Source organism: Lynx rufus, unplaced genomic scaffold, assembly GCF_022079265.1.
Source record: "Lynx rufus isolate CCGP_SWC_20201006 ecotype Redwood Valley unplaced genomic scaffold, mLynRuf1.p SCAF_13, whole genome shotgun sequence".
Taxonomy (NCBI): Eukaryota; Metazoa; Chordata; class Mammalia; order Carnivora; family Felidae; genus Lynx; species Lynx rufus.
Window position 1 is genome coordinate 46062251 of NW_025814827.1, and position 118631 is coordinate 46180881.

The 118631-nt window shown below is 51.0% G+C and overlaps 10 protein-coding genes across 23 annotated transcripts in view; 3 read left to right on the forward strand and 7 right to left on the reverse strand.

Annotated features, from left to right (window-relative positions):
* TINF2 (TERF1 interacting nuclear factor 2) overlaps positions 1 to 2785 on the reverse strand; it is a 5673-nt gene extending 2888 nt beyond the window's left edge. Inside the window, exons 1-9 of one of the 3 annotated variants that reach the window (XM_047075512.1) lie at positions 2301 to 2785; positions 2059 to 2163; positions 1843 to 1944; positions 1656 to 1763; positions 1474 to 1570; positions 847 to 1309; positions 690 to 757; positions 501 to 592; positions 129 to 371 (exon numbers count right to left, since the gene is read on the reverse strand). In XM_047075512.1, the coding sequence (XP_046931468.1) occupies positions 198 to 371; positions 501 to 592; positions 690 to 757; positions 847 to 1309; positions 1474 to 1570; positions 1656 to 1763; positions 1843 to 1944; positions 2059 to 2163; positions 2301 to 2492 (1401 nt within the window). In that variant the 5' untranslated portion in view covers positions 2493 to 2785 and the 3' untranslated portion in view covers positions 129 to 197. Of the gene's footprint in view, positions 1 to 128; positions 372 to 500; positions 593 to 689; positions 758 to 846; positions 1310 to 1473; positions 1571 to 1655; positions 1764 to 1842; positions 1945 to 2058; positions 2164 to 2300 lie in introns of those variants that run through there. The other 2 variants (XM_047075513.1, XM_047075514.1) reach the window with 2 other exon arrangements.
* An 8805-nt stretch (positions 2786 to 11590) lies between these two features.
* Positions 11591 to 28133, reverse strand: TGM1 (transglutaminase 1). 2 transcript variants are annotated; one of them, XM_047075527.1, is made up of 15 exons: positions 25720 to 28133; positions 24740 to 25069; positions 24424 to 24612; positions 23187 to 23435; positions 22689 to 22807; positions 22474 to 22581; positions 21847 to 22021; positions 21328 to 21466; positions 21093 to 21196; positions 18188 to 18276; positions 17484 to 17637; positions 17095 to 17376; positions 16811 to 16971; positions 16301 to 16437; positions 11591 to 11994 (listed from the first exon to the last, which is right to left on the reverse strand). In XM_047075527.1, the coding sequence occupies exons 2-15, from the start codon at positions 25062 to 25064 to the stop codon at positions 11766 to 11768; spliced, it is 2460 nt and encodes an 819-aa protein (XP_046931483.1). In that variant the 5' UTR covers positions 25065 to 25069; positions 25720 to 28133; the 3' UTR covers positions 11591 to 11765. The 2 variants fall into 2 exon arrangements, with proteins under 2 accessions (XP_046931483.1, XP_046931484.1); XM_047075528.1 differs by lacking the exon at positions 25720 to 28133 and having other exon boundaries at positions 24740 to 25194.
* Positions 28134 to 28233: 100 nt separating this feature from the next.
* Positions 28234 to 43183, reverse strand: RABGGTA (Rab geranylgeranyltransferase subunit alpha). Of its 6 annotated transcripts, none has more exons than XM_047075532.1 (19): positions 42902 to 43183; positions 40455 to 40526; positions 34223 to 34404; positions 33852 to 33908; positions 33583 to 33693; positions 33113 to 33237; positions 32740 to 32927; positions 32298 to 32501; positions 31917 to 32000; positions 31745 to 31827; positions 31554 to 31655; positions 31343 to 31448; positions 31193 to 31244; positions 30953 to 31041; positions 30726 to 30814; positions 30515 to 30631; positions 29549 to 29662; positions 29196 to 29283; positions 28234 to 28442 (listed from the first exon to the last, which is right to left on the reverse strand). In XM_047075532.1, the coding sequence occupies exons 4-19, from the start codon at positions 33852 to 33854 to the stop codon at positions 28294 to 28296; spliced, it is 1704 nt and encodes a 567-aa protein (XP_046931488.1). In that variant the 5' UTR covers positions 33855 to 33908; positions 34223 to 34404; positions 40455 to 40526; positions 42902 to 43183; the 3' UTR covers positions 28234 to 28293. The 6 variants fall into 6 exon arrangements, with proteins under 6 accessions (XP_046931488.1, XP_046931485.1, XP_046931489.1 ...); XM_047075529.1 differs by having other exon boundaries at positions 33843 to 33908; XM_047075533.1 differs by lacking the exon at positions 34223 to 34404.
* A 3555-nt stretch (positions 43184 to 46738) lies between these two features.
* On the reverse strand, positions 46739 to 52637 carry DHRS1 (dehydrogenase/reductase 1). 2 transcript variants are annotated; one of them, XM_047075536.1, is made up of 9 exons: positions 52175 to 52637; positions 51778 to 51952; positions 50474 to 50617; positions 50234 to 50313; positions 48786 to 48918; positions 48326 to 48472; positions 47715 to 47784; positions 47319 to 47399; positions 46739 to 47134 (listed from the first exon to the last, which is right to left on the reverse strand). In XM_047075536.1, exons 2-9 carry the CDS (start codon positions 51925 to 51927, stop codon positions 46998 to 47000), a joined length of 942 nt encoding a protein of 313 aa, XP_046931492.1. In that variant the 5' UTR covers positions 51928 to 51952; positions 52175 to 52637; the 3' UTR covers positions 46739 to 46997. The 2 variants fall into 2 exon arrangements, with proteins under 2 accessions (XP_046931492.1, XP_046931491.1); XM_047075535.1 differs by having other exon boundaries at positions 52378 to 52636.
* Positions 52638 to 52704: 67 nt separating this feature from the next.
* NOP9 (NOP9 nucleolar protein) lies at positions 52705 to 57876 on the forward strand. Of its 3 annotated transcripts, none has more exons than XM_047075540.1 (10): positions 52705 to 53011; positions 53225 to 53683; positions 54408 to 54434; positions 54762 to 54903; positions 55020 to 55212; positions 55901 to 56041; positions 56430 to 56555; positions 56711 to 56947; positions 57160 to 57265; positions 57598 to 57876. In XM_047075540.1, the coding sequence occupies exons 1-10, from the start codon at positions 52777 to 52779 to the stop codon at positions 57753 to 57755; spliced, it is 1824 nt and encodes a 607-aa protein (XP_046931496.1). In that variant the 5' UTR covers positions 52705 to 52776; the 3' UTR covers positions 57756 to 57876. The 3 variants fall into 3 exon arrangements, with proteins under 3 accessions (XP_046931496.1, XP_046931495.1, XP_046931497.1); XM_047075539.1 differs by having other exon boundaries at positions 52707 to 53011; positions 54408 to 54518; XM_047075541.1 differs by having other exon boundaries at positions 52950 to 53027; positions 54408 to 54518.
* CIDEB (cell death inducing DFFA like effector b) lies at positions 57864 to 64137 on the reverse strand. Its single transcript, XM_047075545.1, has 7 exons — positions 62679 to 64137; positions 62017 to 62307; positions 60481 to 60594; positions 60040 to 60184; positions 59046 to 59195; positions 58603 to 58793; positions 57864 to 58435 (listed from the first exon to the last, which is right to left on the reverse strand). The coding sequence occupies exons 3-7, from the start codon at positions 60519 to 60521 to the stop codon at positions 58297 to 58299; spliced, it is 666 nt and encodes a 221-aa protein (XP_046931501.1). The 5' UTR covers positions 60522 to 60594; positions 62017 to 62307; positions 62679 to 64137; the 3' UTR covers positions 57864 to 58296.
* Positions 63624 to 66621, forward strand: LTB4R2 (leukotriene B4 receptor 2). Its single transcript, XM_047075542.1, has one exon. It carries the CDS (start codon positions 63624 to 63626, stop codon positions 64698 to 64700), a length of 1077 nt encoding a protein of 358 aa, XP_046931498.1. The 3' UTR covers positions 64701 to 66621.
* Positions 66622 to 67614: 993 nt separating this feature from the next.
* LTB4R (leukotriene B4 receptor) lies at positions 67615 to 69780 on the forward strand. Of its 2 annotated transcripts, none has more exons than XM_047075544.1 (2): positions 67615 to 67899; positions 68494 to 69780. In XM_047075544.1, the coding sequence occupies exon 2, from the start codon at positions 68550 to 68552 to the stop codon at positions 69546 to 69548; it is 999 nt and encodes a 332-aa protein (XP_046931500.1). In that variant the 5' UTR covers positions 67615 to 67899; positions 68494 to 68549; the 3' UTR covers positions 69549 to 69780. The 2 variants fall into 2 exon arrangements, with proteins under 2 accessions (XP_046931500.1, XP_046931499.1); XM_047075543.1 differs by having other exon boundaries at positions 67615 to 67895.
* Positions 69781 to 72089: 2309 nt separating this feature from the next.
* On the reverse strand, positions 72090 to 87647 carry ADCY4 (adenylate cyclase 4). Of its 2 annotated transcripts, XM_047075537.1 has the most exons (26): positions 87571 to 87647; positions 87057 to 87266; positions 85569 to 85766; positions 85291 to 85452; positions 84497 to 84646; positions 83907 to 84055; positions 83717 to 83828; positions 82896 to 83023; positions 82584 to 82742; positions 82193 to 82325; positions 81817 to 81990; positions 79094 to 79137; positions 78888 to 78974; positions 78618 to 78687; positions 78155 to 78252; positions 77399 to 77483; positions 77165 to 77302; positions 76233 to 76343; positions 75790 to 75974; positions 75510 to 75594; positions 74878 to 75036; positions 73430 to 73576; positions 73028 to 73135; positions 72821 to 72935; positions 72384 to 72508; positions 72090 to 72297 (listed from the first exon to the last, which is right to left on the reverse strand). In XM_047075537.1, exons 2-26 carry the CDS (start codon positions 87213 to 87215, stop codon positions 72145 to 72147), a joined length of 3234 nt encoding a protein of 1077 aa, XP_046931493.1. In that variant the 5' UTR covers positions 87216 to 87266; positions 87571 to 87647; the 3' UTR covers positions 72090 to 72144. The 2 variants fall into 2 exon arrangements, with proteins under 2 accessions (XP_046931493.1, XP_046931494.1); XM_047075538.1 differs by lacking the exon at positions 82584 to 82742.
* Positions 87648 to 88881: 1234 nt separating this feature from the next.
* Positions 88882 to 92841, reverse strand: RIPK3 (receptor interacting serine/threonine kinase 3). Its single transcript, XM_047075546.1, has 10 exons — positions 92730 to 92841; positions 92341 to 92481; positions 91893 to 92202; positions 91298 to 91437; positions 91125 to 91171; positions 90747 to 90914; positions 90571 to 90638; positions 89966 to 90328; positions 89762 to 89822; positions 88882 to 89208 (listed from the first exon to the last, which is right to left on the reverse strand). Exons 1-10 carry the CDS (start codon positions 92753 to 92755, stop codon positions 89060 to 89062), a joined length of 1473 nt encoding a protein of 490 aa, XP_046931502.1. The 5' UTR covers positions 92756 to 92841; the 3' UTR covers positions 88882 to 89059.
* Positions 92842 to 118631: the final 25790 nt, after the last annotated feature.

Genomic DNA, 118631 nt, shown 5'->3' on the forward strand with positions numbered 1-118631 from the left:
CCAGCCTTGGAGAAGCCAGTTCTAAGGAATGACCTACACTGACTTTATAGAAGCCTTAATTCCCCTTTCTTACACCAAGACAGTATTTTAATAAATCCAAATCTTAATTAACAAGTATTACAAAGTAATTTTAGCAAGGCAGTCAGGGAACCCAAACCTGGGCTTCCACTTTATTTCCACTAAACTGTGTGTAGAGCTCAGGGAGACAGGTGGAGTGCAGAGAGAATTCCAGTCCTATCATAAGTGTCTAGACCTGTCTGCATGGTCATGGAAGGGACAGACACAGCACTGGGGCCAGAAGTAGGGAGGTATTCATAGAAGGTGGGGATCAAGGTGTCAAACTTTGTCTTCTGATAGTTTTCCAGAGACTCCTGCAGAGAAGGGAGCAGGGAGATCCTATCATCGTCTTATTCCCTGAGCTCTCCATATTCTGGAGCATGTGGGGTTTCTGTCTTGTTCTGCTCATCCTCTTCCCCAGCTTTCTGTTCCTTCCTACTCACCCTTCCTTCCCTCTGGTCATTTTCTTCTTCATCAGAGTCCAAAACCAAGTCCCCTATGGTAATGACAGAGCTGCACAGAGATGGGGGACACACTGCAAGAAGGAAACCAGAGTCAAAGTACCCTTCTAGGTGAACAGGCCCTGAAGAATCCCCAGGAGAGGAGGCTGGCTCCTGACCCAAGACACTTACCTGGCTTCCTAGCCTTAGGAGGTGATAATGACAGTCTCAGGGGGTCCATGGGGCAAACCAAGCAGTTCCTGAAGTGGGAGCAAGCAAAGAAGATAAGGTAATGGGAAAACAGACAAAGAATGGGCTGTTTGCAGGGAGAAGCAACTGTTCCACTCACTCTTCTTTCTCTGAAGCAAACAAGTCAACTGGGTTCTCCTTCAGAGCTCTTCCCCCCAGGGTCTGGGATGGACTCTTAGACTTTCCAGTGGAAGCTGCTCTCATGCCCGCAGCACCTGCCAGATCTGCCGTGTGTGTTTCACGTTCTTCCCTGCTCTCAGGCTCAGATATGATCTGGCTTGGTGAACCCAGATTCCTAAAGGGGAACAGCATGACTGTAGGGCGCTCCTTATGGTCTCCCTTAGTGGATGCCCATCGGGACTGGATTCTTCGCCGGCCTAGAGGGGCCAGATTGAAGTGGTGGCCAGCCAAAGGTTCTGGGTTCTTCCTTGAGGCTAGTCCCCGAGAAAGGTATGAGCTAGGCCTGGCTTTTGGCGATGGATCATGAAGTACTAGCTTTGGTTGCTGAGGAGGACTCTGCTCCATGGGCTCTGTCACGCTCACTGAATCAGTAACCAAGCGCTCTGAAAAAGAAAATGAAGCTCCTTATAAATAAGAGACAGTAACACAGCTCCATCTGGTTTCTTATGCCTCAGGCCCATGTAACCCTTCAAATAGCCCATCTCAAAAGGTCTCCGGCCAAACAGTCTACCCCCAAGTTCCTAGTTCTCCCAGATGGTCCTAGTACCTGGAAGTGGCCACCCCATGTCCACACCATATTGGCTCAAGGCAAAAGAAGAAGTGATAGAAACTCCAGGCTGCATCCAGCTCAGCACATCTTGAAGCTGTGGGCAGAGGGTGAGAGGCATGAAGACCACAGTCCTTGATACAACCATCCCACACTCTGCCCTTATTTGGCCCCAACAAAACCTGCTGTGCCTGCAATGCAGGCAGTGCTTTTTCCAGCTGACACAGGTATTCAAAAAACAGCTTTTCCATGGCAGCCAAAAAGGGTTCCCCATACTCTTGTTCAAGTTCCTGCAGTGAGGAGAGAAGCAAGTCAGAAGAGGGCTAGGGAAATTAGCCACATAACAGCTTCCAAACCAGCCAGTCTCACCTGCAGCTTGGAAGCCAAGTCCACTGGGGTCTCTGCTAGTTGCTTCACCTGTTGGCAAAAGGTTTTCTGTGCCTCTGAGATCTTCCTCAGGTCCTGCTTTGTCTGTTGAGGATAAGGAAAAGCAGAAAACTTAGGGTCACCAGGATCCAGTGGCCGGGAGAAGCCACTTTGTGGCACCGTGTTAACGGGAAAGGGCTCGTACCAGGGATTACTCACAGCTTTCGGGTCCCGCACTACAGGTCCAGACTCTGGGAAGTGGTGATGTAGGGCATTCAGAACTTGGGCCCACGGCCGGCCCTGCAAGATCAGCTCCACCACTACCTGTGAAGGGTACTAAACTCAGAATCTCAGGGCAAGCTGCCCTTTTCCAACCAGTCCCAACGCCAAGCAGTCGACCCTGTCTGGTCCCCTCGCATCCCGCCCCTTTCCCGTCTTCCAGATCCTAATGGCTCCAATACCTTGGCCTTTAGGCCCATACACAGGCGTTCATGGTGGCGGTAGCGAACCAAGCCAGGGGCAGCAGCGCGCAGTGATCGCAAAAACTCTAATACCCGGGGGAAATGCTCCACGCGGCGCCCCCGCACCACTTGCCAGGTGGCCGCGGCTGCGAAGCGCAGAGCCGCGGGACCGGCCCCCGGGGGCGTGGCCATGGTCGGCGGGCTCCGCCCCGGGGGCAGTCCCTATGGGTTCCTTCTTCCAAGGCGAGCCTTCTTCACTCCTCCTAGAGGCGAAGCTTCCGGTGCCTCTCAGCGGCTAGGCTATTTGGATCTGCGCCGGATAATTCACGATCCGATCCCTTCCATAGGTCACCAGAATCCTGGAGGTCTTCAACTCGGGATGGAGCCTGAATGGAGAAGCTGGCTAGCTACAATAGCACCAGATTCGCTGTTTTCCACACCACCGCCCCTGCAGCCGAGGGCTACCCCACTTCCGGCCCCTGCGGCCAGTCTATCGGCCCCGGAAAAGGGCGGTAATGGAGAACCAATAGGACATCAGACAGGGAGACGTGACATCGCGTCATAAGGCCACGCCCCAACAGATAGGGCGTCCCTTCCGCCCCCGCTATCTCCGTCCGGTGCCACAGCTGATCGTGGCTCTCCGGACCCCCCGCCTTTCTTCGCGGAGCGTACAAAGTCACGTCCTTCGCTAAGGCGTGGCTTGGTTGTGTGGAAAGCGAGGATCATGCCTTGCCATTCCCCGTCGTCTTCTCCATTGAAATACGATTCTTCAAATCCTGGCCTCAAAGCAGCTCCAGCAAAGCCTTCCCGGCGACGAGCCACCTCCAGTAAAAATTCGACTGTTTCTTTCACAAAACAGGAGAGGGCGCCCGTCTTTAAAAAATAAAGTACTGAACAAAGTTTGAAAAGATACATCAGGTTGTTAACTTGGTTTTCTCTGGATGGTCAGACTGTGCTTTTCTGTGTTTGATATCTTTTTTTTTTTTTTTGTACCCTGTAATTTTAAAATAAATGAAAAATTAGTTTTCCTTTTTCGGATTTCTGTTGTTGGCTTACTCCAGTCAGCCCCTCAATGTGATCGACTTACTTGTCTGTCTCCTTGTCACTCTTCCTGGTGCCTCTCCTTTATTTTCATCACCAAGTACAGAACCTGGCACACAGGTTGTATTCTTTAAATGTTGGTTGAATGAGATGCACCTGGGTGGCTCATTCCGTTAAGCGTCTGACTTCTGCTCAGGTCATAATCTCACAGTTTGTGAGTTCCAGCCCCATATTGGGCTCTCTGCTGCCAGCAGGGAGCCTGCTTGGGATCTGTCTCTCTCTCTCTGCCCCTTCCCTGTCACACTCTCTTTCTCTCAAAAATAAATAAACATTAACATTTTTTCTTAAAAAAAAAAAAAAGTTGGTTGAATGAATTACCTTCCCTGACTACATTGTAAGGATTTAGTGGAACTACCCTTGTCTTGGACCATCTCCTCTCTTAGAGGTAGTACCTGCAGGATCCCTCCTTGAGCCACCCAAGGTCATTCTGCTGAGGTGATCCACAGAGATTTCTGGACAGAACACTGGACATTATCTTCCCTTTTAAATTCTGCTCTTCCTCCTGGGCTTTATATTTCTGTGCAGGGCACCTCTCCTCACCTGTGGGTTAGAAACCCAGACCATAGCCCTTAACTCATTCCTCCCTCCTCTCCACATCCAATCCATCATCAAGTCTAATCAGTTCTACTTCCTATGGAAACTTCCAACCCACCCCCATTTTCATTCTCACTCCCTCTTTCCTATTTCAAGTTTTTTTGTATCTCACCAACCTCTCATCTTCAGTCCAACTCCTTTCTAATTTCTTTTTCACGTTGCTTTCATCATGAATCTTGTGAAATGCAAAACTGATCATATCATTCCTAACTGAAAGCCCTCTCTTACATTCAAAAGAAAGCCCAAGCTCTGAAATATGGCAAAAGGATTTTTAATGATCTGGCCAAACTTCTCTTCATCCATACTCCTTGCCACTTTGCCCTTATGCACCTATATGCCAGACTTCATCAAATTGTTTTCATTTTCCAAATATACCGTGTTGTCTTACATTTCTGTGCATGGTGCATACTGGATGATTCCTCTGTCCTCCATGCCTCTTGGACTTCACTTTTTCTCATCTTTTGTGGTTCATCCACCTACATGAAGCCCATCATAGTTCTCTTCTTGGGATCCTCAATACATCTTTTTATCACCACCATTGTCACACAGAACCTATCTTGGAAGGTTGTTGTAAGGATTAAATAAATTAGTAAATATAAAGCACTCGAAACAGTTCCTTGGGGCACCTGGGTGGATCAGTCAGTTAAGCGCCCAGCTTCAGCTCAGGTCATGATCTCTCTGTGGGTTTGAGCCCCACATCGGGCTCTGTGCTGATAACTCGGAGTCTGGAGCCTGCTTCGGGTTCTGTGTTTCCCTCTCTCTCTGACTTTCCCCCACTCACACTGTCTCTCTCTGTCTCTCAAAAATAAATAAATGTTAAACAAACAAAAAAAAACAATTAAAAAAGAAAAGAAAAGAAAAAAGAAAAGAAAAGAAAAGAAAGGAAACAGTGCCCGGCTCATAGTGAGTACTACATATGCATTGTATTCTGAATGTTTACATGTCCGTCACCCCCACTGGGTGGGAGCCTCTTGAGGGAAGACCTTGTTTCTTTCTTGTACATACAGCACCTTGTTTGTATGTTTACAGCTAATACAAACAGCTCCTTTTTTAGCCTTCTCTTTTACTGCCTTAGAAAACCCCTTGTCTTACAAGTCTTCTTAAATTCGAAGGTTCAAGAAGACAAGTGGTCAGAACTGAGAACTTTGGGCACATAGTCTCATGGCTACTGCTGGCCCCAGAAGGGTGTGGGCAGGGAGAACAGTACAGCAGAGAAGAAAAAGAGAAGGTGATTGTTCTCAGTCCTTACCGTGCATAGGAGTCAACCTCTTAGTGATCTTGTTAAAATACAGACTTCTTGGCCTCTGCTCCAGGGATTCGGGTTCATGAGGTTTACGCTGGCACCCAGAAATCTGAATTCTTGATTAATGTCTCAGTTGATTCTAATATAAGTGGTCTAGAGACTATGCTCAAAGAACCCCGGGGTAAGGGAACAGTTTCATTCAAACCAAAACCAAATCTTCCAAGTCACCTGAAGGAAAATTTCCAGGTAGAAGAGAGCTATACAAAGGGTATTGACTCTGTATCTCTGAACCTCAACTTCCCCTGCAGTTTCCTGTCTCTGATGAGGGACACCTGTCCCTGTATCAGTGGATGGCACTCAGTTGGTCCTCTTCCACAAACCTGAAACCCGGGGGTTTTCTTATTACTGCTCCTCTCCACCCTCCACGCAGCTACATCCCATCCTTCCCCAAGTCGTGTAAATTCGATCTCCTAGGGACTCCTGCAAGCTTTCCACTCTGTCTCCAGCACCACCACGCTGGCCCAAACTACCATCTCTAGCATAAATAACTAGAGTTGCCTTCCAGTCTGTGTCTCTGCTTCCACACTAACCCTGCTCCAATCTATTCTTGACACTACAAGCAGAGTAATCTGTTCAAAACACAATCTGGCCATGTCATCTCCAATTCCTTAAAGCTTTCAAAGGTTTCTTACTGCTCTAGGGAAGACAAAGATCCTGAATCTGACCTATGAGGCGCCTTGTGTGGCCCTGTGCCCCTCAACTCCTCAACTCCACCTCCTCCACTCTGCCCTTTGCTCCTCTGCCTTGGCCACATTATCCTTCTTTGAGTCTTGCTTACTCTTCCAGACTCCCTCCCACCACAGGATCTTTGCAGAGGCTATTCCTTTTGTCTGTAGTGATCTCCCTTCCCTTTCTGCCTAAATATGGTCCAGGGTCACCTATTTAGGGAAAGCTTTCCTAACCACCACAACCAGGCTAGGTCACATGCCTTTACTATAAACTTCAGAGCTACTTACTTGGTCTCATGCAGTTATTCAGTTAATCTGTTTCTTTCTCAGACTTCAAGCTCCACAGAGCAAGAACTAGGGTTGTCCTGTGCGCCACCACTTAGTTAATTGCTTGACACACATCATTAAATGTTTGTTTAATAAGTGAAGGAATGGGTCCATTAGCCACCACCATGGCTGGACCCTGCCAGTCAATGTCACCTGTAAAACTCGGGTCCAAATGTGGACAAACATTCCCTTTCTAGGGTAGACCTTAGAACAGTTGAAGGTAGCCATTATTTTAAAAAATTAACTTTATTTTAAATAAAGTTCAGGGGTGTCTGGGTGGCTCACAGTCAGTTAAGTGACTCTTGGTTTTGGCTCAGGTCATGATCTCACAGTTTGTGAGTTTGAGCCCCTAAGTCGGGCTCTGAACTGACAGCCACAGAGCCTGCTTGGGATTCTCTGTCTCCCTCCCCTGCTTGCTCTCTATCTCTCTTTCTCAAAATAAATAAATAAACATTTAAAAATAAAATAAAAGTGCAGGGGCAACTGGGTGGCTCAGTCAGTTAAAGCCTCTCTTGATTTCAGCTCAGGTCATGATCTCACGGTTTGTGAGATTCGAGCCCCGTGTCAGGCTTGTACTGACAGCAGGGAGCCTGCTTGGGATTCTCTCTCTCTCCCTCTCTCTCAAAATAAATAAATAAGCTTTAACAAAAAAGAAAGAAAAAGGTAGGAAGGGAGGGAGGGAGGGAAGAAGAGCAACCATTATGGTCTTATCCATAAATCTGGGAAACATTTATAAGTCACATCTTGTAAATTTTTGCTTTTGTATTTGTAATTAGCTCCACCTGGCTTACTATCCAGAAAATAAAATCTTCCTTTTGGTGTTTTTACTTCTTTTAGAATTTTCCAAGCACTCCGTCCAAAAGGCCCAGCCTTCTAGCCTCCATGTTTATCTGGGGAGAGCCCTGCTGTCCACAGGGTCTGCCATACTTCTATCTCCTCAATGGCCTCTTACAAAATCAAGTACAGAGGTTGGTACATGTACTCTCAGGCTTCAACACCGAGGTCCGGACTTTGCTCCCTGGGCCAGGGGGCTGTAGGAGCTTCTAGCATTAGCCATCAGCCTTGCCAAATCAAACCCACTCAGCTGGGATTCAGGGACCCTGATATCAAGACTGGTTCTCCAAGCCTGGGATGGTCCCCTCCCCTGCTTTTAGGCCTCAGTTGAAGCTACCACAGTCCACATTAATGTTTCCAGCTGTAAATGTTAGGGCAGAAGGAATTAAAGAGAATACTGGTTCTTTATACTGGGTTACTGATGCAAAGAATCCACCTCCTCCCTAGTGATCAACTTTGTATACCAGGTGTCCCAGGAGAACCAAAACAGGTCACAAAGACTCCGAGACAATGACCTGCCTCATCGGTGCTGGGGCACCAACTAAGAGGGCAACTCTAGTGGATTTTGTAAAACCAAGACTCATAACACCTTATTGTTATTTAAAAACAAAACAAGACACTCTGTAATACAGAGGATGATGTCAAGGAAATAATCATATAAACGAATATAAACTAGCAGGAAACATGGTTCCCTAGTACAATTTTCTGAGGTACAGTCTCAGTAGGAGTCTGTACTGATGGTTATTACTCAGCTCCCCAGGTGCCCACTGATCTTGCTTTTCTAGAGCTGGTCCAGTCATGCACCATGCATTCTTCCAACAAATGCTCCAAAACACAATCCTCCACTGCTCCCCCAAGCCCTCAGACTCCCCATCACCGTCAAATTTAGTTCATCCTCCATTCGACAGATATTTATGGAGCACCTGCCGCATGTCACGGACTGTGTGAATCTCCCGTAAGTAAGAGGGAGGTGGTCCCTGTCCTCAGGAACTTACATTCCAGTGGAGGAGAGCTAAAGGTCCAGGGCCAGAGCACAGTAAGCCAAGACACTAGGGATTCTTTTTTTTTTTAATTTTTTTTTTCAACGTTTATTTATTTTTGGGACAGAGAGAGACAGAGCATGAACGGGGGAGGGGCAGAGAGAGAGGGAGACACAGAATCAGAAACAGGCTCCAGGCTCTGAGCCATCAGCCCAGAGCCCGACGCGGGGCTGGAACTCACGGACCGCGAGATCATGACCTGGCTGAAGTCGGACGCTTAACCGACTGCGCCACCCAGGCGCCCCAAGACACTAGGGATTCTAATGCCTAACTCCACAGAATTAAAGGAGATGCCCCTCTCAAGCACCCAATTTGAACTTAACTCACAGTAGGACCTCGGTAGGTATGTATTCGCTTCCTTCCCCCAAGTGTTTGGAGAACAGCTGGCCCTCCCCCTTTTTTTGTGTTTGTGTTTTCCTTTTTGAGGATTTCAAGTATGTTTCAGCTCTATCAAACCACAGGGGACCAGGGTAAAATGAACAAATGTGAAGCAAGTTACAAAGTTGTTAGAAATCTTAAGCTGGCCAGGTGTTCAGTAAAAAGGGATACTATTGTGTTGCTGTTCTTTCTGGAAACCAATTAACAAAATGTTTCCACCACCTTACAGATGCTCAATCCCTTTCCCCCAATAACTCTCACTTTAAGAAGTTATTTTAGGGAAATAAAAAAATGAGCACAAAGATACATGCACTTGTACAAGGATATTTATCCCAGCTCTGCATGTAAGAGCAGAACATTGGGAAGACTGAAATTTCCAGCAAGGAGGGATTAATCAAATAAATCATGGCACTCTATGGTAGACAGTGTTTGTTCATTTGTTATTAAAAATGTAGGGATACCACTGGAGTTTGCTCCATAAATTCAAGGAACAATTAAAGATCACATCTTGCAAGTTGTTACTTTAAAAAAAAATTTTTTTTTTGGAGGGGGGTGGTGCCTGGGTGTCTCGGTGGGTTAAGCATCCAACTTCAGCTCACATCATGATGTTCTGGTTTGTGGGTTGGAGTCCTGCATTGGGGTCTGTGCTGACAGCTCAGAGCCTACAGCCTGCTTTGGATTCTGTGTCTCCCTCTCTCTCTGCTCCTCCCCCTGCTCACACACACACATACTCTCTCTTTCTCTCAAAAATAAATAAACATAAAAAACATTTTTTTTTAATGTTTATTTTTGAGAGACAGAGCACAAGCTGGAGGGGAACAGAGACAAGAGAGGGAGACACAGAATCCAAAGCAGGTTCCAGGCTCTGACCTTGTCAGCACAGAGCCCAATGTGGGGCTCAAAGTCATGAACTGTGAGATCACGACCTGAACTGAAGTCAGATGCTCAACAGACTGAGCCACCCAGGCGCCCCCTTTTATTATTATTATTATTATTATTATTATTAATGGCAAGTTGTTGCTTTTAAATGGCAAGGAGCAAATATCTCTTGTGCAGTCCTGTGATTGGCCCTGTTATAAGTCCTGGGACAGGGGTGTGAACCAGACAGATAAAGTCTCAGTTCTTACTAAACTCACATTTCAGAGAAAAGAGACAATTTAATAAATAAACAAACATGCTAATGCCAAGAAGTGCTTGGCAGGACATGAAATAAAATTGGGTGATATGCTAAAGAGACCAGGGGGCAGTAAAACAAATTAGATTGAAGGTCAGGGAAGAGCTCCCTGAGGAGATGGACCTGTGAGCTGAGGCCTGAATAACAGGAGGGGACTGGGCTTGCAACCTGGGGGCAGTGTTCTTCCAGAAGGAAAGTCAGGGGCCAGGCCCGTAGAAGGTTGTTGGGTTTTGTTTGTTTTTAATGTTTATTTATTTTGAGAGAGAGTGCCATTGCGGGAGAGGGGCAGAGAGAGGGAGATAGAATTCCAAGCAGGCTCTACGCTGTTAGCACAGAGCCCAACACGGGGATGGGTCTCACAAACCTTGAGATCATGACCTGAGCTAAAATCAAGAGTCAGACGCTTAACTGACTGAGCTACCCAGGTTCCACCCTCCGCCCCCGCAAAGGTTTTGAGCAGAGGACTGACACGATTGGATTCACCCACCCATTCTGCACAGCAGAGTATCAGAGGGCACGAACGGAAGTGGGGGAAATGATTAGGAGACTGGGGCAACAATCCAGGTGAGAGATGAAGGGAGTTCTGGGAGCTGAAGAGGTGATGGGTGGTCAGACTCTGGACATCTGTATATGGGAGACAGACCATCAAGACTTGCTGGGAGGGGCGCCTGGGTGGCTCAGTCAGTCAAGCATCCGGCTTCAGCTCAGGTCACGATCTCACGGTTGGTGAGTTCGAGCCCCACATGGGGCTCTGTGCTGACAGCTCAGAGCCTGGAGCCTGCTTTGGATTCTGTGTCTCCCTCTCTCTGCCCCTCCTCTGCTCGTGCTCTCTTTCTCTCAAATATAAGTAAACATTAAAAAAAAAGGAGAGAGACAGAGAGAATAACATTAAAAGACTGGCTGATAGACCAGAAGTGGGATATGAGAGAAGGAAAGAAGCCAAGAGTGACTTCATGCTTTGGGGCCCATGAAACTTGGAAAGATGGAGTTGCCATTTACTGATATGGGGAGGCCGTGGGATATGCTGGAGGTCAGGAGTTTGATCTCAGACAGTACATGGGGGGCATCTGTGAGTCTCCAGCAGATGCGCTAAGAAGGCAATAGATAAGGGAGTTTAAAGTTCAAGGAAAACAGATGCAATTTGGGGAGCCAGTGGTCCTTAAGACCACGTGACTGGCAGGACTCACCTAGGCAGAGTGTAGCTGGTTGGGGGAGCGCCTGGCTGGAGGCCTGAGTCACTCTGACACCCCAAGGCTGAGCAGGGGCTTCAGGAGGACCAGGAGGATGGCCTGGAAGTCAAGACTACTGCCCAGTCTGTAAACATGATGGTTTCAAAGATTATTTAATGCTGTGAGAAAATGCTCACCACAGGTTACGCCGTGTGGGGGGTGAGGGGGGATCGGCATATGAAACACAATGTTAACGGCTGTCTGTTTTCTGTACCTGGTGGTAGTTGAAGCTTATTGTTCTTTTCTCCTTTACAGTTTTCCGTGTCTTCTGAATTCTCAACATTGAACATGTGTTGCTTTTATAAATATTCTTAGCCAAACACATTTGAAAACAAATATTGGAAAGTGGTTTTTGCTGCTCAGAGAGGACTCCAGCCTAGTTCTACCTCAAACGTGTGCCTACAAGAGGAAACTTCGATCCTTCTCACCCACCGTGGGTGCCATGGAAGGGAGGCAGTCCCGCCTCACTCCAGGGGCCTTCAGAAGGGTTTTTGGTCAGTTAGAAGCATCCTGGAGTGGGGAAAGACCAGTCAAATGTTCAAGGTCGTCCTGACGCCAAGCAGGCACTGTCTCAAGAGCTGCTGCGCTGGCAGCAGGGACAGACGAACTGGTAGATGGACAGAACGGTTTCATTAAAAACGGTTCATTAAAAAACAGTTTATTAGCATCTGTGCTGCCCAGTGCAACTGAAGAGCGGCCCCCTTCCCAGGTGCCCCGGCCTCCCCAGCTGAACCTACGGAGAGCAGCTCTGCGCTGGGTCCCTGCGAGGCAATGTCCTTGCTCCTCTGACTCCAGTCCCATTGCTCCTGGCCAGGGGTTAAGCTCCACCTCGAGATGCCATAGGGATGGTCTCCCCTGAGTGACTGTTGCCTCCAGCATCTGAGAAGAAGCCTCCGCTCCCAGGGGCCGGAGCCACGTCCACCTGGATGACACCATGCACCTGGGAGAGCTGGGGGCTGTCCAAGCTGGCGATGAGCTGGCGGGGGCCTGGTCGCACAGGCACAAACTTCTGGTGCAGCGTCACTGTCTCGTTGCCCCCAATGTCCCTATGGGCAAAGATAGAGTCATGGACCTGGGTGACTGGGGGTGGAGTGGGGAGGAAGGACTGATGGGGCTGCCAGGAAGGAAGGAGCAGAAGGTGGAGCCCTTTGGGCATTTCTGGACTCAGCTGGAATCTCCACACCAGCGGCCAGGACAAAGCCGGAGCCCCAAGGCCTCCTTGCCCTCGCCTCTGCATAGCCAGGTCAGTGGCCACCCACCGAGCTGCCTGAGCTGGAAATCTTCCTGTCATCTGTCATCCAGGGATCCATCCCTCCCTCCCCACCCCCACAAACAGCTGGACAAAGACTGCATGTTGTGTCCCCCACCTCTCCATCGCCAATGCTCCTGCCCTAACCAGACAAGCCACCCCATCTCATCTGGGGGTTCCAGGACCAAGGAAACTTTAAAATGAGACTTCGGGGCTCAACGCGGTGTTGCCAAATAATTTCAGTTTTGCCAAGAAAGAAAGTGGAAGATAATTAATCAGCCTCTGCAATATAATCATCTTACCAAAGAGGAAGGAGCATCTTTAATACTTCCAAACACTGGAAAGATGTTATCTCAGAGAAAAAGGAAAGTCCTTCCCAAGAATAGACAATTGGCATCTTTAAAGGGACAACTGTGTGTGTGTGTGTGTGTGTGTGTGTGTGTGTGTGTGTGTGTGAGAGAGAGAGAGAGAGAGAGAGAGAGAGAGAGATACATGTGTACATTTCCCCCCTTCTCCATGGACCTCTGGAAATTTAGTCCCAGACCCTCCCTCTGGGAATCACAATTTCACTAGCCTTCCAACTGGCCTCCTTGCCTCCTAATGTCCTATCTTATTTTCCCACTCTAGTTTCTAGTCACTTGGAGGTGAACTGAATCCGTCAAGGGTTTGGCTTCCTCGGTGCTTCTGGGATGAGACGGCAGCTCCCTAACCCGACACGCAGGCTCACTCTGACTCAGCCCCGCCTGCAAGGCCTCATCATCCCCCACCATTCCTCCTGCCCACCAGCCCCAACAATGAGCTCCTTCCCCTCCCCGAACTCACCTCTGTTTTCATGCTTTGCTCCTGGGCTGGCTCCAGGCCCAGCTCACACCACCCCTTGAGCACCTCCTGCCCTCAGGGAAGTGAACCTTGTCCTGCTCTGAGCTCCTGCAGTAATCAGCCTGTGCACTGTATACACTGAACACGATTGCATTTCTATCACACCTGCTTGTGCCTGTTAGCATCTGTCCTTTCCTGCCTCTGCCTGAACCCTTGCCTCTGGCCCCCTCTTCAATCCAAGCCTGCCTTGGGGGATCCACTCTGGAGCCGGACTTTGTGCAGACATCTCAGTCTTCTAAGGGAAAGAGCCAACACCCCAACTTCAAAGATGGGCTCTCCTTGGGGCAAAACATTTAGCTTGGAGCCTGCTTCCAAAGGGCTGCCCTGGACCACATTGGACTCTTTCTTCTACTGCTGTTAGCTGTGTGGTTTAGGACAAATTATTAAACTTCTGACTCTCACTTTTTGGTCTGTAAAATGGGAATGAATATAAAATGAGGGAGTGGAATCAGATGGTCTTGAAGGTGACTCTAAGCTCCACAAAGGAGGGAATAAGTGGAAGGCAGGGAGATATAGATGGTCTCCCCATTAAGTTACAGACCTAATTTCTAGACTTATTATAATATATAACTAGACATTAAGTCTATAACTTAACAGGTAGGCTATACTGTGGCCGGTTACAAATTCGCATTTTTAACTCATGTCCATTTTTCCAGAGATACAAACTTCAAGCTGTTTAGGCTCAGGTCAGCCTTCAACACTGTACTTAATTCATACTAGAATTGAACTGTACTAGATCGGAATACAGCCTTTACTTGTAAACGTTATTTCTAAGAGAAATTGCTTTTCAGCTTCCAGCTAGGAATGTCAAGATCTCTCCCAGCCCCGGCCTCAGTGTCAGGCAAGACCTGACACACCCAGGTCTGCTGGTTGAAGTTGAGCGCATCAGCTGCTACAGCTGGAATGGGCCTGAAACAGTGCAGGTAATGAAACCGGCTCTCTGACAAGGACACCAGAAATTAGACATCCAAATGAGCATCGTGCTTCACTTATGGATTGGTTCAATCACGTTATCAAGCCTTGAAACGAATTTAAAAACTCCTCTCAGATTTGTCTTCAGAGCCACGGAAAACCACACGTACACCACGTCTGTCTCTCTCTCCCTCTCCCTGACACGTGCCGGGTGCATCCTGTTCCTCCCTCACAGCCGAACCTCATTTCTGATGGAAAAGGGCACACTACCCACCTTTTCCACCTACCTTCTTAATTAGTCTTAGCTTTGAATGGCTTCAGGCTGTTTCTCCCAAGTCAAGTCTACCCCAGAAGGCCACCCTTAAGGACATTCTAGAGAATATGATTCAGGCTGTGGAGCAAATTCCCCAGAAGGGTTTGGAATAGACTTCAGCCTCCCCTGGTGACTGGCTTGGCAGTGAGTGACAACAGCCATCTGGAGGAGTAAGTTTGGAATGTTTATTAAGTGGCCAGTCACCCCACTGGGTGGCACACCTATGCTTAATGGGGTTTCCATACCACAGCCTTTGATGTGCAAATGAGAGCAAAGTAATATCTGTCTTGGAATCTAATATATCTGAACCAACAGCCCAGGGACTTCCCCCTTCTCAATTGCTCTGTAGACCCCCGCCTGGGCTTGCAGCAGAGAAGAGCCACAGAATGTCTAAGGAGGACCTCCCTTGAGAAACCATCATCCAACCTTCTCATTTACTGGAGAGAAGACTAGGGCCTTTAAGGTGGGGGGTGGGGGGTGGGGTGTCACACAAGCCCCACAGCTACAGAGCGGGGCTGGATCTCCCCATGCTCAGCACAGGGGTCCTGTTTTTACTCCCAGGCAGGGGCAAGAATCAAAGATGTGGTGGAGTTGCTGAGGACAGTCCAGCTCCGGGGAGCCCTCTGAACAGGGGAAACCCTCGTCATCTGCAGGTGAGAGATGGCCACAGAGTGAGCTCACTGGGAGCCCCAAGGTGCACAGTCTAAGCTGCTGGACACTCTTGCAAGGTGAAATGGGGAAGGCACTCCTTTGTGGCATATCACGTCACGAAGGGTCAAGGTGGGGCAAGGCTCAGGATAGCAACTTTTCAGCTTTGACCTATTGGCAAAAGCGGGGGCCACCACCGGGCAGAGCCTGCTATATGTCCGGGGAAGGAAGAGGCAGGGCGGGCAGGGACCCTCTGCTTCCCCCACCCAACCCCTCCACAGGGGCCATCCCTTTCCCTCAGGCACTCTTTGTCAAAAGAGGAAAACACCTGCCCCTGTCACCAGAAGTCTGATCTTAAAGGTCAGCCAGCCTCTGGCCTTCTCTGCTTTCCCTCTGTGCTATTCCAGGGAGGGTCACAGCAGCATGTGTGGCTCTGTGTCAGAGATGACAGCCAAGGCCTAGGCACACAAGCGCTGGGTGTGCCCTCCCTGGGTGCAGAGCCTCTCTGAGCCCGGGGTGAGGCCCAGGTGGGCTGGCAGAGGACCTACGGGACAGGGCCCTCTCCTTGGGAACCGCTGCTCAAGCCCTCCTGGCACAAACGAAGCCACAGGCCTGAGAGCCTGCGTGTTGGGTGGGCCATGGTGGGAAGAGCAGAGTCTGCCCCTTACGGGCTGGGAGACCTCATGAGACACGGCCACCAGCTTCCCTGTCATAAAGCGGAGGTGACGGTAGCAATAATCAAAGTAAGAACTACCAACAGAGGCTCACGTTGTGCCAAGCCCAACACCAGATGCTTTATGTGCATAGCTCACCGAATTCTCACAACCGCCCTTGGAGCCAGGGACGGTTGCTATCCCCACTTTCCAGCTGAGAAAACAGGCTTAAAGGAGATAAGTCACTTGCCCAAGGGCACATAGCTAGTGAATGTTGGAGCTGAGACTTGAGCCTAAGTTTTCAGGATCCCAAAGCTTTGCTTTTAATCATACAATGCTCTCTAATGTACTTTAAAGGGTTTTTTGTGGTCTGCAAATGGGATAATAATCCTGAAGTGCCTGGTCAATTCCTGAGTGGCGGGCGCATGTTAGTGATGAGCTGCTACGGATTCCTAGGTGAAGTGTTGGTTCCGCAGCGGGACAGTGAGGAAGGACAGGCCCCACACTAGGCACATGGCGGGTCTTAAATGCTGCTCCCACTGAACTAAGTTAGAAGGCCTTGCTGGCTGGCTCCAGGCTGCTGTGTTGGGTCCTGACTGACTACTGTCCTGACCCAAGACAGGAAGCAATGTGGGACCCCTGGCAGTCTGGGAGAGCAGAAAAGGGCAGGGGTGGGGGCGGGGAGAGGCCAGACTCACCCCACATTGAGGATCTTGGGTCTCTGTAGCCCGGAGCCCTCAAGCCGGAAGACGACATTGGTGAGGGTTATAGGCAGCGGGTTCTTGAAGACAATCTGTACTTCGCACTCCTGACCAACCACGGCTGCCCCCAACAACTAAGAGAAAAAGAGACACCCCCCTCCGCATCAGAGACCCTGGCCAAATACAAGGGAATCATACACTCCACCAGAGAGGGGAAAATTCCAGAATCAAAACCTCCCCCCAAGTCCCACATGGGCACCCCGGAGAAGAATGGGGCTCCGCGGATGCCAGAGAAGAAACTCCCACCCACTCCCCCACTGAAGCATCTGCAGGATCGGGAATAGGAGATCTGATTTTACAGGGGAGGACATTGGGGCCCAAGAGCCCACAGCCAGTCCCTGACCTTCTCCGGAACTGGTGGCCAGGCTTAGCGTCCTCTCCCCTCCCCCTCCGACTTCCCTTAGCCCCAGGGCATCCCTCGTGCCCAGCCCAGCAGGCTGCACTCACGGTGAGGGAAAGGTCAGGGGTGCGCAGACGGAAGGTGTGCTGCTTGGCCAGCACCTGCCCGTTCTCCTTGACGTGGCCCGAGACGTTGAGCAGCATGGACCCCTGATCTACGAGGTGGGGCCGGTATTCCTTGTAGGCCACGGGCATGGACACGCGGTCCGCTGGGGAGAAGAGGCAAGGTGTCACCTAGGCCCGCTCGCCCAGACACGGCCTCCTGGGGCCTCCATGTCCACAGCCCGGGGTGCCTGGCCATCAGCGGGGCAGGGTGGGAAAGGAGCACTCACAGGCCCCTGGCGCCAGCACCACTTCTTTCTTGCTCTCCTTGAAGACAGACCCGGTGACACCGGTGTAGAAGGTGACTGAGAGGTAGAGGTGCAGCTTCACGGTGCGGCGGCTGCTGCTGCGATTGGTCAGCACCACGCAGACGGTCAGGTCCTGCCCCATCACCGCGTCCTGTGCCTCCACCTGCATCGCCACATCCTCTGCTGAGTCACGCGTGGAGTACACGTTGGGTTTGCTGCCATGGGCGGCTGCTGTCTCCACTGCCTTCCGCTCTGCTTCTGAGCCTGGGGGTTGAAGGTAAGGGTGAGGTTACAGCCACTGCCGGAGCAGGCAAGTGCTCAGTGGGAACCCTTGGTGTGGGCCAGAGCTGGCCAGGTTCGGGGAACGGTACCTTCTGGGTGTTTATAAATGTGGGTGACATCATCTCGCATGTTGGATCCAATGGCCTTTGTTATGATGAGCGTACCAATGGCCTTCTCTTCCACATACACGATCTTAAAGCTGCCATCATCCTGTCGCTGCCAGTAAACTTTGTCACTGTTGACCTGTTGGGGGATTGTGGGGGGTGTGAGCCAAGAATGAGATAACCAGAGGGTCTGAGGCTGGGCCTGACCCCCTGCTCCCCCCTCCCCCACCACTGACCCCCCCCCCCGCCCCTGCACCCACTGCCTTCCCCTGAACCTAGGAGCTGCAGGGAGGGCTGGATCCAAGGGTTAGGAACTTCCTGGCACAGCCAACCTGGGAGACTTTCCAAGCTGAGCCAGATGAGGCCAGAGAGAAGGGAAGAAGTTGGGAGGCTCCTTGCAGTGCATTTTGGCATTAATAACAGTAATCCCTTATGCTCATTCACGGACTTTATGACTTATAAAGCAGATTCATACCCATTATTTCTTTTGATCCTGAGTACAGGAAGCACAGCGGCCATTATTATCACCCTTTTACAGTTGAGGAAATCTAGACTCTAAATGAGTGACTTTCCCAAGGTCACACAGCTACTCGGTCAGCGGTGAAGTCAGGACCAGAGAACCGAGGCCTGACACTTGTGCTCTGGTCTCTCCAGACCACCCAAGAAGGCACCTGGAACACAGTCCTCACCTCGGCAAAAATGAAGGGCGTGTCGTATTTCATGTATACCAGGCCATTCTTGATGGACTCCACAGAGCAGGGGCCGCAGCAGAAGATGCCTAGGGGACCAGGACAGAGGTGAGAGATCCCAGGAGGCTGAGGGGATCCTCTGATCCTAGGGAGAGGCCCACCCACCCAGACCCTGGTGCCTTAGGTCAGCTGCCACTTGGTCCAACCCAGGGAAGGAACACAAAGAAAAGCACAGTTCCATTTGGCTTCAGTCAACAAGGGTGAGGCCAAACGCGGGACAAGCCGGCCTTGATAACCAAGTTATCAACACATCTTTCCTCTACTGGGCGAAGCTGGATATCAACTGTGACCCCTAGAAGTCAGGAAACCCATCCTGCATCAAGACAAACCCAGACCTCAGGGTGACTCTGTTTACTGGCTGGGAAAGCAGCCACCATTCCAGAAAGATCCAGAACAAACCCTCAGCTCTACAGCCTGCAGTGTGTCCTCTCTGTGGGGAGGTGAGAGGGGAGCTGGTGGGAAATAGATTCTTCTCTTGGCATGCTTGGAGGGTTTTCTGGAGGAGATGGGCTGACAAGGAAAAGGCTTGACAAGAGAGGGCACAAAACAGGAAGTGAAGGCCACCCAACAGGAAAGATTCTTAGAAAACACCTAACTATGGTTTCCTTTTACAGATAGGGACATAGGCTCAGGGAAGCCAAATAGATGTCAAGATCTGCAAGACAGTCAGACAAAGAAAGAATGGAAGAAGCTACTATTTACTGAAGAGCTACTCTGTTCCAGGCATGCTGCTATCCTCTCTGATATATGATGATCTCACTTAATTCCCCCAACAACCCCATCTGGTATATATTATCCCCATATTATAGAGAAGTGATCAAGCTAGAATCAGACCTGGGTCTGGCTGGCCTCAGAACCTCTGCCTGCTGTCCACCCCGTTACTTCCCAGAGTGGGGACAGGAGCTCAGATCCCCCAGTATCCCGGGCCAGGCTGTTCCAGCATCATGGGCAGTGCCTGGCTGCACAAGGCAGGGGGCACCGTTCACAGAGATGATTGAGAGGGAGGAATGCAGGCGAGGCAAGGGCTATCTGGCGTGGGGTGAGGAAGGGAGAGGTGGGGAGGAAGGCAGCAGGAGGGGCAGGCCCAGCTGCCTGGTGCTGGAATGTAAAGGTGGAAGTGGACGGCTGTTTGAGAACAGCGCGTACAGCAGGTCTGGTGTTCGAGGGAATGTGTGTGCTGTGGAAAAGACACCAGCAGGTCATGCCATCAGTGATGATCTCTTGGGGCTCGGTTATGGGGCCTAGTTTCTTCCTCTGACCTATCCGAACTCTGGCATTTTCCATCCTGTACACACAACTCATAACGAGCAACAGAACAGACAAGAGAAGAACTTGGTGAAAGTCAGAATGCATAAAGGGAGTCAAGGCCTGGTGAGACTCTGCTGCTAACCTGATGCCCCTTGCCCTGGAGAAAGTCACTCTACCTCTCTGGGCCACCCCTTCTCATGTGTCCCACAAGGGCCTGCAGTGGTCCTAAACCCAGCTCATCTTCAGTGTCACCAAGGGAGCTTTCAAAAATGTAGATCTAGGGGCACCTGGGTGTGGCTCACTTGGTTAAGTGTCCAACTCTTGAGTTTGGCACAGGTCGTAATCTTCCGGTTCATGAGTTCAAGCCCTGCATTGAGCTCTGTGCTGACAGTGTGGAGCCTGCTTGGGATTCTCTCTCTCTCTCTCTCTCTCTCTCTCTCTCTGCCCTTCCCCTGCTCATACTCTCTAAATAAATAAATAAATAAATAAATAAATAAATAAATAAGTACATCTATCCTTGGAATGTCTGAAATGTCAGGTCTGGGGTGGGACCTAGACATTTACTCAAACAAAACAAAAACGGGGACGTCTAGGTGGCTCAGTCAATTAAGTGTCTGACTCTTGATTTCAGCTCAGGTCATGATCTCACTGTTTGTGAGTTTTGAGCCCTGTGTCAGGCTCTGGGCTGACAGAGCAGAGCCTGCTTGGGACTCTCTCTCCCTCTCTCCCTGCCCCTCCCTGCTTATCTCTCTCTCAAAAATAAATAAGCATTTAGGGGCATCTGGGTGGCTTAGTCAGTTATGCATCCAATTTCAGCTCAGGTCATTCATGATCCCCCAATTTGTGGGTTCGAGCCCCAGGTTGGGCTCTGTGCTGACAGCTCAGAGCCTGGAACCTGCTTTGGATTCTGTGTCCCCTCTCTCTTGTCCCTCCCCCACTCACACTCTGTCTCTTTCTCCCCCCAAAATAAACATATAAATAAATAAATAAATATTTAAAAAAAGAAAGAAAGAAATAAAACCAGAAACATCCTGAGAGAGAATAGGGAAATTTTATATTTTATCTTATTCAATTCTGTACTTCCCCCCAACTTCCAAACATGTACTACTTATGATAATGACCTTTTTTAACTTAAAAAAGATAGATAAATAAAATGGTCCTTCGATTAATTACCCCCAGGATGTGTAAGTAAAAGAGCAAAGGAGAAGAGCAGGTGTGCTAGGGAGGAAAAGCTCTCACCAAATTTTCCTACATCTTTTGCCTTTTGAGCCATGTGAATATATTAGTCATTGTAAATAAAGAAGATTTAGGCAAATAGAGAGTTATGCGGAAAGGCAAAAATAGTGAAAGGCTGGACAGTGATCCCATTGGTGAGCCTGTTTAAAGAAACACTGGGGTCTATAATAAACTTCAAGAAAATAAACTGAATGTGTAACATCTCTAAAAAAAAAAAAAAGAAGAAGAAGAAAAGAAACATGGGGGTTAAAGGGCCAGGTTCTACCACCCAGATGGTGCTGACACTTGGGGCTTGTTACCCAGGTTGGGAGATGGGGATGGGGCCAAGGGGGGCACAGGAGCCAGGTGGGGCCCATCTCACCGCTGCTGGTTTCCTGGGGTGTGGCATCCACCACCTGCCACCCACCAAAGCCAGAGGGCAGATCTGGCCTCTTCATCCAGCAGTCGTTCCACACGTGGAAGTTCCTGGATGGACACAGAGGGAGGGCTGGGTCTGAGCAGCCTGCCCAGGGCCTCCCTATGCCCTAATGTCCAAGTCTTGGTCACCATCCCTTGGTCACCAAGGATGGGCAGCCCAGCCCTGGTCCCAGCCTCACCAAACAGAATCATGGTTCAGGTGCTCGAGAGGCTTCATATTCTCGTCAAAGTAGATGTCCATGGTGAGGGATGTGTCTGTGTCATGTGCCGAGTTGAAATTGGTGACAGTGCGGGTAGCCAGGCCCAAGCAACGCAGCACTATGGAGGAGCCAGGGTTAGAGGTCAGGGCCCCGGTAGGAGTGGGGTGGTGGGCAGGTGAGGTATCACGTGAGGAATAGCAGGGGGACAAGGGCTACTGGGTTGCCAAGCTGGGTCAGGGCTCAGGAGGCCTTTGGGCCAGGGAGCGTTGGGGGTTAGGGGAAGCCAGGCCACCTGCCTGGCCTTGTCCCTGCCCAGTGCTTCTCCCTCCTCTCCCCTAGGCCTCCCTAGGTAGTTAACACTAATTAATGATAATTAAGGTCAGCCTACTGTCCACCCCCCACCTGTCCCTGCACTGTAGCCACTGCTGGGTGGGGTTCTGGTTTCCTTCCCTCTTCCTTGTAGGGCCCAGGCAGCTCCTGTCCCAGTCCCTCCATTACCTGTTGTGGTCACACCGGCGAAGACCCAGCACTGGCCATAGGGGACGGAATAGCCGGTGTGTAGGTAGCTGAGTAGGATCTCCACACTGCCCACCCAAGCTGATGGGTTGGTGCCTCGGGAGTAATCACCAGACCAGTTTCCAATCAGGACCCCATTGTCATCCAAGGAGTTCACCTGTCCAGGACAGGATGGAGTTGGGTGGAGTTGAGGGAGAGGCTCAGGGCCTTCCATGTAGTCCCCAGCCCTGCCCCTGCCACCACCCCTTACCCCTAAATGCCTCAGAATCTAGCCAACCTGAGCCCCGCCCAGGCCTCCCAAAGACATCTGCCCCCCCCCTCCACTCCCTACCCCCCCACTGCCGGATCTGACACAGTAATGTGAATCCTGGGTGTGCCAAGTTTTGGGTTTGGCCCTACATTCCACAAGAGCTGGGACAGAAGCCAGAAAGGGTAGGGTGGGGCCAGGCAAGGAGAAGAGAGGGAGTGAGACCCCTCCTACAATACCCTTTGCAAGGGCAGGACAGGGCTGAGTTCCTGGAGAATCAGAAAGGGCAGGAGCAGGGGGCAGGGAAGGTGGGAGGCAGGAGGCAGACACGTCATAGCACTCAGAGATGTGCGGGTGCTCACCATGGCAGAGATGACCCGGGAGACACTGACCGGGTCCCCGCGGCCTCCATATGGCATGCCCCGCCTGTCTAGGATGTACAGGCAGGCATCCAGCACTCCATGGTCAAACTGGAGGGAGGGAGGGCAGAGGTGACCCTTAGGTCAGCACGCGCTTCCTCACCCCACCCCACCTGCCTCTTACTTCCCCAAGTGCACGTGGCCCTGGCCAGCCATACCTGCCCATAGTTCCAGGTCCGCTCGCCAATCTGCGCTTCAGTCCCATAGTAAATTCTCCCGGATTCATTAAGCACGTACTCCTGTCGCCAATCCTCATGCTCCACGTACACGATGTCCTCTGTGTCCCCAAAACACATATGCCTGGTCCCCTCTAGACCTCTCCCTGGGCCCCACCTGCCCCTGGGCCAACTCTAGAGGACTCCTGTACACAGAGCAGGAGTGGGGACACCCCTAGCCCGACAGCACTTCTCCCTGGAAGGTCAGGGGGAGCATGACAGAAATGGTGGGAGGAAGGTGGCTGTAACCAGGGCCCTGGAGAGGTGAGGCGATGTGACCTTGGGCGGCCACCATTCTACACCGGAGCTAGGTCCCCTCACCTGAACAATAGAAGGCCGGCTTCTACTAGGCACATAGGCACCTAGCCAGATTCGAGGAAGGGGAGCTCTGAGCCCCCCTCCTTCCTGTCCACGCCCTGCTCCTGACTCCAGCAGGCTCACCTGGACACCATGGATTGAAGAGGATGTAGATCTCGTTGTGGGGGTCAAAAGGCAACAGGAACTCGCCAGCCTCTGAATGTGTGCGGACCGTGAATTGAAACTTGCCGATGATGGCGTTGGGGGAGGTGTGGACACGTAGGTCCAGATTCTGCCCACTGGCCTTGGTCACCTGGGCTTTCCAGCCTCCGCTGCCCCCCTTCCCCACTGGGATGATCACGTGCGTGCCCTTCCCCACCTCGGGGCTGTTTCCTGGAGCAGGAGAAGCAGCAATTAGCTGGTGAGGCTTCTCTGAGGGGAGATAGAGCCTTGGACTTCTCCCAGCCCAACCCAGAATGTGTATGACACACATCGGTGTGTGTGTGTGTGTGTGTGTCCCTGAGTTGGGCCATCACCTTAGTCTGTGACAGACTCTGAAAGCAGCTCTGTCCCCACCCGATGCTTGCCCACATGCCAGGGCAGAGCAGTCCAACATCCCAAACCTGTTCCCCTGACCCTGAACTCAGAGGTGGGTAGAAGAGACAAGGCCACCGTCACCGTCTGCCTGCCTGCCTGTCCCAGTGCCTGGGCTGGAGGGGCAGAGCTGCCCTGGCTGGGTTCGGATGCCCCTACCCCCTGGTGAAAGGGCAGCCCAGATCCTGAAGGCCAACCCTGCCTACCCCCTGGGGCTGAAGCTTCCAGAGCCTTGAACATCCCTGGTGGCAGTGGTGGGGGTACCTGGGAAATTAGAGGCTGGGGTGGGCACGGCTAGGCCTTAATCAAAGGGTATGAGGAGTCGCCCGCCCCCGGCAGCAGCATAATCACCAGCCTGGGCAGTCAACGGCCACTAAGCAACGCGGTGAGAAAGGCACCTGCCCTGGGTCATGGGGACAGAGAGACAGAGTTGGACAGAGAGGAGAGAGCCAGCCACACCCTGGGGAAGGAGAACAGACCCAGAAAGAAAGACACACAGAGGCAGCAGCAATGAAGGAGTAGCTGAAGCAAGCACCTGAAGAGAAAGTATTTTGAGACAGACACCCAGGAGCCCTGAAGAGGGTGAGCTTAGGAACATGGGACACCAAGACCCTCCCTGAGACACACTCCTGTGCTTGCACCTGTCTTGTCTGGCAGAGGTGAGAAGTGGGGTGAGGGTAGGAGCTTAAAGATGTCCCTCTGATCCTAATACCAGGGCTGGAGGCCCTGCTAGCCAGCACTCTCCAATTCTTGGGCTTTCACCCTCCCCACTGCAGGCCCCACTGACCGATAAGCAGCTCCAGGGCAACATGATCAGAGGACTCATAGGGCCGAGAGAGGTGGAGGACCATGTCGAAAGGCTGCCCACGGCGTAAAATCAGCTCGTCGTACTCAAACTCATCTGTGTGGTGCTCTCGGCGATTCTGGTCCGAGCGTGAACTCAGCAGATCCACACCGGTCACCACCAGCATGCCCTCTGCAAGGCCACAGCTCTGGGTCAGCGAGGCCCCATGGGAAGCCCAGGCCCCCAGAGATGTCAGGATGAGTCTCAGGCCCCATTAAGGCCTTTCAGCTCTCAGATAAGGTGGCTAGGAGAGCCTCACCTCTGATGGTGCCGTCTCCAGCTGCGTTCACACCACTGGCCCGGGAGCCAGGCCGGCGGGAATCTGAGCCCCGGGAGTCTGGTCTTCGACCCCCAGAGCTGGACCCTCGACCCCTGCCAGACCCTCGGTCTCCGTGGGGCTCAGGTCCCCAGTCAGCATCTGTTTCATTTCGGCATGAGCAGCAGCCGCAGCAGCGAGCCCAGAAGGAACGGCCTCCTCGACGAGATCGTCTGTCCGGCTCCGGCTCCGGCTCTGGAGAAGGTGTGGTGGGGGGCTGCCAAGGGTTCCCGCCCCAGCGGCCCACATCTGAACGAGGACCGTCCATCGTGCCTGTGTGGAAGAGGTAGGGAGGCTCTTATCACCCACTCAGACTTCCTGTACTCAGAACGCTCCATCTGGAGAGCTGGTTGGAGAGCCCAACCAGATGACTGAGATGATCTGATCTTGCCCCAGAGATTCCCCCAGACCCATCCAGGGACCCTCCCCAAAGACTCCCTTCAGACTCACCAAGAGAAACTTCCCACACTGCAGAGAAATCTTTCCCCTCTTACCCCCACAGCCACATCCACCAAACTAGATGACCCACTGAGAAACCTGCTCTTAAGGGCCCATCCCAGAAATGAATAGACACTTGTCACAGCCTCGGGACCCAGGGCACAGACCATCCCCGAAACCCGCTCCCTCCCACCTGCCAGCTACTCTGCCTAGAGGTCCACGAAGCTGCCTGCCTCTAGAACCCATTCTTGGCAGAGATCCCCCACCCAAGGCTCCTTGTAGGAGATGGGCAGGTGATATGCAGGATTTGGGGTCCTTGGCATTCCCATGTTAGGTCAAACACCCACGCGGAGTGGCGGGTGCTGCGGGTTCGGGAGCCCGATGTCCCTGGGGCGCGGAGCCTGGGCGTCGGGGGCAGCCTGACCTGGGCTGGCAGGCTCCGGCTGGCCCACACCTCACCTTGCCGGGGCCTGCCAGAGCCTCACCTGGCGGCGGTGGTGGCGACAGCAGGGCTGAGTCCGGCAGCCGGGCTGGGACAGGTTGGGACCGCTGGGACCCAGGACGGTGGAGGAGGCACGAGTGGAAGGTGTGGGACGGGCAGGTAAGTGGTTTATGAGGGGGGAGGGCGGAGCCAAACTGCAAGGAAGGGGAAGCCTGATTGCTTCATCCCCTCACCCTGGGGAAGAGGCCCGGCCTCTGGGGGCTGTCTCCAGAAGTAGGGGCGGGAAAGGAGACCTGGCCGCATCCCCTTTCCCCTTTCGAGGAACTGTGGAAATGAGCCAAAGCGGGGCGGGGCCGGGGTCTGTCAGGATTCAAAGCTGTGGTGAAAGTGGAAGGCCTTGTGAGACTGCCCCCACGGACAGACCCCACTCCAGGCTGGTTCCTGCCAGACTGGTGCACAAGGGGCCCCCTCTCCTGGGTGAGAAGACCCCACAGCCGTGGGGCAGAGTGTCCCTTCACCCAAGCCCCTAGGCAGTGGGCCCCCTGTTCCCAAGCTCACATTGCCTGCCTCTGCTCTCATAAGACCCCGGGTACCTCTGCCTCTGCCAGGGTCTGGTACAGCCTGGGCCAGGCTCAGCCCTGTGAAACTGGCCCATGGGCCTGGTCCTGCCCAGGGAGGTCCTGGGATCCGAAGCTGCAGACTGGTGACATCAGCAGCCAGGCCCTCAGACTGGCTCCACCAGCCAGCCCCTGACCTGCCGGCTCTACCAGATCCTCTGATCCCCCCCACCCATCTGTCCTTCCTTCTTCCTCCAGCTGCTTCACAACCCTTGGCATGAATGAACTGCCCCCAGCTTCCTGTGTCCCTACAAGCTTGGGATTGGCAGGGGCGGGGGGCTGGGGTGGGGTGGGGAGTGAGGGTCAGAGTAGCAGCAATTTCTTGTTTTCTGCCCCCAGCCTGGGAGCTTGGGGAAGGTTTGGGCCCTCGCTCTGAGGCTCAGGTGGGAAGTGAGGCCCTCTCCCTAGGCTGCAGACTACCCCTTTTCCCTCAGAGAGGGGTGGCTGGTCAGCTGGAGTCCAGGATTCTCCAACCTGGAATTCTTCCCAGAAATCCTGACCGACCGGCTCCAGGCACCTGCCCTGTGTGTATCCCAACTCCACCCTGGCACTGGAGGAACACCAGGGATGCCACTGAGGGAACCCTAAGGCAAAGAGGAGGTCAGACATCTCTGGGAGGCTCTCCTAAAAGTTCTTTAGGAAGGTTGGGGCCATTTCTTGGGGTCTCTTCCCTCCATCCTGCTGTTGTCCTTGCTCTGCCCATAGGCTACTGAAGAGAAGACAGTGAAAACAGGGTTGGCAAGAAGACACATGGAAGCTGACTAGAGGAGAGGCTGAACTTGGTGATGCATCAGGCAGGGAGGGGCCTTGGGGAATGGGGACTGAGACTCCAGGACCTGGCAGGGAACTCTCCACACCCACAGTGACCTTTCCCTGTCTAGCTCCAAACCCCTGACCTGGCAGAGGGTCTGTCCCCACCTCTAACACCCGCAAAGGATGTTTTACACAAGTAAAAATCAAAATCCCAGGCAGGCAGGTCAGTCAAAGGGCTTTGTTGAGGGGCTGTATGTATCACCATGAACATGGGAAGGGGCAGGGCCCTAAGGGACCGGATGTGTATGAACATTTCCCAGGGAACCAGAAAAGTATCTTGTCACTCTCTCTTTTGTTTTGGTCTTCTTCCCCACCTAGCCAGATTTGACTCAGTGCCCTAACCCCTGAGCCGCTCCCCTCTCCTCCCTCCAGGAGGCTCAAGTGCCTTGGGGCTCTAAAGTCAGGACAAAGGGTGTGTATAGCAGGGCACCATGGGAACAGATACCCAGCTCGGTACCTCGGGAGCTGAGGCCAGTCTTTACCTATCATCCCATATCAATACAGAAGAACGGACACAAGTAGAATCCCAGACCAAGGTGCAGAGACGGATTTGGTGCAGTTTCCTCATCAGTACAATGGGCCTCACCATCTCATCCCTAAGCACTTGTGAGGGTCAGCTGAGATACAGTACTTTCGAGGGCTGTTCAACCGCAGAATGCTACTCATGAGGATCGATACTATAGTCACCAGAGGGCGGAGCAAAGGCACCCTGACCAGCTCCTCGTGGGAACAGCCCTCTCAGCTGTAGTGAATGAGCTGGGGCACAGAGGGCATCTGGAAGGGGCAGGAGTCATGGGAGAAACTTTTATGAGTCCTTCTAGTTGGCGACTTACGGCTGCTTTGTAGCCCAGCCCCAACCAGAACCTGGACCCAAACTCGATTGCAGCCCCAGCCCCAACCAGAAGGTAAACTCTAATACAGCCCTTGCATTTAAGGCATCTGGGGCAAATTCTGCCCCAGAACAGAGACTCTGATTCCCCATGGGAGGAAACAGCAGGACCGAGCATGAAATGAAAGGGTGAGGATGAGGTGACACACCCTAACTCTCTCCTTTCCTCTTCCAAAATAGGTGGCAGTAGTAATGGTGGTGGCGGTGGTGGCGGTGGCGGCAGCATAGCAGCCTGGGGGGCCTCTCCATTGTTTATTCAGTCCCAATAAGTTAAAGAACAGGGGTGGGGAAGGATCTCCTAGGTGAGGATGCTGTTAACTGAAGGCAACAGCTCGGCCAGGTGCTCAGAGATGCCCGCTGCTTGGCACAGGGGGTTGCCCTGCAGGTCAAGGAGGACCAGCCTGGGGCAGGAGGCAAGAGGCTGGAGCGCTGTGGGCTGCTGGAGGCCTTGGGCAGAAGAGTCAAGGAAAATGAGGCACGTTCCCCCAGATCCACGAGCTCCCGTGTATCTATTCCTGTTCTCCCTCAAGACCAGGGGCTGCTGCCTGGCGGTCTGGCTGGCAGGCATCTTGCACACTTCCCTGGAGGGAATAAAACTATAGACTGCAAACACCTGCCCATGGGGCCAGGCCGGAAGCCCAAGAGGCAGGCCAGATGTGGTACGAGAAGGAGCGGTGGGCTATGGCCAACAAGAAAGCTAGCTCTGGCTCCAGGGACATCCATGACTCAACAACGGCCAAGGGTTGCTGAGTGGAAATGCAGGCCAAGGGTTGCTTTAACTTCCAATTTTTTTTAAAGTAGGCTCCACACCCAACATGGGGCTTGAACTCATGACCCCAAGATCAAGTGTCTCGTGCTCTACCAACTGAGCCAGCCAGGTGCCCCTAACTTCCAGTTTTTAAGTAGAATCAGAATTCTCAAGTTTTTAAATATGAAGCTTCCTGATTTTTAAAGTACCATGGGGTACCCAAGAACATCTGGAGGCTGCTGATTTATGAACTCTGGCTTGAGGAAGTCACTTCTACCCTGCAAAACGACCAGTGCAAGTCAATGATGGCCCACACAGCCCCAAGCTATCCTCTCTCCTTAGCTTAGACCACCAGTGGCCCCTCTCCCACCCACCCTGCTTGCTGTCTGTCCCTTCCCAGCCTGGCAGCTCACCCTACCCGCTGTCTGAAAGGCACCCAGAAAGAAGGATACGGTTGTTGCACAGTGAGAGCTCCTGTAGTCGGGGCAGGTTGGTGACACCGTCCAGGGACTCTATGGCATTATCATTGGCCTGAAGGACCTGGGGAGCAGGGAGGGCAGGGAAGACAAGGCCGGGCAGGCAGCTGTCAGCCTGGGACTGGTACAAGCAAGTAGGGAGCCTGGGGTGATCGGCTTACAGTGCAAGGAAAGGCTCCTGGGGAAGTCTAGGTGACCGAGGCAGAGAAGGCACAGGGTCATTTGCAGGGGCTGGGAGGATCTGGACACCTCTTTGTAGGGTGGGCAGACTTCTGAGGTGGAGAAAAGGGAAGAGGGCCACCCAGGACAGTGGTGACGGAGTGCTTTACCTCAAGGCAGCGCAGGGCAGCCAGGGCAGGGGGCAGGGCTCGGAGACGATTGTGTGACAGGTCAAGATGAGTGACCAAGAGCAGCTGTTCCAGATGGCAGAGTACTGTCAGATCCTGAGGAGGGGAATGAGATACCCGATGAGGCTTGGGGGAGGGGCCTCAGCCATTGGTCACGAGGCACTGACCCTCTGTGCTCCACACAGGCCCCTGGCGAGGAGAGGACGGGTAAGCTTACCTTACAACCACCCCCCCCACCCCGACAGTATACACTCCCCATCAAGCACATGGGACAGACAGGGGTGCAGGGGTGGGGTGGCCAGTGAGTGGATGGGGAGGAGGCAGCCTCCGGCAGGGACAGGAAATGCAGGAGGGCGCTGGGGTGGGCACAGACACTGGCAGCAGCGGGACTGCTGCGGCTGGGGGATCAGTCTGGTGGCAGGGGAGGTGGGCTGCGAGGACATGCTGAAGCCGCTGTGTTGGGAATACTGGCTGGGAAAGACCCCAAGGAGAGGAAACACAGAGTCTGGGAAGTTTGTCAAACATCTCCAGAAACTACTCAGGCTTTAGGTGCCGCGGCCTGCTCCAGGGAGGGAAGCATCGGAGTAAGTGGGGGTGAGTGAGGGCGCGCTCTGAGGGAAGAAGGAAGATGTGACCAGTCCTGAAGAAGGGACGGCACGAAGAGGCCCTGATGACTCAGGATTTGAAACTGCGTAACAAGAATGATGGGGCAAGTGATGGAAAACAAGGCCAGGAAGATCAGGCTTGAAGGAAGAGGAGTTCAATCTCGGCTAAGAAAAAAGTCCAGAGAGGCACCTGAGACTGGGGCCAAAGCCATGGGTTTGGTGAGACCAGACTGAGGGCCTCAGCTGAGCCCATGGAGAAGACACAAGAGCTGGCCAGGGGATGAGGAGGAAGGGAGGGCCAGCAGGGCGAGGGCCCGGGGAAGGTGTGCACAGCAGTCCCTACCTTGTGACCCAGGTGCAGCACGCGCACCTCAGCATACTCCATCTTGAGCACACTGTTCTCCAGCAAGAACTTGCTGCGTAGGTCATCCAAGTACGCTGCCCGCATCGGGTCCACGGCCTGGCGGGGATGGGGAAGGCGAGCAAGGCCCGTCAGTTGTCTTCCTGCAGCCCACCAGGCCTCCCCCTTACCTGTTCCTCCAGGTCCAACTTGCCTTGAGGGTCTGGAAGTACTGGAGTGTCTCTTTCTCATACAGCAGAGGATCCAGTGCCCGCATCAGCAGGATGATAGTGAGCAGGCACCCTGAGGAGGGGAGGGAGGAGGACTGTCTCTTCTAGATCCCCTGCTCCCATCTCTTGAGACCCTTCCTGCTCTCCCCAAGAGGCCTTCCTGGAAAGGGGCCTCCTTAGAGGAGCAGGACCTTGGGGAATGGGGCCTCACACTTATTCTCCGGCTCCAGCTCCTGCAGCTCCTTACAGGATTCGAGTTCGGACTGTAGCACCGTGGACTTCTCCACCGACAGCTCACACCTGAGGATGAGCAAGACAGGGGATGGGATGGCGTCCACTCAGGGTGCCAGTCACCCCCAGTATCCAGTCTGAGACCATATGCCCGAGCCTCCAGCCTCCCGCCCCAGAGTCCAGACCCCCTCTCCTTGTCTGTGTGCTTCCCTGTCATCACCTGAAGAGCTGCTCATCCGTGGCCGAGTCCCGGCACCAGCCCTCCTGGCGGCCTGAGAGAAGGAATGGGTGGTAGAAGGGGGCAACCATGAGAGTAGGAGAGGGACAGGGATACTGCTGCGAGGGGATAAAAACGTAGAGCTTGTGTCACCTTTTAAAAGCACACACTCCTTGTGGGCATCGCCTTCTGTCCAAATGACACGAAATGTATGCTGGGGCAATTGGTCATTGAGGGAGGCAGCAGGCAAGTCACAGAGCTGGGAGCACCAGGTTAAGGAAATGCTCGAGCCTCACCACTTTTCTGACTGTCCCACTCCAGCCCCACCCCAGTCCCCCACTCTGCCCCATCAATCCTGGGATACCCAGACGTGGCTAGGCCGGTTCCTGCCATCTGGGGTCCTCCACTCCACAGCCAGGGGTGACTCATCAACCAAGAGCAGCAAGGTCTCTGTCCTGGACCCCACCTGGCCCAGGAGACAAAGAGAGACCCGTCAGCCCCAACAGCACCGGGCCCACATCCATGATGCTCTCCGGCAAAAGCCGCAGGACTCACTAGGAGGGGCCGAGAGAAGGAGACAGTCAGACAGGCCTCATCCCGGCTCACGTGCAGGCAGCGCAGGGCATCCTGGGGGTCAGCTGGGGGGGAGACACAACCTCAGGTCTCCTTAAATCCTCTTCCATTCCTTCCAAGCCCTAAACACCCAGCCTCTTTCCCCACTGCTCACCTCGTCCCAGGAGCCAGCGGTGATAGAACCAGGCACTCTGATCATTGGGGTCGGTGAAAAAGGCATTCTGTACCAGCTCCAGCTCTGCAGGGGCCAAGGAGGCACAGGATCCTGGTGGGCGCCTGGCCGCCCCAACATCCCACCCTCACCCAGGAGTATCTCCAGCCCTCAGTTTCATCTATCTGTGGGCCTTGCACAGCAGCTACATATATCAGCTGTATCTTTCCCACTGCAGAGGGATTGACTCTTATGTACCCCCAAAGCCAGGCACATAGTAGGTACTCAGTAAGCCCAAGTAGCAGGTTCAGGAACAGGGTTAGGCATCAAGGCTGGAAAGGAATCACTGCAGAGTCCTCCCCAGCACCCTCTGACCCTCCTTACCTTTGAGTAGCACATCCTCAGGGAGGCGTCCCTGTGGTCCAGAGTCCGGCGGGGGGTGCAGCTGGGGCAAGAGACAGGAGCGGTAATGCCAAGAGGAGTAGTTGGAAAAGTTTCGGGTGATGAGACTGTCAGTGAAGGCTAGCTCCTCTGCAGGGGGTACGGCTGCCTGTGCAGCCACAAACCGCCGGTAGTCCCAGCAGTGAACTAGGAAGAAGGGTGACAGCACATCTCAGAAGTCGGGCAAGAGGAGCTTCATAGCTAGAATCCCCAGAGTTCCCTTGGAGGCCCTTAAAAACACCTCTGTGTGTTCTACAGAGCATGCATTTGTCTCCAGCATCCCTTCTGCCATCAGCTCAGTGGGCCTGTCCTGGTCATCCCTCCCAACTCTGGGCTTTACTGAGGCCCCAGGACCATGAGTGGGACACAATCAGTAGGCACGTACAGTTCCGCTCATCGACCTCGAGGAAGCGGGCACATAACTCCAGCTCCCGGGCCCAGTTGGGCTCTGGCAGGCGGCCCAGCAGCCAGCAGCGGTGGTGCCAGGTACCATAGGACTTGGGGTTCACCCGCAGGCAACTCTCCAGGAAGCCCAGTTCTGTTTTCACCAGAGAAGCCAACTCCTCAGGGGACCTGCACTCAAAGGGAAATGGGGCTCAGGGCCCTACAACACCCAATCTCAGCTCACTCCTGACTTTCTGCGCTCAGCCCTCCACTCCCCTCTGCCTATGTTCCTCACTGTCCCATTCTTCCTCCATCACTGGACCTGGGCAGGAGAGGGCTAATGCCATCTTCCTGGACCCTTAACTCCTACGCACTTTTGGGCCTCCAGCTGCTGAAGCACCTCTCGTCGACAGTTCCAGAGGGTGGCAAAGTCAGGATTGGCTCCCAGAATCTGGCTTGTCAGTTCCAGGACAGACTCATCCAGCTCACCAGCCTGGCGCTTAGAAGGCAGGTAGCAGGGTCAGAGGTCATAGGCAAATAACAAATAGAACTACTGAATATTCTCGGAATGCCTTTCTATACAATAGGTAGCATGCAGAACGCTTTATGGGTTTACGTGTATTCTCTCATTTAATTTTCACAACAACCTTATGCAGTAAGCCCCATTTTACAGATGAACAAACTGAAACTTAAAGAAATTCAGTAACTTGCCCAAGATCACATAGCTTGTAAGTGACAGAACCCACATATGCAGCCAGGCAGTCCAACTCTAAGGCCCAGCTCTTGGCCTCTGTGCTATCCTAAGAGGGCCACCTGGCAAAGGGGCTACCTCTGAGGGCCCCACCTTCTGGAAGACAGTCTGGGTGGCTGACTGGTATAGCTTCAGCTTCTGCTCCCGCTCTAGCCTTTTGGCCTCCGCCTGCTCTTCCGATGTCTTCACCTTCAGGCGCCCGTGCTACAGGGATGAACGGGTTGGAAAGGCGCAGGCTGCCTTGCAGGGGCTGACCCACCGAAACCCTCAATGCGGAACCCCAGGTTTATACAGGGCAACGGAGGCAACGCCACGCGGGGCATGGGCATGGGGAGGTGAGGGGCTTTGCTCACAGTTCTCACCATGGTGCCGGCTCAGGGTTCAGGACCGGGGAGGGGTCCCTTGGAAGCCTGAGAAACCTGGGAAAAAAGTGTCAATCATGGGAGCCCCGCCCCCGCTAGCCCCGCCCCCAGCTGTTCCCCGGAAGCCGCACGCGAGCCTCGGAGGAGACCCCTGCGGTGTGAAAGGGTCGAGGAAGAGCAGCGCCCGTCCTGGAGGAGCGCTCACCCACACTGGGATTCGTACCCGTGCCGCCCTGCCCACAGCCCGATCTTCCGGGACCGGACCCGATCCAGGGCACTGAAGCAATAGGGACGACTCCGCGCCTAGAGACTGCCGCTACCCGCCCACCCCACAGATCCCAGACACTCCCGCCCCGCGCGGGCCGACCCACCTGCGCCGAGGGGAGGCGTGGGGGACGCTAAGCTGCCGCGCCTGCCACGGAGTCCGGGCGCAGGCTAGAGCGGCGCCACGCCCTGTCTCTTCAAGGCGCAGCGCCCTCTGCAGGTGTGGAGAGGGGCCGGCGGCGGAGTAGGCGGGCTCGGTAGACGCGTGCGCCGGTACTCTCTAGAAAGGCTAAATCCCTGTTTTACTTCTTGTGTTTACGAGTGCGCGTGCGCAGTGGCGCGCGCAAGCAGTAGGGGCTGCAATTTCAGTCAGCTGGTAGAACTGCAGTCTAGTTGCATAAGTTTTTTCTACAGCCGGGAACTCACGCACTAGCCATCCTGCTGACCTCATTCTGGCCACTGGCCATCTAGTTGCCACATTTAACTGGTGGAGTTTCCTGTCCTTATCTCCACTGATCCCTGAAGCTTTCATGTAGCCGACTTCCTTACACTTGACACCCTTTCCTGGCTTCTCCTGCGCCTCTGCCCCAATCTTCTCATCTGTTCACCTTCTTCTCCCCTAAATGTTGGTGATGTCCAGGGCCCTTTCACCACCCTCTTTCACATCACACATTGTTCCTGGGAGAACATTTACAAATCCAAGCCTTCTCCTGCTTGGAGTTGGAGCTCCCCAGAGCTCTGTCCTGGGCCCACAGATTTTCCCGCCCCACACTTTCTCTGGGTGAAGTCATACACACTCATAGTTTTAATTACCACCTGGGAGTTGATAACACTCAAATTTGTGTCTCCAGCCCAGATGTCTCGCGAGCTGTAATAATAAACATATATATGTGCACACCTATTCAAAAGCCTATTGGATATCACCTGGGTGTTCCAGAGACACCTCAAACTCCGAAAGTAAAGAGGTAACGTTGTCTCCCATTCATTCTTTTCTAAAAAATTAATTAATTATTTTTCAAAATTTATATCCAAGTTAGTTAGCATATAGTGCAACAATCATTTCAGGGGTAGATTCCTTGATGCCCCTTACCCATCGACTCATCCCCCCTCCCACAACCCCTCCGGTAACGCTCTGTTCTCCATATTTAAAAGTGTCTTACGTTTTGTCCCTCTCCCTGTTTTTATATTATTTTTGCTTCCCTTCCCTATGTTCATCTGTTCTGTGTCTTAAAGCCCTCATATGAATGAAGTCATATGGTATTTGTCTTTCTTTGACTAATTTCGCTTCGCATAATACCCTCTAGTTTCATCCATGTAGTTGTAAATGGCAAGATTTCATTCTTTGGATTACCAAGTAATACTCCATTGTATATATATATCACCTTTTCTTCATCCATTCATCCATCAATGGACATTTGGGCTCTTTCCATACTTTGGCTATTATTGAAAGTGCTGCTAAAACATGGGGGTGCATGTGGCCCTTCGAAACAGCACACCTGTATCCCGTGGATAAATGCCTAGTAGTGCAATTGCTGGGTCGTAGGGTATGTCTCCCATTCATTCTTAAACTTTGGCCTTTATGTTTTCCTATTGTAGTGAATGGCACTACTCCCTCCCCATTTTCCCTTAGTATCTCTTAAATACTCTTTCCATTTCCACTGCACTAGAATTTAAGCTCATTTCTTCCCAGATTGTTGAAAGTCTTTTCAATGTCCCCCGTCTCCACTCTGTCCTCTCCATTATGAGTTCATTCTCTGTGCTGTTGGATCAACTTTCCTAGAATGCAGGTTTGATTATATCAAATCTCTGCCTAAAAGCCTTCTGTGGCTCCTGGGCCAGCTCAGAAAGGTTTCCTGGAGAGCCTTCATGGGGATCAAGGTGGCCAGTGAGTGCATAGGCATGAGTGAGCATATGTGATGTATTTGTGAGAAGTGTGTGTCCATGTGGCATGTGTTCATAGCTCATATTTAAGAATGCATGGCTTTAAATTCTTTATATTTCTTCCACATTTTTCTCAGGTCCTGGAAATGTATACAAACTGCCCACTATATAGTCTGTCCTTTCCTGGGCTCTGTAACAAATGACAGAGGAGAAGAGACACTTTTACTGGCCTCGTGTACTTGTGGTCCCAGTGAGGAAAGAGTCCCACCACTTCTTGGTTGTCTTTGTGCACGAGTTTTGCATGCACAAAGGATCACATGTGGAGGCAGTAAGCAGAGTGCTTATAAACATGGACTGTTGGGTACCTGGGTGCAGATCCTGGTTTGGTCACTTACTAGCTGTGTGATCTGGGAAAGGTATTTAACCCTCTGTGTTGAGTTTCCCTTGTGTCTCCGTTTCTTCAGTAGTAACATAGAAAAAATATCACTACCGGTGACAGTTCAAGTGAAGATTAGATAAAAGGACCTAATGTGAATGCTTAGCTTAGAACAATGTCTATACCGAGTAAGGGCTCAGTAAATAGTAATAGTAGTAATATTATTATTATTATTATTTCTAATTTTTATGATAAATATTCAGGACATTGAGGCTCAGAAAGACTAAGTAACTTGCTAAGGGCCATCCATGTCATAAGTGGCCAAATGGGACCTGTGTCTGGTCTGGTCCAGCTCTCCCACCTCACTAGCCCTTTGTTTGCTTCTGTACACACTCACATGTGCAACCAGATAGCTGGGAACACAGATGCCCACAGACGCAGATTTGCCAGTCTTATATCCTAGTCACCAAGGGAGGAGGAAAGGGGATGGTTGAAAGCCAAAGTAGGCATGAAATACTTCTTAGTGATTAGCAATCTTGAAACTGGGAAGGTTGAATCAAGTAGGCTTAAGAAAGGAAGTGAGTCTCATGACAGAATCTGCTTCTGAGAAGGTAGGGCCTGGTTTAGGAAAGAGAGGGCAGGAAGGGCATTTCAGGCATGCACTGTGACGTGAAGGAGGGGGAGAACAGACTTGGCCGGCTGGCAGATAGCAGTAGAGCCAGGTGCCTTTGGAGATAAGAGCAATGGAATGAATGACAGGCCTCTTGCTTTAAGGCAAAGGGAGCTGTCAGGAGTTATATTTGGTCTCCTGTGTGTGATAAGTGGGAACCACACAGGTGCCTGAGGGTTATGATCTGAATGATGTTTAAGGAAGAGATTTTGCTGCCCTCTATGTAGAAAAAGGAATAAGCAATAATTGAATACCAACTGAACCCTTAGACATCTTATTTAATGTAATCACTACCTATATGAAGTTGGTATTAGTATCCATATTTTATAACGAGAAAAGAATGCATACAGTGGTTTCACAGAGGTTAAGAGGCTTGCCCAAGGTCATACAGCTGGGAGGAAACACAGCCAGAATTCAACCCAAAGCCTGGGTGGCTGCTCCCACCTATGTAGTGGGCATTACCAGAAGCTCAAATTTAAGCTTCTTGAGGCCTGGAAGCCTGGTTCTCTTCATGCTGACCACCTCTTCCCCTGCCGATTATTTCTCTGCAACCACTCCCCAATGCGCGCGCGCACACACACACACACACACACACACACACACACACAAACACTTGCAATGTCCCTAGAACCCTGAGCCAGTCATGGACCAGAGATGGTTTGGAGGGAGGAAGCAGACCATGAGCCCTGGGTCGGGGCCCCATTTAAATCTTGGCTAGGAGCTAGACTTAATGCAGTGCTGGGCTAGACTAGCCAACTTTCTGCCGTGTTGAAACGTTCAACGTCTGTGCCATCCAGTATGATCACCACTAGCCCTATGTAGCTAGTGAGCCCTTGAAATGTGGCTAGTGCAACTGTGGAAACACATTTTTAATCTAATTCAATTTTAATTTATTTCCATTTAAACAGCCACATGGGGCTAGTGGCTAGTACTGGACAGAACAGTTCTCATGGGTGAGACAGACATGCCAGTATGTAAGCTAAAGTAGGATAGGGGCCCAGGGGCCCACAGAAGGGACATTGACTCAGATTGAGGTCAAGGGGAGTGTGTTCTAGATCTGGTGATATATAACGTTTTACAATTTCTTTTCTTAAACTCCTAATGTTTCTTTTTTCTTCTTGTAAAACTTGTCAATGAAGCACAACATATATACTAAAAGCGTACAGCTTTGATCTTCCTACTTTAAACTCTCCAGCCACAGGTACGGGGAAGGAGGTTATCATCTCCTAGAAATACAGGGAGTAGAGAGGACTGTGAGGAGGGGTCAATGAGTGGATATAGACTTGTTATAAGGAAGGACTTTCTAATAATTAAAACTTTCCAAAAATGGAGTGAGTGAGTTGTGAGCTTACCATCATGGGAGATAATCAAGCATATGTTGTTCAACCACTTTTTGACAATGTGGTAGAGGGCATTCAAGGATCCGCCCCAAAGTTCTGAAAGGTTCTGACCCTTGGGATGGAGCAGGGATCAGATGATTCAAAACCCAAGAAGATCCTCTATACTGCCCATTTCCCCAGAGTCCTGGGTTTCCTTGGGCACTTGGTCTGAGCGATTGGATTTTTTTTCTCTTTTCCCTCTTCCCCAGTTGCTTCTGCCAGGCTGGGAGAATTCCTCAATGGCCAGCAGTGCCACCATATGCCCATAGCACACTTCTGGGCTGGGGGAAAGGGGGGAACCAGCTAGCTGATGAGAAGGGAGAGCAGGCCCAAAAGACAGAATGGCCTCAAAGGGAAAGTCCCTATGATAGAGCCAGAGCACAGTGGATGCTGACTCATGTTGGTGTTTTATGGGGGAAGAGATGCAGGGAAAGCAACCAGGAAGTGGGGCTGAAAAGCTGGAAAAACTCCCTGAGCCAGAACTGGAGCCTTTCTTTCTTACAGGAGCCAGGCACTGCACAGGTTTGGTGAAGAGGACAGCATTGCCTTAAAATTGCTCAGAGTGAGATAGGGAAGCTGAAAGGACTCCACTTTAGAAAGGCTCCATTTCTGCTGTTTCTGTGCTAGACCCCACTTACTCATGCTCTATATTTCCCCTTGCATCTGAGTAAACCGAAGAAGCTGTGCTCCCTTTCCAAGAGGGAGGCTAGAAAGTTAATCATTCTTTGACTTTCATCCTAGACCACTGCACACCTGATAACATCTGAGAAGAACCAGATCCTAAACATGTTCCAGGACATTAGCTTCAAACAAACTTCCACGGACACTGGCGTCAATACTTGCTACCTTCTGTGGTTTATGGAATAACGCCTGACACTTGCCTTTGATGGGCCCCTACCCTGGATGCCTGAAAGAACATGTCCCTTGGACCCCTTTCCAGTATAAACCCCTAAGCCCAGGTGATGGAGAGACTCACTTCTTCTTTTCTGAGTCTCACAGATACCCCATCTGCTATACTCTATCACTTACACTGTTCAGTAAACTCTGCTCTTACCTCCTCCAGGCTCAACTTTGAATTCAATCCTATGTGAGGCCAAGGACCCTCTTAGCTGGTCCTGTGGAACCCCCTCTGGGTTCTGGGACCCGGCATGCCTATGTCAAGAGCATGGGTGGAGTTGGGAATATGGCCAAGAAGCTTGCAAGTGGCAACCATCACTGCACAACTCCAGGGGGTGCTTTGGGTGTAGGGCATAGGAAATGTGAGTAGTGCCAGGAGGCAGCAGCCCTGAGGTTCTATGCCCACGTGAGAAACAGAAGCCTTGACTGTGAGTGTCTGGACCAAGAAGGGGTCATTGGTAAATGAATACAGAGGGTGAACAAGTAGTCCCAGAAAGAAGGTGGTGGGCGGACCTTGGGGTAGATCCAACCCTTACTCCTTCCCTGTCCCATTCATTCATTCAACAGATAGCAACTGAGTGCCCTCTGTGCTGGACACAATGATAGGCATGGGGGCCGTGGCGGTGAGGCAAACATAGGCCCAGCCCCTACCTTCATGGAGTTAATGGCCCAGAGTAAGGCTGTCCAGTAAAACTTTCTGGATGATGGAAATGGTGTAGAGAGGCAGTCACGTAACTGTATAAACAAGTGTAAGGCTACAGTTATGCCCTTAAAGAGAGGGATGTAGTGCTGGGTATGTCCCATGGGTGGGGGAACCTGCCCTATCCAGGGAAGGGGGTAAGATTTTCCAGGGGAGTGAGCTTAGAGCTGGGGCTGTTGGTGTGGGGCAGGAGCCCTGGCTTGGGGCTGGCAGCACACTTCCTCTATGCTTCTCCAGCAGTGGGGCCTGTGGTGCCTGCATTCTAGCTCATTCTGTGGGGTGAAACAACCCCATTTCTACTCTCACTGTGAACTACCCAAGGAGGATAGTTGGACTGCATGTCCCCTCACCTAGCCTGGTGCCACAGTGGTTGCTCAACATTTACATAATCCAGCCAATCATGAAGCAATAATCACGGAGCCTCAGAACAACTTACCCCATAGCAGTGACCAAGACTGCCAAGGCCCCTGCTCTCATTGAGCTTATACTTGAATCTGGGAGACAAACCCTGTAGAGGCAAATACATACAAGAGATGATTTTAACCAGTCATAAGTGCCCCAAGGAGAATTAAACAAGGTATTGACCTAGAGTTGGTGGTGGTGATGGGAATCCTGGGAGAGAATGAATGACTGAAAGAATGAATGGTGAGCAGTGAAGGTCAGATCAAGCACACTGAACCCCACTGGGCTGGGGCAGGGATTAGGAGAGGAGCCAAGACTCTTAGATCCCAGGGTGGGGGAGCTTAGGGCAAGGTGGTAGGGAGGGGTGGTCAGGGATGGCTGCACTTCAGGCCTCATGGGCAGGTCTGAGTGACAGGGCAGGAAATGGACAGGGAGTGCTGTGGAACCTCAGAATTTCAAGCAAGGAAAGAGAATACGTGGAATTGCTGACAGGAGCAGTATTGTGTGCCAGTCCCCTTGTGCACTCAATCATGACTCAGGTTTGAGTTCAGTGGGGGGGGGGGGGGGATGCGGAGGGCAGGGAGGTCCTGGAGTAGAGGTTTCGGGAACTTGTCTTGGGTTGGCCAGCCTCCAGGGGGCCTGCCCCCGCAGAGGTCCCCAGGACCCCCACAGCTGGCAGCCCTGAGCACAGGGCATGGAGGCTGAGGTGTGTGTTGTGAGTGGGACGAGGCCAAGTGCTGAGGAATACTAGAGAGCAGCAGTCTGGGGAGGGTCAGTCCTGGGCACATAGGCTGGCCCAGTCCACCTGACTCCAGGTAGGGAAGTGGGGCCCTCACCTGTGGCTCCCATCAGGCTTGTGAGCTCAGCCACACACTGGGTGGTGTGGACACTCCAGGCGCTGTTCTGTTCTGTCTGCAGGGTTCAAACATTCTGTGAATGTGTGTGTGTGTGTGTGTGTGTGTGTGTGTGTGTGTGTGTGTGTGTGTAGGAGGTGTGAAGTGTCTAAGACCCAACCCCTGACCTGGGGGGCTGTCAGCCGTATCTAGGGGATTGTATGAGGACATCTATGGCTCTGACACTAGTCAAGAGGCAAGTGATTGTCATAGGTCCCCCAGAAAAGGGCAGGAGCAATGGAAGAGGGTAGAAGTTTCTAGGAGGTTGAGACGAGCCTCGTGAGAAAAAATTCTGGCAGGTAGAAATGGGGCTGGGGTTGGGGGGAGGAGACACCTCAGGGACCAGAACAGCTGGAGCAGAGGCATGGAAGGAAATATAGTCAAAATGAGAGAAGGGCAACTCTAAATTTGGCCAGGACACCTTTGGGTTGAGTGAACTTGGGAACGCTTTCACCATTCTGCCCAATCTCCAACCCTCTTTGCCAAAAAGAAAAGGTCCTCCAAAACCAAAATGAAACCAACTCCCAAAAAAATGAAGCAGCAGAGACAGGGGAATGTGGGGGAAAGACCTCGCCCTCTAGAGTCATACGTTGAAGCCAGACTCTTTTCCTATAAAGACTTGCAACCCAAGGTGCCTGGGTGGCTCAGTCGGCTATCTCTCTCTCTCTCCTCTCTCTCTTTAAAAAAAAATTTTTAATGTTTATGTTTGAGACAGAGAGAGACAAAGCATGAATGGGGGAGGGTCATGGAGAGATGGAGACACAGAATCCAAAGCAGGCTCCAGGCTCTGAGCTGTTAGCACAGAGCCCAATGCGGGGCTTGAACTCACGGACCGTAATATCATGACCTGAGCTGGTCAGACGCTTAACCGACTGAGCCACCCAGGCGCCCCTCTCTCTCTTATAAAGAAAGTTTATTTATTTGCAAGAGATAGCATGAGGGGCGCCTGGGTGGCGCAGTCGGTTAAGCGTCCGACTTCAGCCAGGTCACGATCTCGCGGTCCGTGAGTTCGAGCCCCGCGTCAGGCTCTGGGCTGATGGCTCGGAGCCTGGAGCCTGTTTCCGATTCTGTGTCGCCCTCTCTCTCTGCCCCTCCCCCGTTCATGCTCTGTCTCTCTCTGTCCCAAAAATAAATAAACGTTGAAAAAAAAAATTAAAAAAAAAAAAAAAAGAGATAGCATGAGCGGAGGAGGGGCAGAGAGAGAGAGGGAGAGAGAGAATTCCAAGCAGGCTCCACACTGTCAGCATGGAGCCTGATGTGGGGCTTGAACTCATGAACTGTGAGATCATGACCTGAGTTGAAATCAAGAGTTGGACGCCTAACCAGCTGAGCCACCCAGGGGCCCCAAAGTGTCTGACTCTTGACTTCGGCTCAGGTCATGGGTTTGAGCCCCATGTTAAACTCCACCCTGACAGTGAGGACCCTGCTTGGGATTCTCTCTCTCCCTCTCTCTCTGCCCCTCTCTTGCCTTCTCTCTCTCTTGAAATAAATAATCTTAAAAAAAAAAAAAACAAACAAACCTTGTAATCTGGACAAGTACCTCAACTTTTCTGAGCCTCAGTTTCTAAAGCTGTAAGAGAATACTTACCTCATATGGCAGATGTGGAAAGATTAAGTAAGACTTAGGCAGAGCAGTTAGCTGGTGCTCAACAAACACGAATTCTCTCAGCCCCAACAATAACACAAGTCTCTGGCTGTCTCAGCTGTGTTAAAGGGACAGTGAAGGTCCAGAGCTGAGTCACCTTTGCTCCCTCCTACACGAGCCCCTCTGAGGATGCCGGGCGCTGTTTATGGAGTTCTGGCTTTGCTTGTTTCTTCTGGAACCACCTCTTCAAGAAGGGGGGAGCCAAGATCTGCTCACTGGAGTACAGGTGCATACGTGTCTGTAGTTGCTAACAGAAACTGCACCAAGCTGACCCTACTTCCTCCTTCTGCCTCTTACACAACATTTCTCACAGGCTCCTCCATGTCCAAGGGCCTAAAAAGGGGCCCTTTTCTTGCCTAGATTCTCCCATTATCAAGGTAAGCACAAGCAGCTTCCAGTTCCTCTGCTCTTCTGGCACACAAGTCGAGGCAGACTCTGGACCCCTTGACCTTACTCCACGCAAGCTGGCCTACTTCTAAGCACCCTGGGGCACCTTGGTACAAGGCCAGTGGGACTCACCCAGAGAAGGGCCAGCCTGTTCCTGTCCTTAGGCCCCGCTCAGGGCAGATTCTGTCTCTGCAGCTCAACATGAGCTTAACATGGGCCAGGTCAGCCTGGTCAAACAGTAAGCCCCAAGGCTCTGAGAAGGTCCCTGGGCAGGGGCACCCGGGATTGCGTGTGGCGTGGGCGGCTGGCTGAGGCATACGTCAGGAAGGGATCAGGGCTGAGATGAGCAACGGTGCCCCTGGATACCTGGTGGCAGGAACTGAGACAGAGATGAGGTTTTGCAGGGAAAGGCAGGGATGACAATGTTGTAATACTCCCCAGAAGGTGAAACCTGAAAGGAATTGGAGTTGGGTGTGGCCTCGCGGGGGCAGCCGGCTATGCTGACCCCTCCTGCTTCTTTGAGTCCCCACTCTGGGGCTCCCCGTGGTTGTCTGATTGTCTCCTGATGATAACCAAAAGCACTTTGAGAGCCAGACCTGTGTGTTACAGGCCTGCCTGTACCAATCTGCCCTTCCCTGCCCAGGGCAGGGCACGGAGGAGGCTGCAACCAACACCAGCTGCCTGGGAGATGGAAGGGTAGGGAGAAGACTCAGCACAGGGCCCAGGGAGAGGGCCGGGGAGGATGGGCCGGAGGGGCAGCAGGAGCAGTGGAAGGATGGGGTGGGGGGCTGAGAGGGCATAGGCAGAGGGACCCAGGAGAGGGGCTTTGTGGAGGGGTAGACCAGCCAAGGGGACAAGGACCAGGAACCAGATGGGATGGGGGGCAGGCTGCAATGAAGCAATTTCTGAGCTCACTGTGGGGGCTCTGCCCAGGGATGGGGGGGCCAGGGAGCTGAAGGGCCTCAGGAAATGTCTCAGAGAGAGTGTCAAGGCCTCTGGTTAGGACAGGGTGGGTAGGAACCAGGATGAGGAAGGAAAAAGGGCAGGCCTGGGCCCAACCACCTCGTCTTGATTTGTCCACTGAGCTTGGGCTCCTGTGGGGCCCTCATGTGGGCTTTTCTTTCACCTTGCCTGGATCCCCACCCCACTCTCACATCACCCAAAGGAGCCTTTAGGGGTTGATGGGAACTCTTCCTCAGTGACTTGTCCTGAAAGCTGGAATCCACCCCTTGGTCCAGCCCTTGCTGGAGGAAGTCTCTGGCCAATTTCACTTCCTTCCAGTTCTCTAGTTGCTTCTTCCTGTATTTTCGGTGTACTCTGTGTAAACTTGGCTATAGCACTGTTCTCACAGACTTAAATAGTCTTCCCTGGTGCCTGGCATGGTGCTGGGAAGAGGATGGGCATTAAATAAACTTTTTTTTTGAATGAACATTGATCCCCCCTCAATGTCCTGAGCCTCTCTACTATTGAGTTTCTTAGATCTTGTTTCTCTTCTACCTCCAATCAAAACTCACTGTCCACGTTTCATTCCCTCAGAGCTCTGTACTCTTGCTTATGTTTCCAAGCTTGTTGGAGAGAAGCAGGGTGGTGTTCTGGAGAGAACACTGTACCCTCTGTTTTCTGGGGATACCAGGACTGAGGTCTAACTCCACACAGTGTGGACCCTTGGGGCCTCAGTTCACTCACTTCCTCCCACCAGTGGAAGGTCTAGATGACTTCTAAGGTCTTCCAGGGCTGAAGTGGAAGTCCTTTGTGGGCCAGGACCTGGTTTGTCTTATGCTCTGTGCCCCCAGAGCCAAGAATGGTGACTGGTGCAGAGCACGCTCTTAAATATTTGTTGTGAGAAGGAACTGACAACTTCGATGGCTACCTAGTGCCTGGCGTTTTATACATGTTATTTCATTTCATTCCCAGAGTGATGGAGTTAAAATTTGTATATACATTTGCATGACTCTGAAGCCCACTCTTCCCATAATACTTTGCGGCATTTAGGAGACGATGCCATTGCACAAGGATTTGTTCTAATGATGGCTGTGAAAGGCTGCAGGAGATCTGGAGGCCCTTATTCTTATCATAGCATATAGGCAATGCCTCTGCCCCTAGCAGACCTTAGGAGATAATAGGAACTTAGGGTGGTAAGTGGAAGAGGGTGAGAGGGTGGTGAGGCTATCTGATCACTGTCATCTAAATGGGGTGCTTGCGGGTGTCTGGATGGCTGTCAGTTGAGCAACCGACTTCGGCACGGGTTGTGATCTCGCAGTTGGGGGGGTTCAAGCCCCACATCAGGCTCACTGCTGTCAGCGTGGAGCCTGCTTTGGAGCCTCTGCCCACCCCCACCCCCTGCATCTCCCCCACTCACACTTTCTCTCAAAAATAAATAAGCATTGAAAAAAATAATAGATGGGTGTTTGGTTAGTTCCAGTCACCTGCTAAGCCAGCTCTCTCTAAAAAACAAAACAAAACAAAACAAAAAGCCCTAATTAGTAGCTTTTGTTGGTTTCTACGGCATATACACTCTCACTGTGGCTAAATTCAAGCAACAAATATGAAGTCACCACTGACTGCAGAGCTGGAAGAGAAGCACATAGTCAGCTCTTTTGCAAGCCAGTGAGCTGCCCTTCGCACACAACTGGAACAGTAAGCAGCGCTGTCCCCAGAAAGCTACAGGAAGGTCATGGCTTCTGCACACGCTATGGGCAGCTTTGGGAAATGTCAGCTCTCACTTTGCCTTTTTCAAAGATTAGAAAGACTAGACTGACAGCAGCTGTCCCATTACGTGGATGGCCCTCTAGGCTGCTGCCAGGAAGGCTCCCTCAGAACGGTCCTGGGCTCCCCTTTGGAACACACCCCCTGTTGCCTTGCCTCAGGCTGGGACAGCCCCTGGAGCAGGCAAGGCTATTCCTTGCAGTCAATTCCTCAGGGAGCACTTCAGGTGGAACCATCCTGCAAGGAAGGATGGGTGTGTCGGTGCCATCGGCCTCTGCCTCTCACTTGGATTCGGCCAGTACTTTCCTCCCAAATTCCAGGAAATCATAAATACCAAGGAATCTGCCCTTGCTGTGCCAAGAGCAGGGCCAGCTGGAAGGCAGCAGGCATCCCTAAAGAGATGGTGGAATGAGGGGGTGGAAAAGTACTGAGAGATAGGGGTGTGCCAGCTTCTGGTTGGGGAGGGACCCTGCTCCCCAGCTGAGGTGTGGAAACGGGCCTCGCAGCTGAAGAGCAGGTGCCCTTGAGCTGGGCAGCTCTAGAGGGAAGAGTAGGAACAGATGTGGAGGAAAGGGGCCTTGTCCTAGCAAGCTCCTTGAGGACCTAAACAGCTTGCATGTATGTCTTGGAGTCTTTCTCTCAAGTACTTAACACTGGCTAAGCACAGACAGAACCAGCAGTCAAAAATTTGTTGAAAGAGAAATGAGACTTTTATTAACCTGCAGGATGTTTTTCAATACTAAGGCAAAAAGTAAAATGTAGGGGCAAGTAAAATTAAGGCATAAAGAAGTATCTAAGGGCCCCGAGGGCTCACCCAGGACATACAGTGGAGGTCTTCTCTTCATATCAAGGGTATGAGGTAGGCAGGAGAGGCTGACTTGTTTCACGGAGTCAGGCCCTACCACATAGCCCAAGGGAGAACAGTTGTGAGGTCAGGCCAGGAGGGTTAGAATTTGCTAGTGTAGAGGGTCATAATCCACTTGGGCATACGGAGGAAGCCAGGCAAGTAGGAGGCCAGCCAGCCCATGGTGGAGACATGAGAGAGAACTGAGCTCAAAGACAAATAGTCTTGGACGGGGCGGCCTGTGGACCACAGGAAGAAGAGAAGGGTTACACTGTCATTTCCCACTCCTCAGACACCTCCGCCTAGGCTAAAGAGCCTGAGTGGGATGTGAGGGAGGAATGGGGAGAAAGTGTGGGAGAAGGTGAAGTGAGCAGGGAACGGAGGAAGGGAGGTCCAGGCTGGCTGCTGGGCCAGAGCTCTTACCATCCACATCCCGAAGGCCATAGCGTCGAGCAAGGTCACAAGATGGCAGCACCTTCCCACTCAGGCTCAGGATATTGGGGTCTGTGGGCACAAGTACAGCTGAGAAGGCATGGCAGTGATGCAGTGTGACAAGGTTTGGGCTCAGTGGGACAGGGCACCACTGAAACAGGCTTCGGTGCCCAGAATTCTTTCTTTCTATTCCTAGGCCTCTGACTCCTGGCTATACTTCCTGCGGCTCCCAAAGCTCAAACTGGGCCCACATAGGGTCTCCAGAAGCTGGAGAAAAGAAGGGCATATTCCTCAACCACCTCCTGAGCCAGGACCCAGAACTGGCTACCACCACCCTGCAGATTCTCCATGCCCTTTCTTGTTACCACCTGCCCCCAACTGCTTTACCTGTTGCCAAAGCCACCACACATTTGCCACTCATTTCTGTGGTCTCTGCAGAGCTGAAATCAGATCTGAACTGAAACACAGGGGCAGAGAAGTGAAGGGTTAATTTCCAAGAGAACTGCCCGAATTTCTTTCCCACTTTTAGCTTCTATTCCAAGAGAGACAGGCCCTCATCACTGCACCTGCAGGACCCAGAATCTTAGAAGATGCTTGAGCCACTCTTCCCTACATCCAGGTACATCCTGTACCCTGGCATCAGGACCCACTGCCTTTCCTAAGTGGAAGGATCTTGGGATGTCAACTATGTCTGGACCTTCTAGGTTAGTTCAGGGCAGGGGTCAACAGCATGGGCTTCGGGGAAGGAAGCTTTTCCATTTATGGCATACATGACCTTGAACAAGTTTCTAACCTTTCCAGGTTTCAGAATTGCCATCTGCAAAATGGAGATAATATCTCCTTTGCTGGATGAAAGGACATAATGTATGTATGCTGCTCGGCCCTGCTCCTGCCACAGTAGGCACCTGGGTATTTCCTCTTTGTTACTGTCTTGTCATTGAGGATGGAGAGGCTGATTCCTTTGTGTTCCCTGCCTCCCTCGCCCTCCCCCTGCCAACCTGCTTCAACAGGGGATCATCAGCATTGTTGTTTTCCATCACAACCTCCTTCAGTAGTTCTGTCTGCACCAACCCTGGCCACAGAGACACATAGCTGACCCCGTGGCGCCGCAGCTCCTGGGCACAGTCAGCAGCCAGCCTGTCGCACTGTAGAAGGACAGAAGGCAGGGGAGAGCCAGGGCGCTCAGGCACATCACCTTCCTCCCCTGCCTTCCTTGCTTCTGCTGAGGATGCCCCAGCCCTTCTCAGGAGCCCTGTCTCAGCTGTCCACCTTCCCCAGTGTGCTGCCTACCCTGGCCACCCAAGGGGAGCCCAGGCAAAGGAACTGTTTATGAAGGGCAGAGGGAGAGGTGGGGGCCAGTGGGCCTTACTACTCTGATCATTGCGGATCAGATCTCCTGAGCTATGGGTACCATCACTGTCTGATGCCTCCCTAACCCCTGTGCTCCTGGGTCCTCACCGCAGCTTTGCCAACACCATAGGGGACATTGAAGAGATACTGCAGCCCCCCAATGGAGGAGATGACCACGATGAGTCCCCGGCCAGCTGGTACCATGAGCCGTGCTCCATACACTGAGCACAAGTAGTGACCTCTAGAAGGTGGGGCAAGGAAGGAGAAGGAATACATTACGTTCACTGCTGGCCTGGCTGCTGTAGCCCTGGCAGCTTCCTCTGCCCTCTAGGGCTAGAGACCACTTCCTGAGAGCAACAGTGGTAAAAGGAACCACCAATGGATGCGTGTAAAGGAAAAACTCAGTTTTCCATTCTCCTATGTAGGGAAAACCCAGCACACATATACTCGGTAACCAGAAAAACATTTCATTTGCATGGGAAACAGGATCCTCCAAGTGAAAACAGGTAGAGAGAATTATAGTTTCAAAAGGAAAGCCCAATCTAAGGTAATGCAAAGGAAAGGCACAGTAAATGTGTATGTGAGTTGGGGGGAGAGGTGAGGACATGTTGGTGGGCTTCCCAGAGGCTCACAAAATGGCCTTTATCTTGGAAAATTCATCATGGCTCAGGGACCAAGGCCTGGGCCTCTGCCCAGGCTCAAAACTCTGACCTGCAAGAGATGAGGGAGTGGAAGGCCTCTCTTTGGAAGGCTAAGCATGTGGGCCATAATTGCCAATTATCAGCATTTTAGGTTTTCTTTTCTTGCCTCTTGGCTGACCATCCCTCTCTGTTCTCATAATCTTTCTTCTGCCTTGGAAATCACAACTGGATTCTAATCCTGCTTCCTTGGTATTTCCACAAGAAGCTGTGGGTGTTCTTAAAATGCTTTAGGCACAGATTTTCAGATAATCTCTTAGTTACTCCCACAGGTGGCTGATCACACCCCCATGGAATGCAGTTTCTGAGAGGGCACTACCGTTCCAACAATAAAAAAGAGACACAAGTGGTGTGTCATGCTAGGTGAACTCTTCGTGCTGTGTTTCATCTCACTCCCATGCAGATGTATGTGTAACTCTGATGTTGGAGTGCCCTTGCCTGTGGATCTGGAGTGAGGATGTGGAGGCTAACATGGCTGGCACTCACCCTCATTGACCTTCTCTTGATCTAAGACAAAAGAATTTCTTTTTTTTGTCAATATCAACTACAGGTGGTGTGCATTATTCAAAGAGGGAGGCTTCCTTCCGATCACGCACTTGGATGTGCAGAATGAGGCTGGAGAGAGGCCAAGAGCAAGTTCAGTTGTGTCAGTTCTGACAGAAACAAGGTAAAAGTCAATGTTCCCAGGTACAGATCCACCTGGATGTAAATTTTCCAGAGGTGTGAGACAAACGGGACAAAAAGGAGAAGAAAGAGATGGGGAGGTCAGAGAACAAGGGCGGGCATATGAGGAACGGTCCAGGCCCTCAGCTGAGTGAACGAGGGGAACCCAGACCCTGGGACAAAGGGAACACTTACCTGAGTCCAACATTGTTGATATCATCCCAGATGGAGGCAGGGCTTTCCCAGAATGCCTTCTTAGTGTTCTTTATAATTGCCTGGAAGGCAAAGGGAGTGTTGTAAATTGGATGATCTAAAGGCAGGCAGGTATGAGGGGCTGGATAATGAAAGGGACATGAGTGGGGATAAGGACTCAGGACTCAGGGGTCAGAGGGGGAGGTTAGGGATGTGGAGCTGGAATCAAAGTGTATAGGGTACCAGGACCCCAGCGTAGGCATTGTTGACCAGCACATCCAGACGCCCCTGCTGTTCCCGATCCACTTGCTCAAACAGGCTTTGCACTTCACTCTCCTGGCTTGAATCGCATACCACAGGCACACACTGGCCCCCTCGAGACTGTGCCTGGAGAGACAGAGGGGATATGAGCTTATAGTTGCACATGAGTGTGAGACATAAGGCAACCCTCCTCAACTCCCAGCTTGGGAGGAGCTGAGAAGGGGAGGGGGCACTGAGAAGGCAAAAGCAGGAATCAAAGCCAGCAGCTGAGGGAATATGGTGAGCAATACCGCCCTCTGGTGTCTGTTTGAGGAGTTTCAGGAATGCTAGGTCTTTTCTCTATAGAGGGAAACAGATTGGGATCTCAAGCTTAAAATCTACATTTACGGAGGCCTACCAGGTGCAAGTAGTTGTACACTCTTAGTGGAAGGCAAGGGACAAATAGGGAAGGGGGGATGCTCCTGGGAAAGGAATATCTCTCTTCTTCCTCATCCTTGGTCATTTCCAACGTTCACACCCTAAGCTCCCACTCTTCACCGCTCACGTGTAACCTCTCCTCTGTCCCGGCCCTCTTACCCTCACATCACCAATGCTCCTGCCTAGTTACTGAAAAATCAAAAACTCTCAGGCATGAACTATTTCTACTTTCCGTTCTACCTCACCCTTCACAAATGAGTCCCCATCCTCTAACTTCAAAGGAAGAAGAAATACCTTATTCAGGACCAGTCCTCCTATTCTCCAGATCCATGCTCTAGTTCCCACCCTCTTACCTTCTTGCCTCCTAACTGCTCCCCTGTGCTCCCAGAGCATTCTGTGTCTGCCTCTGATTTCCTGCTGGGTCCTATCTTTCCAAAGCAGAAGTGACATCTTATTTATCTTGGTAACCCCAGTGCTTCACCCAGTGCCTAGCAAACCAAATATATTTTTTTAAACTGAAATCCAGTAAAAAAAAAAAAAAAAAAAAAAAAAAAAAGTCAAGCGAAAGTGTACAGCTCAATAAAGTCTTTCCTAAAATAAAGGAAAGCACAGGTCCACAACCCTTCAGCTGCAATTCCAAAATCCCTGAAGGTTTCAAACAGAAGGCTTTTTTCATAAAACTCACTTATTGGCAAAATTTGACCTGATCTGAAGTCATTTATGGGCTTCATTTATTCCAGTCTGAATAAATATTCACATTTCGTGGAGGAATATAATGGTTTCAGGTAAGGGATTAGTGGAAAGAGTGGTTAATGGGAAGGGCTACCTCAGGTGGTGTGTGTCCCACTTGTTCCAGAGGAAGCACCCACCTCCTCAGCAGTGGCCCGCAGCGTGTCCATATGGCGGCCAGTGATGTAAACTGTGGCACCTGCCTGGCAGAGTTGCAAGGCGATGCCGCGGCCAATACCTCTGGAAGCACCGGTCACCACGCACACTTGGCCCTTCATGGGAGCTGCCATGACTCACATGCAAAGGGGGGAAAATCTGTGGAAGCAAAGACTTGCTCTGAGGGAAGCCTGCATCTTGTGTATGTGGAAGGGGGACCCGGATAGCGGGAGGGAGGGGGAGCCAAGGTTGGGATCCTCTGAGAAGAGAGAAGTTTCAGAGCAGGACAACGGTGCAAACCCCAGGGCAAGGCTGTTCGTCCTTTTTGGCAGGCCAAGAAGTAAATAAGGGGGCTCGGTGAGACTGTCCAGGGCTACCCACCTATAAGGACTCTCTGAAAGGGGTTGACCGGGTGGGGGGCGCTCAGCGCGGCAGCCCCTCAACGGCGGGTCCACGCAGCGTCCTGGGCTATCCAGAGCTCTGGCCTCTGGCGTGGCCCTGTCGGGCTGAGCCCGGAGGGGCGGCTTCCGAGTCGGGGGTAAGAGCGGGGCCCGGGCACGCAGGAGAGAGCTCGCGCCCTTTACCTGCGCTCCTGCAGTCCCGGCGCCGTCTAGCCGGCAAAGTCCTTGGACTCTAGGACTTCGATTCTGGCTGCGGGCGCGGGACCAGGTGACTGCAACTGGATCAGAGTGTGAGGCTGGGGTGCCAGCCCGCGTTCCCATCCGGGATCAGCGGAGGGCTTGGAGGAGAGGGTCAGAGAGCACGGGAGGCAGTGCTGGGGCCAGGACTGGCGACTGGAGGCGGGGCGACCTGGGGACACACAGTCACCCGGCTAGGGGCTGTCGCCAATACCGTGACGTATATGCTGCGCGCCGAGCACGCCGGCCTTCCTAAACTCCGTCCGGACCCGGCACGCTCCTACGTGCGTGACGTTACTCTGCGACTGGAGACGCTTTCGCGGACGGACACGGTTTTGAGCACTCATGGGACTGGGTCCGCGCTCCCTCCACAAGGCTGGGCGCCGGTTTCCAGCTGGTGACAAACGGGGGCGCCGGGCCAAGGGGTCGGGGCGCCCCCCACCAGGCCGCCAGCGGCCTTGGGACAGAAGCTCGGAGCCAGCCTCAGACGCGCACCCTCACCTGAGCCCCGAAGCTCTGGGGTATTTCCGCCAGGCGCTGTCAGCCCTGAAAGAGGCTCCTGAAACCGGAGAAGAACGAGGTGGGGAGACTTCAGGGTGAGACTAAAAGTGGGATTCGCTGGGCATAAGTTCTGGGATAAGCAGGAGAATTTTCATGGGTCCCCAGAGCATAGGGACTTAGTCTATGTCTCCCATATCCTCTTCATTGCTCCCCTCTCCCTCCTTTAGTTAACTAATGGAACATAACCATCCTCCTCTTAGTCTCTAAAATATTTCTTTTCTTGTCTGTTCAGAACTGATGGTGCACAATGTTTTGAAGGAAGTGGAAGCTGAGGCCCTAGCCTTGGCCACAAACAAGACTGGCAGTGAGATTATGCAGGAACTGCTGGGATTTAGTCCCCTGAAACCGCTGTGTCGAGTATGGGCTACTTTGCGCTCCAACTTCCGCTTTGTGGCCTGTCATCGATGCGGGGTGCATGTATTGCAAAGTGCTTTGCTGCAGCTGCCTCGATTGCTGGGGAGCCCTGCAGAGAAAGAGGAGGAGGACGTGGAAGAGGAGGAAGATGGCAAGGATGGTCCCTTGGAGACTCTGGAGGAGCTGGTTTTGGGACTAGCCTCCGAGGTGTGTGATGATTTTCTTTTCTACTGTGGAGACACACATGGCAGCTTCGTGGTCAGAACTCTGCTACAGGTGTTGGGAGGGACTCTTCTGGAGTCTGAGAGAGCCAGGCACCGTGGCTCTCAGTCACCTGGTAAGTATTACAAGAGGGAAGTGGACGTAGAGGAGAGGAGAGTTTAGGAAGTCCAGTAGAAGAGAGTAAGCAGAAGAGTAATTCTTGCTGACCTTAAAGAATTAGCAGAGAAATTAGGACAAGACTTAACAGGCCAAAGATTAGTGCACACAGAGGCCCAGACGTGAGGATGCATAGGTGTGTTTGGGGGACAGCTAGTAGAATAGGCCAGGGGTAAGAGGTGATTCATGAGGAATGGGTGTCAAATTTTTTTTAAACCACAACTCACAGATTTTTTTTTTGTTTTGTTTTAAACATCACTGAACATGCGTCTGTGTATGTATACATATATTGGACTCAAGCAGAACTTTGAGAAGTTAATATATATACAACCCATTCTGATATTTGCTTTTCTGTTTTATTCTATTCTATTGAAAAATTGCTGGTTAAGATCCACTAAAGTGATTTTATGATGCATTTGTAGGCAGTGACCTACAGTTTAAAAAACTCTGGGAAATAAGGTTAGAGAGTTTAGATGAGGCCTTGAAGTCCTGAGAGTTTGGCCTATCTTCTCTGGACCACTGGGGAGCTGTTGAAATTTCTTAGAAAAATTAAAACAGAAACGTAGTCTCTGTTTAGTCATCCAGATGAGAAGAGGTATTCCTTGCTCATCTATGGGATTATTCTCCCTCCTGGATGGTAGTTTGTGATCCCAGCACTGCACGTGTTTTTGGTCTTCTTTCAGAAGCACAAAGGGCCCCAGCTCGGGAAGGTAAGCCATCTGATTTTGAGGTCCCTGAAACCTTCTTGAATCGCCTTCAGGACCTGAGCTCCTGCTTTCTGAAGGACATTGCTGGTAAGGAGGGAAAAAGGAGGAGGGTCTAGGACCTGCTTTTCTGGAGGTGAACTGTCATCATCTGAGGCCCTTACTTCGATCAGTCTTATTCCTTTTCAAATCTGATTGGGTTTGATATTGCAAAGACTCTGTATAGAGCTTTTACGTCCAAAGTCCCTGATATCTTTTGCTTGAGGTTTGAGGTTGTACAGGTTGTCTGGATTTTGGAAGAGCTGCTTTTATTATTTCTGCCCTCTCCCTCAGTATTTATCACTGACAAGATCTCCAGCTTCTGCCTTCAAGTGGCCTTACAAATCTTACACCGCAAACTGCCCCAGTTTTGTGCTCAGCTCTGCAGTGCTGTGATTGGCTATCTGAGTAGCCGCAATTCCTCAGCAGATGGCAGGTATGGTCTAGGCCTCAGAGTCCACCAAAGTTGATGAGGCTGTGTGAAGTGAATGAAGTGATATGGATATTTTAGATGCAGTAAAGGCTGCTTGATCACCTTCTCCTTGTCCCTAGCCCCCTACTGCTATTTCTGCGGGATCAGACGAGCTCCAGACTCCTGGAGCAAGTGCTGCTGGTGCTGGAGCCCCCGAGGCTCCAGAGCCTCTTTGAGGATCACTTCCAAGGGCAGCTGCAGACCCTGGCCGCACACCCCATTGCCAACTTCCCTTTGCAGCGTTTACTGGATGCTGTTACTACCCCTGAGCTGGTGAGTTGAGAGTGGGGCCGGATCTGTTTCTGTGCTCTGTTATTTCTGCTAGTTTTTGTCCCTTGTGCCTTATTTTATTGTGTGCCTGCCTCTGCATCTCTGAGTGTGTGCTGGCCATTCCCCTTGAAGTTATTCCTGGGGGTTACTCAGAGCTTATGACGAAAGTGCCTTCTCAGAAAGGATTTGTTTTGGCTTCTTGGGTACCAATACCAGCAGGTGACTGGCTTAATCCAAATATGCAGCTTGAGGTTCCATGACCCGTGTTTGTGGTCAACTATCTGTAGCAATACAGAGTTGGGAGTTGGGGTAGAAGGGTAGATTTTTTTTTTTTTAAGATTTTATTTTTAAGTAATCTCTACACCAAATGTGGGGCTTGAACTCACAACCCAAGATCAAGAGCTGTGTGCTCTGCTGACGGAGATAGCTAGGTGCCCCTAGAAGGGCAGATTTAATTCCAGTATCCCCTTATCTTGAGAGTGTGGCCATTTAAAGTATTGCTGCTTCCCTCATGTGAGGCAGCACCTCTAAGACTGCCCCTTGTCCTAGACTTTATCTGGCCAAACCCAAATCCTGATATTGGCCGTGCTTATCTAGCACTTCTAGTTGTTTTCAGCAGGAAGATTTCTCTGAATAACTCAGTCCACTGTTACAGAATGCCAAAGATTCCTCATTCTGTGTCTCCCCTCAGCTGTCCCCCGTGTTTGAGGAGCTGAGCCCTGCCCTGGAAGCTGTGCTGGCTCAAGGTCACCCGGGGGTGGTCATTGCCCTGGTGGGGGCCTGCCGCAGAGTTGGGGCCCACCAAGCCCGGGTCCTGCAGCTGTTGTTGGAGGTGAGTAGGTGTTGCCCCCAACTTGTTTATGCCCTCAGTTCAAATTCCACCTGTTAGGACCTCTCTAATCTTCAGTGGTTGTATCTCTGGACTCAAGAGGCCTAATGTCCAGGGAGTTCACAGATCCAGAGAGAAATGAGGCCAAACCCATCTCATAGCCCTGGAATGAAAATTGTCTCCCAGAACTAAGAGAGCAGTTTATTTAAGGAATAAATGTTTATTCAACCCCTGTTATGTGTATAGGGGCTGGGGATACAGCAAGGCAGATGACATCCTGCCCTTATGCAGCTTACATTCTCACATCTCCTGAATGCTTTCCTCTGTCTAGATAGTCGGGGTGAGGGATGAGGTAGCTCTCCGATTCATCATGTTTTGTCTTCTCCTCTAGGCATTCCACTGTGCGGAGCCCCCTTCCCGGCAAGTGGCTTGTGTGCCTCTCTTTGCCACTTTGACGGCTTATGAGGTATACTATAGACTGGCAGAGGAGGAAGGGGCAGTGCCCGCAGAGCACCAGGTGAGGTAGGAGAGGGGCCAAGTCAGTGACTAATTGGGGCCAGGGTTTAAAAAGTCCTTCACCCTTGTGGTGAGGGTGTGGGGATCTCTGGCTTCATCCAGGTGGGGGTGGCACTTTGGTGGCTGCCTCCTAAATCCCTGTTTCTGTCCTACCAGGTGGAAATGGCCACGGCCAGGGCTCTGGGGGAAGTGACAGTCCTTGGGTCTCTTCTGCTTCAGCATCTGCTGCACTTCTCTAGCCCTGGTATCGTACTTCGAAGTCTGGGTGCCTTGACGGGACCACAACTTCTGACTCTCGCCCAGAACCCTGCTGGCTCCCACGTGCTTGATGCCGTCCTGACCAGCCCCTCCGTGACACGCAAGCAGCGTCGCCGTGTGCTGAAGACCCTAAAGGTTCTGGTTTCTGCTTTGATTCCCCCACCAACATCCATTTAAGAGAACATGAGCTTGCCCTGAGACTGTCCTTCAGAATCAGAGAGGATATATCGTTCCCAGGCTCTTTCGACTCAGCCCATAAACTTCTGAAACTTCACTTCCCCGTTGCCCTCCCCAGTGCACTTTTGTGGAATGCCCTAGGGGGACCTACCTTGCTTGTTTCACTGCAGGGACAATACGTGGCTCTGGCCTGTAGTCGTCATGGCAGCCGAGTGCTAGATGCCATCTGGAGTGGAGCAGCCTTGGGGGCCCGGAAGGAAATTGCTGCCGAGCTGGGTGAGTACCTGCACCTCTCTCTAACCTTTCCAAACTTCCCTCACTCCAGATGGCTGAGTGGCTGGGGAGGGGACTTAAATACAGCAGAGACTTCAGTTCAAAAGGGTGGTGTTGGCCATGGGTTCTTAGCAGTCTGCCCTCCTTTCCTCTGCTGATTATGCAGCCCTGTGCTCCCGCCCTCTCCTGTCTTCCGTTCTTTGGAGACTGAGGTATTATCCCTGAGGCCAACCCAGGGCCCAGGGAAAATGGAGGGACCTTCACCCAGGGAGTGTCGCTTTGAGCATGGGGGGTGACTGTATGATGATACTGAACATGAGTGATTCCCTTTGCAGGGGAGCGGAACCAGGAGCTGATAAGAGACCCTTTTGGCCACCATGTGGCTCGAAATGTGGCCCTGACTACTTTCCTGAAGCGCCGAGAGGCTTGGGAACAGCAGCAGGGGGCAGTGGCCAAGCGGAGGAGGGCTTTGAACTCAATACTTGAAGACTGAGGCCTTTGGACCTGGGACTGGGTGATGGGGAAGGTAGTGGGAGTATCTGTCCTGTCCCCTTCTTAGTTTAAGTTGGAATCAAAAGTCTTATTAATAAACGTTTTTATATTTTTATTGGAAATGTTTTTGTTATTTTGGGGAAAAGGGTATAAAGAAATAGAAATCTCAAGGTAAAATCAGAAAGGGCTGAATTCAGTGCACTAGGAAGCTTAGGGACAGGAGGAGTTGCAAGGAATCTAGATGTAGCAATGATCAGGGTGGGGTCAAGATACTTGGGGACAGGCTTGTGGCCTTTCCGGGTAAGTGGGATGCTGGAAAGATGGCTAGGAAGGGACAGCATTCTTCAGGAAAGGGTATAGGCTAGGGGTGTAAGGTGTTATGCTGATGGGGCCTGTCACAGTGGGGTCAGAAGGCATTGGGGAAATCAGGTGAGTTACCTAATCTGCACTGTCTTCAGATCTCCAAAGCTGATGCTGTCACAATCCTCACAGTGTGTCTCTTGGAATGAATCTAGGGGCAGAAAGCAGCTTGGAGCCCCTTCTCAGTAGGGATGAAGGCGACCCTGCCGCTGCCAATGCCATTGTTCGGCCCCTTCTATTAAATGGCGAAGGCTGGAGGAAATTCCCAGCAACATATGGCCCAGCCCTTGCAGCAGTGCAGAGGTCCAACGGAGGAGCTCCCTGAAGGGCAGAGACAAGATGAAGTCGGATGGGTGGGGGAGCGTGGGAGGAGGCTATAGAGGGGGTTTTCCACAAGGGAGAGATTATGGATAGGGGAGTATAGAAGAAGGAATTAAGGGCGCTGCAACTGTAAGGGGATGAGGAAATACGATATGTTGGTCTCTGACCTGAGTACTTTCTTTGGGCCGAGTCCTTGAAAGTCACAACTCATGGAGTAGAGCCCATAGAATGTGGCTTTGATATTGAGGCTGCCAAAGAGGTCTCGAGGGTTTTGCTTGTATACATCAAAGGTGATACGGGCGATGTCCTTGCTGTGCTTGGGCTTCTCACGGCCCAGGCCGTATGACAGCACCCCACTCTGTAGGGTACACTCATCAGTGCCACGCACCCTCACACCCTGACACCCACGGTGTGCACTGGGCACACAGTTCCCCACCAGCACTGGGTCAGACCCACCCTTGCCTGGACTCTTTGTCCCCTGTATGGTGTCCTTGGCAACCCCTTACCTCTCCCAGTGTCTCTGCCCCCAAGATCACGGTTGGGCTAGAGAAGCTTGGGAGAGATATAAAGGATTGGTGGCCTACAGCAAGCCCCACTATGGGCCTCTCACCCTGCTGGGGGTCCAGCTCTGCCCATACTCCAGCACCATCAGGCACGTGTCATCCTCCAAAAGCTGGAAGAAGTCCTCACTCTCCACGGCGGTCCCATCCTCCTCCAGCACCAGTGTTAGCATTCCACTCAGCAGCAGGGCCTCCAGTGCCTGCCCAGCCACAGGAAGCAGGAGGGAAGGGGCAGGGCTTATCCATGCCCCTCCCTCTCCAGCTGCCCCACATCCACTGGTTGGCTCTGGATGCTGGTTGACACCCCAACTCTACTTCCTGGGAAACTGCCATTCTTCAAATGGCTCCAGCTCTTGGTGCTTAGTTGCTGGGGGGACCCTCACTAAGGGCTGACTTTTTTTAACCTAGTTGCTCCTCTGTCATTGTCCTCTTTCCCTGTTACCCTCTGAGCCAATCCTAGTGGTTTGGAATTGAAAAACTAGTCAGGTTCTCTTGAGGTCCATCCTTCTGTCTTCTCTCCAGTGTCTTACCTCACTGTCCCCCACTCTCAGAGAACTGTTTTCAGTAACAATGACCCTTAGCCTTTTTGAGTCTTCACTAGTGCCAGGTATCTATGTAGACTTTACATACATGTCCTCTTTGACTCCTTTCCACAACCCTAGGAGAAAGGTGTAACATTATTCCCTTTTTGTAGATCAAGAAACTAAAGTTTTGATAGGTTGAACAACTTCCTACAGTGTGACACTAGCAAGTGGTAGAATCTGGACTTGAACTTGACTTGTCATATGAATCACCATTCCATACTGACTTCTGAATGCCATTCCCCCAACCCTCCCTAGCTATTCCTCCTCCTACCCCCTGGAAAAGAAATAACCTAAATACAGCATTGGTCATTGGGCTGAACCGCGCCGCACCCCCCCCCCACTTTAGCCCTCAGAGGGAGGAGCAGCCATGTAACTAACCTCAGCCTTTCTGCTCAGTCACTGTAAGTTCTCACTCTTCTCTAGCCCCTGCAGTAGGAACTTAGGGATTTGGCTCACTTACCTTGTCTAGCAGTTCCTGGCGGGTGGCAGCTGTCAGACCTTTCCGGGTGGTTCGCTTGTGATCACAGACACGGAAAGGTCGCTGGGGTGGTGGAGCTGAAGTCCAGACTTTCCTGCCAAACTCAGAGCTCATACTGGATACTGACCTGGTAGTTGGGAAGAAAGGTCAAGAAGTGAGAAGTTTGGTGAATGCAGTAGGGATGATGGGGTGGGGTGCCTGGGGAGTTAGGGAGGGATCTAGGTTTGCAGATCAGAGTAGCCTAGGGAGAGACCATGGAGTGGGGGTGGTGAGTGGTGGTTCCATAGCTGGACAAGCCCGTTGTGGAAAGTGGGGGCAGGGAGGAGAAGGGGTGAGTATCAGAGTCTCCTGGGGGCCAAATGGAATTTTGTTGCCATGCCCTATCCTCAGAGTTGGAGGGTAGAAAGGAGGGTTAAAAATCACCTGAGCAGGCCGCTGGGGTTCAGGGCTGAGAGGTACTCCATGGTGAAGGGAAGGAGCAGGGGAGTTGCCTCTCCCACTGAGTTCTTGGCTGTGTGGTTCTCTGCTGTGCTGGGGCTGAAATGGTGGTGTTTTCAGCTACACAGCTGGGATCTCAGCTCCAGTGAGGTGGGAGATGAGTCAACCCGGACTCTGGTCCCCCCTGCCTGGCCAGTAAGAAGGGCAAAGTCCAAGGGGAGGGAGAGAAGGAGGGGCCTAGATGGGATAGTGGAGGAGAGATTGAGGCCCAGAGTTGCCCACAAAAGTCATGAGGCTTTTGTGCGTGCGTGCGTGTGTGTGTGTGTGTGTGTGTGTGTGTCTGTCTGTCTGATGGCAGTGTGTGCTGAGGATAAATGGGAACTATGTAAGGATGGAATGTGGTCTCTGGTGTTTTTCTTTCTATGGAGAGAATTTCTAGGAATAGTTCCTGGCTCCCAACCCTAGAGAAGCTGCGTTATACATGATTTGCACTGTACTTGCTGCCACCTACTGTGAAAGCCATAAACTGCAGCATTAGGAAAGGGGAAGCCAGGCTGCGGGTGGGATCATGGGCAGAGCTTGGAGGAAATGAAGGGTGAGACAGTGTGCCAGGGTGGCGTGTGAGGAGAGGATGGATCCTGTTCCCTGGATCCAGGATCACCAGGATCCTGTCTGGGACCCTGGCCTTCCTGCTTTCCTGCTTCTTCCTCCGTCTAGGGGAGGGGCCGGCTCAACATTTCTCTGGCTTCAATCTCCAGAACTGCTCACTTCAGCTACACTGCATTAGTCACTTTCTCTCTCACCTTTCTCTTTTGGCCACTGAATCGGCGTGAAGGAGATGTGAAGGGGAAGGGGGTTGTCTTTTGATGGCATCAAGACTGGCTTTGGGTGCCCTGAGTCCCATCTCTGATTTCAGCTATAGTTGTGGATAGTTGTATGGCAGCTCAGACTCTCACTAAGACTGAACCCCTCACATGAGTGTAAATCTCTGCTTTCCTGCCTAGGTGTTTGAGGCTGCGGCAGCCCACTCAGCCTCCTGACACGTATAGGCTGCAAGTGTGTATAATGCCTCTAGGACAACCCTCAAACAGTGAAGAAGGCAAGCTGGGCATCAGTGCCCCAGTCTTCTGTCTTTCTGGAAGGCATTCTGTGTAATTCTGAGAGCTTCCTAATCCTTACTGAAGAGACTCAATAACACACTTATTTGGCTCTCTTTTTCCCTCTCCTCCCCTGCTCCCTCACTTCTACTTCCTGAGCTGACTTCCCAGATGCAGAATTACCTGTACCCATGCTAATTCAGGCTGTGCTTTGGAAGTAACCCAAACTGAGACAATACTGGTGTCCTGGCTCCCAAGGAGTGCCCAGTTCTAGCTGGTAACTGGGCAGGGGTCTTTCCCCTTAGCTCAACTTTATCAGTGTACTAGGTCCCCCTCAAATTTCTGCATTTCCAGGCTTTGCCTGATCTCTTCACCCAGAGAAGGCTTCTTTTCAGTATGTCTCTACCAATGCATCCTTTCCTACCTTCTTATCTCGTAGCTCCGTAGGATGGTCTCTTTGTGGTTGTGTGTTATGATTCCTCAAAGAGCTGATAAGTCCCTTGTACCTCCAATGCATCCCCCAGAACTCAGCACTGTGACTGAAAGCTGTCATTGGTAGCCCTTTGAGAGCCCTGGGAGTAGAAAGAATGGAGCAGGGCATAAGGTAAGAGATGAGAGTGATGTGGGTGCATAAGGCAAGCTAAAGGCAGAGCACAAACTAACAACTCCCCTGCCCCCAGGTGGGATATGTGTGATATTCCTCAGGCACTCCTAGCTGTGCAAGAACAAAGATAAGAACAGAAAACAATGGTTAAACTGATAGAGATCACAGGACCTGAGTCTCTATCAGTTTACAAATATCTTAGTAAATTACAAGAAAAGGGCAATCTCATCAATAGTCCAATCTCCAGGAGCTCCCTACTGTCTTAATGATAATACTTTGCTAGAGGGCAAAACAGCCTTAGCTTGGCAATAGCTAGGCCCCCAACAATCTGTAACTCCTCTTTAGCATATGGAAATCCCTTCAAGAAACTTCCTCTTGACTTTATCTCCTTCAGCTCCACAGTATATAAAGGATCACCCCCTCACACTTATAAACTGCTCTTCCTGCCCACAGGTTCTGTCCCCATGCTTTAATAAAATCACCTTTTTGTACCAAGGACATCTTCAAGAATTCTTTCTTGGCCGTCGGCTCTGGACATCACCCCCATAACCTCAAAACCTCATCAAGAGGAGTAGGTAGCAGGCTGAAGAAAAAGAGGGCTCAGCAGGATCAGAAGTCAGGAAATAGGTCAAAATAGAGCAGTTGGGGGAACGAGTAGTTTGGGTCACCTTCTCTGCTGAGTGTAGGCCAGGGAAGCCTCAGCACGTGGTGACAACTGTCCCAACAACTGGGGCCAGAACTGCCCGAGGGAGGAGGGCAGATGCAGGACCCAGGATTTTGTAGTGTCCCTACTCACCTACACGATCAGGGAACCTTATCTGTATACCTGCAGATAGTCCTGTTTCCTAGGGAAGCAGCCTGTCACATGCCTGGACCTGTTAGTGATGGGAAAGGGTAGAGTGCGGGAGGAGCCCTAGGAAAGGCCTGAGAAGAACTCCACCTCGTCCCTCCCTGTTCCTAGTCTCACACTGCAAATCTAACTGGCAGAGGACAGGAGTAGGCACCTCACTCACTGCTGCTGTGCCTTTCAGCTTCTCCAGCCCCCTCGTGGGCCTGATCCTACTAGCTCCCAGGTGGGTAAGTAGATCTGCGCATGCACCTTTACTTCCCACCACTCATTTTGCCCTAAGGTATAAGGAATGGGGCTGGACAGAGAAGAAGCCCAGCTAAAGGGGTAGAAGTGGAGGTAGTGGCAGCCTGGGAGTCAGGACTGGGGAGGTCGGCTGACTGACAGCAGGGGATTTGGGTTCCAAGAAGTAGTGATTGAGTAGGGGCCAGGGTAGGTCAGGAAGTCAGTCAAGGCTCTTAGAAGAGAGGAAAGTGGGAGGAAACGCAGTCCCTTCTCACCTGGCATGAGGGGTACCCTGGGCTTTTGCCCACCCCCTAAATGCCCTCCATGGCCTTTTCCATCTCCCGGTAGGCACAGAATGCTGGCCTGTTACCGACCCCCGGGGAACGAGACGCTGCTGAGCTGGAAGGCCTCGCGGGTCACAGGCACGGCCTTCCTGCTGCTGGCGGCGCTGCTGGGACTGCCGGGCAATGGTTTCGTAGTGTGGAGCCTGGCGGGCTGGCGGCCCGCAAGGGGGCGACCGCTGGCGGCCACGCTGGTGCTGCACCTGGCGCTGGCCGACGGCGCGGTGCTGCTGCTCACGCCTCTCTTCGCGACCTTCCTGGCGGGGCAGGCGTGGCCGCTGGGCCAGGCGGGCTGCAAGGCGGTGTACTACGTGTGCGCGCTCAGCATGTACGCCAGCGTCCTGCTCACCAGCCTGCTCAGCCTGCAGCGCTGCCTCGCCGTCACCCGCCCTTTCCTGGCGCCCCGGCTGCGCAGTCCGGCCCTGGCCCGCCGCTTGCTGCTGGCCGTCTGGCTGGCCGCTCTGCTGCTCGCCGCCCCGGCCGCCGTCTACCGCCACCTGTGGGGAGACCGCGTGTGCCAGCTGTGCCACCCGTCGCCGGCCCACGCCGCGGCCCACCTGAGCCTGGAGACGCTGACCGCCTTCGTGCTTCCTTTCGGGCTGGTGCTCGGCTGCTACGGCTTGACGCTGGCGCGGCTGCGGGGCGCCCGCTGGGGCGCCGGGCGGCGCAGGACGCGGGTGGGCCGGCTGGTGAGCGCCATCGTGCTCGCCTTCGGCTTGCTCTGGGCGCCCTACCACGTGGTCAACATTCTGCAGGTGGTCGCCGCGCTGGCTCCGCCGGAAGGGGCCTTGGCCAGGCTGGGCGGGGCGGGCCAGGCAGCGAGAGCTGGAACCACAGCTTTGGCCTTCTTCAGCTCCAGCGTCAACCCGGTGCTCTACGTCTTCACCGCAGGGGATCTGCTGCCCCGGGCAGGTCCCCGCTTCCTTACAAGACTCTTTGAGGGCTCTGGAGAGGCCCGAGGCGGGGGCCGCTCTAGGGAGGGGACCATGGAGCTCCGAACTACCCCTCGGCTCAAAGTGGTGGGGCAGGGCCAGGGCGATGGAGACCCTGGGGGCGGGGTGGAGAAGGACAGTCAGGGATGGGACCCTTGACAACAAACCCTACCAACCCGGCCTGCTCTTCCCTATCCCCTTCCGTCGTCCCTCCCCCAGAACTCAGGGAACATCTGGAGCGTTTGGGGAGCCTTCTCTGGCCACAGTTTGGATCTTTCTGGGCAGGCCCGGGTTCCTCCAAACTGAGGGATTGCAAGTGGTGGTGGTCCTTGTTAGTGAATATTGTGTGCCTGCAGGTAGGCATGGGCCTACATGCCAGAACTGCTTACTTGTTGCCAATAGCTACTGTGAAATACACTGAGGAGGGGGGCATTACATGATGGGTTAAGCATGCCCACACTGGTAGATCATTATGCCTGAGTTGTACTGAAGCCACCTGGTTCTCTGCTGGGTCAGTCCAAGGCTGGGCGCTGCCAGCCTTCAGTGGCATCTTGACTTGTTCTCCCGAGTCTGGGTGGCCTGGTTCCCTCCAGCCAAGCCATAGACCGCTCTGGAAATAAAGGGAGAAAGAGGAAGGAAAGGTATGGGGGCTTGAATGAGAAAATGGGGATGGGAGCCACTTCCTGCAGTCTGAAAGAGTTGAGTGGAGAAAAAGCCAGCTCTGGAAGGGGAAAGACAATGTGTGGGGTTAGAAAGGAAAGTTTTCCTGTCTTGTGGTTGGTGCAGTGTGGGGAGGGAGGCTGGGAGCCCTGTCTTCCTCTCTGAATCCAACTCTTCCCCCCGAAGGTCACCTGACTCAAAAAGGAGCCCAGGAGCAGGCACAGGCTCACCCAGGGGACATTTGGGGCTTGGGGTGAGGGGTACGGGGATTGTGTGGATGACTGGAGGACAGGAAGTTCTCAGGGAGGTGACATCTCTCCTTGGTCTCCTTTTTCTCTCTGCCAAGTCTTGACTCCTCCCAAGACTGCTAGCTGTTGCTCACTGCCCCCCATACCCCTTGGCCCCCATCTTTTGGAATCTCTCTATCGCTAGGTCCCCAAACTGTTCTGAATCCTGACGCTTTTGAGTTTGAGGATGTAGGATGGAGTTCAGAGGACATCCACATGCACACACATGTGGTGGTCGCTAGGGTGACTAACATCCCCGTTTGCCCAAGACTTTCCCAGTTTCACCACCAACAGTTTCTTGTCCCAATCCTCAGTCCCTGGCAAACCTAGATGGCTGGTGACCTGAGTGCTCACCCGGACCACCATCCCAGGTTCTGCTTTAGTGACTGTTCACATCACTCAGACAGAGGCCAAGAAAGAGTAAAGGAAATTCAGTCTGCAGGGTCATGCCAGGGGCACCCAAACTGGGGCAGGGTGGAGCTCTGCATCTGGGGGGCAGGAAGTATGCTTACAGTATCTAGCCTGGGGTGGAGGAAGAAAGGCTGTTGAGAGACATGGAAGTGGGGAGCAGTTTGGGAGAGGAGGCGAAGACAACCCAGTTTCTGTCAGGAGGGGCCTCTGGTTGACCCCTGAGCTCTGGGCCAGAACTTGCATCCTCTGACACTGACAGCGGGAACTTCTTCCTGTTCTCATGTGTCAGGGCAGAAGCTCCCTAACTTCCTCCCTTCCATAGTCCCTGTCTTACAACCTCTGTGGTCAGAAAGCCCTTCCTCAACTCTGCCTTCCTGCTGTGGTTTCAGCCCATTTCTTTGCATCACATCCTCTGTCTCACAGCTACTGGGTCAGCTCTGCACTGGCCCTTCTCAAAGCAGAGAGGGTAAAGGACCTCAGTGACCACCAAAGATGGACCAAAGTGCATCTTTCCTGGGAAGTGACAGAGTTGGAAAGGAAGCAGAAAGGCTCATGGTCAGATTGAAGGAAAGACTTTTCAGTTCTCAGTCCCTGCAGAAGAGGTCAAAGGGAGAGACTGCACTCCTTCCAGGAAGGGAGAAGAGTGACCATTCTTTTTTTTTATTAAAAATATTTTTTTAACGTTTATTCATTTTTGAGAGACAGAGAGAGACAGAGCATGAGCAGGGAAGGGGCAGAGAGAGAGGGAGACACGGAATCCGAAGCAGGCTCCAGGCTCCAAGCCGTCAGCACAGAGCCCGATGCGGGGCTCGAACCCACGAACTGCGAGATCATGACCTGAGCCGAAGTCGGACGCTCAACCGACTGAGCCACCCAGGCGCCCCGAAGAGTGACTATTCTTGGGGCTGTTCCTCCCTGTACATTCCTGGTTTCCCCTCCTGCCAGGGCAAGCATAACGCATCACTGCCCCTACTTCCTCTCCCTATGCTCAGCCTCTACTTTCTCTGTGTGTCTGAGGTGGGACTGGACAGCCAACTATGAGAAGGTAGGAAAGAGGTGATGGTGACCTCCTTGTCCAGCGCCCAGATCTTCAATCCAAATTCATGTGGCAGGGTAGCCACACGTCCAAGCACAAGGGAAGTGGTTGGGGAAGGGGAAGAAATTGGCATTCTGTGTAATACAAAGGAGGTCCTTTGGACTTTGGCTTCTGCCAAGAAGAAGAATTGAACCAATCTTTTTACATGAGGGAAGGGATGGGGGGTTCTGGAAGAGCCCCACCCCCCAACTCTGCTCATGGCTTGAACCCAAGCCAAGGACAGAGTGCTGTCCTCTTCAAGTCCTGATGTTACCTAAACCCAAAGCCATAACCTAGCCACATCTTCCTGGAGGACAGGAAGTTCCCAGGGAGGTGGCATCTCTCCTTTGTCTCTCTGCCAAGTCTTGATGCCTCCCAAGACTGTTAGTTGTTGCTCACTTCCTATTAATCTAAAAATTATTACATGATATTATTTACATGACATGTAAAGATATCCAACATTCTGGCCTCTCAATATGAGCCCATTTCCCTTCTCCAGCTTCCTTTCCTCCTTCTCCTGTATGACCCAGTGCAGTTCTCCAGTCTAGACCTGCATCTGAGGCCACACCCCAGCCTACTCACTCCCCTCACCCCTCTTTCCTCTCCCTGCACCTTCTTGGGCTCTTCTCATCTGGTCCCACCCCTGAGGAGTCCTCCTCCCTGCTAGGCTCTTCTGGAACACAAAGACCATCCCTCCCCCCTCCCCAGTGAAGGGAGGGCTAGGAGTTTCAGCCCCACCCTCAGGAAGATGTGTCTTCCCCCTCCTCTGCTTCTTGGTACTTCCTCTCTGGCCAACGTAGCTGACAGCACCCAGACCTGGGGCCAGGACCCTGGAACTGGGACAGATCTGGTAATAGGCTACGCCACTCTGCCCTGGCCTTGGGATTGGCACCAGCTTCCAACCAGTACGCGGCGAAGTCTGTAAGTAAGTACCCTGGGAGTAGGGAGGTAGTGGTGGGGCAGGTTACAGCCATGATCGAAAGGGCAAAGGAATTTCCAAAGAAAGCCTGGCTGGGGAGGATTTGTTCCTGTCTCCTATCCACAAACTCCTCCCCATCCCTGTTATTCCTGGTGGGCCCTGGGCACCTCTGGAGAGAGTGAGGTGATTGGTGGAAATCATTGGAACTGAGGGGGCTCGGGGCCTGGCAGGTGACCGAGAAGCTAGCCTTTTGAAGGGTGTGTCCTTGTTAAGGAAAGCATCCCCCCACCCTGCCCCTGCCATTTGGTTCTGGGTTTCAGAAGGGAAGGAGGCAGAAAGGGTCTGCTGTTGTTGCTCTGTATTTTGCAAATGGGTCTGTGGGCAGGAAGGAGCCCCGGGGCCTAGTTAGGAAATCAGTGTTTCTACTCAGCCAGATCCCCTTAAGACAGGTCTGTTGACAGTGGTGAGGACAGTATATTGCAGAGGTGCAACTGATGCTGCTGATTTGGAGACGGCTACAGCCATCAGGCTAGGTGTGTCCAGGGTGTCGGGAAACCTTGGATCCCCACCCTCATGCCTGTGTTCACCCTCACCTTCCAGGTCCTTGCAGTGGCCCCGGACGCTACATCTTCTGCAGCACCTCCTCACTAGGTGTCATGTTCATCGCTCTGCTGACGATCATCCTCCTGTCAGTGGCACTGGTTGTGGGGCTTCCCGGCAACAGCTTTGTGGTGTGGAGCATCCTGGTAAAGATGCAGAAGCGCTCTGTCACTGCCTTGTTGGTGCTGAACTTGGCCCTGGCCGACTTGGCTGTATTGCTTACTGCCCCCTTTTTCCTCCACAACGTGGCCCAACGCACCTGGGTGTTCGGACTAGCTGGCTGCCGCCTGTTTCACTATGTCTGCGGAGTCAGCATGTACGCCAGCGTCCTGCTGATCACGACCATGAGTCTGGACCGCTCGCTGGCAGTGGCCCTCCCCTTTGTGTCCCAGAAGGTACGTACCAAGGCCGTTGCCTGGTGGGTGCTGGCAGGCATCTGGGTGATGTCCCTTCTGCTGGCCACGCCCGTCGTCGTGTACCGCACAGTGACCTTGGCACCGAACAACTGGAGCCTGGTGTGCTTCCTGAAGTACCCCAGCGAACGACTCAACGCCTTCCATCTACTCTTCGAGGCCCTCACCGGCTTCCTGCTGCCCTTCCTGGTGGTGGTAGCCAGCTACTCCGACATCGGACGCAGGCTGCAGGCCCGGCGCTTCCGCCGCAGCCGCCGCACGGGCCGCCTGGTGGCGCTCATCATCCTGACCTTCGCCGCCTTCTGGCTGCCCTACCACGTGGTGAACTTGGCCGAGGCGGGCCGGTTGCTGGCCGGCGGGGATGCGGGGCCGTTGCGGAACCGGCTGCTCCTGGCGCGCTACGTGTTCATCGCGCTGGCCTTCCTGAGCAGTAGCGTGAACCCCGTGCTGTACGCGTGCGCCGGCGGTGGCCTGCTGCGCTCGGCCGGCGTGGGCTTCGTCGCCAAACTGTTGGAGGCCACCGGCTCCGAGGCGTCCAGCACCCGCCGCGGGGGCACCCTGGCCCAGACGGTGAGGGGCGCCCCCGCCACTCCCGAGAATGGCACCACCGAGAGCCTCACCGTCTCCAACCCTCTCCAGTGAAGCGAACTGAACTAGGTCTGGGTGGTGGTGGTGGTGGTGCTGCCGCTGTTGGTGGAAAGTCGGCTTTCCTCCTGGCGGAATGCCCCCACGTTGGCTGGGCCCAGTGCTGTACCCCTAGGGGGAGAACGCCAGTGGGGTGGAGCAGAAGAGGAGGGAGGGGCGGGGCAGGTGAGGGCCCAGTGAAAGCCTGGGGCAGCTTTGCTATTAAAACTGAAGCCTCAAATTGGGTCAACCCTGTGTGTGGGGCGTGTGTGTATAATGGGGAATTAGGGTTGCTGCTGGGCGCTCTTCTGGGGATCCTTCTCAACAGTTGACAGGCACATCACATCCTGTGCTTTTCAGTTTTGGAAGGGACACAAAGATACAGAAACCAGAATCCCCTCTCCTCCCCCATTCTGAGGCAGGTGTCCTGCCCATCATACTTAGAGCACAGGTCTTACAGACTCCTGAAGGAGCAGATGGAAGAAGGCCACCCATGTGGGCTTATCATGCCAGACTCCCTGAATCAGCAGATGAGCTGAGAAAACAGCACAGCTCTGGGACCCTTACCCTGAAGCTTATGATAGGTATCGCTGTTACCATGACTCCAACTTCCTGCCACTCAGCTTTGTCCTTTCAGTGGGCAATGTTCTAGGGCACTGCCTCCCCTCCCCTCATCTCCCAAGGAGGCCTCACTTAAGAACCAAGTCATCAGATCTTAGTCCGGAATTCTGGACATTAACATTCTGCCAGCCCCTAAAATACACTCAGAAGCAGGTTGAGGCTGAGGGCCCTCTGTGCCAGTCATCATTCTTAGGAAATTAAGATTCCTGTAAGTGAGAGGGATGAGTCATTCTTTCCTAGGGATGACTGTTTTAGAGAGCCTTGGACTGGCTCTGTCCTGACAGCATTTTAGGAAGATGGTAGCAGAAATGGCAGCGGAGTACTTTTTGAATCTCTCACATAAACAAAGACCAACTAGGAGAAAGACCAAAAATCCAAAATGCGCAGTATCTGTAACAAACCTAGGGTGTCAAGATACCTCCCACAGACTGCTAAAAATGTGTGGGGAATAAGCTTAGGAATTCCCTGAGCTTGCACCTATGGGTTAACAAAGTCACAGGAAGAAAGCATCCAAGATTAGGTAAACAGGGCAAAAGCGCCCCCAGTATAGAACAAAGGCATAGAGGAATAGGAAGCCACAGGATGAAAGCATCCAACATTAGGCAATCAGGGCGGAAGTGCCCCAAAATAGTGCAATAGCAGAAAGCTGTTTTCACAGGAGGGAAGGACCAGAATAGGTAAGCAAGTAAACAAGGTTATAGACCTCAGCAGGGCAAAGTTGCCTGGAGCGGAGCTAATTAGCAAAAGAAAGGAGCCTTGTTGACCCTGAGGTAGCCTGCTCTGTCTTATCCCCCAGGCAAGCTAAGATAAACAGACACGTTGCCTTGTGCCTGCCATAAACAACCATCTTCCCGGCTCTGGGATTTTGTTTTGTATTGACCCAAACCCTAACACCGCATATCCTCAAAAACCCCTTTTCTCTCACACATATGAATTAATGTTCACGGTTTCATTGTCTCTTTGTGCACGTCCATCACGTTTGTAAGCCTTCTGATCCTAATAAAAACGGAGCAAGGATCTTTACTTAGGGCTCTTGTCTCCTCCCCAACATTAGCCTCTCTCACATTTTATTCCACGTTTTTATTTATTTTTGGGACAGAGAGAGACAGAGCATGAACGGGGGAGGGTCAGAGAGAGAGGGAGACACAGAATCAGAAACAGGCTCCAGGCTCCGAGCCATCAGCCCAGAGCCTGACGCGGGGCTCGAACTCACGGACCGGGAGATCGTGACCTGGCTGAAGTCGGACGCTTAACGGACTGCGCCACCCAGGCGCCCCGCCTCTCTCACATTTTAATTCTGCATCCTCTCTCTTGCTGGACAAGAGAGAACTCCAGACCCAGAGTCTACGACAAATAGGAGGTAGGCGTGAACCTTGGATGCTTCAAGACCTACATAGTATCAGCATCTGCACAGAAGGATGCAGAAGGAAGCAAGAGGGCATTTGAGGGATCTGTGAACAAGAGAATCCCAAAACCGTCTACAGGTCTTGGCTGGAAAGTATGCGCCAACTTGACAACAGCAGCTGAAACAGGGAGGGACCTGATAGATCATCTCCTAAGCCTTTCATCCATGCTGTATAGTAAGCACATAATAGGTGCTTATTTAGTATATAGAGAATGAATAAAGGTCAAATGACATTCTCAGCTATTCCTTTCCAATATTTGTGGGTGGGGAGCAGGAAAAGACAAATCCCTATTTTGAGCCATGTGGCTAAATTTCTTTATGCTTCCAAGGTGTACAAAATACTGGAATCAGGCAGGGAGGCTGAGGCAGTCCTCTTCTTGAGCTTGTGAAAAAGAATCACTCCTCTCTAGCACACTCATGATCACCCTTGCATATACACAAACACTCACTTTAGCTTGGGAAGAAGCAAGTTTAGCTTGCTGAGAGGCAAGGAGAAGGTGATCTGCAGCTATACCAGAAGCTTCTGACACCAATTGGCTCCCATCATACCAGGGTCTTTTTATTGAGGATCTTAGGATGATGGGGGTCTCAGCCTAGGGTGGCCGAGGGAGGTCCAGTTCGTGCCAAATCTGTGTTCAGAAAGTAGGTGCAGAGCTGCCCTTTGCCTTTGACCTTGATGATACCCCGGCTGTAGCAGGTGTAGCCTAAGGACTGCAGCACCCGGGCTGTCTCTTCAGTCACCTGGGATTGAAAGGGTGTGAGTCAGAAGTGTGGGGGAGGCCCTATCCTTATCCCCCCACCCCATGCCTCCAATGCAGCCTCCTCACCTGGATCTTGCCCAGGACTCCTGTACTCTCCATGCGGCTGGCCACGTTCACTGTGTTGCCCCAGATGTCATACTGCGGCTTCTGGGCCCCGATCACTCCAGCCACTACAGGTCCGTGGTTCAACCCTGACAAGAGGTATGGTAGAGAGGAGCCCTGGGTGGGCGGATTTGAGGAGGGAGAGGGGAAGAGGACACTCCAGGAATTAGGGTGAAGGGCCTGGAGGCCTTAGAGGAAAGGACCTGGAGGGGTGTGGCTTAGGGAAGGGGTGGCTGAGCCTCAGAGCTCCTGGCCCAGCAGCTTCATGCTCCATCCCCAGGGATGAGGCTGGAGGGGGTCCAGGGTGAGCTGGGGAGTAGCTAACAAAGAGCCTAAGGGAGCCAGAGCTTGGGAAGGTGAGGAGGAGGTTCCAGACTGCCCCAGCGAGGGAGGGTCCTCACCCACACGCAAGCGGAAGTTGTTGAAAGAGTGCTTATTGATGACGTCCAGCTTTGATCCAAGAGCCACCGCAAACTCCACCATGGTGCCAAGGTGGCTGCAGCTGCGCTCAGCGTCCTAGCAACGGGGCCGGCCCACCGGGATGGGTCAATGAGGACCCCCCAGTGAGAGCCCAGACGAAGGTTGGTAGGTAAAGAAGGGATCTGTACCTGCTGTGCGTCCTGTCCGGAGGTGGCATTTAAGCCTGTAGCTGCCATGTAGGTGCTACCGATGGTTTTGATCTTCTCCACCCCGCTAAACTTGGGCTTTGAGAGCAGCTGTATAGAAAGGAAGCTGTGTCCCCAGTCTTTCTTGCTCTCTCCTGCCTCCCTCTCAGAGGCCCAGCCCCAGGCCTTTGGAGACTAAAGGACCAGGTTGGGAGGACAGGGATGGTGGCAGGAGGGAGAGTGGATAGTGAGCAGAGTTTCCAGAGAGCTAGGGGATTGGAGGAGGAGTGGCAGGGCCGGGGAGAGGGGGATGGACCCCTGGCTGGAGACTAAATTGGCAGGAGGGACTGGTCAGAAATTCTAGCATCCAGGACAAAGGGTCCAGGGGAAGCTTGGAGTTGTCACCTCATCAAAATCAGCAATTATCTCATTGAGCAGCCGCAGACACTCTAGACCCTCGTGGTTTATGTTGGACTCAGAGTAAAACTCCTTGAAGTCTGGAACTGAGGCGAACAGGACACAGACACACTCATAGGACTGGTGGTAGAGGTCCTGGAGGGTAGGATGCTGGGTTGAGGGAGCAAGTCATGGTCTTCCCCCTTCTGAGCCTGCATGGGCCCTCCTCCCTGTGTCCATACTCCTACCCCTCTATTTAAGAAGGATCGGAAAGGAGGGAGAGGGGTAGGACCAGGTTACCCCAGGGATGTGTGACTCGGGAGTCAAAGATTGGGTCTCATTACGATTCCAGGAGAGACAGGGGTTTGGAGTCAGGATCACCTCATAGCCACACGAAGGGAGTCTCTTCAAGAGCTGGGATCCTGTCAGCGGGAATCATCTTTCTATCATATCTCATTGCCGAAAGGTGTTAAGTCAACTAAGTCAGCTTACAAAGATAGCTACAACTTGGAAGATAAAGTAATAGGGAAAAGGGGCCAAAAGGAAAATAAAGGTAAGAAAAGGTAAGAAAATAAAGGTAAGATTTGAAGTCGGTTCACAAAATGGGTGCCATAAAGTCCCTGTGAGTCCTAGATTCTGGCTCTGAGCTTTCTAGTAGCCAATGTGAAGCTAGAAACAGGAGCAGTGACAAGATTCCCAGTGTCTGTAAGAGAAGGAGGCAGGAGATGTAGACCTACTGCTGATCTTGAGAGCAGAGAGCAAGCGGTGGGGGGCAGGAAGCTGTGAGGTAGCCCCTGGCCTGTTTCTTTTAACATTCCTCAAGATGGACCAAGAGCATTTCCACAGCAGACACGGTGAAGTAGTGGTGGCAAAAATAAAATGGTGCAACTATGTGGGTGACCTTCTGATGGTCTATGGCAAGATGTTTAAGGATATAGATTAGCATCTTCCAATGGGAAACCCTGTGGTGATGGAAAGTTCTACATATGGGATGCCCAATACGGCATCTACTAGCCACAGGCAGCTGTTAGATCCTTGAAATGTGGCCAATGAGACAGAGGAACTGCATTTTCCATTTTAATTCATTTAAATTTAAAGGGCCACACATGGCTAATGGCTACCATCCCGGATAGTGCAGGTCCAGAGAGATGGATGGACTGTGTCCTCCACACAACTCCCATCAACACTTGAAGAAGCTTCTGGAAGGCATGGAATGGTCATGAGTTGGAGAGGATGCTCCTTCTAAGTAAGAACTTGGAACACAGAGGCTCTGTGCTCAGCAGACAAAGACTAAGAGCTTATGAAAATATCAGGCACCTATGTGACAGGGACAGAGACTTGGGTGGCCACTTAACTACTGTGGGGGAGTCCAAAGAGGATGGGCCAAGGGCCAAGGTTTTCATCTAAAATTGGTCCCTGTGGCATCTGAGGCTGAGGAGTCAGGGGTGGGGAGTCACCTCGTTGCGCCGGTTCTGGCCAATGAACTGGGGGGCCACATGTGCAGGGAGCACATTCTCCAACAGCAGCCGAGTCAGGTTCTCCATGGTCTCTGTCTCCTCCTGCTCCTGCCGCAGCTTCTTCTTCCACAGGAAGTCCAGCCGGCAGTAATACTCATTCTGGCAGGGTCAGCAGGGGCCCAAGGAGAGACACAGTGCACGGGAAACCTCAGCTCCTGTGTGCTCCCCCTTCCCCTCATTCCTTGATGCTTAAACCACACCCCCTCCCCCCAATCTAGAGAGAAGCCTCAAGGTGCAACTATCCCTGGGGAGGCTACCTTGAAAATAGATTCAAACTAGGGTACACAGAATTGGCAGCAGATTCTTTCTTATAGGTGGGTTTTCCTAGGTTGGGGTGGGAGGGATGAGGGAGGGAGAATTTGAAGGCACCTCCCTTGGGGGGGGGAGGTGAAGGAGAAAGAAACGGAGCAGGAAGGTTCACTTAGAAGCTTCCAATGGGCACACTATTTCGGCTCAACCCCGAAGGCATAAGATTTGAGGGAAAGAGTGAGAGAGAGACCAAGTCACAAATATGGGGACCCCCACCTCACCCTTCAAAGGGAGGCCCTGGAGGGCTGAGATGGGTGACTTACCTGCCGAGCCAGGACCAGGAGGGTGAAGAAGAAGATGAAGAAGGAGATAGCTCCCATCAGTTTGGGCTCCTTCAGCACCCCTGGCCTGAGGAGGCCACGGATCAGGATTGCCCCTGCCCTGCACCTTCCCGATGGCCTCCTCCCTACCCTCAGTGCCCATGTAGCCCACAGCCACCCTCCCCCTTTGCCCTGTGGGTGGATGGTTCAGGTCAGGGAGGTAAGGACAGCTTTGCTCCGCTCCCAGGGGGCCTGAGCACCTCTGTCCAGTGGCCGTGCACACCTGGAGTCCGAGGGATCCGGATAGAGGCGGGCGATGAGGCAGTCGGACAGCCAGGCGTGGGAGTGCAGGAAGAGGGAGCAGGAGGCCCCCAGCCATAGCAGGAGCAGCAGCAACTTCAGCTCGAAGCTCATGTGCAAAAAGAGGGAGCAGGACAGGAACCCCAGCACGCAGCAGTGCATAGAGTACTGTGGGGCCAAGAAGGGTGGTCAAGAGGCAGGGCATATCCCACAGGTAGGGGTGGGAGAATATCCCGGGGCTCCTGGCCTGCCCCTCCCCGGGCCCACGACCTATCTGGGGAGTAGGCGGTGTCATACACACAAACACACACCGAGTGTAATTTATGTCTGTCCCAATCCACAGGATGGAACGTTCAACCAAGGAGGTGGGGGAGGGGCCAAGGAAGGCTCTGGAGAGAGAGTTTCAGGGCTGTGAGGAATACTCACGGGGACGCTGATGAGAGGCAGGGACCCAGGGAGCTCCCAGGAGATGTTGAAAGCCATGGAGGACACATTGAGAACCCCAAAAGGGCAGTTTGATGCTGCCGGTAAGAAGAACTGCAGAAGGAAGTGAAGAGCTGGGGTGGGCAGGCAGCTCCCTGGGCATGATGGTGGCTTGTGCTGGGGTTCAGCTGACTTAGGGATGGGTCAGAGCCAGACCCCTCCAAAGAGGGGGATTATGCTATTCCTGGCTAGTGAGGGAGGCTTAGCGCAGGGGTCCTCGCTGGGGGGTCAGGGATGGGAGGAGCAGGTGTCCTGAGCACGAGTCTGCCACGGATCCACTGTGTGATCTCTTGCCAGCCACTTAGCCTCTCTGGGCCTCAGCTTCCTCTTCTGTTACTTAGCTGGCGGGGGGCGGGGTGGGGGGGTGATTCCTAAGGTGTCTTTCAGGGATAGAATTCTAGGAATGACTATAAATTCTGAAAACTCAGGGGCGCCTGGGTGGCTCAGTCAGTTAAGTGTCTGACTTCGGCTCAGGTAATGATCTCGCGGTTCGTGGGATCGAGTCCTGCGTCAGGCTCTGAGCTGTAAGCACAGCTCGGATTCTGCCTCCCTTTCTCGCTCTCTGCCCCTCCCCCACCCATACTCTGTCTCTCAAAAATAATAAATGTTCAAAATAATCAAAACAAAACAAATTCTGAAAACTCAGCCAAACTCAGCTACAAGATCATAATGAGCGAGCTAAAGAGTGAAGATCTGCCTCCACAGAATAGATATGCTCAGGTGGCAGATTAATTTTTTTCTTTTATACTTGTCCAACATTGCCAGAATGTTGGCCTTACTCCAGCTGTCCTCCCAAATCCCAGGGGTCCCCTTTCAGCTTCTGACAGCTCGAACAGGCCCTGATGGGGGTACATAGGGCCCCCCACTGCCCTCACCAGGCTGGGAATGGCCATCACAAAAACCAGGAGGATGGTAGCTGTGCCCAGGGCAACTCGCAGTCCGGGCCGTGTGGCCACCAAGCCAGACAGTGCCGGCAGCCAGTGCAGCATCTTGGGGCCTTTCAAGACACACCTCTGCAGAAGGAGCACAGGAATCTTAGCCGTGGGGCTGGGACACCCAGGTCACAGTGAGGGCCCAGCTCACCACTTCCACCCCCCAGCCCACCTCACCGTCAGGTGCTCTGAGAAGCAGACGAAGAGGAGGAGGAGGAAGAGGAGGAAGGTGATGCTATAGGTGATGGCCAGAGCTGGGGGCCTAAAGGGAGATAAGAGTGAGGCCTTGAAAGTCAGAATCGGCTCTGTGTGCTGGGAGGGTGCTGTGCCACCCAGTTGGGAGATGTGGGGAGGAGGAGTCCTGGGGATCTGAACTGGCTACCAGTGGGGACTGGGCTGATGAAAGGCATTGCCTGCTGATGCTCTGGGAAAGTTGAGGGGTCTAGGGCAGTGGTGGGGTAGGGCAGGAACTATAAGGTGGGGACAATACTGGAAGGGGGCAGGAGGCTCACAAAGGGGCCAAGGCCACATCAGGCCAGTCTCTGGGCCTTCAGGCCAAAGCTCTTCTTCTACCTGGCTGAGTTCTGGACAAGTCCCTGCAGCCCCTCCTAGCCATGGACTAAAAACAAGGACCTACTTTCTAAGCTCATTTCCTGTGAGATTTGGGCTTCTCAATGAAAATAGAACCTGCTTCATTGAAAAGTTGTTTGAATTGAGAGACAGGCTTGTGAAAGTGCTTGGGTTATGTAGAAAGCCCACGAGATGTACGATAGTAAAATGAGGGCTATGATTATCACTGTTTCCCCAGAACACATGTTTCCTCTGTGGGTCAGTGTCCGAAACTAAGGGAAAGTCGGTAAAGAAGAAAATGTGGGTCAAGGATCAAAAAGTCTATACATGGGAATCAGGGCCCCTCTTGCCTGGGGCTCTCACCTGTTTGTCACCAGCATCTGGATGATGAAATTGGAAAGGAAAACCAGGAAGGTGCAGGCTGCATAGTATTTGAAGGCGGGGAGGGCAGAGAGTCGGTACTGGAATGGAAGGGGGGGGGTCAGTGTGGAGACAGGGGCCACTAGGGCTGCCCATCATCTCGGAGGTGTCAATTCCAGGCAAGAACAGGTGTCTCAGCCTCCCCACCCACCCTCCAGTTCAGTCTCAGGTAGCCCCTACTGGTTCTCCAAGGAACTGCCCTCCTCCCTCCCATCCCCACCTAGAAACTCAATCTATAGGGTGACAGCCATTTGGAGAGAGGTACAAGCCCCTCACCCCAGGATCAAAAACTGAGCAGACCTTGGAGGTGAGGTGGGACCACAGGGCTTGCCCCCTTCCCAAGGCCAAGGCACTAAGGTTGGAAAATTCTCTAACCTTGTGTCACCCCCCACCCACCCCAGCCCACCTCTTTCTCCAGTTCCTTCTTTCTGAAGTACAGTGTCAGTGGGTTGAAGTCCTTTGACTGCCTCCACTGTCTGGTAGGAGGTGGGGGGCCATGAGCCCCGGAGAGGAAAGGGCAGGGCAGGGTGGGTGGAGGGGTGGTCAGGTGCATGTTTCCCTGGAGTAGAGTAGGGAAGCCCCCCCACTTCCCTCTGGGTCATTAGGGGAGCACATCCCTCCTGTACCACAGAAGCCCAGCTCCCAACCCCTCCCAGTCCTCTTCTGTTCTCCATACTTCTGAGAGTTGAGCTGTTCGATGACCTGGAAGAACTTGGCATCCCCAGTGTCCAGGTCATCATCTAGCCCCCGGGGGGTACGGCTCCTGCAGAGTGAAAGCCCAGCCTGTCACCACAGGAGGCCCTCAACATATCTGGGTGAAGCAGGTACAGCCCCCCCCACCCCCAGGAAGGATGGGGGCAGGTCACCCCAGGGACTCCTCACCGGTCCAGGCTCCACTGGGGGCTGAAGGAAGCCAGGGCCTTCTCCTGTTGGGAGAACACAGCAAAGAGGGGGATGAGGTGATGCTGAGCATCCCTGAAGCCTCTCTGCAGTGAGGGGTTCCATATCTACACATGTCTTTGGCCTTGAGCATTTGGCATGAGTGTTTTCCCTGCCTCTAAAGACTTCCTCTCTCCATCAAATCCCATCCGCCCTTAAGGGAAGGATCAAACCACATTTATTCTTTAAATTTCTTGTGGACTTGGGGCGCCTGGGTGGCTCAGTCATTTAAGAGTCTGACTTCAGCTCAGGTCATGATCTCACAGTTGGTGGGTTCGAGCCCCGCATCGGGCTCTGTGCTGTCAGTGTGGAGTCTGCTTTGGATTCTCCGTCCCCCTCTCTCTCTGCCCCTCCCTGCCTGCACTTCTCTCTGTCTCTCTCAAAATAAATAAATAAATAAACTTTAAAAAACAGTTTCTTCTGGACTCTTTAGACACCCAGGGTCTTTATACTTTTATTTCCTCAGTCTCTACCCCCTGTGAGGCAACCCTGTATCTTCTGTAAGCTTGAGTGGCTGTCATCTTCCCTAAGGACTGAACAAATCCCAAAAGTCCTTGGTTTAAACTGAAGTGACAGTGAGAAAGTTCTGACTCGCTTGTGGTCAGGCTGAGCTGGGAAGTGGTGGGGGCAGAAGACAAAAAGTCTAGAAGAAAGGGAAAGAGAAAGGAAGAGAGACAAACCTGGTCACAATCATTCTTTCCTGCACCAAAACAAATGCGCACCGTGAGCAAACATATGAAAATAAGCAGGCAAGTAAAGCAGGTGAGAAAAGCCCCAAAGAAGAGAACGAAGCCAACGGCCACTGCCCAGGGCCAGGAGTCTGTGACTGTTCTTTTCTGCTCCCCTGGCTCATGTGGAGGAAGCAGGGTCACAGGGGGCCACATCATCCCCCCAAATCAAAACCTGGTGTATGGGGGGGGAGGGAGATTAAGGGGTGTGTTCTAGGTATGAGCCCATCTATGCATCCAGGACTGAGCCTAACGTTCTTCAAACTACCTACCTGCCTCTCCACCTTGCTCAATGACTATTTTTTGAAAACAGGGAAAACAATTTATTCATTTCTGTCTTCTCTAGAACTAGCCTAGTGCCTGCCACATTGTAGGTGCTTTAAAAGTGTAGAAGGAACAGGGTGCCTGGGTGGCTCAGTCAGTTGAACGACCGACTTCAGCTCAGGTCATGATCTTGTGGTTCGTGGGTTCTACCCACGTGGGGATGGATGGATGGATGGATGGATGGATGTTATATACTAGCACCAACACTGCCCCACCACCCCAAGGTTCCCCATTGTTTAAATGTAAGCTGATGTGATTCTCAGGATTTCTAACATTTGACTGAGGGCCTGGTACTTCACGGGCTTGGAAGTGAATTTCTGGGCTGGTGAGGTCCTGCCTTGGGAGCTACCCTCGAACCAGGAGTTCCTACTTCTTCACCCTGACACTTCTTAGCCTGCACACGAGTGGGGTTTCAGGGAGGTCTGGCATGGGTTCTAGGGGGCCTCTCACCATGGGGATTGCACTTGCACCTAACATTGTCTCACAATTCCTGGGCTCCCAGCAAAGCCCACCCTCTACTCTGCCTCCATGCTGGAGACTCTATCCTGCAATAGTCAGCAGAGTCTTGGATTCTTTCTTCTTCTCCCTCCTGCCAGCTTAACCCTTCTGACGTCTCCCCTACCCCGTGTTAAGGATTGGAATTAGGTACTCTCCTAAACCACTGCTGCCAATGTCCCCCCATACCACAGTGTTTCACGGATCTCTGGCCTGCTTTCCTGCTGGGTGGGTGGGGAGGGGAGATGGAACACAGAAAGGGTGCTCTGAAGTCATCCCATATATCCAACTGGGTCTGGCAGAGAAGATTCAGAGAGAAAGATCTGCAGAAAGGTGGCTGGGAAAGTTTGGAGAAGATCAGATAAAATGGAGAAGAGCAGGCTGAGGACCCTAATCTTGGGGCAAGCCTTTGGGGACACAGCCTCAGTAACTGTATGCGTGGGTGTTCTGGCTGCTTGTCACCAAGCACCAACACGAAGAGCCAGCTGGTGGGAGAGATCCAGGCTCCTCCACCAGCTAGTGGGTCATGATTACCGGAAGGTGCTATGCACAAGGTCAGCCAACCAAGCCCTGGTTACCTCTCTTCCCTCCCTCCTCAATCCCTGCCTGCTCAGAGTGACTTCTTTCAAGACCACATGCGATTTTCACTGTCACCTCATTTAATCCTTGTATAAACGCTGAGAGTAGGGGCAACAACTGATTTGCCCCCACCTTCCCAATTCTAGTGGGGATTAAAAAAAAGAGAGTGTGCAGTTTCAGGAAGGGAATTCAACAGAGACATTTCCTGGTGGGACTGGGTGTGAGCGCTGGCTTCAGAGCCAAGAGGAAGTATAGTCTATACCTTTGGGGTACTGAGGGAAGGCTTCCTGAGTGGAGTTTGGGGAATAGTGAACATGGTGCCTATAGGATTTTGCATCTCAAGTGAGCTCAGAGGGCAGTGACCTTTGCCCTTTCTCTGGAAAGAAGGGTAAGGAAAAGCCTGAACCAGTGACTGGGGCAACCAGACAGTTCAGGACCTTAGGATGTCATCAAGTGACCCACTGGATGGGTGGGGGGAGGTTGGGAGAGGCAGTGGGTGGGGTTATGTAAGTGCTAGGGCTCGCAGTGGAGTGCACTTACCGGGAGAGGGGTAGAGGTGGACACAGGGCTCTCTAGGTGGCTCAGATGGGCAAAAGGCTTGGCGGCGCCCCAGGACTCCAGGTAGCGGGTCATCAGCAGCGACGGACGCATCTTGGGGCCCTCGAGAGAGGACAGCAACCCTCCTGCAGTGCCCTTCTCATCCTCCTCCTCAGCCTGGGGCATAGGAGGGCTGAAAGTCAATTTCACAAATGCTTTCCACATTCTCCCCACACCTCTTGGAAGGTTGTGTCACCTCCCCCTTGACGCACACACTGGGACCCAGGAATTCAGTCTCTGGTGTAGGAAAAGAGATCAGGCCTGTTGGCTGTGGGTGGTTAGGATGGGCCAGCCCATGGGGTCCAGGCTGGGCTTTTACCCGGGGATCGATGACTAGGTAGGTAGGCTCCCCTAGCTCCCGAAGGTACGGGTCCCGGTGTTCCATGGCTGCATCCTCCACAGCATAAGCCCCTGCCAGCAGGGCCAGGGTAGCCCCTGTAATATGCACTCGTCTGGAAGGAGGGGGCAGTGGGAGTCAGGACGGAGGGCTTGCAAACCTCTCCTTTCTTTCAAGGAGCCTTCCTGGAGGTCTGACTTTAAGCAAGGCCCTGTGCTACCAGAGGTGTCTCCCGACCCCACTCCCTGCACGCCAGGATCTCCCTAAGCCCCACGTGGGATTGTGCTCATTTTAGGAAACTATGAACAGGATGACAGCATGTGGGAGGCCCGGTTGGTTTCCTCCTGTGGCCTCCTGCAGCCCCACATCTCACCCTGGCACGCCACCCGCCTCCATGTGGTTGGCCAGTGTGACATCATGGGACCAGACATCATACTGCCACTTCTGCAGCCCAATGACTCCGCAGAGCACACTGCCCGAATGCACGCCCACACGCATGTTGATGTCCACGCCAGTGGCTGCCCGGAGCTTCCTGAGCAGGGTATGTAGGGGACAATCTGAATGCTGCCTTCATCCCTACCCATGCCACACCCCTCCCTCCCTCTAAGAGGACTTCCACTACCCTGTCTGCTCCTCCCCAATATCCATCCCTTGTTACCCCTCCTGCCCGTCCACCTGAGCTGACCTGATGGCCCGGCACATGTCCAGCCCCATGCGCACGCAGTTGATGGCGTGGTCTGGCAGGGAGAGCGGTAGCCCAGAGACACAGTAGTAACAGTCTCCCAGGATCTTGATCCGCATGCATTCATGCTCCTGGGAGTGTGTGTGTGTGTGCAGGGGAAGGGGGGCACCTGGTTAGAGGCCAGAGGTACGAGGGAGCTGGGAGGAGTGGGAGCAAATGTGGTATTCCTGAAGAACCTCTGAGGCCGGAAGTCTCTGGGTCAGATCTAGGGACTCTCTCAACTTGCTATGGGACTGGCTGAGGTCTGTGGCTCTCCCCCAGCTCTGGCATGTGGAGGGTGTATTCAGATTTGAGCATATGAAAGTAGCCTCAAGACAGAGGTTTTCTGGGTGACACCCAAGATTAGGTTTGTTGGGGGCATCCCTGGGGGTCTGAACAGGTGGCTGGACTGGGCTGAGGTTACACAGGGCAGACATTTCCCTTGGAAGGGCTCCCTAAGGTTAGAACATCTGAACATCCCCCTAGATTTGGCTGTGGTGTCCAGAGACACCTACGTCGGGGCTCTGAGCATATCTGGGGGTGTTGTGGTTGGGACATTTGTGGAGTTGTTGACAAGTCTCTTCCAGGTTTGAGGTGTGTGGTGAGCAGCTCCACAGCTGGGGTTGTTTGAGAGGGTTTCCTACTTCCATTGGAATATCTTCCATTGGAATACATGGGCTCTGAAGTGGGACTGGGATCTGAGGAGGCAGGTGTTTCCCTTGGAAGGGGCTCTCCAGGGTGGGGCACTTGAAGATCCCTGGGTGGGGAGGGAGGCCCCCTCTGACCTTGGCGATCTGGTCGAACTTGCCAAAGAGCTCGTTGAGCATGAGCACCAACTCCTTAGGAGAGCACTCACTGGCCAGCCGGGTGAAGCCCACGATATCAGCATACAGCACACTGGGCAGGGCAGACTGTGTCAGTGGGGCCAGGATCTCAGCCCACAGCCCCCTTCCCTGGGGCCATCTTTTCTCATACCTGACTCCCTGGTGCCTCTTGACATAGAGGCTGTGGAAGTTGTTGGTGCTTTCTGGCCGTGACCCCTGTCCAGCCTGCAGTCGTGCCATGATCTCTGCCTTCATCTCTCGGGCCAAGTAGGCAGGAAGGATGGACAAGAGAAGGTGTTCCTGGAGGAGGTCACAATGAACACCAACCCTCCTGCAACCTACAGCCAGAAGTCCCAGCCTCCCAACGAACTAGGAACCCAGCACTTCCCCAGTCCCACTAGGTGTTCCCCAAAGTACTCCCCCAAGATCCTTCCCATCACATAGAGCTGGGGCTCCAACATCCCACCCTGCATTAATCACCTTTGGGGACTGAACTCCCAGAACCAATGCCAGAATTAAGAGTTCTTTGTTTACTATCATAAAAGTGCTTTCATAGGCTTCAGTTTGTTTGAGACTTAACACAACTTTCCAAGGTGGGCGGTAGCCACATTTTGCAAAGGAGGAAAGAGAAGGGTAAGTGACCTGCCGAAAGTCATTCGCCTTGCAAAGGGGCCCGTTTGAATGATATAAACAACCCCTTTTCACACCACAGTCTGGCCCAGCCTCCCAGGCCCAGCGAACCTGGTGCTTCTTCTCGGTGTCCAGCCGCCGGCGCGAGTGCAGGGAACTAAGTGCCTCGCGGAACGTGGCGCGCAGCGCGCGCTCCATCAGCGCCTTGTGATACGCTCCCGCCACGTTCCCGCACAGGAACAACACCGCGTTCGCTGCCAGCTGTGGGTGAGGGTCAGCCTCAGAGGATGCTGGCCATGGGTGGCGGTGGGGGTGATTAAGTGCATACCTGGAGTTGGTCTCCAAGATGCTTGAGGAGGACTCCACAGTTAGAGACCCAAGAATTTCCAGGCAATCTGTGCTACACTGTGGGGTCCGTAGGGGGCGCTTCTCCTCTCCCCAATACCCCTGCTCTAGACTTGGCTGTGCACCAACATGGCCTCTTAGGTCTAGAAATCGTTCACTTATGTTTCCTCTGCCTGGAATACTACTCCAGTATTTACACCCCCCCCCCCCGCCCCTCGCAGCGCAAAACCACTCAATCTCCGACTTTTACATTCTCTGTGAAGTTTCCATCATCCGCATCTGTCCCCACTACTCTGGTCCCCAGGTGAGCTCACTTGCCCATGGACCCAGAGGCCTCTTCTGGTTTCTGCAGGCATCGGGCTGCCCTGGTGTACCAGCCCCATGAACGCACTGTCTGGGTGTGTATGTGTTTGTCCTCTGTGCTTAGCGGGCGCCTCACCCTGGAGTCCCAGCTCAGCAAGAAGTTGGTGGACGCTCAGAGGAACTAACGGCGCGCGCGCAGCGGGGCCGCCCCCTCCCCCCTCCCCCCGCTGCGCAGCAGGTACTATGGGTGTGCTCACCTGTGGCAGCAGCGCCGGCTTTGAGTCCGGCTGAGGCCCAAGGTACAGCCCAAGGACCAGCAAGTGGGAGAGCGAGGAGATAAGGCCCGCAGCAGCGGCATCCCGCATGCCCAAGGGCAACATGGCGTACACGGTGAAGATGACAAAGAGGAAAAAGGACACCTGGGGGCGGGAGGGCACAGGAAGCTGCTGGCTTCGGCCAGCCCAGCAGCTGGGCTGCTCCCTCCTCTTAGCCTGGCTGTCCTGCTGCCCCTTGCTCCACCTGCCGCTCCTCTCACCTGGTCCCAGGCGCTCACCAGGCCCCCAGTGAACAGGAAGCCGTGGCCTAGCCCGAGTAGCACTGCCCATACGAGGCCCGACAGGGGACGTGTCCAGCGCTGCAGTTGTTGCTCCCGGGAAGCCAGGCCCAGGAGCAGCGAGAAGCCACCCAGCGCGCACAGCACAGTGGTCAGGAAGCCTGGGTCTGAAGCTAGCTCCTGCGAGGAGAGGGTGCTTGCAGCAAGACTGGAGTGTGGAGTATGGGGGAGCGCCTCCAAGCTGAAGAAGAACAGGCAGCCCCCCAGGCCACTTCTGAAATGTGTCTCAAACTCAAGTAGCAAAAGGAGACAGGGCACCTCGACTTGCCATTCGTAGTAGGTTGAATCATAGGAAGTCACTAATAATCTGTTTTTAATCTACAGAGCCTGGGGTCTCATAGGGTTCAACCTAATATCTCACTTGCATGCTGCAGGGGTGGTTGAGCCTTAGGCCATCTATCCAGAGTCCCTGGCTCAGAACCCATACTGCCCATTTGTGAATCTATGACCTTTCTGAACTTCAGCTTTCTCGTCTGTCAAATAGGAATTCCAGCACCAGCCAGGGGTCCTGAAGCAACCAAAGAATCCTACCTTACAGAAGGCACTTAGGAATGAACCAGTTTGCTCAGGAGATTCCCTGTCCTGGGGACAAGTCTGGGAGTTGATCCCCATCCACCCACCCAAGAAGTGCTCCAGCAGCAGGGGGCGCCTGGAACCTCCCTCCTGTCAGGCTAGGGGGGAGCACTACACTTTTGCCACCCACCTCTGGGTGTAGGCCTCCCACCACTGTCCCTGCCCTGTGTCCCCACCTCTTCCTGGACTTCGAGGACCAGCAAGAATTGGTCTGTTTATTGGCTTTCCCAACTTGCCTCCAAAAAGTGAAAAGAAAACTTGGAGCAGGATATTTCCAGAAATGGAATTGAATTGAAGACCCCCTTTCTCAAAAAAAAAAAAAAAAAAAAAGCAGAAAAAGAAAAAGAAAGAAAGAAAAAGAAACTGGAAATGGGTTTATTTTGGGACTAAATGTGAGCGGGAGGGAGGGTGCCTTCTGGGAGACTATGGGTACAACTGCCCCACAACCCCTATGAAAGAAAGAAAACCAGGAAACGGATTCCCACAGGGCCCAGTGTAATTTCCCCTCTGGAAAATTGGAAAATCCGGTGTTGCATTTACTCTAGAACCAGTAGATCACAGAAGCTCAGAAGGCCTGTCAGTACCCTGAGAGAAATTAGAAGCACCCCCAGGGCTCAGCCTTCTCCCCGCAGCCCAGTGAATGTGGCCCCAGAGGTGGAGTGACTTGTCCAGGGTCACTACATTTCCTAGTAAGGCTTTCCTGGGTTCCAGCAAAGAAGGCATATGGAAAAGCAGGCCCCTCCCGAGCCCTAACTCCGAAAACGCCCCCTAGGCAGTGACCCTCCCACCACCCTCCAGAAGGCGCCCCTCACCAGAGCCGCCCCCCTCCCGGCTCACCCGGCCGCTGGCGTAGGCGACAGCCAGCAGCGCCAGGAGCGCGCAGAGCACGATCACCAGCAGCAGTAGCAGCAGCGGGTACTGCTGGCTCAGGCTGTAGTAGGTTTCGTAGAAGAGGTCTTCGCTGGGGGGCGGCCGGGGGCTGAAGAGGCGGGCCATGGTCTTCCCTGCCCCCCGCCTCGTCGCCCGGGTGGAGGGCGGGCCCCGGGGCTGGGGAGGGCCAGGGGCCGCGTTACCGCCTGCGGCCCCAGCCGGCCCCAACCGTGCCCCTCTCACTGGGTCCAAGCCACTTCCATCCCGTTTCCCCAACCTCGCGACAATCCCACCTTCCAGGCACTCCCTGTGGCCTCTCAGCCTTTTCCCAGTTGGAGGTGAGGGGACTGCCCCATCCCTCGCTCCTCCTCCCTCGAACCCAGACTGCCTGAGGTGCCCTAGCAAAAGCCTCATGGCCGGGTGGGACGGGATTTGCGGTTGAAGCAAAGGAGCCTCGGGTTCCCCCTTTCCCCAAACTCACTGCCCGCGATGCTGCCGCAACTGAATGGGTTACGCCCGAGGAGGGAGCTCGGGCAGCTGGTCGCGGAGTCCCGATCCCCGAGAAGCTAGTGGCTCAGAGCCCCGGGCGGCAGGCGCTTCCCTCCCGGCGCCTGGGGACCCCTCCCACTTCCCCCGATGGGACTGCCCGGCCCCTTCCCGTGCCGAGTCGAGTCGGACTCCTCAGGCCTCCTCCCTCCCTCATTGTCTCCCCTAACACCGTCACCTTCCCCCTTCTGCCGTCTCAGGAAGGGAATGCAGACCGTGGGAGATGCGAAGGGGTGGCGTAGGCCGGGCTGAAGAGCAAGTGTGGAAATCGGAGTGGAACCCTTGGACGTGGGGAGAATGCAGGACAGCTGGAGTGAAAGCTGGCAAGAATGTAAGGAAGAATGTGGGGGCGAATGGGGGGTAGGATTCACGTCAGGATGAAAGGGTGTTCCCATTCTCCTCTCCTCCTGCCTGTATGAGCTGCTGTGGTGGAGTCTGAACTGTCCATGCTTCCATGGAGTCCAGCTCCATGGGAGGATGCAGGTCTGTGTGTAGCTTTGTGGAGTCGTGGCTTTCTACTCCTGACACCAGCTGGGAGTCAACGGGCTCGGAAGCAAGGAGCAGGTGAGTGTAGGTGATGAGTAATTGTGGTGGAGGCAAATAAGTAAGGTGGCTGACCTCCAAGAGGCTGGGGGGTTTCTTGCAGGGCAAGAGATGTGCCTGGGTCTGCGGATGCCGGTAGAGAGCCCTCTTCCCAAGACCCCACTGTGGAGTCTCCATAGCCCAGAAGAAAAGTAGGCAGGGAGACTATCACCAGAATTTTGGTTTAGGGTGGGCTCTTGCCTGATGTAGAGGAAGTGCTCCACCCAGAGATTAGAGCAGCCCCAGGAGCCAGGCGACCGGGATTCCTTCCTGCCACCAGCTGGGCCCTGACCTTGTGTGCCATGACACTGCCCACCCCCAGCCCTGAGCATCCCGCTTCCGGCCTCTGCTAGACAGCAGTGCCTTGGGTTCCCTCTCTGTCAACTCCCGGATCTCCCAGCCACATTTCAGCTGCCAGGGCCTGGCCTAAGCATTAGCCTCCCAAGTATGACGCTTTGGTTAAAAATCCACCATGTGTGGGGGTGCCTGGCTGGTTCAGTTGGTTAAGCTTCTGATTCTTGATTGCTGCTCGGGTCATGACCTTGTGAGATGGAGCCCCCCCTCAGTGCAGACAGCACAGAGCCTGCTTGGGATTCTCTCTCTCCTTCTGTCTCTGCCCCTCCCCTCCTCACGTGTTCTCTCTCTTAAAATAAATAAACTTAAAAAAAATTCACCACGTTTATTGACTCCTCTGCACAAAGTCAGTTTGGCTGCAGGCCAGATGGCCCTTAAAGAAAGTCTCAGTTAATTGCTTCAAGTCCAAGAGGTAGCTCAGAACCTGCTTTGTACTGGCCCTGCAGCCCACTCCAGGCTTCTTGGTTCTTGTGGCCCTTCTTCCCCACCTACTTGTGGGGGGCACGCTGCCAGCCTCTACCCATGCCCCAAGGTGCCTGGCCCTGTGTGGATAAGGCAGTTCCTCCTTGTATAATCAAGTAGTTGTTGTCTCCCACCTGTACCGCATGGCTGTCATTTATGATAACAGATGGCGGCCCTTTAAGAGAAATTTGCAGGGTTAGTGGAAGGGTTAAGTAGTGAGGACCTCAAAATTAGGAGGAGCAGCAGGGTGGAGGGGCAGCGGCACCTTGTGTCCATCCTGGGGAATTGCAAGTATGGGGTCTCTAGGCTGGCCTGTGGCTGGGTCAAGGCATGCCTTGGCCTTCCCCTTCCTGCTGCCCCTTCAGAACCAATTTGCAGAAGTTCAAAAGGAGTGGCAACTAATGTCTGAGACCCTGATATTTGGGTCTTTTCTTCCAGGAGCCCCTCTGGACCAGTATAGCAACAACAGAAGTTAGGGGTTCACAGAGCTGGTGCCGGGGAAAGTCAGGAAGCTCAGGGCAAATCCAGGCTTTGCTGTGTGACCTCAGTGGGATCTAGTCACAGTGGGTTTCAGTTTCTTCATTTTATGAAATGAGAAGTTTGGGGTAGTTGGCCACTAGCCCTTTCTCTCCCCTGCTACCCAAGGTACCCTGGATCTATATATAGTCTTGAGGAAGAAGCCAGTGGAAGAATTAAGCAGGAGAAAGGAAGGAGTGGGGAGTGGGTACCTGGTATTGGATTTAGCCCTGGTGCCCTGGTTGGCCGGTTGGTGCCATGTCTCTTAGCCCCCTGCGAACAACACAGCTCTTTTAGGCTCCCTGTCCTGGGGCCTATTCCCCTGCTGCATCCCCTTCAGCCCCAAATTTTCCCTGGCGAGGGGGACAGGATTCACAGGATTCCTAGTGCATCCTCTAGTTCTGCCAGGGTCTCACCTGATTCCCTTTGGGTCCAGGACCTGGGGTCCAAGCCAACTTGGGGCTGGGGGTATGATTTCTGAAAGGTAAGGTCTCTGGAGTTTGGGGAGATGGGGCTGTTGAGGCTGAAGGTATCCCTGCTCTCCGGGAAGGCTGAACCTTGTCTCCCTGTGTCCTGATCCTCTCAGGAAGATTTGTACATTTCTTAGGAACACAGCCGGGGGCCTCCTTCAGATTTAGTTTGTTCAACATCTCAGAGGCTATAGAATCATGGCTTCCTGTGGTTCCTCTAGGCTCATCCGTTTCTGTCCCTCCTGGGCCTGGCTTGGGGGCAGACAACATCCTGTCGCTACCCCTGTGCTCAGACAGGAACTTCTTCACCTGCAAGGATAAAAGGAGCGTTCTGGGCATGGAAGTGGGAGAGCCAGTGTAATCCCAAGGAAAGAATCTCTTGGTCCATAATCCATTACCTGGGAACTCAGCGGTAAGGTGGGGAGAGTGGGGCCAAAGATTAAGGCATGCATAAAGAACAGTGGTCAGTGGGGAGTCATTGGGTGGCCAAGAGAGCTATGTTGTGCCATCCTTGCTCCGCTCTGGGGTTGGCGGTGGCATTGGACACTCACCATGGAGACTGCGGCATCCATCTCCTTGTTTACCGGATTGAGGGCTTCCTCGGTGTTTGGTCGGCATTCTGGAAACAAGCAGAGTGGGGTGGCAGATGAGCCAAACCTTCCCAGGGAGAAGCCCCCTGCTGACAGATCCAGGCCTACCCTGGCTGACAGCTAAATGGCCAGTTCACCTTGGAAGGAGGGCCTGTCCTTGGGCTCATGGCTCCAGCAGTGCTGCATTAACCTCTTCAGTCCTTCCAAACCAGGAGTCTCCGGGCCGGGCTGAGGCAGCTTGGTCAATGGGGGCCGGATCTGCCTCTCACACACTGCTTCCTGTACTGCTGATTTCTGGGCCACTACTGGAGTGGGAGTGGAGGATGTGAAGAAAAGACATTCAGGGTATGAGGGGCCACTTGCTCCACCATGGGAAGGGGAAAGGAGTGTAGTCCAAGGCAAGGTGAGGAGAAAGTCAGGCAGTCTGAGCAGGTAAGCTGGAAGAAGAGGGTTTGGAGGCTTGCAGGAGGAGGGCACCTGGAATTAAGGATCCCAGTGTCTGCCTAGAGTCTTACTCTCAGCTTCTCTTCCAGCTAGCACTGCCCACATTAGGATCCCGAAGCTGCAGGAGACACAAAGCTGAGACCTGAGCAAACTGCTGGCAAGACTACTTTCCCATATACCGGCCCCTAGAAGGGTCCAGAGAGGTATAGAAATTTGGAATGTGTGTTTAGAGTGGGTACCTTACCTGTAGACATCGCTAGCCATGGAGGCTCTCCGGTTTACATCAGCCAACAGTTCTGGGGCCAAGTAGGCTAGGGCTAACTCCTCAGATCTTGCCAGTGACGTTGAGCCTCCTTGAAATGTGAATAGTCCAAAATCTGCCAGCTGGAAAGGGAGGGAGGAAGGAGAAGGTTGGGGATAGACAGGTAAGGCAACTTTCAGAATTCCCTCTCCCACCACAAGGTGCAGGTCCAGCCTTGTAAAGGGGGTTTTGAGGGTTAGGGGAATGGGAGGACCAGTAGGGCCCTTGGGTTGGAGGTCTGGGTACCCTCTCATGGGGCTGGGTCAAAGTCTGAGTCTCCTCAGCTAGGTCAGCCATGAGGTTTTTGATGGACTGGTGGGTGGGCCTGTGGAACTGACCGTGTTGGTCAGGGTCTCAAACACCTGGTATGGTAGGGGCCATGGCTCCTGGGTGGGCTTTGACACCTGTGTCCCAAGGGAAATGCTGAGAGTATGCAGCAGACAGAGCTGAAGCAGTTTCTGTGTCTAGTGGGTGGGGCTAGAACAGTTCTGAGACAGGACTGTGTCCAGAGGCTGGGCTGGGCTATGGGTGGGCTGACCTTGGCGTGCAGGTCTGAGTCCAGCAGGACGTTGGAGGGCTTGAGGTTCCGGTGCAGAAGCACTGGATTCTGGCTATGCAGGTAACACATCCCCAGCACCAACTCCTGCAGCAGGCGACAGAGGAACGGCCAGGGCCGAGGACAGTGGGGCTGCAGCAGCCCCACCAGGGAACCGTTTTCCATGAACTGAGTTACCAGAGCCGGCCCACGCACATGTTCCCATTCTAGCTTCCCGGTGACCCCCAGCAGGTGCAGTACATGCTGGCCCCGCAGACTTGCCATGGCCTTCACCTCCCTGGATATCGTCTCCCTACATTCCAGGAAAGAGTTGGAGTGGGGTTCTGCTCTTGGAAGATCCCTCTTTTACCCAATCAGGCCCACAGCACAGCGGCCCCTCCTTCTGGGCCAGGCCCCAGGAAGCCCCAGCCCCGCTGCACAGGTCACTCACCTGTTCATGATCTTGACTGCCACATCTAAATTCCACGTCCTGTGTCGTGCCCAGAACACCGCCCCGAACCCACCTTCACCGATGAACTTCAGGTTCTCCAATTCCTCGAGGGGAACCAGGGAGGCTGGGGTACCGCTGGGCCTGAAAGAGGGGGCCCGGTCTTCCAGACCGCACCCCCTCCCCTGCCCCGTGACACTGGTGACTCTGCACGTTCACTTCAAATCCCAGCTCCCACCCCTGCCCACCCCCAGGGTCCCACTGTGCTCCGGCCTCAGTAAGGTGCTCAATGGCATTCCCAGAGCTAGTCTGCGGAGGGGAGGGGAGGGGAGGGCTGAGTGGCTGCGAGTGTCAGGCTGCATATCCGTATCCGTATCCTGCTCTCCACTGACCATAACTTGACGCCAACATCAGACATCAGGCTGGAAGGTGCGAGTCCACACGGATGGAGTGACTTCTGGGAGCGGGGGGGGGGGGGGGGGGGGGGGAGGTTTGTGGCAGAGAGAGACAGGGGTCGCGAGAGGGGTCACTGCAAGGATTCCACTTCCCGGTTTGCTCCTCCTCTACCCGGAGTGACTAAACCACTTCCTTCATTCGCTGGTACATCTAGGGTCCCGCCCCAGGGGCGCGTGTCTAGGGTGCCGCCCCAAGGAGGCAGGGAGGCAGAACCGAAAGTTAGTCTTTTTCCTTCCTAACTCATATTTCCTGAGCACCTGCAGCGTGTCACAGCCAGGTTAGGTGTCACTGAGACCTTAGGGTGCCACACAAATAATCCTCATCTTTCAGGGACCCACAATCCACTCCTGCAGCCTGTGTCTCTCCCTTCTCCCACAGGATTTCTGTCTCCACCACCTACCAGGCCTGCTGTAGGGAGGGGATGAGGCTGAGGAGGATTTTATGGTCCAAGCATTTAGCCCTCCCCCAAATGCCCTACGATCACCGCTAACAATTCTGTAAAGCTCGAATGTGCCAGGTACATGTATTAGCTTATTTAATTCTCACATCCACCCTAGGGGGATTGGTACTACTTTTATTACTTCTTTGTGGATGAGGAAACAGACACAGGTAGCTTAAATACCTTGCCCAAGCCAGTATGGAGCTGACTTCAGGCCTAGCTCAGAACCATCAGGTTTGACGGACTGACTGAACCATCAGTCTGTACCTCTTAACTGTTGTGAATGTGGCTAAAGAAGGTGTGAAGCATCTAATAGCGTAGTGAAGGGTCCCTGTCTGTATTTCTGCCCAGTCCCTGACAGCTGCTCTTGCTGAGGCAAGCCCTTGGCATTGGTAGTGATTTGACTCTCAGGGCGTGGTGGTCAGCTAGATGAATTGACCCAGCCAAGGGCAACTGACATTGTGGTGGACATTGGAGGGGAAACACATCCTTGCCCTCTCCCCGCCACACCAATACCTCCACACAAATTCCCTGGTTAACACATGTGCCCAGCAAGCATGTATTCTGGACGAGGGCCTTTGGAAATGCAGGAATTTGTGGAGCCTTAAGGATTTAGGGTAGACAAAAGGTGTCTATGAAGACATACCCACTCCTTACTCTCCACTCTTGAGCTGGATACCGAAGGCCTCACCGTGGCTGGAGGCTGTGGAAACTATATGTGGCCAGTCCTAGCACTCAGTCCTTTATGGGGAGACCTGACTCTCACTGGAAGGTGCTCACCTTGGTATGCACTTTCCATTCTGTCCAGTGGTCCATGCACTCTGCTGGATGGAACAAACATGGCCAGCAGTTAACTGTGATTTTTATTTATTTATTTTTTTTTTTAACTTTTTTTTTTAACATTTATTTATTTTTGAGACAGAGAGAGACAGAGCATGAACAGGGGAGGGTCAGAGAGAGAGGGAGACACAGAATCTGAAACAGGCTCCAGGCTCTGAGCTGTCAGCACAGAGCCCAATGCGGGGCTTGAACTCATGGACCGCGAGATCATGACCTGAGCCGAAGTCGGCTGTTTAACCGACTGAGCCACCCAGGTGCCCCAACTGTGATTTTTAGATCCATGAATTCTGGTAGAGTCAGTTTGTGCTTTTTTTGAGCTATTTAGGGAATTCTAGGACTGTAGTCTCTTTATTTTTTTTTCAAGTTTATTCATTTTGAGAGACAGAGAGAGAGAGTGAGAGAGAGAGAGAGAGAGTGTGTGTGTGTGTGTGTGTGCTCTGATGTGGTGCACACATGCAAGTGGGGAAGGAGCAGAGAGAGAGGGAGAGAGAGAATCCCAAACAGGCTCCATGCTGTCAGTGCAGAGCCCAATAAGAGGCTTGAACTCATGAACCGTGAGATCATGACCTGAGCTGAAATCAAGAGTCAGATGCTTGGGGTGCCTGGGTGGCTCAATTGACTTCGGCTCAGGTCATGATCTCATGGTTCATGAGTTCAAGCCCCGCATCGGGCTCTGTGCTGACAGCTCAGAGCCTGGAGCTTGCTTCAGATTCTATCTCTCTCTCTCTCTCTCTCTCTCTCTCTCTCTCTCTTTCTGCGCCCCTCCCCCACTCACCCTCCATCTCTCAAAAATAAATAAACATTAGAAAAAAAAAAAAAAGAGTCAGATGCTTAAAAGACAGAGCCACCCAGGTGCCCCTGTAGTCTCTTTAAAAACCAGTACATGGTAGGCACCCAGTAAATATTTGTGGAATTGAATTAAGTGAACAACGAAGACTTTTGGGGATTCCTTACAACTTTGATCACTCCTGCTGGAGCTCCAAACTCATTGGGAGGAAAAAAGGAGGTTGCACTTTGTTAAGGTTTGGGGGCTCCCACCTGCATCTTCATGGCTGACAGAACCCACATGAAATCGACTTTATTGTTGAGACAGGATGGCATTTCACAGAATATAAAGGCAAGTGCAGCAGGTCCTCAAAAAAGTCTAGTCAGGAGTCAAGAGCCACCAGAGAAGGCAGCCATCTTGTTCATGAGTCTTTTGGGAGAAGACCCCAGGCTCCCCTTGAGGGGAAGCAGGCAGAAAGGCATTAGAAGGGTGCTTAAAGACCTTTTTATGGCCGAATATGTTTAGATTGGGCTAAGGCCCTGAGACTCAGGGGTAAGCCACTATAAAGTGTGGATTTGGGGATAGTGTCATAGCCTGTACTACTTTTTGACTCAAAACAAACCAAACCCCTTTAAAAGAAGGAGGAGCAGGAAGAGGAGCCTGGAGTGAGTGCCTGCTTCTAGGTGGGGGGACCTGGCAAAACAGAGCTGATCCCTAGATTTTGGAGCTGTGGCCTTTCCTGAGGCCTAGTGCTGCTGACCCCTAACAGAGCCTCTGCCCCTGTCCCAGGCTTTTGGAGAATTTGGGTGTTTCTCATCTCTTCAGTTTTTTGCTCCTGATGGTCTTTGGTCACCTTCAGCACATTCCTAGTACCTGCTCTGGTTCCCTATCCTTAGTTGTGGGGGTGGGAGGGCAGAGGGTGTGGTTTCTCTTCTTACATATTCTAGCCAGAACTAATTCTGATCTGTTGTTTGATGAAGAGATTCCAGTTATAGATCAAATGGTATTAATTGAGGGGATGATAAAAAGGATTATGGAGAATTTTCATTTTCCTTAGTGTTTGAACAGTTTATGTTAGCATATGTTACTTTTATAAACAGTTAAAGAAGGAAGAAGATCATGTGTATGCAATAACTCAGCTGTAAGGATATTCACTGAAGTGTTGTCTGACATAGTGATGAAAACAGAACCCTAAATATCCCATAACACGAAAAGGTTATACATAAATAAATATATATTACAAAGATTATAAATAAATTATGCAGTGGATGACTATGTAGCCATTAAAATGGTGCTCTAGACCCATATTTATTATCATGGCAGGTGTCTATCATATATCAAGTGGGGAAAAAGGCAGCTTATAAGGCAATAGGTACCATACAATCACATTTTTGTTTGATTGTTTCGGAAATTCTATCTACTCCAGTAGTGTGACAGAGTTCCCATAACAGGATAGCTAAATGCTATGTAAAGCATAACGAACACATTTTTTTCTTTTAAAATGTTTATTTATTTTTGAGAGAAAGAGAGAGATAGAGAGAGAGAAAGAGAGAGGCAGAGCATGAGCGTGGGTGGGACAGAGACAGAGGGAGACATAGAATCTAAAGCAGGCTCCAGGCTCTGAGATGTCAGCACAGAGTCTGATGCTCTGGGAACTCACGGACCTTGAGATCATGACCGGGCTGAAGTCAGACCCTTAACCCACTGAACCACCCAGGCGCCCCATAACGAACACATTTTAAAAATTTCTTAGTGAGCTCCCAAGAAAAGAAAGGTAACCTCCCAATGGCTTCCCCCGAGACTAATAAAATAAAACAAAACAATACAAATCAAAAAGTAAACAGTAAGTAAACAGAGAGTCAACTAACTTGAAGCCTAGAGTTTTGGGGACTGGGAAGGGGGTATGGAAGGTTGGGAGAGAACCACAGAGTGAGCCCTAAGGCCTAGGAAGATGAAAGCTAAAATGTGAGACACCCCTATTCCCCACAAAGCTAGGACCCTCAACTAGGCTACATTCTCAGTGGAAAGGAAAAAATATTATCTGCTTACAGAGGGCTCTTACAGGGAAAATTGTCTAGGCTGCAGATGTTAAAATTAATAAAAATGTTAGTTTCCATGTGAGATCTGCTCTAACAAGGATCTATGGTTGGAATTTTTACTTTCCCTTTGATCAATAAACCATAAGCTGAAAATTTTAACTGCCCCCAGATTATTTTTTTTTAATTTTTTTCAACGTTTATTTATTTTTGGGACAGAGAGAGACAGAGCATGAACGGGGGAGGGGCAGAGAGAGAGGGAGACACAGAATCAGAAACAGGCTCCAGGCTCTGAGCCATCAGCCCAGAGCCTGACGCGGGGCTCGAACTCACGGACCGCGAGATCGTGACCTGGCTGAAGCCAGACGCTTAACCGACTGCACCACCCAGGCACCCCATGCCCCCAGATTATTAATGCCCTCTGGAATCCAACAGAAGGAAACTGAATCCTCCTTAGAGGAAAGCATCATCCACTCAAGCTTCTAGATTAAATTCTGCCAAATATAGACTTACACAAAAATAATTTTATTTTAATTTTTTTTTAATTTTTATTTATTTTTGAGAAAGAGAGAGAGCACGAGCAGGGGAGGGGCAGAGAGAGAGGGAGACACAGAATCCGAAGCAGGCTCCAGGCTCTGAGCTGGCAGCACAGAGCCCGAAGTGGGGCTCCAGCCCACAAACTGTGAGATCATGACCTAAGCCGAAGTCAGATGCCTAACCGACTAAGCTACCCAGGCACCCCTATTTTATTTTTTAGTGTTTATTTATTTTTGACAGAGAGACAGAGTGTGAGCAGAAGAGCGAGACACAGAATCTGAAGCAGGCTGCAGCCTCTGAGCTGTCAGCACAGAGCCTGACACAGGGCTCGAACTCATGGACCTCAAAATCATGACCTGAGCCAAAGTTGAAGTCGCATGCTCAACCAACTGAGCCACCCAGGCACCCCACAAAAAGAATTTGAAATATGTAAGGATTCAAAGCACCATGAGAGAGAATCAGCAAGAAGAAAAATCAACAGGTTTGTTGATTTTTTTTTAAGGACTTCAGAGTTTGGAATAATCATATGAAGGATCTAAAGGTGCTTCTGTGAACTGTTTAAAGAAATAAAAGATGGAATAGAAAAAAGTAAGCAAGGAATAAGTGATTATAAAAAATGCCCAGATAGATTTAGAAAAAAAAAAAAATAGAATATCAAGAGAGAAAAAAAGTATGTAACGTTTAAGCTGAAATTGCAACGCTTGGTTAAATAGAAAACACAGCTGAGGGGCTCCTGGGTGTCTCAGTCCATCGAGCATCTGACTCTCAATGTGGTTTCAGGTCATGATCTCATGGTTTGATTGAGTGTAAGATCCAGCCCTGCATCGGGCTCTGTGCTGACAGCATGGAGCCTGCTTGGGATTCTCTGTAGGGTGGGGAGGGAAGGGGGAGTTACCATTTAATGAGTACAGAGTTTTAGCTTGGGAAGATGAAAAAGTTCTGGAGACGGTGATGGTGGCACAGCAATGTGAATATACTTAATGCCATTGAACTGTACACTTGAAAATTATTAAAGTGGCAGATTTTATGTTATGTGTGTTTTACCACAACAAAGACCTGCTAAGATTATGATTCCATGTTTTAGATAGAGAGATGTGAAGGTTTATGTTAATAAACATTTAGTTATTTGATTTGAACATTAAATTTTACTGGGGAAAAAGAAAAATAAATATTTATATATAATGTATATTTAGAGGGGCTCCTGGGTGGCTCAGTTTGTTAAGCGTCTGACTTCAGCTCAGGTCATGATCTCACAGTTTGAGAGTTCAAGCCCCTAGTGTTCAAGTCCACTTCTTATCCTCTGTCCCCCTTTCTCCCTGCCCTTCCCCTTCTTGCGCTCTCCCTCTCTCTCTCAAAAATAAATAAAGACTAAAAAATATTTAATGTAGGGGTGCCTGGGTGGCTCAGTGGGCTAGGCATCTGACTTCTGCTCAGGTCGTGACCTCACAGTTCGTGGGTTCGAGCCCCGTGTTGGGCTCTGTGTTAACAGTTCAGAGCTTGGAGCCTGCTTCAGATTCTGTGTCTCCCTCTCTCTCTGGCCCTCCCCTGGTCACAATCTGTCTCTCTCTTTCTCTCTCAGAAATGGATAAAAATTTTTTTAAATTAAAAAAATATTTAATGTATATTTAGAAAAATACAATATGTATACATTTTATATATTATAATATATAATACATATTTAGAAAAATACCTAAATGGACAAATAAAAAATTAATTTAAGTTATGGCTGGTAAGTTTACAGGTGATTTTTATTTTCTTATGTCTTATATTTGTATTTTGGGGGGGCACCTGGGTGGCTGAGTCGGTTAGGCATCTGACTTTGGCTCAGGTCATAGTCTCACAGTTTGTGGGCTCGAGCCCCATTCAGGCTCTGTGCTCTCAGAGCAGCCTGCTTCGGATCCTCTGTCTCTCTCTCTCTGCCCCTCCTTCGTTCACGCACTTTTTCTCTCCCCAAAATAAACATTTATATTTGTGTTATTTATCTGTATTTCCTAATTTTCCTAAAATGAATTCCCAGATACTACATTTCGGTCTCTTTTCCCCTCAGGACATCAACCAGAGGTGCGGAGACTTCCCTCTGCCACCTGCCTCCTACCCTAACCCGGAAATCTACTCAGCGAGCAGCTCGCTCTTGGTTTCTTGAAGCTATTTTTTTTTTAATCTTTCTTTTTTTTTTAATTTTTTTAATGTTTATTCATTTTTTTGAGAGACAGAGCCCGAGCGGGGGAGGGGCAGAGAGAGAAGGAGACACAGAATCTGAAGCAGGCTCCAGGCTCTGAGCTGTCAGCACAAAGCACCATGCAGGGCTCCAACTCACGGACCAGATCGTGAGCTCATGACCTGAGCCGAAGTCGGACACTTAAGCGACTGAGCCACCCAAGCGCCCCTCTTGAATCTTGGATAGCTGGTTGAAGTTAGCCCTTGGCAGTCCAATGATGAGCAGGATTTTGACAGACGTAAACCTGGGGAGAGCGGATTCCAGTCAGAGAGGATGTTGTGAGCAAAGGTGCAAATTTTATCAATGATGATAAAAGCTGATCTTTTTTACACTTGATAGTACACAAAGCCCTCACTGAAAGTCACCGCAATTCTGTGAGTTTCGACGTATTGTCAAGCTCTGCAGATGAAAGAAATTAAAAGGCTTCCTTTTTTGTCTGAATGTGAAAAACAAACATAAAGAGATCAGAAACCTTTTTACAGTGACAGTGCAGACCAGTCTCCCAGACACAAAGCTGCTCCAGCTCCTGGTTGGGGGGAGGGGACCCTTATCTCGGCTCCCAGCTGCTGAAAAACAAACCTTTACGGTAGGGTAAGCGTGAACTATGGGCAACTGAACTTTTGGGGACTGGGCTGCACTCAGCTTGGAAAGGTCACAAGCAAACCCCAGGGTTTGAGCGGAGTTACGGGGAAAGTGTTCCACTTGGAAAGGGTCGTGATATTGTGATTTACAATAAGAAATATATTAAAATACATTCGACCCCATTCCTGGAACAGAGCTCCTAAAACCTTGGAATTTCCTGTGAGGAAAGCGGAAAAGGTGCCTTTTGTTATGTTAATGAGGTGACCTTCGGAAAGCCCTGAGATAACCTAAGGAGGGGAGCTAGTTGCCAACCTGTAATTGAAGGATTGATTGAAACTTCCAGTCCCGCCCCTGACCTCTGTGGGAGGGGAGATGAGCTGGAGGTTGAATCAATTACCAGCTCCTGTTTAATTCAGTCATGACTCTGTAATGAAGCCCCATAAAACCTAAAAGGTTGGAGTTTGGAGAGCTTCTGCGTTGGGGAACAGGAGGTGCTGGGATAGTGGTGCTCTCACAGCGCACGGAGGTTCTGTGCTCTTTTCCACATAACCTGCCCGATGTATCTCTTCTATCTGGCTGTTCTTCAGTTATATCCTTTATAATAAACCAGTAATCTAGGGGCGCCTGGGTGGCTCAGTCAGTTGACCATCTGACTCTGGATTTCAGCTCAAATCATAATCCCAGGGTTGTGGAATCGAGCCCCATGTCGGGCTCTGCACAGAGCATGGAGTCTGCTTAAAATTCTCTCTCCTTCTTCCCCTCTACCCTGTTCGAGTGTGTGTACTCTTGAGTGGTCTCTCTCTTTAAAAAAACAAACAACAAAATAAACACGGTAATCTAGTAAGTAACCTGCTTCTCCATGCTCTGTGAACTGCTCAAGCAAATTAATTGAACCCAAGGTAGGGTGCACGGGAACCTCCAATCTATAGCTAGTCAGAAACACAAATGACAACCTGGATTTGCAATTGGTGTCTTGAAGGGTGTGTGTTGTGTGTCAGTCTTGTGGGACTGAGCCCGTAACCTGTGAGATCTGATACTGTCTCCAGGTAGATAGTGTCAGAATTGGGTTGAGTTGTAAGACACACTGTTGGTGTCCAAGAATTTCTTGGTGGTGTGGGAACCTCGTCTTGCTACACGCATGGTGGAAATGGGTCCAGAACTTTAGGATCCCACCTGCTGTGTCCCCAGCTTCCTTCGACCCTTGGGGTTCTTGTTTTGGGAGCCCCTTCCAGTGCCCAGGATGCGCTCTTCTTCTCTTTTAGCATTCCAAGCAGATCAAAAGCCCCTTGTAACTTGTTTTTCCTTAGCAAAGCTGAAAGAATGATGATTTCACAAAGAGCCATGCTGCCCCTAGGGCCATCTGCCCCAGCAAAATGGAATACCTGCTCATTTGTCATCTGTTTCTGCTAGAGGGCATGGAATGGTGTCCCCTTGGCAGAATGTAAGTTGCTGTTCTGCACCCTCAAGGCAAGGGAGACTTGGAAGGGCAACTTCTTTTTATTTTTTCTACCTTAGTGAGATGGGGTGAAAAAGATTTTGAGCAGCCATCAATGATAAGTATCCGCCCACATGCAACAATCATAATGCACCGCGATCAGTGTGGAGTCCTTCTTTGCTTACCATGTCTAGTTAATGCTTAAGATCTAATTTTGATACTCTCCCAGCCCCCCTCATCCCAGGCAGGGCAGGGGGGACAGGCCACTGCTTCAAATTGCTTCTCTAGCTGGATGTTCTCCTTGTTTGTTTGTTCGTTTGTTTGTTTATTATGGGGAAATTGAGTATAGCCTAATGGTCAACAGTACAGGCTCTGAGGTCAGACTATGTGGGATTCAATTCTGGCTCTGAAAGTTACTGTTTGACATTCAGTGAGTTGCTCAATGTCTCTGAGCTTCAGTTAATTATAGTACTTACTGGCTAGGATTGGCTGTGAGGATGAAGTGAAATAGGCATGAGAGAACACCACACATTTCCAAGCACATATTATGTGCTTCATTAGTGATAGGCATTAATGCAATAAACATTATTGTGTTTCCAACCTGAGGAACATTTCCAGTTCACAAGGTATTTGTAGAGCAGAGAAATAAACGATTTAACTCATGCTCAGTGAAATAACTTTTCCTTCTTCGGGTAAATTCCCAGCCCCACCCTTTCCTCCCAGGGCCCCTTTAATGACTGACTCACCCTTCAGGTATTCTCTCTTCTGCCCAGACAAATGTCCTGAGGGAGTGATTGAGGAAGTCAGTTGTGTCCAGGCCTGTAGTCTTGGGGAGAGAGGACTTTAATCCTGGGTTTCTAGTTTCTGGTACTTGAGTTGTCTGCCTGGCACAGAGGTGCTCAACGAGGTTGAAAATCTCACATTGTTGACCTGAGGATGGGCTTTGGGCCTGAGGCAGCTACTTTTGGTGCCCCATGCCACATGTCTTCAGGCCACCTTTGATTTGAGCTAAGGTTGTATGGATAGTTCCATGACCCTGCCAGTACCTCAAGCAAGAGGTACTCTCTGTTTGCCTCCCTCAGTTGACAGAAGTCAAGGAGAGGAGAGGGGAGGAACTAGGAGAGGAACTAATGCTGAGGGCAGAGGTCATGCAGTAGAGGACATGGGCCAGTGCCCCAGCCTCCTGTCCTTGGGAGGGTCAATCCTGAGGTGCGTGTGTTCTACAGTTCTGCAGAGGGTCTCTGGCTGGACTGAGCTACATATCAGTAGCTAGAACAATATGTACCTTTCTCCTCTGACTCACATTTTCTGCTCCTTCCCTCCTGATCCCTGGGACCACCCTCCAGGAAGTCTCCGGTTCTGTCCTCAGGCATTGTTTTCAAGAGAACACAATCCAAGCCCTCTGCCTTGTTTCCTCCCCATTGTTTCTCTTCTGATTGTCTTTGAGACTAGGATCCCTCCCTGTCTGTAAGGAAAGAGGAAAGAAGGGGAAAGAAAGGGAACAGAAGGAATCTATTTACCTCAGAGATAAGGCCTAATTGTATTCTGGCCTCTGGGATGTGCTAGGGATTCTCTGTCATCTCCCTCAGATTTAGGCAACAACCTGTGAGGCAGATTATTATTAGACCCATTTTATGGATGAAGAAGCTGAGGAGGCTGTGAGAATTTAAATAACCATCCTAAGGTCATACAACAACTTTATGGCTGTTAAACCCAGATTTGTGCTCTTTTAGCTACTTGCCTTATTGAGGGAGGTCCTTTGATAGAATCTGGAAGCAGAACTTTGAATCAAGTGAGACTATTAGTATATATATATATATATATATATATATATACACACACACACATATATATGCACATTATATATGTATATATGTATATTATGTGTATATATACACACATATATATGTATATATACATATATGTATATATGTATATATACATATATATGTGTGTATATATACATATATATGTATATATGTATATGTATGTATATGTATATATACATATATATGTATATATACACATATATGTATATATGTATATGTATATATACATATATATGTATATATGTATATGTATATATACATATATATGTATATATGTATATGTATATATACATATATGTGTATATATACATATATATGTATATATATGTATATATGTATATATGTATATATAGACATATATATGTATATATGTCTATATATGTATATATATGTGTGTGTGTCTATATATATGTCTATATATGTATATATATGTGTGTGTGTCTATATATATGTCTATATGTCTATATATGTATATATATGTGTGTGTGTCTATATATATATATATATATATATATATACACTTTTTTTTTTTTTTAGTAGCAGAGCTTGAACTCAAAATCCGAGTTCAAGACCTGAGCTGAGATCAAGAGTTGGATGCTTAACCGACTGAGCCACCCAGGTTCCCAGAGACTATTAGTGTTTTTAAATTAAATATTTTAACAGCTTTATCAATGTAGAATTGACATTCAATAAACTGTACTTATTTAAGGTGTACAATGTGATGAATTTTGACATAGGTATATGCCCATGAATCCATCCCCATAATTAGGATGGTGAACGTATTTATCACACCACAAAGTTCCTTTTCAATTTTTTCCTTCCACTCTTCTATGCCATTCCCTATTTCCTGGCAACCACTCATCTCCTTTCTGTCACATTAGTTTGGTGTGCATTTTCTATCTATCTATCTATCTATCTATCTATCCAAGCTCTATGCCCAACATGGGTCTTGAACTCACAACCCCAAGATCAAGAGCTGCATGCTCTACCTACTGAGCCAGCAAGTCACCCTGCATTTTCTATTTAAAAAAAATTTTTTTTCAACGTTTATTTATTTTTGGGACAGAGAGAGACAGAGCATGAACGGGGGGAGGAGCAGAGAGAGAGGGAGACACAATCGGAAACAGGCTCCAGGCTCTGAGCCATCAGCCCAGAGCCTGACGCGGGGCTCGAACTCCCGGACCGCGAGATCGTGACCTGGCTGAAGTCGGACGCTTAACCGACTGCGTCACCCAGGCGCCCCGCATTTTCTATTTTATATAAGTGGATCACATAATTTGCATTCATTTTTGTCTGGCTTTTCACTCAATGTGATTATTTTGAGATTCACCCATATTGTTGGGTATACCAGTGGTTCATTCTTTTTTATTGCTTTGTAGTATTCCATTGTACCACAATTTCTTCATCCATCCACCTGTTCCTGGACAAAATTTCTGGCTATTACAAATAAAACCTCTTTGAATATTAATGTAACAAGTCTTTGTATGGGTATATACTTTCACTTCTCTTGGATAAATACCCAGGAGTGGAATGACTCAGTCATATGGTAGTATACATTTAACTTCTGAAGAAATTGATAAATGGTTTTCCAGAGTGGTTGTACTGTTTTACATTCCCACTAGCAATGTGAGAGCTCTAGTTCTGTATCTTTTCCAGCATTTGGTATATTGAAGTCTTTTTTGTTTCTTTCTCTTTTTTTTTTTTTTTTTTTTTTAAGTAGGTCACACCCAGCGAGGAGCCCAATGCTGGGCTTGAACTAACAACGTTGAGATCAAGATCTGAGCTGAGATCAAGAGTCAGATGCCTAACCGACTGAGCTACCCAGCCATTTGGCTATATTGAAGCATTAAAACATTTTTTAAATGTTTATTTATTTATTTATTTATTTATTTATAATTAAAAAAAATTTTTTTTAATGTTTATTTATTTTTGAGAGACAGAGAGAAACAGAGCACAAGAGGGGCAGGGGCAGAGAGAAAGAGATGCAGGCACAGAATCCAAAGCAGGCTCCAGGCTCTGAGCTGTCAGCACAGAGCCTGACAAGGGGCTCGAACCCACGAACCGCGAGATCATGACCTGAGCCATAGTCGGACGCTTATCTGACTGAGCCACCCAGGTGCCCCTTAAAATTTTTTTTAATGTTTATTTATTATTATTATTATTTATTTTTTTAATTAAAATTTTTTCTTAATGTTTTTATTTATTTTTGAAGGAGAGAGAGAGAGAGAGAGAGAGAGACAGCATGAGCAGGGGAGGAACAGAGACAGAGGGAGACACAGAATTCGAAGCAGACTCCAGGCTGTAAGCTGTCAGCACAGAGCCTGACACAGGGCTTAAACTCACGAACTGCGAGCTCCTGACCTGAGCCGAAGTCGGACACTTAACTGACTGAGCCACCCAGGCGCCCCATTTAAAAAAAATGTTTTTTAATGTTTTTATTATTTTTGAGAGAGAGAGACATACACACAGACAGAATGTGAGCAGGGGAGGGGCAGAGAGAGAGGGAGACACAGAATCCGAAGCAGGCTCCAGGCCCTGAGCTGTCAGCACAAAGCCCGCTACAAGTCTCGAACCCACAGCTGTGAGATCATGACCAGAGCCGAAGTGGGACACTTAATTAACTGAACCACCCAGGTGCTCCTGAAGTATTTTTAATACTAGCTATTCTGATGGTATCACAAAGCACAATGGATTTTAATTTCCATTTCCCTAATGAGTAATGATATTGAGCCTCTTTTCATGTACTTACTTGCCATTTGTAAATCTTCTTAGAGGAAGTATCTGTTAAAGTTTTTGTCTACCTTTTATTGGGTTGTTTTCTTATTATTGAGTTTTGAAATTTATGTATTCTGCTTTTTGTTTCTCTAGTGGATTGTGCTTTTGGTGTCATCAATAAGAAATCTTTGCCTAATCCAAGGTCACAATGATTTTTCTCTTCTTTTCTTCTACAAGTTTTATAATTCAGGTTTTACATTTATATCTGTTACTTTTGTTTTGTTCTGTTTTGTTTTAAAATAGATCTATTAATTTAAAAAAGTTCAGGGGTGCCTGTTTGGCTCAGTTGGTTAAGCATTGGACACTTTTTTTTTCTTTAAATTTTTTTTTTTAAGTTCATTTATTTAAAAAATTTTTTTTCAACGTTTATTTATTTTTGGGACAGAGAGAGACAGAGCATGAAGGGGGGAGGGGCAGAGAGAGAGGGAGACACAGAATCGGAAGCAGGCTCCGGGCTCTGAGCCATCAGCCCAGCGCCTTACGCGGGGCTCAAACTCATGGACTGCGAGATCGTGACCTGGCTGAAGTCGGACGCTTAACCAACTGCGCCACCCAGGCGCCCCTAAGTTCATTTATTTTGAGACACAGACATCACAAGTTGGGGAAGGGCAGAGAGAAAGGGAGAGACAGAATCCCAAGCAGGCTCCACACGGTCAGCATAGAGCTCAACCCAGGGGCTTGAACCCACAAAACCATGAGATCACGACCTGAGCCGAAACCAAGAATAGAAGGCTTAACTGACTGAGCCACCCAGGCGTCCCATTTGTTGGACTCTTGGTTGCTCAGGTCATGATTTCAAAGTTCATGAGTTCAAGCCCTGCATTGGGCTCTGAACTGACAGTGCGGAGCCTGCTTGGGATTCTCTCTCTGCCTCTCTCTAATACCTCCCCTGCTCATGCGCTCTCTCTCTCTCTCTCTCTCTGTCTCTCTCCTCTCTAGAAATAAATGAATAAACTTAAAAAAAATAATAAAATAAAAAGTTCAGACATCCCTGATTTGAGTTTGTGTGTGTGTGTTTCTTTTCTTTGAACTTTTCACTTACTTTCTAAGGAAATTCATTTAAAAAGTGTTAAGTTCAGGGCACCTGGGTGGCTCAGTCAGTTAAGTGTCCGACTCTTGGTTTCAGCTCAGGTTGTGATCTCACAGTTCATGGGATGTAGCCCTGCCTTGGGCTCCATGCTGACAGCACACAGCCTGCTTGGGATTCTCTAAGACCAGTGGTTGCTTGGGGCATAGGTTGAACTGGGAAGGCCTGGAAGCAGAGGAAACAGGAGATCACAGAGCAATTTAAGAGGTAGATGATGAGGACCTGAATGGAGATAATGCCAGTAGGGATGGAGAGGAGGGAAACCAGTCTGCAGATATTTTCTGAAGTATTAGTAGAAGGATCTGGGAGATGAGAGAAGGGATATTTGAAGTTTCTATTCTGGGACATTGAGAGAATTGTAATGCCATGAACTGAGATATGGACCATAAAAGGGACACAAACTGAGTGGGCATGGATTATGTTCAGCTGTGGGCACATTTGGGTGAGAGCCCTGTGCTTCAGACTCAGGGTATCCCTAGCAGGCAGGAGAAAACATGAGACTGAAGCAGGGAAGGAGGAAAGTACTAGGCTGAAATGGAAGGCATCAACCAGGAGAGTCGATGGAGGAAGAAAGGAAGAAGGCAAAGGACAGCGAAATCTGCATAGTCAAGGTCAGGCCAACAGAAGAGAAATGGATCAGAGGCAGAAGCAGAATCAGGAGAGAATCCGAATCCACTGCTTATTGAGAAGGCATCTAAATTTGGGGTTCCCCAGAAGAAGCCCCTGAGCATGGTTTTAGGTGCAGGTAGATTTTTGAGGAGGGATCACAGGAAGCAGGAGTGAGGGAACAGAGAGTGAGACAGGAAGGGAAGAAAAGCCAACTGAAGGGTTTTATTGAGATTGCAGTTGAAGGTTGGGGCTCCTGGGTGGCTCAGTCAGTTGAGCATCCAACTTCAACTTAGGTCATGATCTCGCGGTTTGTGGGTTCGAGCCCCATGTCAGGCTCTGTGCTGACAGCTTGAGCCCGGATCCTGCTTCAGATTCTGTGTTTCCCTCTCTTTCTCTGTCCCCCTCCCACTTGTGCACTCACGCTCTCTCCCTCTCTCTCTATCTCAAAAGTAAGTAAATATTAAACATTAAAAACAAAATAAAATTAAATAAAAAAAAAAAAGACAGTGCAGTCGAAGGCAATGGAAGGTGAATTTCAGTAGAACCTCCAAATTTAGAGAATGCCTCTAGGATTGTCCACAAGAAAGATGGGAGGCTGGAATATTCATCCACCAAGGTCTATAGCCATTGGTTGAAGATTGCACCTGGGGGCACTAATTACCTTGCATTTCCTGGCTGTGTTTGCATCAGAGTGGGCAAAGAGAGGGGTGATGAGCAAGCGCCCAGCCCATCGTGTGGAAAAATGACCAGTGATGGTTAATTTTATGTGTCAACTTGGAGGGTGTTTTGGATGAGATTAACATTGAAGTCAGTGAATTTTGAGTAAGGCAGCCTTCATGATGTGGGTAGGTGTCATCTTATCAGTTGAAGCAATTACCCAACAGCAGGAATTCATCAGCACTCCTGGGTCTTCAGTCTGTTGGCCTTTGGGCTGAACTGGGATCTCAGCTCTCTTGGGTCTCTACCTATTGGCCTCTTGGACTGGCTCACACTGCAGATTCCGGACTTGGCAGTCTCCATAATTGTGTGAGCCACTTCCTTGTAATAAATCTCTAATAAAAGCTATATTTACATACATACACACATGCACACACACCCTATTGGCTCTGTTTCTCTGGAGAACCATGACTAATATGGCCCTGAAGCAGAACGTAAGTCAGGGTTCAGACTCGAGATAGGATGCTGGCAGCACAAGGTGAGTCTGGCCTCACACATGACTGTCCACCACAGCTGTGGCTGAACTCAGAGATGTGATGAGCACAACCAGGGGCATCTGCTGGAAATGATAAACAAGGTGAAGACAGCCTGCGGGTTTGGTAGCAAAGAGGACTTTGGTGATCTTTGTGAGAGGAGTTTTAGGTTTCATTTTGAGTGAGTTAATGAGTGAAGGATCTGAGGAAGTAGAAGCAGAGAGCAGACATGACTGTTGAGAAGTTTGGTAGTGAAGGAAGGAAAAGAGGAGAAGATGTTAGATTAAGCAAGCAGAGTATCAAGGGATTCTTTTCTCTGTTTCAAGGCGGGGAGGACTTTGGGCTGTGGAGAAGAGAGAATGGCAGTAGGGAGGGAAGAGTCACAGGCCTAAGAGAGGGAACAAGGACCCTGAGTCGGGACTAAGTATGGATTTCAGGGGCTCAGGTAGAAGGATTAGGTTCACACAGGGATAAAGATGTAATTTTATAAAAAGGAGAAACACCAAATAGGAATTAGGTGAAGATATTACATTGTGTTGAAGAGATAGAAAGGAAAGTAATTTCTATCTGCTCAGATAAGTAGGGAAGAGAGACATAGTGTAGAGTAGTGGGTAGAACACGGATTTGGAGTCAGACTGGTAGATCTGGGCTGGGATTTAAGCTTCACCATTTCCGAGTTGTTTGTCTTTGGGAAAACTCCTTAATCTGTATCAATTTCCTTATGTATAAAATGGGGAAACTAGTATTTACCTAGGTGAACAGGTGGATAGAAGTATATAATGCATATGTTACTGTACCTGACACATAATAGGCATTCAAAGATAATCATTGTTAAGTAAAGCAATTTTCTAAATGGGAAAAATTAAATGGGACTTGGTCATGGATCAGTTCCTGGGGGAAGTGAGAATAAAGGTGATCATTTATTGGATTTTTTCAGTTCTAGATTTTACATTTGGCTAATAGATTTCATTTCTCTGCTGAAAATTTCCATCCTAGCATCTATTTTCTCAAACTTATTGGTTGCAATTATTTCAAAATCCATGTCTTGTAATTCTAATGTCTTGTTCAGCTGTGGGTCTGTTTCTGTTGAGGTTTTTTTTTCCTCTTTGTTTCCAGCCATTTGGTGATATCTTCTGGTATGCTTTGTTAAGTTTCGATTGAATGACAGGTATTTGTATGAAAAATTGTAGAGACAGTTTGTCTCCTGGGATAGTTCTTGTATTTCTGACAGGCAATTAGAATAGAGGAAAATCTCTTTCATCCAATGTAGGCTCTAGCTGATTTGAAACTGCGTTTCAGTCTTCCTCTGGGCTCTTCTATTTCTAAATTATCCTTTGTGCCAATGATCAATGAACTCTCAGCTCCAAACCCACGCTTCACTTCCTGTTTTGCAATATTGGAGCTAGATTCTGTAAATGTTTCTTTTGCCAGCTGGCACAGTGTTAAGCATTGTCAGTAGAGGGTGCTGGAGGAACACTGGAGGAGGAGGAAGTCTCTTCCTAGTTTTGGTGTTCCTTTGGCAAGGCTCTAGTGGCATGTACAACTTCTCCAGTGCAGGCTCCTGCAAAGTAAGGCAATCAACGGTGCCCAGTGGCCAACAGCCTCGCCTGGCACCTTCTTGGGTGGCTTCTCGGTGAATTGCAGGTGATGAGGCACTTTCCCCTAAACGACTTCCCTTGGTGCCTCCTTGGACAGTTTTGCAGTGATTTCTGCGGTGTAGTATCTCAGTGACTCCTCCACCAGCCAGTGAGTCACAGGTCTCTTAAATTAGGTCAGAATCTCAGCTCTGGGAGTTTGAAGCAGGGTAGGTGGTCTTCCCTGACATTTTATTTTATTTATTTATTTTTAAAGTTTATTTGGGCGGGGGGGGGGGAGAGAGAGAGAGAGAGAGAGAGAGAGAGAGAGAGAGAGAGAGAGAGAGAATCCCAAGCAGGCTCCATGCAGCATGCAGTCGGCATAGAGCCCAGTGTGGGGCTCGAACTCATGAACCCTGAGATCATGACCTGAGCTGAAATTAAGAGTCGCTTAACCGACTGAGCCACCCAGGTGCCCCTCTTCCTTGGTGTTTTATTTTAGCCTTGAGGTAGTGGTTTTTCTCGTATCTGTTATTCCTGTCTTCTTTAGAGTTCTCTTTTTTTCTTACAAGCCAATCTCTCAGTACTCTAATACCCCATTATAGTTGATATTTTATATTCAAGTTTCCTGGTTCAAATTCTTGTGTGATTTCTGTCTCTTGTGTGAACCCTTACTGATTACAGCTTTAGTCTGAGAGTATAGTTCTTCAGGGGCCCTAACTGAAATCCAGGAGTGTTAATCAGGGCCCTCCTTCTCAACAGGTCTTGAACTCCAACATTTGTTTTCTTGGTACCATGAGACTGGTGAAATTTCTTCTCAGACCCTTACCTAATAATTGGGGACCATCACTCTGCCTACAACATCTTGTTTCTCAAAACCATCTATTCTGGTATTGGATGAACAATACCATATATTAGCCACCAGGTCAAAGTACAAAGAGCTCTTAACTTCAATATGGTATCTCAGTAGTGGCAAATGAGATGATTGTTTAATAAGTCTTTTCATTAATCTATAGGTAGGACTGTATGCAGAGAATACGTGGGACATATGGAATTGGATATAGAGTAAAGACGGAGCAAAAGGAAATGAGGCTCCTTCCATATGCTATAGCAAAGCAAGCTAGATATGATTCTAAGGGGCCAGGTAGCAGTTCCTATAGAACAAGTTAAAGGTAATGAGAACAAGTTAAAGGTAAATGGTAATGAGGAATCCAATTTTAGGGTTGGATTTTGCTTCCTATGGTAGCTAAAGGGGGGATAGCTAAAGGTTGAAGAATAAAACTCTCAGAATGCAGAATATTCCATCTCAAAGCCCAGAAGAAAATACAGCACAGCTGTATGCATCTTTCCCTGTAGATGTCAGATGTAAACTGAATTATGAAGCTGATCTTGCACGTTGTTGAACTGCAGATAAGTTTACAACCTCATCAAGATTATGCAGTGAAAGTAAGAATAATGATCCGGAAAAAGATCAAGATCTTGACAATCCAAATATGGCCATAAGAAAAGAACTAGGGGTCCTGGGAAAAACCCAATCCCACAGACTCCTTTGAAACAGTTTTTCATTGTGTCCCTCTGACAGAGGGGAGAGTGCTTTACTATTTCCTACCCCACGCCTCATGTCCTTATACTCGTCCTGTGACCAGGATAAACCAGAGAGTGAGAAGCAATAACATACCAGAGTAAATAGGAATGATACTCATAAGAAGCTGCAGGAAATTTCTGGGGCAAAATCTGGGGGATTCCGTGTGATTACAAAATTTAATGCGTGTGATCATGAATTTGTGAAAGACGACAGGGGGCACCTGGGTGGCTCAGTCAATTAAGTGACTGACTCTTGGTTTTGGCTCAGGTCATGATCACAAGGTTCATGAGTCCCAGCCCTGCATCGGGCTCCGTGCTAACAGTGTGGAGCCTGCTTGGGATTCTCTCTCTGCCCCTCCCCAGCTTGCTCTCTCTGTCTCTCAAAAATAAAAATAAATAAATTTTTAAAAAATTAAAAAAAAGAAAAATGGCAGAAGATAATTTTAGATTGGACCAAATTAATTGAAGTAATGATCTACAATGTATATTGTGAGTGCTTAGCAGCCCACAAAAAGCTCAGCATCTGCCATTTTTTTCTTATTTTAAATGTTTTGTTTATTTTTGAGAGAGCACAAGTGGGGGAGGGGCAGAGAGGAAGGGACAGAGGATCTGAAGCAGGCTCTGTGATGTGGGGCTTGAACTCATGCACCAGGAGATCATGACCTGAGCCAAAGTCAAGATGCTCAACCAACTGAGCCACCCAGGTGCCCCAGGATTGGCCATTTTAAATGTCTCTATGGTTTTGCCTTTTGCATGATGATTCAGGAGAAGCATAGTTGTTGTTGAGACTTGAGAGAACAGTGTCCCTGGTTGTAGAATGAGGGCTCTGTTGCTGTAAACAACATCATGGATAGCATCCCTAAAATAGGATAACCAGAAATCTCATAAAGTTGTTTCTTCTTAACTATAAAATGAACTTTATTTGTTCTGTATAATGCTTAATGAGGATAATTATGTGGTAAGTCAAGAAAATATCCTATATTATTTAAAAAAAATTTTAAATATTTATTTATTTTTGAGAGAGACAGAGTGTGAGCTGGGGGAGGGGCAGAGAGAGAGGGAGACACAGAATCTCCTCTAGGGGAGGAGCTCAGGCTTCAGGCTCTGAGCTGTCAGTACAGAGCCTGATGTGGGGCTTGAATTCACAAGCTGTGAGATCATGACCTGAGCTGAAGTCAGATGCTTAACTGACTGAGCCACCCAGGCACCCCCAAAATATCTTATATTAGGGGAAAGAGACAACATGTGTAACTGGAATTTATGGATAATCCCCGAATCCGTTTCTCTAGTTTGCAGAGGCTGCTAATTGGCCCCAGTAGTCTTTCTCCCTATCTTTCTCAGTAACAGAATATGACATTTTTAGCTAGACTTATGTCCACTTGGAATAAATACATTTCCCAGCCTCCCTCACAGCTGTATGTGGCCATATGACTAAATTCTGGCCAATTGGAATATATACGATGTGGGTAGGGAGAGGGTATGTATTCTTTGGCTTTTCTTTTTTCTTGTTTGTTTAAATATGGACATGATGGTTGGATCTTGAGCTGGATCCTTTATGGATCTTCTGTGAAGTGGAATGCTAGGGATGGTGAAACAGGAAGACAGAAGGAGCTTGGAAGCCAGATAGCTGTGGAGCTGCCATACTGAGACTTTGCATGCCTACCTGTAGAGCTTTTATATGAGAGAAAAATAAACCCCCCTCTCATTTAAGCCACCATTATGTCAGGTTTTTATGTCATATACAGCCCATGCCTAATTCTAATGGATGCACCTAGTTATCTAAACACCATCTCTTACCAAGTCTTCAATCGGTCAACAACTATCTCCTATGAATCTATGTATCCTAGAGCTTAGCATGGTTTCTGACACATAATAGATGTTTGATAAAGGCTCCTATCTATCTGCTCCACAGTGTCTGGTGGGGGACTTGAAGGCTGGGAGCTAGAATCCTCACATGTGTAGCAGTTGATATTGACTGTTGGCTGAGACTTTAGCTAAGGCAACTGGCTGTACCACATACATGTGACTTCTCCATGTGTCTCGGGCTTCCTGGAAATATGGCAAGCATTGAGAAAGAGAGACAGAGAGAGAGAGAGAGAGAGAGGAAGAGAGCACACTCCAGACAGAATGTATATTCTTTTTATGACCTAGCCTCGAAAGTTATTGTATGCCATTGGTTAAGGCAGTCACAAGCCCCTGGTTACAATCAAGGGGGAGAACACAGACCTCCCATCTCTGGGTGGCAGGACTAGCAGTTACACTGTAAGAAGGGCATGTTGAATGGAATAAATACCTACATCTTTAGAAGATAAAGTCTATCACAGTCTGCCTACTGGTCATAGCAATTCACATCCCTCCCACACTCATCCCCTGCCCTTAAAATCTTCAAGTCTCATCCCATCATGGCACAAAGCTCAGGTGCAAGGGCCCAGATCTCATCCTAGCTCCTGGACCTCAAGCCTGAGCAAATGTTGCATAACAAATCATCCCAAAACTTAGTAGCTCCTTCTGGGTATATATTATCTAATTGGGAGATAAGATGTAAACATGTGAAAAGTTATATACTAATAAAAGGGTTTAACAATAACCAATTAAATAATGTTTTTTCTAGCTATTGATGTATCTGTTGCTTTGTGTGAAGAAAAATTTCAAAATTAAAATTGACATTTAGCCATAAAAAAGAACAGGTCTTTTTAATGATATCTACAACATGGATGAACCTTGAAAACATTATGCTAAGTAAAAGAAGACAGGCACAAAAGTTGATGTATTATGTTATTCCATTTATATGAAATGTCCAGAATAGGCAATGTATGGAGACAGGAAGTTGATTAGTGGTTTCCGGCAATTACGGGAACGGGGGGAATAGAGAATGGCTACTAACCGCCCTTTTGGGGTGTTGGAAATATCCTGGAATTAGATATATATGGTGAAGGCTACATGACTCTGTGAATATACTAAAATCTACCGAGTTGTGTGCTTTCAAAGAGTGAATTTTGTGGTAAGTGAATTATGTTTCAAAAACATGTAAAATTATTAAAAATTTTTCTTTGATCAATCATGAATGAAATAGAAGAACAAATTTGGCTCTATTGTCTATATGGGAAGATCAATTTTTACAAAGTCATTGACAAATTTGTAAAAATTAAGACCTGGAACAGAAATTGTCATGTCATAATTCATTCCTATGGCAGATCAATATGTAAATATGTTTTTCCTTTTTATTTAAGATAAAAAATATATGTATATAACTATAACTATAATTATTAACCCATTGCTTTTTCTTTTCTTGTTCTGTACATATATATGTTACTGGCATTATTATGAACATATTAGGTCAATAAAAGAAAATTTGTACTCTGTATTTCTTTTCTGGTCATGATTATGTTTCATATCATCATTAATACTGAAAATAATCTTTTGTTACAGAAGAGATGGGCTTTGAAAATCATATACTTCAGTTGTCAAATATGTAAGGTATTTGTTGTTACTGACAGTCTCAGTCAGGAAAAATCAGTCAGGAAAAAAATCAAGGTCTAAACCGGGGTAGCAATGAAGGGAATAAAAAGGAGGTAGATACTGCATGAATAAAACATACTTTTCTATGGGGTACCTGAGTGGCTCGGTTGGGTGTCTGACTTCAGCACAGGTCATGATCTCACCATCTCATGGTTCATGGGTTTGAGCCCCGCATCGGGCTCTGTGCTGACAGAGTCTGGAGCCTGCTTCAGATTCTGTGTCTCCTTCTCTCTCTGCCTCTCCCCTGCTCACACTCTGTCTCTCAAAAATGAATAAACGTTAAAAAAATTAAAAAACAAAAACATACTTTTCTACGGTTATTGGAGCAAAGAAGAGGGAGATGTCAAGTATGAAATATATTTCCAGCTTGACAATAACTGGAAATCTTGGGGGCTTGGTTTATAAGTATAGGTACCCAATGCCTAGAACTGCCTCTGAACATAAAGGTACTTACTTCAATACATATTTTTTGTTTGAATGAATGATCTTGTACAGGCACATCTTAGCTGCCTCATATACTCTCCACCCATCTTTTTACTGTAGCTATTACTGCGGCAACTAACTGCTTGCAGGCATCACCTGACAGTATCTGCTCCCAACTACAGCACCTAGCTTTTGCCTTTTCCCTGGGGAATTCTTCACTGCAGCTTTGTGGGACACCTATCATTTCTGACACTTGTGTAAACTTGGAAGGGTGAGGGAATTAACAATTCAAGGGGCAACTTTTGACCATTGGGGGTAAGAGTCAGTGGGTAAATATTCCTCTGTCTCTTGACTCATATTCTATGTGGCTCCACAGAAAGTCCCAGTGGGATAATGTTCCAGTTGCTCAGAGCAGTGACCAGCTTAGTACCACATCCTTGGACCTGCTTTCCTTCGTTCCCACTTTCCCTCTTCCCATTCCTCACTTGCCTTTTCCCTTGTGATTGCTTTCCACAATAAACTACCTGCATGTCATTCTTGTCTCAGCCTCAGCTTTTGGGGGGAGTTCAGCCTAACACGGATTCCTATGTAAAATATGGCATGGGCCATATTAGCACTGGTAAAGGGCCCACAGATCTAGCTGTGTCACTAACCTCACATGAAGAGATGGGCACTTTTGTCACCATTTTCAGATGCACATGTACCGACAGGAAAAGATCTCTAAGCCATTTGTTAAAATGAGGGGGAAAAAAAAGAGCAAGTCATGAAAAATGTTTGCAGCATGGTCTCATGTTCCTGAAAAGAGCAGGTGTGTGTACATGTTAGGAAATGTACACAAAACGGTGGACTGTCACGGTTTACTATATAGTTTTCTACGGCTTGAGTCATTTACAAGGAGAATGTATCTGTGATTAAAAAAAATAATAACGTCCACCTCCAAGGCCGTTCAATCAAGGTTGTGAAAGTGCAGAGCACTAGGCAAAGCGTTCCACTAACACAAGGTGAAAGAGAGCCGAACGGCGCTCAGGTTTGCCCGCTAGGGGGCAGCGGAGCGAGGACAAAGGTTAGGCGCGCGAGAAACCTGGGACTGCCGGAGCGAGGGAGGCTGGGTCTTTATGGGCGCCGGGGAGCAGAAGTGTACAGCAACCTAAACCTACAAATACTCGCTCTTCCCCAGGCGGGACGTTGCAGAAGTCATAAATTCCATCCCTCTGCTGTAGCCCAGGCAGATCGGAGGGTTTTCAGAATCTAGGGGATGCCCCGCTCCACTCCCCCCAGAGAAGCTTGGCACTCTGAACAGTCTTCAGGCTCGCTCGTACTACTTCTGCTCTCAACAACTCTCCCCTCTGTTCCCCGCCCCCCCCCCCGCCCGACACCCGCAGAGGGGAAATTGAGTCACTGGAAGGCGAGGCCAGAGTCGCGGGGGGAATGTGCGCCGACGCCAGCCTCGAGGGCCTTCCAGATGCTTGGAGGCGGGGAAGAGTTCTCCAGGAAAATATACAAAGGGGGGTGAGAGGGGGAGGTGGCTGGCTGGGCAGGAGCTGAGCCAGACACATGGAGAAACGCTGCCCAGGATCAAAGGAAATATGACATTTGAAAAGAATGTGCGCGTCTGCGTGTGTAGCAGAGGGGTGGGGGGGCGCGGGGGCGACGTGTGGGGAAGCAGGGGCTGGGTTGGGGTCTCTTTCCCTGCCCTTCTAGCCTCCGCTTCCCTCCTCTCTCTGCAGCCCCCTCGGGTGGAAGCTGGTCGCGCGAGTCTCAGGGTGTTCCTCGCTCTCCCTCCCTGTAGGTCTCTCCTTCCTTTATTTCAGAGATGAAGCTGGAAGGGAAATGTAATTTGAGGAGACCAACCAAAGGGGGAGAAAAAAAAAAAAAAAGAAAAAGAAAAAGAAAAAGAAAAATCAAACCAGGCCGCCTCCCTGCTCGGCCTCGGAACATTCTTCTCTCCCCGCCGCCCCAGCCTCTTATCCCCGCCCCTCCAGCGTCGCGGTCCTGGGCTCGGAGCCGGAGCAGCTCCGCACGTCACTGGGGTCCCCGGGGGCTGGAGGGGGGGTCCCCAGGGCGGGCCAGCGGGAGGACGGGAGGGAAGGGAGGGGAGCCGCCTGCGCCGCTGCGGAGCTCCGGCCCGCCGGGCCAGCCCTCCCCTCTTCCCCAGCCCCGCAGAGCCTGTTTCTCATTAGAGTAACGGGCGCGGTCCCCGCCCGGCTCCCGAGTGTTTGTAAACGTCTGACCCGAGGGGCGTCGCTTAACCCTTTAGGTGCGGGGCTGGGGCGCCGCTGAGGGCGCAGCCCTGAGCTGGAGGGATTTAGATGAAAAATCGCTGCGGCCTGTTAGAGAACTTTGAAGTACACATTCTTGCTTGGGGGTCGGGGGCGGGGATGGTACCCCGGCCGCC

Coding starts and splice junctions, on each gene's coding strand:
- TGM1 (XM_047075527.1), bottom strand. CDS start 25,064: ATGGACGGTCCTCGTTCAGATGTGGGCCGCTGGGGCGGGAACCCTTGG. Junction 17,638..18,187: donor CGCCCTTCATTTTTGCCGAG/GTGAGGACTGTG, acceptor ATCCCCCAACAG/GTCAACAGTGACAAAGTTTA. Junction 16,438..16,810: donor CCCCTGACCTTTCCCTCACC/GTGAGTGCAGCC, acceptor TTTTTCTCTTAG/TTGTTGGGGGCAGCCGTGGT.
- RABGGTA (XM_047075530.1), bottom strand. Junction 31,449..31,553: donor ACCGGCCTAGCCACGTCTGG/GTATCCCAGGAT, acceptor TGGTGCTCCCAG/CTCTGTGACTTGCCTGCTGC. Junction 30,815..30,952: donor GCTGGAGCCGGAGAATAAGT/GTGAGGCCCCAT, acceptor TCCCCTCCTCAG/GGTGCCTGCTCACTATCATC.
- DHRS1 (XM_047075536.1), bottom strand. CDS start 51,927: ATGGCAGCTCCCATGAAGGGCCAAGTGTGCGTGGTGACCGGTGCTTCC. Junction 48,473..48,785: donor ATGGTGTTGGCAAAGCTGCG/GTGAGGACCCAG, acceptor GTCCTTCTACAG/TGCGACAGGCTGGCTGCTGA. Junction 47,785..48,325: donor ATGATCCCCTGTTGAAGCAG/GTTGGCAGGGGG, acceptor CCTGTGTTTCAG/TTCAGATCTGATTTCAGCTC.
- NOP9 (XM_047075539.1), top strand. CDS start 52,777: ATGGGACTGGGTCCGCGCTCCCTCCACAAGGCTGGGCGCCGGTTTCCA. Junction 53,012..53,224: donor TGAAACCGGAGAAGAACGAG/GTGGGGAGACTT, acceptor TTGTCTGTTCAG/AACTGATGGTGCACAATGTT. Junction 54,519..54,761: donor CTTTCTGAAGGACATTGCTG/GTAAGGAGGGAA, acceptor CCTCTCCCTCAG/TATTTATCACTGACAAGATC.
- CIDEB (XM_047075545.1), bottom strand. CDS start 60,521: ATGGAGTACCTCTCAGCCCTGAACCCCAGCGGCCTGCTCAG. Junction 59,196..60,039: donor GCCAGGAACTGCTAGACAAG/GTAAGTGAGCCA, acceptor GTGGCTGGGCAG/GCACTGGAGGCCCTGCTGCT. Junction 58,794..59,045: donor AGAGCTGGACCCCCAGCAGG/GTGAGAGGCCCA, acceptor TGTACCCTACAG/AGTGGGGTGCTGTCATACGG.
- LTB4R2 (XM_047075542.1), top strand. CDS start 63,624: ATGCTGGCCTGTTACCGACCCCCGGGGAACGAGACGCTGCTGAGCTGG.
- LTB4R (XM_047075544.1), top strand. CDS start 68,550: ATGTTCATCGCTCTGCTGACGATCATCCTCCTGTCAGTGGCACTGGTT.
- ADCY4 (XM_047075537.1), bottom strand. CDS start 87,215: ATGGCCCGCCTCTTCAGCCCCCGGCCGCCCCCCAGCGAAGACCTCTTC. Junction 85,453..85,568: donor TGGTGAGCGCCTGGGACCAG/GTGAGAGGAGCG, acceptor TCCCGCCCCCAG/GTGTCCTTTTTCCTCTTTGT. Junction 75,595..75,789: donor CCGGATCCCTCGGACTCCAG/GTGTGCACGGCC, acceptor TGGCCTCCTCAG/GCCAGGGGTGCTGAAGGAGC.
- RIPK3 (XM_047075546.1), bottom strand. CDS start 92,755: ATGTCTGATGTTGGCGTCAAGTTATG. Junction 92,482..92,729: donor GATGTTGGCGTCAAGTTATG/GTCAGTGGAGAG, acceptor CCCCTCTTTCAG/GCCCAGCGGTACCCCAGCCT. Junction 90,639..90,746: donor GGACAGGCCCTCCTTCCAAG/GTGAACTGGCCA, acceptor GCTTGTTTCCAG/AATGCCGACCAAACACCGAG.